The 128,617-nt window shown below is 33.2% G+C and overlaps 1 protein-coding gene across 2 annotated transcripts; it reads right to left on the reverse strand.

Moving 5' to 3' along the window:
- Positions 1-54,071: 54,071 nt before the first annotated feature.
- On the reverse strand, positions 54,072-121,684 carry LOC128985609 (ATP-binding cassette sub-family G member 1). Of its 2 annotated transcripts, none has more exons than XM_054405249.1 (12): positions 121,614-121,684; positions 85,680-85,955; positions 74,796-74,913; positions 72,841-73,039; positions 71,901-72,046; positions 69,902-70,140; positions 66,459-66,575; positions 65,598-65,743; positions 61,177-61,345; positions 59,612-59,712; positions 57,009-57,164; positions 54,072-56,018 (listed from the first exon to the last, which is right to left on the reverse strand). In XM_054405249.1, the coding sequence occupies exons 2-12, from the start codon at positions 85,849-85,851 to the stop codon at positions 55,680-55,682; spliced, it is 1,902 nt and encodes a 633-aa protein (XP_054261224.1). In that variant the 5' UTR covers positions 85,852-85,955; positions 121,614-121,684; the 3' UTR covers positions 54,072-55,679. The 2 variants fall into 2 exon arrangements, with proteins under 2 accessions (XP_054261224.1, XP_054261225.1); XM_054405250.1 differs by lacking the exon at positions 121,614-121,684 and adding an exon at positions 90,190-90,313.
- Between the last annotated feature and the right edge of the window lie 6,933 nt (positions 121,685-128,617).

The raw sequence follows: 128,617 nt of genomic DNA on the forward strand, positions 1-128,617 counted from the left end.
ATACAAATATACATGTATACAATAGTTACAGATAAATTCATGTTAGATTGTTAAAAAATACAATTGATAGTTGAAGACCATGGTTACCTGAGTTGCTGGTAACCAGTACCTTATAATTTACGGGTGGATAAATCCCAAAAGCATACAGGTTTATACATCCTAAAATCTTGCAAGATCCGTATATTACCTGAATTTGTTAACACACCGTTTAGTTTTAAATTAAGGATCTCAATAAACCAGATCGTGATACAACTGTCCACAAACAGACCATTTATAGGCATATAGGCTAATATCATTGACTATATAGTCAATGCTAAAATTCAGTTTTCACTTTGACCCTACGAATCACTACAGTTCACTGCTCTCCAATCACTGTTTTTAATCACAGCTAGATATTGTCTGGTCAAGAGTAGGGTTGACCGTGTGCAGCCTCATAACTGAAGTGACAGTGATTGGGATTCAGGAATGTGAGTTGCAATTTTAAATAAATAATTACTACAAAAAAACAAAAAAAGAAATTTATTCATTGTTATCTGTATTTATCTTATTGCATATTGATAAAATCTTATTTATGTATACACTTCCTAAATGACTTACCTTACCATATAAAAGTCCTCCAAAAAGCTTTAACATTTTCGTTTCAATGGTTTTAAGGCTGTTTATGGTCAATATTAAGTACTTATGCACCTCTAACTTGTGGAAGCCATGTATAACTTCTAAAAAATACATAATTGTTTTTTAATAAAAACAGTGGACAAATTCCCATTAAAAAATATTTTTATATTTATAGCATATTATTACAGTTTGTAAACAACACGCAGCCAGATGAATAAAGTCATTTTTCTTAATTATGTAGAAAGTGTGGTTTATGGCCTTGAAATTAATTTATTAAAACAAATTTAAAGTTCTATATTATATTTCTATAACTACAAAATTTTAAAATAGTAATTCACAATTAGGCTCTATTTTGTTTATTCCAATAATTTAATTTAATGAAAACGCCTCCGACAAAGTTGGGAACAGTCATAATTACCACAATTACAATCACGTTAATTAGGTTTAGCTCAATGTCCTAAGTAAACTTAGAGGCAGAACATTATGTCCAAATGCAATAAGGCTGGATGTGTATTCAACGACAATGTATACAAACGTCGACAACTCAATTCCCTAAACAATCTTATAACATCCAATGCTATTCCTTAGGTGCATCGGTAAACGTATAGAGAACATATTTATGTATCTAGTAAAACCGTTTTTTAACAGAAACCACAGGGACTAGTCCCGCCAATTAAATTGTGGTTTAAAGTTTTGTAATAATGCCTTGATCCAATATAATAAATAAAATATATGAAATAAAATACAATAAAATATATCAAAACCCTCTCAACACTAGATAAGCACGGATAGTTTCTTGTAATAGCCTACTATAGTCAATATTGAAATATATTTGAAATATAATTTTAATGTATTAAGAGCAATAATGATAAATTATTTTAAAGATAAATTTTACCTGTTATTTTAAAAAGGTTCATTTATCCCTTTAAGTGTAGTCGCATACCCATCTCAATGAGCAAGCAAGATATCTTATTGAGTTTTCTTTTATTCTGAAATAGCAGAGAAACGTTCCCTGATTAGAGTCGATTGTAATTTTAAGAGGAGAATCAAATCCAACTATACTCAATTGTGTGAAGGAAATCTTATTTACTTCCTTTCCAGAGAAGCCACCGTTGAATTGATTTTGAAAGTCCAAGTATTAAGGGATCAGATTGCCTAAGGAAACGTCAGAACCTATTACAAGCTGGGACTTTACTTTTAGTGTTGTATAATAAGGATTTATGTAATACTGTAAATATTTTACTGGGTTTTAGTAATTTTTCTTTTACCTGACCTTTCTTTTTAATAAACTGCGAAATGTTAATTCATATAAGTTTGACTTACCAATTGGTTTCACGTTATTTTTTGCCTAATGGCATAAATACTACAATAAGGTTTTAATTGTACAATTTGTTCGCATATTAAAAGTAAACAATTTCATTATTCTTTTTAATTTTTTTTTCTACCGGAATGCATTAATATGTTTTTTCATAAAAACTAAAAACTGTTTGTCCATATTTATACAACCATACAATTACACAATTTTAATTATAATTACATATTTCAACAATTACTTTAAGCACAGTAATACAAAAAAGCTAATTAAAGTGTATGAATCCATAAAAAGATATTATGTTAGCAACGGAATAGGTCATACATAATATTGTTTTTCTTTAGGTTCACAATATTTCAAGACACATGTTTATACTTGTAACAATAAAGCTATGAATAACATCCCATGCTAGTTTACTTTATGAAGCCGAAATACCTACAAAAGCAATAGATTAACCCCTTAGGAAACCAGTGAGAAATGAATCAGTTCCAGCCAATGGTCTGTAGCTAAGCTTAAAGTATAATTCCAGGTCTTTAATTTTATTAAATTGCTTTTTATATTGTAATGTAATTTGTCTTAAAAAATCTTTATATTTATCGTTGGTTCATCATCTCTTCTTTAAAAATTATTTTAACATAAAAATGTTTACACCGCACTTCTGAATGCAAAACAGAGTTTTCCTTTTAACCTTTACAGCTGATACAACATAAGATATATTTGTACAAATTTATCAACACAATTCTACAATGTAATCTAATAGGAAACTGTAAATGTTAATAATATAAAATAAATGTTAGAATTTTTACTAAACTTAATAAACAATAGATTTTGTATAACGCCTCATCATTCGAAATCATGAACGATAAATTAGTTTGTGGGTCAGAAAAAGTAGTTAGTCTGCAATTGTTTTAATATTCAAGTCCTGCACAGCCGTTGAGGCTGTTTCATTTTTTTATTAATGGAAAGGCACTATGTCCTGTAGAACGTAAAATTAACTGGACAATTGAAGGAAACAAAGTAATTTACAGGGCAAAATAGGATGCGGTCTTCAAACCGCACTTTGAAGGGTTGAAGAAAACTTGTTGAGCTCAGTCTAATTGAAATTTATCGCTGAATGAAATTTAACTGCTTATTTATGTACCCGAATATTGTGTACCTTTAGTAAAACAATTCAATGAGGCCACGCTTATTAGTTATTCTTCTTCCATTTTGTAACAGTTGATTGCTCTTGTCTATTTTCATTTAGGCTGTACTGTTATTTTATATCTTAATTCAAGTTAAGTATTTTGTAAGGAATCAGGACAGTAACATAACAATAAAGCTTTTAAATAACGAGATTTAGATAAGGGAGAAGTTTATCCACCTCCAGAAACATTGTTTAGTTTAAAACACAAGACTTGTTGCAAAAGTACAATTAAATAATATAACAAGCTTTTTATAGTTAAGTAATAAAGTGATTAATTTAATTGTACCTTTAGCCTTAGTAATACAACTTTTTATTATTTCTCGGGAAATAGGAAGTATTAAAAATACGGGTTTGTTTTCACCAAAGATTTGTTTTAACTGTGTCCATCATTATACTTGTTTTCTCTTTATTACCTCAAAACATGTGATTTTCCTTATGAATTATTTAGTATGTAATAGAAACATTCAAAAGTTCATTTTTCAATCTTTTGCGAGGAAAGCGCCTTCCAGCTAGTTTTAATGAGCTTCTATTCACACAACCTTTCCCACAAGTAACCTCTTGTAAATATTCTTGTTTACAAGAGGTAATACAAGGTATATACAAGGTATATACAAGGTAATACATGGTACAAGGTAATACACGAGGTAGTACAAGTCGTAATATTCTTATACTCAATTTTTTTTCTGAGTATATAAATAACATAAAAAAATATTTGTGATGTAATCAATTCGCCGTGATAGAAAAGAATTGAAGGATTAAACATTAAAATGCCTTTTGGTTAGTACGTAAGAAATATGTAAAGAAAATAATAACATAATTGATAACAATATCCTAACAGTAACAATATTTTCCTTCAGTTAGGAACGTTGTTCGAAAAACCAAAATAAATGTATCAGTTGGTTCATACAATATACAAAAGCTCTTTGTTAAATGTATCGGATAAAGATTGTTGATTGATGACTAATTAATGATTGTCTTATACTACTTATACTCTTATCCATTACGTCAAATGAATGTTTGTTAGACGTTAAAAATCTTTTTTTTTATTTAATACGCAGGGAAACTAAACAAACTAGTTTGTATTGTAGGTTAAATGTAATTCTGATAGGAAAATTAGGGGTATTTTGCTTAAATTAAACTTTGTTGGGTTTGCAATGTCAAGGTTCGGTCAGAAAAAAAAACAATTGAACAATTACAGATTTCCAATTCAGCAGTAACAGAAAATGGGTAAATTTGTTCGGTGAACAGATTCAGTTTCACAACTTTTCCTGGTAATTTATTTTGAACTACTATTTATTTTAAAGCCTAATTAATGAACAATTTAAAATAGACAAAACAATATTTTCTACGTTTTAACCATAACGCTACGTACACATTGACATATATCTATCAATTAATTATAAAATTGCTTAATTTTACCGCAGAGATAATTTATTTGCCTGTTCATCATTATATTATTTTTAATTGATTGTAATCGGTTCTTACAAATTAAATTAATAAATAAATCGTAGTCTAATAATGCGCGAGTTTTCTTTTAGATTAAACATTAGTTTATATTATAATAATTAGTTCAGCTTAGTTTATATTGCGAGAATTTCTAGTGGACAGCTTAACTAAAATGTTGTAAGTTTTATAGGATCTCTTTGTTAAAATTAAAAACAAATTAAATAATTTTAAATGGACGATCTCCTGCATTAGTTTATAATTTGATGTATCTAGCTGGCTGGCATGGTTGTAAAATGCTTTTCAAAGGAAGGGTAGTTAAACAAATATTTAATGAAGGTTAGAAGATGAAGCTTAGTAATAGTAATTACTAGAAATCATGAATCATAACTTTAACAAAATTATCATTTACACTTTCTATTTCAATTTAGATTTTGATTTAATTGAAAATGATCATTTTTCTAACCTGATACAGAAAATCAACCCTTTAAAATATATCCAATTTCTTATCCGTCTTTTTGGTAGTCCTTTCTGTATTTTACAAAAAATGCTGTTTTTAAATGTAACTTTGACTCTTTTAATTACCTAGAATATAACTTTAATTAAGGGTTCCATCAGCTTTTTGTAGCCTTTTAAATTTGAAAATAGGTCAAATGAACTTTTACTGGTCATTGGAAAATATTTTACTCAACATTCCCCGATCACAATCTGTTTGGCATTCAATTAGAGCGTGGTCGGTACATTTACAGAACTTTTATTGTTCTCTATTTATATTTTCGACAGTAGCCCAAGCAGTTTTAAAAAAGCTTTATAATATCTCTGTTTAAGTGTTTTCTTTTAAATGCCATATTAAGATACGGGGTTATGTATCTTCAATAATATTAACTCTAGTTATACCAAAAAGTATTCAATTGTGAGTACGAATTAAATAATGACACATTTTGCAATTGACCAAGTTAGTTTGGCCAGATTTTTTTAAATTGGTTCGTTAATTTTTTTATTTATTGAGTACTCTTTTTAATTTCAGGAATAATATTATATTACCTATGCCTATACCCGTAGGTGCTAATTGCTAATTGCCGTTGCTGTATTAATACAGCTAATTGACTCTAGTCAACATATACTTGACCAATTACGAGAAGATGTTTACATAGATCCTCCTGATCGGTCTGTTGTAGTGGTCGTGTGTGTGTTTGTTTATACGTTTTACTGATTGAAGGGCGCGAATTCTGCTCGAATTCCATATTTATGAATGGCCTTGATTATATAAGAAAGTCCTCCTCCAAAATATTTATGGGTCCTTTTTTACAATAAAAATTTAAGTTTAAGAGGTTTTAAGCAAAATAACTCTAATCCGGTGTCTGAAAACAGATAAATATTTGGAAATAAATTTTATGGCGTTAATGGAATGTACTTATTTCTTATCACCAAACAATTTTATCATTCCTGACCAATCAATAACTGGAGGAATATATTGCTACAATTCTTGCGGAATAGTGTTGGATCTTAATGAAAACTGGTAGGAATAGTAAATTTAAAATGTAAAAGGAAACTAGAAAAACTTCTAGCTTCATTATAGTGTAATTTTATATCACTTTAATCTCACAGTGAAGATCTCTGCTAAAATAAACACATATAAATGTATGCCACAATAATGTATGCTCCTACAATTCCTTACAATTATTGTATGCTGCTTTTACACTTTTACTTGGCGTTTTACAATCGCGGGGACTGATTCTCAGAATAGTGTTACAATATTAATTCCAAATGCTTAAACAACATAGCAAGTAAACTAAGTTGGAAAGGATATTTATCAATCCGTGCAACAACAACAAGACAGCTGATCAATAAATCCTTCAGTCTCTCTACTTGTCTTCGGTTGTCAAACTGGAACCGCACTCAGCTGATTTGTCAAACATGTCTTCTGTAGCATTCTGTTTGGGACGTATAATTAGTGCAAACCACACTTGTATTTATTCGTGTGTAGTCTACATAGTACTAGGTGTACAATGCAGCACAGTTGTCTGCTTGCAATATTGAGCGGAGCTAGCATATTAATCCAATACTTTTCTAAAGTCAACGCTACAATATTAAATCTGTTCCTCGTAAATGAGATTAAATACTTGCAGTATCCAATGTCAATGGTATATTTGGATCTTGCTTAAATCGAATGTCTATTTCAGTATCTTAGGCCTATATATATATATAAAAAAATGGTTTTTTCTTTTCCGAGTTCGTTTGGCTCTTCTACCCGACCGATGTACATTATTGAGGTCTCAAATTGAAGGCATGCAAGCAAAGATCATCATGCATCGGCAGGATTTGATTCATTTTTGAATTTAAGATTTTTAAGATGTTTTTCACCAGTTATAATTGTATAATCCTATATATATTTTGGTCTAAGAACTTTCAGTGAAATACCGGCTTCCTTTTAAGCTATTTAGTTATTCAAATCGGACGAGTTTCAAGGTGAACAACCAACATAAAAATTATTTTTCATAAGGATTTTCTGTGATTACAAATCAAAAGCTCCAGTATTGTTAATGTTTTTAAAATGTTTTAGACTCAAAATAATCAGTATTTTATAGGCTTTAATTTGAGCTATTGATCCTTTAAATCAGTTAAGCTCAAGATACTGTATTACTCAATCAAAAATCATAAATTGGATTATTTCTCGGATAATATATTTATTTTAACGTTGCGGAGCAGCATGGGTCCTCTAGTTCTATTAATGGAATTCCTAATTTCAGTACCTATTCAAAGTCTACATTATTGAATGGTACGTCTAGTTCACTAGTTCACATTAATGGAAAGTCTACTCAACTGTATGCCTAGATTTGGTTCAGATAAATGGAATGGCTATTTGGATTATTTAAAGTCAATATGGTGCCAATATCAGCCTTATTCCGCCGACCATAATTATTGGTTATTCATTTTGTAGTAAATTATGCTCAATGATAATCTGATTTTTCTTCCCTTTTTCTCTGTACGGTATTTGTAATGTGCCATTTAGATGATTCGTTGACTATCATATGTTGCGACTCATGTTTACCTTTTTCTTGTTACCTCGCAAATAATGTCATGGCAACCAATTAACCCACAAGGCCCATGTTAAATTTCCAAAAGTTTGAATTCACGTAGGGAAAAGCCCTGTAGTCCGATTTGTACCACTTCAGATTTATACCTTCCCATGGTCGGTCACTATGATTGTGCTAAATTTGGTGCAGATTGCTTCAGCCGTTCAGGAGGAGTATTTGTAAAACAAAAGCAGGAGTGTAGTAAAGGAGCTTCACTCGCTTCGCTTCGCTCCGCTCAACGAGTATTTAGACCGCTTTTGTAAACATTCGTGAACAAAAATGTTATTGAAAACAGTTAAACTGCCAAAACTAACTATTCTGTAAATGATTATGTTATATTTTTTTCTTTTTTTTCAGTAAACAATAGTTAAGGTTCTACCATGTGTTATAAACATACCTTCCGGACTTAACTTATTCAAGTAATTCAACCTGCCAAAGTAAGGATACTTTTTAGTGTTCCGACTGTTGTCCATATGAGAAAAATATTTGTGGAGTAGTTATCCCTGTAGTGAAAAGTAGATTCATCAGTAATGTCACAATTATTGATGGTAGGATATAGTAGTTTTACCTCTTAACTACTTTTTACAGCATTGTTTTTTTGTTTATTGTAAATAGTTTGTGATATCTTAAATTGGCGTCAGGTTTTGTTATTTAAAAATGGCTTTTTACATACTGTACTATAATAATAATTATCATAATATTCCACATTATTTTTTAAGTGGGTTCTAAAAACTAGGCTATACTTAATTTTACAAGTCCATAAACCAAGGCCACACTAAAAAAAGTTTTTTTAGTGTGGCCTTGCATAAACTTAAGAATTGCCAAGAAAATTTAAAGCCTTCGAATTTAAAATTCAACTATAACAATACCGATGTTATTTTATTTTGAGCAATAATATGTAGCATAATATTTACTACAATACACTAGACGAAATTTGCCTGCATATTGTATAATTTAGACACTCGTAAATGACATCTGATGAAACATTTGCACTCGCACGTCGCTGTCTGCTCATGCAAGAATTAATTCATTTCAGTTGGTATAATGACTACTTAACATTGTAACTACTTAACACTATAGTAACTATAGTATTCTTACCGCTAATTATTTCTCATTAATAGAAAATAAAAAGATAGATAGATAGGATAGATGTGTGATAGAAAATAAAAATAAAATTGTACTGAAACTAATAATGGTATTATAATTTCACAAATATAAAATACTCGTACCTGTTACGTGTATTACGTGTATAAAATGTATGTATCTCCGGTCTGTATATTTTGTTTCTGGAATCAGTTCAGAGCAGTTAGCGTTATCAGACCCTGATATGTCGTGTTCGGAGAGTAATATTAGTGAACTACTATTGGCTATAAGCATGTTTGTTAGTACAATTCTTGTGATATCTTGTTATATATTCTTGTGAAATATAACACACTCGGACGTTCAGAAATCATCGTAGCTTTACATTGCAATATTATACATTACAACCAACTTATATTGCAATATTAATTAACCTACGAGCATTTTTAAACTATCCGTTTCAGTTCAGTTCTTAGAAATTAAAAGGATTAACCAGTTTACTTTCTTAATAGCATAGATATACAATAACACGAGTAACGGACCAATGACATCCAAGGATTAAGATAAAAGAAATAAAATTGTAATGCTTCGAATTTTAAATGATCAGCTATTTGCCAATTTAGTTGTTAATGATTAATGCAATTATTATAGTGGTTGGTACATTGAGTTATTACATCACTATCAGAGACAATGAAAGGTTATACACGAAAACAAAGTAGTATACAAAACTCGCGTAAATAGTCTTAACGACACTCCGTAGAAGTTTTTAAAGCACTCGCCAAGGCACCTTAAATCTTTACTCGTGCCGTTAACAATATTTTTACGCGATCGTTGCGTAAACTACTATTAATTTACGATTACTGAACTAAAATCTGTAAAAGATTATTCGTCACCAATATGACATATTTTTAACTGTTGATAGAAGTGGAAAAAACATTTTACTTGAAACAATGGAAATAACTCCCCCCCCCCCCATCCCAAATAAAATATTTATTAATTATTTCTTAACTACCCCTACATTTTTCCCCATCGGTTCTTGTTCAGCTTTACTTAGGTGCTGATGTGTTTTCTATGAGTTCTAATTTAATTTCTTTATAACGTTAAAAAAAATGCAATTCAATTCTTTGAAAATCTATTTTAGCCTTTATTTCTTTCAAAAACAACAGACATTTACATGTAAGCATCATTTTTATGAAATAATGATGATTAGATCAATTTTTGATGATGAAATGAAATGAAAGTTTTTTTTTATTTAGACAGCCAAAAGATTGAACCACATGGCCCTTTCTTACACCTAACCTGTACATAAATACAATACATATATTTTAACAATTACATCAATATACAACAAAACAAAATCTAAATCATGTTTGATATGGCCTATTTATGGCATGTATTAAATTAGGAAAAAAACTATGATCTAATTAAGAAATTAATAATTTTTATTGATGAAGATTAAATAACTTTTATTTAAATTGGTTCATCATGGACAAATTCTTTGTCAAAGTTGTAATAATTGATTCAATAATTTCAGTTCTTCATTTGATTGAATAGAGATTTTCAAGGTCACCCCTCAATTTGTATCAATAGTTTGAGTCTTTGGAGAATCTAAACCACATCAAAGGTCTGACAAGTTATCAATTTGTCGTTAAACTCCTTCCGATAAACAAAGGACTGTTAATAAAAAATTTTTCAAAAGCTAATTTACTAAAGTGTGGCAACACATAAATAGAGCTCCTTATCTCAGACCAGTTTAAATCCTGAATTTCCACCAGAAGTAAAGTAATACAGAAGTGTGGTGGAAATATACAATGTATTAACTCATTTTATTGTTCTGGATGGAAGAAAACATTAAACTATAATATAAATCTGAATTTTTATTTCAGAAAAGGTTCATACAAAACTGGTGAACATTGCTCAATAACATGTTTGCTATCTCTTTTCCTTAGTAAAATATTTATTTTTATAACAAAGATAAAATAATTAACCATTATTTTTGGCCGGAGATATTTGACGCTTCGGGATGATAACAAGATATGATAAGACATCATAAAAAGATATGTATTTGAAAAATGTATTACAAGTACATTTATGTTACCAGTATTTGAGGGGAGGGTTGTTTGAAGAAGGCTGGATCAATATTGTGTATTGAAATAACTTTTCCTTAGAAAGTCATATGATATCAAATACAATCAAGAAAATTAATAAAAATGAACCAAAATTAGTTTATACTTTACTGTAAGATAATAATATTTCATTATTATTTTCAAAAGAACAATTTAATTATTTTAGGAATCGAAATCATATATGAAGACTCAAAATATAATAACTGAATATTATACTGATTTAACTTATAAAATCTGCGTTCATGCCACTTTCTTGGTGTACAAAACCTAACTCTTGCTAAGAGCTGTATTGGAGATGTTTCATGGTTGAACGCCGCTGCTATGAGGTAGTTGGAGTATGAAATGTTACACAGATTTGCCTCAGGGACCTCTCAAATCTCAACATTTCTCCTGTCACAGAATTTGGCCTTACTTCTATCACATTATATATATGGTATATTTAGAGTACCGTACATAAACCAAAGCAATTAACAATAAAGAAAAACTGTTTATTTTAAGTTAAATGTGTTGAATTAATTTTAGTTTTTTCACTCTATAGTAAACGACTAGTTTATATAATACGGTGTGACATGATCATCTCGTCGAAGATCATACAAAAATCTAATGCAGTAATTTGAGTTCACTGCAATGCTGTTGCCTAAGCCACAAATCATTAACTACAGTATACCGGGGAAACACTAGTGACTTAATCAGTAAGAGCCTAATGTAAAATTACTCAATTAGATTATTTTTACTTGTGATTTATAGTGATTAATTTTCGAGCACGATATCTTTAACTGAAAAGACGAAATTGTACGCGAAAATGTACTTTATAAAACACAGTAGACCGATATCATAATGAACATACTAAACAACTACATTAGTTTCTGAAAAACAAATATAACTTAATATTAATTAAACATTTTAAAATGTGTCTCAGTTTATGCAAATTTGAATTAAATTATCATTTTTTATATCTATATTGGTCATATAGATATCAAGTTTAACCTGTCATTACAATTACCGATACCAACAGACAAGAGTACAAGAGTACAAACATGTAATACATATGTACAAAATAATCAGGGCTACCAGTTTATAGATAAAAGGTAACATCTCTGCTTACTTGTTTGTTACCCGATGAAGTAAAAACATTAAACATTAATATTTTCAACTCATAAAGTCCTGTTGCTATACTTAACCTATCCGTCGGTACGCAAATATGGAAGATTACAAGATAAAATATATCCTTAAATCATCAGGCACTTTGATAGAATATATGTAAGGATTGTATAACCGATATCAAGATTGTGTGTTAGGTCTCGCCTGCATTACCGATTGTAGCATAGTAACCAATACACACAGCAGTTATCAGTATTGATAGAGATGTTCAGTTTATACAGAATAGCTTAGTATTTCATGCAAAATTTAATTATGTACTGCCCTTAAATAAATTATTCTTAAATACATAACGTCTTGGCTAATATCTATATATATAATTCCGTAAGTCAAATTTTTGTAAAGAAATTGTGAGTGACTGGATGGCCGTAGAAGGATGGGAGGGGTCTTATTTTAAAGGTCTTGACGTGAATTTTGAGGGAAAACTATTCATTTGTCTTATTTTTTTACCATAAATTCGCAACAGAATAAAACTTTTCCCATTAAAACAACATGGGGTTTAATTTGTTTACATCTTTTGAAATTAAAACAGCTGTGCCACAGATTTGAAAACAGTGATCAATACACGCATTTGGTTTACTTTTAGCCAGTCAACTATGAAATGTATACTATAATAAAACTGAAATATTGAAGATTAGTCGGAAAATTCTTTGTTTATATTTAAATCATATACTCAAGTTTCATTTTTTCATGCTTTTACGTTATTGTCGTGTTAAAGGAATAAACGACATAGAATAAATATTCTGTATAAATAATCAAAGAGTCGAAATTAAATCTTAACTTCTGTTTTGTTTTTATTTTTAAATCATATGTTAAAGTTTATTTTAAATTATGTTGTTTTCTTTATATTTCTACACATTTTAAGGTTAAGGTTGTGTAAATATATACAACTAAAATAACCTATAAATGTTATTGGTTCTAAAATGGTGTATTTGCATTCCTTCGTAAGCAAATTTTTTTAGTGCAGTGAATATACAACGTAGAGTAATCATATTCGATCATACTTTTATAAAATCACCAGGGATTCAAGATGTTTTGTAGGCTGCTGGATATATATTCTTTTCATTATAAGTACTGTAACTAATATGAACGCCAGGGGAATACCACAAAGGCGGGGAACTGTTCATAGGAATGACAATGCGCGTAGGAGAGCAAGAGTAGATAATGACGAACTTAATCAAGATATGTTACAACCCCTTTTTAGGAGACCCATGGTAGACGAGAGAAATGTAAAGATCCATGATGCAGGATTACTGGACCAAGAGTGCATTCAATGTAGTGCTCTTCATTTTAGAGAAGAACTAACGAATAATCATTTTATGACATGTTTCCATAACGGACTTATTAACCTTCCTCAGTCAAAAACTAATGTAGAACTTAAAAGTTTGTTTGAAGAGAGCCCACAACTGTATAAATTCATTCGACAATGCAACAGTGCGATGGCTTTTGCTTATTTTTCAGCCAGTAAGAAAGATATTCCAGGAAAAGGACCATACTGTTTCAAAATTCAAGGACAGATTTATCGTTCAATCTCAGATTTGCTGCCTCAACATAATGAAGACCCCGTGTATGGCCAATTGTACATTATTGACACATCAACAGCAACAGAAATTCGTCAAAGGCGTCGAGAAAATAGTGACTTAAAACCTGAAATATTGTCAAAACTAGCTGAAATTCTATTAGAAAATCCATTTGCACAAATTTACAAAAGAGCTTCGGAAGAAATGGTTGTACAAGGTGACAGTGAATTAGAACTTAGGTTTGTAGACAGGATAAATATGGATCGTCGTAGGTATAATAAGCCTACTGCAAATGAAATTGCAGGCGTCTTCAATTCATCTTAAGGCGAACCTCCAATGAATTTTTAAAATTCCAAACAGGGAAGCTTTTATTTATCCTCATTAACCACAAGACCAAAGCTACCTTAGTAAACCAGTATTTATTCACAAACAATGATATGTTTGCTGCCTTTTCATGTTAAACCACTGGAGTGATTCAAATTATTTATTGAAAATGACATCAACAAAAGCAAACAAAGAAGAACAACAAACTGGTTTTTACACAAAAGATATGGTGTAGGGATGCCTATTCTGACACATAGATAATGTTATTCTGAGTTTGTTTAAATACCGGTATTGCAAAAAGTTGTTTTACATTTGAGCTTTTTAGGGACTTATGTCCCTACAAGCCACTAGTTACAAATAAATAGCCAAACATGTGTTAAAGTGGTTAGTTAGTCCATCGAGCAAAGTTTAACATGAAATATATATGAAATTCTTCCAGTGTTCAATATTAGTTTCTTCTGATAGAATTTCACTCTTTCTCAAGATAAATTAAAATAGTAGATGAACTGTCTGTGCACGGTACTTGAAATTATCCGTGTGCTAAATATTGTTCTTCCAATTAAATTTGTTAAACGACTAAATCAAGCAATTAAAAAATACTTTAAAATCGCTCATAACTTCATTAACCATGAATTAGACATAAACTCAACATGGATCACGATCAAAGCTATCACAATTTCGAATGTATCTTTTTACCATATTATGTTTCCCTAATGCAATCCAATCGTACAAATAGAGTTAATGGGTCGTTAATAGAGCTCCACGTTCAAATGAACCGCTTATTTAGCCAAACATGACATTATAAATGCATAATGAAACCATGCTGTTAAAATGTAGCAAAGAAACGTGTGCTTTTAAATCTTAATTAGTGTAACTAAATGATCTAATTATTTTAAATCAACATGTAATTCACGTGTAATTTGTTATAAATTGTCACAATTAGTATTGCTTCGTATCGTGTTTTGGCTTTATTCAGTTATGATATGTTGTCTGTAAAACAATAATTCCATCATACAATCAAACAATATATGCATGTAAAACATTTATACGACGCTTTAACAGATATTGTTTTAGTTCATCTTGGCCTGTTAAGATATTTTATTTATTGACATATAGATTGATACCTTAATTTTTTCCCAGAAACATGAACATAAATTGTGATATTCTAGTGTAAGTACACGCATGTACATAATATATACAAACAAATAACAGTAATGTATAATAAATTAGTTTCTTTTTTAAAACAAGTCACAACATCAACCCTTGTGATATAAAGACACAATATCAAACCCAGTTCAGCTTATGACACCACATTCAGAACATAACAATACGATATCGTTTGTCATCACCAGCATGGCTCAAAATACAAAGTTCATTTCAAGTTCTAGTTTAATAACGGGGTTTAGTCTCGGCAATGATTTGTTTGTCCCAATTAAAAAAAATGGTATTGCTTATCATACTACTTAACTTATTTTATATTCCTAAACATCCGTTAAAATACATAGTACAAACATACAAATCCAACCAGCTGATTATAAGATCTGTTACCTTTATTCGGAGGATTTTGAGAGTAAATTATCTGTTGTGCTTGATAATGGCGGTTCTAATCATAATTTTCCCTTTAGCCAGGCAATGTGTAAACTTACATAAATAAACTTTAATCTAGAAAAAATTCTTTATTTGTTTCTCTATTTCTGGTGGATCTAAAAACTGAAATAAAATAACAAAAGTGATAAAGAGTTGGGGTTTAACAAGTAACTAGAGATTTTACCATCAGAAGCTACCACCATTGACTATAAAAATTGAATGCTAATACACAAAATAAATAACAGATAGGGATAACCGCAATCTGTGTTTATATGTACGATAGAAATGTACGTGTGTTTAAGAAATGCGGAATACTATTTTGTACCCGTTTGGTTTTTTAGATATAATCATTTATAGCAATAAAATGTACTTCTACTTTATTTTATCTTTATGGTTTTAGTTTTTTTGCCCATAAAATATGACCGTTAATCACAATGATATTGACCATTCTTTGTCCTATTTTATATAAATTCCGTTTTAAAAGCGAGCGATCGAACACTCTCAGCGTGTGTAGTGAGGTCCACTAACTGATTCCATAAAACGCCGTGTTCAGCCCTGTTCATTGAAAACCAGTAAATGAATATACCACGTAACGGCGACAAAGAATAACAGTTTGTAATCATTAGGCCTAACTAATAAAGAGGTACCACATTATGTTGAAAGAACACCCTTTGTTTATTCTATTTATCAATGTTACACTTAATTCTATTACAGCATGTTGCTTCAATGCATAAAACTTATGCATTCACTTCTATTTTAGTTCAATGTTAGTGCTTAAACTAAGTTTACCTTTGCTGCTTGATTATGATGCTTACAATTTTAAGTAAGTGTAATGATTCTTATTCTGTACATCTGGTAACTCGTAATTGACTTTTTACTTCGTCCAATAAGCGTTGTAATAGATAAATAATCAACTAATTTTCTTTGATAACGTACAAAAGTTTATATTTATTGTAATACAAGGTAAAAGCCTATGCTAAGGTTTTACATAAATATTTACAAAAGGCCTTTCTCATTCCCTCCCAACCAAAATCACGCTTCTGTAGAACTGTGCTAAAAACTACAAAAAAAACTTTATACAGGCCCTAACTTTGCCTGTATAGATAAACCATTTTCCTTTCATTTCAAAGATTAATTATACAAATCAAAGAACTTCTTTGATTAGTGCATTTTCCCTTAGGGCTTTGGAACAGCTGAACACAACGATGCAATTATAGTAGGCCCCCATCTCCACTGATGGCCAACCTTTTGACCGTCGAAAAAAGAACGGACCTATTAGTGATGTATTGTATAGGAAATAAGTTGCGTTTTTAGGTACAAATTACGGGAAAATGTAAAGTATTGCGTCACTTTATCACTGTTAGGGGTCATTTATAACATAATAATTAGTTTTTTGTTGGGCTTTTTATCGATGATTGGCATTGGTTCTATTTTTACTAGAATTAAATATGCAAATATTGTTTGCAAATAGCGTTACCTCGAATAGAAACCTGGTATAATATTTCATATCACTTATTCCAAAATGTATTACCTTTCGCGATCACATAAAAGAGTTTTAATCATGTTTGAAAGCAGTCGTAATATTAGAAGAACGTAAGAATAGAAATTAAACAAATCAAAACTGTCATGATTGCAAGATCTGCACATTGTTCCACGTGGCTTCCTACATACATAAACATCGAAGATTTTTGTAAATTGTAAGTAAATGTAAGGCAAAGTTAGGCAAAAGTATGGATACAGCCTAGTTTTAATTTTTCCGGAGCCCCCAAAATAGAGACAAATCAAATACATTATATAAAAAAAAACCAGACGACTTTTCACTTCAAAGGATGCCACAAACCAAGAATATTAGCAAAAACCTGAGGAGTCTACCTCAATCCCGTTCGATAAAGTGATCGTTTGAAAATGCATCAAAAATACATTTCCAAATTATTTTTTACTGGTAAATATTTAAGTTCGCCACCATTTTGTACTGGATAGATAGTTGCCTCTAATTTGCACTAACATTCTTCAATATTAAAGACCTTATAAAAAAAAGGGGTCAGTCAATGGGTCTTTAGATTTAAAACTTACGCGTACCCCAAATAACCTAATTTTTGAGTCCCAGGAAAAATTCACACAGCGGAAAAAAATTTGAGCGTTACACCATTTTAAGGCGAGAAGAATGTATTTTTCTTTGTGAAAGTTATTGTAAAGTTTAGGGAAGGTACACACACACATATATTTTAAACTTTCCTTGGCCTTGGGTTTTTGATTATTTTTAAATGAGCGTCATGTTGTACTGAATTGAGATGGAGACCTCTGGTTTTCACTGAGATTCTTCTTTTCTATAGGCCGTTAAAATAAAGTGCAGATCAATTGGACATTACATGTAGATTTTCCATTTTCCATGTTTCCCCCAAAATAGCCCGTTATGAGATCCCGGGAAAAGTTCCATACTAACAGAAAAGCGCTTTTTAGCCATTTATAGGTACACAAAGTTAAGTTTTTCTGATGTATTTAAATAGTTAAGAGGGGGTATTCATAATTTTGCCTAGTTCATAATGTTTCTATTCACTTCAACGGACAAATTATTTATGATTAATGCGTTATGGTTATTATTTCGTTGCCAGTTAAAGTAAATGATATGCGTTTGAGGGTGTAAGGGTAGTGAGAATTACATCCGCATAAATTTACCATCACTTACCACATGATAAATATAGAAACGTAGAGGACATAATTACGACTAAATTATAAATGTGTTCACTGGTCAGGTATTTGCATCAGCCAGAAACTAATTAGAGCTACATTATAATGTTATTCTGCAATACTGTAGTTGCAATCATATTTTTATAGTAATGTATTCGGCATATACTAGGATATATCACATTATTCAAAGTACGTACAGGCTCTAAACTGTTTTAATATTTATGTTTAGTGTTAGAACTTTGTCTTTATTAATGTGTTCAATAGTGATGTAAAACAGTATCAAAAACAGTGACTAATAACGACCTTTAAGTTCGTGGATAGTAACATGCAAGATTGTTGATTTATTGATGTTTAATGTTATTCTTACGTAATTTAACACATAGCGTGTGTGTGTTCCTCGTTGCAGCAAACTTATTCGTCATTGCACATTACTTACGTCTTATATGCCAGGTTTTAGTATATGTGTATATCTATTATTTATAAATCAGTTTTGATTAAAATGTTGGTCACATTCTTGATACGAAGGGTAGCATAAAGGTTTTTTTTTTCATTTTTGTCTATAACGCTATCCCCGAAATATTTGTAATTGAACAAAAATGTACATTCAATATTTATGATTTTGAATAGTCAATAAATTGATGTTATTAGGCTAAGTTTATCAGAGTAAGTAATCAAACAACAAATACTTACAACTTAATTAGGTTACAACAAAAGGAAAAATAATTGTACTTAAAACCCTTCATATTAGTTTATTGACCACAACATTTTTTATGGTCAAAATGTCAATGTAAAAATGTAGGATAATGAGTTAATTAATTGAGTAGTTTGACCTTTCAATTAAACTAAATCCAATCTGCCATCATCATAAACAATCAACAATTGCGTCTGCTGGATTAGGAACCATCCATAATATCTACAGGGTAACATGGTAAGAACTTCCTTTTGAAAATACTTATACTCTCAACCAAGCGGAAACCCGATAAGCACTTCCGGCAAACGATTCCTTCTTTATAAAAACGACGATTTATTTGCCAATACATCTTGCTGTTCTTAAACAAAATGATTTGTCGTCAACGAACCAAAGTTGTTGCGTGTGTTGTTAGCCCGGTGGTTACAGTCTCGACCTTAAATGCAAGAGGGATGAGATCTATTCACTATCCAGGGCGTATTCACAACAGTTCAACAGTTAAAGAATTTGAGTTTTATCATAACAAATTCCACTGTCATATACTAATTGCGTGGAATTAAATGAGAAATAAAAAAACATGAGTGAGGTTGAATAAAACATTCTTAAAATATTTATTACTTAAATGCAATGCCAATTTGGAATATAATCAAATATTCGTCTGAAAATATTTATGGCTGTTGTAATTAATATTACGTTGGTTTACGTACATTACGAAGCTATTAATTATTGCATATCATAAAGAACTAGATTGGTTGTCAAAAGCCTACCATGCTTTTGAAAATTACACGGGTTGATTTTGTGAAAAAAAGTTAGTTCTATGTTTTTTGCCAACACAATAAACTTATGGACAATTACAAACCTATAACAACGTTGTGTTATAGCAAATGCATCAAAAATACATGCACATTGTTCCACTTCCTCCATTCCACGACGTTCCATTGTACGACGTTCTTTTATTGCTTTAACTCGGGCCGCAACTAGTACAAGACTTTTTCAGTCTGGGCCGCAACTCATGCGCAAAATGAGATTTGGGCCGCAACTCACTAACAGCGAAATTGAAATTTACTAATTTTTTGACACCACAACAACTAGGCTGTCAAAATATTGCAATACTTTATTTTCCAACGGATGTTCATTTATCAAATACTGTACTGTGAAATTGTAATATTCTCTTAAATGTCACGCTGTTAAATATATTTGGTAAAACTTCAAATACTGATATTTTATCCAAAGAAATTACACATACTGGAGCTTCGATAGTCCATAGAATTACTTGTTATTAAGCTCCTTATGAGAATGTCTTTAACTATTAATTTAAAATGTATACACCATTTCAATGTGCATACAAATATTTTTTCTTCTTAATAACTACAGTATTTGTGATAATATATGAGTCTTTGGTTTTATCTGTATAAATAATCAATCAACACATATCTTTGTATTAACATAACAATTGTTTTAATATACAATAATAATTTAATGTATAAATCACATAATAACTTATCAACAGAATAAATTACTTAATATCTCAACACAGACCAAAGCTAAAACGCACGGTTCATGAATTCCATATTCAATGCATGTGTGTTTTAACCTACATAGCAACTTGCAAGTGGGGCAGAGTTCAAGGTAGCGTTGGCAACCACACACAATGCAAATCAAACCAAAGGATTGTTTAGAACTTTGCCTAGTTAGTGGTTTGCAGTTTCAATCCTCGAGATGGAGTCTAAATCATAACCTAATATTTCCTCATCCACCGGATCCAACTACAAGATTTATAAGTGCTACTATACAGTTCAATTATGAAACATGGCAGTACTTTTGTGTAGTGAGTACTTTGATTTGGTAAATGAAATTGAGTAAAGCCACCTAAAGTTCTTGTAATATTCATTTCACGAATATTCAAAATGTGTGAATTCATGCAATAATAATTCACAGTAAAATTAACTGAGGTGAGCTTTGAATGTTAATGATTATCTGCTATTTCATAAATCTTTTTTATACTTATATAATTGTAAATCTTTTACTTCTGAAGACTACGTAGTATCAAACTTTTATTTTATTTTTCAATTAATGCCATTTTTCTCAGGATTCCAAAAATAAAAAAGGCACATGATAAAAATATATTATATCATTAGAATTACCAAATAGTATCCTAAAAAATTATTCACTATGAATAAATGTTCTCAAGTTGAAGAATAAATCATTTCAAAAAATGATTTGTTATCGTTAATATACCACACTAACGAAACACAGAGAGCTTTTCTCGGTTTAGCTCAGTTGGCAAAAATGTTGAAAGTGCGTTTTCCTTATCGTTATCCTTAAACAATCCCTTTAGCTCACGATACAAAACATTTTGTTTTGCTGAGCCATATTTGCTGTGACTGAACTTCTTTAAATCTTTAAAATAAAGTTTAGTTTGTTTTACAAAAGCTTCAATAAAACAGTTAAAAGTTAAATGTTTTGATAATATGTTCTACAAGTATTATATTGATTTTAATTACTATACATATTAGGTCACGTATATGCTTTATTAATCTTTTCATTCTTGGTAACCAAAACAGGGTAATTTTTGTTCATTGGCCTTCTTTATACAACATACTCCAAAATAGATTAGCAGATTAATATTACTATTATTATTTTTTATTGTATGTATTTATTTATACATATTTGAATGATTATTAACAATATTATACATATTATTGTGTAAGTGTAAAAAACCCTTAATAATATTTTATAATTGTAATCTTAAATTTAAATTATACACTATGACTAGAGTCTATACAGGTATATTGTTTATAGTTAGTACGTTATTTATATATTATGAAGAAGTGTAAATGAATAATTTGAGTATTGACTAGTTTCATTAGAAACTCATAAAGAATACCAATTGTGTTTTCTATTAATACTAGTGTCCCTGTTGCTCGAATTCGAGCAATTTCTAAGTATTACAGGCGTTAACGAATTTCACCCAAGTCAGCAAATGTTTGTAGCAAACTGTTAAATTAGCAAACTTATTGACTGTTTACAATTAATGTAGCCTATGCTCTTCTTCTCACTTTTGATTTCTGACAACAGCTGGAGTTTCATAACAATTATTGTTACCAATGTTAATCTTATGGAGAAATACAAAACTTTAAAAGGCTCCAGGTTCTCACTCTCTCATTATTTTCCTAAAAAGAAAGTTTCCTGCACAGCTTCACGTTACGCTCTTTCCAATGACACCAAAAACATGACACTCGGTTCAGTAGTTCCGGAGGAGTAATTGTCACAAAAAATCTGCTTGCGTATTAAATAAGTATAGATTATATGTCGATAGGTTTAAATCAATTGAATTTAACACAAAATAAGACAAGAGTTAGGTGGACACAATTTAAAAATCGTGTAGCTTTGACCCAAGAGATAATTCTAGAGTTTCCCCGCATTTAATTGTGGACAGAATAACAACATACGTTATTTTTCCGATTTAATTTCAAATAGTCAACCAATTATCCCTACTTTAGCTATTTAGCATTATATTTTGTAGATTTATCAAAATCTTTTACTGAAATAACCAATACATTAAACACTTCGTTGATGGAATTTTCTATTCTTTGTTAAATTCCGGTGATGTGTGACGAATGTTCAAGAACATCATATATTAATTTGCCAAACAAAATTAAATGGATATTGGCGTTGAAAATGCTTTTATTTATACTGTATTTGTGTTTTTATTTATTTATTTAAGAACAACAGTCTGTATTAGAGGTTGCCATTTTAACACCAAACTTTTACGTTAGCGAATTTTATGTGTGCTTTTTGTGGATTTTTTTCTCTTTTATTGCTTTATTAGAAGAGTCTAAATGTAAGATCGTGGAAGTACACTATTAATCACGTTTATTGCTAGAGTCTATAACAGAATCATTTGGCAATCTCTTTAGAAATAGGGTGTACAATATTTGTTTAGCCTTTTTCTAACGTCTTGGAAAATACTTAAAATTTTTAACATTACGTGCACAGTATGAGACTCCAGCAAAATTCATGTAAGAGAAACCCCATTTGGTTAGGCATGTGGCAGACAGCGTTTTGTGACAAAATTTATGAATGGAGAGTTTATTAAAACAGAGTTAAAAAACTAATATGTAATATTATACAAAATAACTGATGAGATCAGATCTCGTTTTTATTCTTTAACGTTATTTGGAGCACAATACCAGGCTTTATCTTCCACAGAAAAAGAAAACTGTTTTATAAAAGGAATGAAAAGCCAAAAGGGGCTGATTTTTAAAGACCCAAAGACGTTATGAGTTTTGTGCATTTAGTCTTTTTCTGAATTTCTTTCTCATGGAGATCTTTGTTTGGAAGAATTTCACGGAGTAGTGCCATAATAAAGACTAAAAATAGTATGATCTATTGTAATTATGATTTAAATGTTTACGCTGTTATTAGATCATATTTTGCCATACAACATCATTTAGGCTGAAATCTAATTTTCTACTTACAGTGGTTTCGTGTCTTTTTGAGACATTCCGTTACAGAAAGGATTGTTCAGATTATGAAATTCAATAACATCTTTAGATTTATACCTGAACATACAAGTAGGAAAATGTAATTGTTTTACAGATTACTAATACTATCTCAAGAGGTTTTTCTTTGTATGTGATATTTTCTGTGTTTCGCAAAACATAATGAGACAAATCAAACTATGATGACGCACAAAAGTAGTTGCTACTTATATTATATACTGGCGTGTGATCTAACAAAACTACATATAGCTGAATAGGATACATTAAAATGTTTAGTTTGTGGTAGTTATTAACTAATGGGCCAAAAGTGGGTTTGTATTTGCATAACTAATTGTACATCTACACCGATCTCTATTAATAACCATAAGGGAAAATACAAAACAATTCATGTTTAACGGATGTAAACTACTCTTTTGTCACTTTTCTAAGAAGCGAAAGGAAATCATCATTTAAAATGTGCAAATTAAATTTATGAACTACTTTAATATTATTTTATAAACTGTGCAGAAATTAAATTAAGTGGACAGTAAAGTGATAAAATGGAGGGTAAATTTTCCATTTTCAGTAAAGGGGTTATTTCATCAAAATTTAATAAGGCCCTGTTCAACGTAATACAGACGAACACAAAGTTTCCGAGTCGAACCTAGTTATAAAAGAATATAAGAGCAGAGCTTCTTGGTAATTTATTTTCTTTCCTTTTGGTTTTATCGGTCTCAAAAATGTAATTAAGTCTTCTCTTTGAGCATCATATTGGCTACCAAAATATTCATTTTCTCGGTTACAAATATCCAGTAGTTATCTTATTCAAAAGTGTTTTGACCATCGCACACACTGTTTTACTTATTTACATAGCATAGTATTTAACAGCTACCAAGAGTAGAATATCATTTTGCTATTTAAATTCTTTATGTTGTACCTAAATATGGTTTGGTGAATAGGCTAGTATTTTCATTTTATCTAATGTACAAATACACACACAACTAATCTTCAAAAATAATCATAATAGGTACTATAAATCTAAGCTATAATATTGTGTCATGACAAACTTTATATTGTTTTCTCTACTTTTTGTTAGCGGCTTAAACAAAGTGACCCATAAGCTAGCAGCCAAACTCTAGGATGTATAAAAATAAAGAGATAATCAAGAATGGCCCCAAAACCGCTTTGATAACCAGATATCCCTAATTGTGTATGTTTTACTGAAAAAGTTTAATCATTAGATTTTTTTAACCGCTCTCTATGAAACATGAAACTTGGTTCCTTTTTTTTAGTAGAAGAGATATATCATTTATAATTTCAAAATGGCTACATAACCCGTTTGAAAATAAACATGATAAAAAGTTATATTTTCTCAACCGACCTTTGTGTTATTATAAGCCAAATTTAAATCCACTAAAAACCAAATGATGTCTGTAAAAAAATTTTTGTACTTTTTGGAGATAGATATTTTAGTTAAGCTTTGATCCAGGAATGATATCTTTAAAAATCTGTAGAGAGAACACTCTATAAGAAATGGCGATCTCGGTATTATCCATGCAAACGAAAGCGGGTCAAAATATAGTTGACAAGTGGCCTTATCTTTTCGGGATGTTATTTGTCAGAGATTCTCTACTGTGGAATGAAAATGATTTTACTTGAGATTGCTTACAGTTTGTTTATATAAAAGAAAAGTTTAATTTTGGACGACTCCGTTTTTTACATACGGTACTAAGTTTTTTAATGACAGGTTCATGACATCAATTCCCCAATACACCACATAGTCAATTAACAATGAGTCTAAACGCAGAGTATTTTAAAGTAAAAAAATAATACTAAGAAATAAATGTTAACGCGATAAAGGGGACGATTGCGTTAACAGGAACCACTAATTGAGTTTCTAGTTGATAGAAGGTAAAGGTTTAACGGAAGTTCTTGATCAATAGGTCTGTTGATTTGCTATGTGTTTGAAAAACAGTATTTACACTTTTTAATCAAATCCGACTCATATTCAGCAAATCAATGTTATCTCAAAATGCCAGTTTTTGATCGCTACAAACCTAGAAAGATTACTAATTTCTATCGAGCAGGGCTTTTATACATCATTAGTTTTACGTAATTACATAATATAATAAGTCAAAAACATTTTTGTAGTGAACTTAATATAGCATCAGAACAAAAGCTATTATTTAAAAGACATGTAAAGGTAAAAATGTTATGATATAAATTATGAGAGACTTTTTTCAGAAGGTATAAGTATATTTGTTTGCAGAATAAATTTAATTCCAATACCTCTATATACCTTCTTTTATGGCTATAGTATTTATGCAAGAAGCTAATATTTACAACTGAACTCAGCTTATCTGATTCTTAAAAAAAATCTGAACACCTGAAGAAAAATTAACGTAATCCCTGATTTTTGAAGAATTGAACAACACGCTAAACAAGGACAATTTCTTTTATCGATACACGTGCCAAGAAATGTCTTTTCAGGAGATGTAATCCCATAAACAAGGAGGCCTACAATGCCAAATGTTGTACAATCCCTTTGTGCAAGGACAGCTTATTCAGGGAAGATCGCCTCTCAAAAACTGCTGTGAAAGGCATCAGTTTACATTGTTGAGCAGAATTGGATCATTCACTCCAGCTGGACTGACATTCATATTGAATTCTCAACACGTTCAGTGTTTTGAATGTTCTTTTCCTAGCAATATTAGTTTTGAGTTGATCTGAAAATTAAATGGGTTTGGGACTTTATCATGAATGGACGATTATTACTCTTCGTTACCATATGAAATTATTATTAAGAAAGTAAATGTTTGGGTGGTGTAAGTATCAAGCAATATTTTCAACGGTCATTCCGTTATGTAACTTCGTCTAACATTGTTATTTCTACATTTAAAGTAAATAAAGAACTAATACACATACGACTATGCGAGTGTATTCATCGTAGTGTGTGAAACACATCAACTATGTGTGCCGCTTACCGACTAGAGTTACAGTTCTTTTTTTAGACTCGTAAACGAGTGCTTGTATAACATATTACGTGACTACACATGTAGTTTTAGCAACAACAAAATCGGATATTTACAAATCGTTTTTAATTGCTAAAATAAATTAGTGTTGTAAATAATTTCGTATCTAAAATTACTGTATACAGTATCATTAAAATGTGGTATGTCATTAATTACATATTCGTAATCCCAAAAGTATTAAACGTAATTAAACTACACCTTAATAAAGATAGTGATGTACTTAAAATAATAATGTGTTAAAAGTACGTTTAAAAATCATTTTGACTTTTTGTTTTGCGAGATCCGTACATCACTTGAGTAACAATAACAAATCAGTTCCCAGTCATTCCAATAATTCGGTTTTAAATTTAGTATCTCAGTACACTATCTAATAACATAAATGTTCCCAACAGCTCAGTGTGCCTATCGGATAATATTCCGTTTCTACTTTGACCCTACAAATCATTGCAGTTCACTGCTATCCAATACCTGCTATTAATCACAGCTAGATATTACCTGACCAAGAGTACTATGGACTTTGGGTCATAAATGATGCAACAGTTATTGAACAAACGCCTTTAGCAATTGATATTTGTAAAAGTATAATTGAAAACTAATCAAATTTAAATTCATTTATTTTCTCAAATTACATTTTTGTATATAGCACAGAGTTTTTTGTGTTTTCTTTTAAACGACAAATTTATTAACTATTAAATTTATTACTTTTTAGTAAATACTTATCTGAACTAAATATATGCATTACCAAACCTTACGGATATAGGTAGCGTTTTCTATAAGTTTGAGACAGTTTCTGCCTTATAGCCAGTGTTTAAGTATTTTAAGGCCCTGCCACGGGCCCTTGCGTGGTCATTTATAGCTTATAGGAATTGTATTATTAGTTATTTTCCATACACACCGAATCAAATTTAGAATTTTTAAATATTCTGTTTTATAACGTATAAGCCTACACATAACTTTTCACGATTAATTTCAAACTATAAGGGCTGATTCAATAAAATCAAATATTTTGGTTGCTGTCTAAAAAAATTTACTGTATCATATTATAAGAAGTACCAGGGGACCGAGCCATGTCCCGGTATGGAAATTCGCATTATCTATATAACTAATTTCGGCATGAATTGTCTTTTTAGAGAAACTTAAGTCATATATCGAGAATGGCCTTCCCCTTGGTTTAAAACCACTTAGAACCAAACTTTCATGACCCTTAGAGCTATTGGTGGAGTTTGATGTCCTCCTGTCAAATAAAAAGGCTGATTACCCATGGAAAAGTACCTATAGGCTATACAAACTTTTATTAAAATCGTACCCCACGTGTTGTCTCTAGCTCTGTAGATATCCACTCACGCATACAAACACACACACGAAACGAGGGACCTGAATCAGAGGGAGTGAATTTCCACTGAAAACTCCAAATCATGATTAGAAGAGAGAGTGAAAATTGAAAGTGCTTTTTAAGGTGTGTTAAAAAGCGTTTTGTCTTCCGATGGATTAAATATAAGGGTTTAAGTATTTAAGTTAGTTAATTTAAAAGATTAGAACTGTCCTTTCGGTGATTAAAAAGTCGGTTGGCTATTAAAACGTTTATTAAAATAAGTTCGGAGTCAAATAGAGTTCAAGATCAAGTTCTTTTGTTAGGCTAATACGTATTCGATTCGAAAACGGAAGAGAGTAAATTGAATCCGGGGTTTGTTCATTCCCCGATATATCTCTTTAAGTCCTCCTCGCACAGTGATTTATAAACAAAAACGTTATACAACTGCAAGTTAAATAATATAGGTTTGTGTAATTAAGTATTTTATTTGTTCATTACATTTTATGGAAATCCTTTACATATTAACTGTATTTAAGATTTGAAAACTCTGCAAATAAATAGTAATACCTGTAATACATTATCTCAAAAATATTTGTTTACAAGAAAGAAAATATGTTGACTACAACCACAAAAGCTTTAAATAACGTTTGTGTAATTGAGAAGACGTATACAATAGTCATAACAATCGTAACTGTATAATTAAATATTTTTATTTGACTTTGTTATCCAGTAGTCAGTAAAGTTCCGCATAAGAGAATGTCAGCATCAAACGATACTTATTTTTCTTTTTGAAAAAATGCACAAAACGGGTGGATAATGATGCACATATGAACGAATCATGTTTTGTAATGAACCAATTTTCAATCCAAACAATAATGCGTGAATAGTAAAACGATATAAAATCACAAGATAGATAGGCAATTTTTTATTTATCCACTCTAAAAATATATTACAATAGTATATATAGTTCAAGATAATTTACTCTTGTGTCACATCTAAGAAACAATTTCAATCAAAACTATTTATAACAACGGGGCAAGGTCATAACGGTTTAACGGTTATGCTAGATGATAAAGATTATTTTCATGAAAAATTTGGGTCTAGGCCTACCACATTATTGATTTTTTATGCTTAAAAACACTATTTACAAATTAACCCTATTTTTATGGAACCCTATTTATTTTCAATACATCAATACGGTTTGGTAGCACATTGAAAACTAATCTCATGTAGGGTTCCTTTATTCGGAAACAGCAGAGAAACGTTCCCTGACTAGACTCCACTTTAATTTTGAGAGGAGAATCAAATCCAACTGTACTCAATTGTGCGAGGGAAATCTTATTTACTTCCTTTCCAGAGAAGCCACCGTTGAATTGATTTTGAAAGTCCAAGTATTAAGGGATCAGATTGCCTAAGGAAATGTCAGAACCTATTACAATCTGGGTCTTTACTTTTACAGTTATGTGATAAGAATTGGTGCAATATTGTAAAAACCTTTAAATTGTATGTTTGACTCATAAATTAATGCAAGTTTTCACTTTTTTACATCAGATAATATGGCTCTCATTAAATTCGTTATTTTAAAGTAAGGCATGAAAAAGTAATGTCTCATTTTCTGCTCTTTTACGAAGAAGAAATCACCTTCCAGCTAGTTTTAATGAGTTTTATTCAAAGTATAAGAACATTTCCCACATATGTAAAGATAACCTCTCTTAGTTTGTAAAAATTCTAATTTACAGTTTTTATGAGTATATGAGTATGTGTTATAAATTCGTAGAAGGGTGGTAGTAAACTTTGCATTATAATTACCAATTAAGAGCTTAAATGTATACAAAAAATTGCTAAGGAAAAAACAACATACTTCATAACGATAATTTCTTAACAGCAACAATAATTCCCTACAGTATGTTTTATTTATTTTTATTATCATCACAACGGGTATCATTCAACGGGTTTCTTTGCTTAATGAATTGCATATACCGTGTGTCCTACGAAGAGGTCCCTACTTTTGAATTAATATGACAGACGTTTAGAGCGCGTTTAAGACTTGAAATTCTACAGTCGTAACTAACACATATGTAAAGGTGTTTCCCCCGAGCCTCAATTAATTTTGACTGATCCAAACAAAATGGCGGAAAAAAATCAGCAATCGTATTTTAAGGTATTTCGTTGATATCCAGCCATTTCGTCCTAATGTGTCATTATTAACTGATACTCACTTCATGGGACACCCGGTATTCAAAATTTGTTACGGCTAATATAAATGAAATTTCACTTTCATACATTTCGTCCAAAGAATATTTTATATATATAGTAAACAAAATCACCACCGGGTGTTTTTATTATATTTTTGAGTTGTACAAAAATTAAATATTCAAATTAAAAATAAACTTGAACTATTTATGTTTGGTTCAACCCTGTAAAAATAAAAGGTTAACGAAGGCTTTGCAAGGCAAGGCTTAGCGAGAAAACCCCTAAAGTTAATTAAATATTTCCAATTTGCAGTGAATTTAAATTTAACTGTGACGGGAAACCACCTACGTACTGTAATGTTTTTATGTCGACATAAACTACTCTAGAAATCGATTTTCAATTTGTATTTATTGTTAACGCAAATCCATACCAAAAGGTGTTTAATTATACATGTTTAATAGTTCATAATAGCGTATAATGAAACTTGATAATGACCGGATTTTCTTTTAGAACACTCTTTTGACTTGTATTATAAGAATAAGTATCACATCCAGCTTAGTTCGAGACTAGAGAGAGCATAAAGCGTCTCAAATAAAGGTTTCATACAATCTCGCTGTTGGTATGGAAACAACTTTAATAATGTTTGGTGAACAATCCCATCATATTATTTATTGTTTAATATCTGTAGCTCGAATACTTATACAGCCCACCTAAGAAACAAACAAGGTTAAAAGTATAGGGTTATTAGACATCTTAAAATAAAACTTGTAGGAACTATAAAAAATACGTACTCCCCATTAGAATTTAGAATTTTATATGGATAAAATTCGGTATTATTATAACGTAATACAGAACGTTAGCTATTACAAAATATATTGCCTACTTCCTTTGTGCGTGTTTTACGTTTGACGCTTTACATCTATATTAAATTAATTAAAAAAAACATTATATACAGATTTTGAACATTTTTTCTCGTTGTGTTATTCAAAGGTTTCCGACGACATTGACAGTAGTTTTTATATAACCTATAGACTCTTTCAATTACCTGGCATATCATCAAACTTAAGGTTTCAATCAGTGTTTTTGTAACCTTTAAAATTTGAAAATTATTCAAATAAACTTACATCAGGAAACGGGAAATATTTTACATTGAATTTCCCAAATTAATTGCTATATGACTGCGATTCAATTGCAGTGTGGTCGGGTCATTTTCAAAACTTCTTTTATGTATTGTTTATATTTTCGACAGAAGCCCAAACTCTGTTAATTTGGTTTGAATGAAGATAGATTTTGATATCGTGTATTCAAATTTAAACCCTTTTAGTTGTCTCATAAACTACGCTTATTAAATATTTACATCGTATTGGCCAATGTCTTTCGACAATTAATTTTTAAAAAAATAAAACTATTATGCCATGATATATTTTAGAAAATAATTATCCCCCATTTTAGAGCAAATACTTAACACTTATATTCTAGAAGTCGAACAATGCATTTATGTTTAAGAATACATCGAATATATGCTTATGAATATAAGTAACAAACTTCGATTAAAATCGAGATAAAAATCATCTCATTTTTCAATGTCGAATCGAATGAATAAAACTAAGTTTTCCAATTTATGTGACAAGAAGCACCCCCTTCTAACTCCGTCAACTGCTTTCCCACCCGGTCAAGAGTCGTCAACAACTCCTGCTTAAACAAGATCTAAAATATAATTCACAGTCCTTGTCCATCTATTGATACAATTTATTGCGTTTGAACTTCAGTTAAAGCATTGACTAAAGTCAAAGTTTATAGATTAAGATTAAACCTTTGTGTTGGGCTCTTACCTGCGGCTATTGATACAACCAATAATCAATGCATTTGCCTAAAAGCACCCTAAATTCATGACGTATATTACAATCAAATTACTGGTTTCTCTTTTTACTGATTTTTGTCCTGGATTAATCTAGTAGTGCCATCATTAAACTATCATTGAGTAAACTGTACACAGTGAACAGTATTTCAATCACTATAAACTTTCGATACAAAATAAAACAGTTTTCTACAAGTAAATACTAACAGCACATGTTTGATTTGATTTGTTGCTTAAACAGCTACTTCGGGCATGTTTGAAGACTATTTGTTTGCACTTCTTTCACTTCGACTTTCTCTCTATTTTAAAACAAAACCTTTTTAAAGTGGAAAATCATTACACAATTCATTCATGAATGTGTATACCTATCTTATTCGCGAAACATGTTGTTTTATAGATATTATTTTTATTTGTAAAAATGCTGTATTAACGAATAACTAAAAAAATACAAAAATTAATGTTCTAGGTTTTATGTTTTGGTTGTCATTCATAAGATTCTTTATTTACTAAATTAAATTATGAATTAAATTCTCTGCAAAACAAAAGTTACTTAGAATGTATAATTAAGCTACAAAATAAATTTATATTTTTCGTATTCTTGACAATTTTACATATCTGATGTTTTTGGTTAGTAAGCTTACAAAAATATCTCTAATAAAACACAGCTTGCATTGGTTATATTTTATAAAGCTTTATTCTTCCATATTCTCTTTAAATCCTACTTTTTATAGCCAGATTAAAATAATACGTCCCCAACTGTTTCACAAGGTAGACTAATTTTCATTCTGTTTGAATATACATGTACTTTGGTCCTCTCCCAAACTTACATGTTAGTAACTGTCTTGAAATCCGTGGACTATAGTAGTTTGATTGCCTGATTTAAGTTTTTATTTTTGTTTATAGGTAGTTTTTGGTATCATTACTTCATTCGAAAAAGGTTTTTATGTTTAATAAGTACTTATTGCAGTAAAAACATCGGTAGAAGAATAGTACATTTTTTTATATTAGCCTTTTAATTATACATTTTAATCATTGATCATATCCTATAGAAAACGGGCTTGGTCGTAGACTGGTGTCAACAACTCAACATGGGACGGAGTGTTGTGGTTTTAACTACAATATTGTAACAACTTTTATATCCAAGTTGTATCCACAGGGTTTTAAATCCTAAGTTGCATAGTACTCGTTTTAGTGCAGGCTCATTTGTAATAAAATAAAGATTCGTGTTTTTTTTTTTGTTAAAGGCAAAAACTTAATATATTTGGAAAGAAGATATAGTAATCTCCAAAATAAATTTGGGTGTCATTTTTTCCAATCCAAGGTGGCGTCCAAAATGACCGCTATTAGGTATCATTTTTAGGTTTTTCCTAAATATCTCGAAAAATATCAACTTTTTGTATACTATACTAAATTAGGAAATTAAAGAAGATTAAATTTCCTACAAGAAAAACATATGATGTAACTATTTCCGTTCAACCATTTACAAGATATAATAAATAACTTATTCAAATACTCCTTCCATAAGAAATACATGTAAATTTGTATGTATAATAAATGCGAAACGTAGCAAAACCTATCCACCTAAGGCCAATATAACCGATATTCTTTAAATCTTGACAAATCTTCCAGCAATTTGACACTTTAATCATAAAAATTTGTCAAAAATTAAGGCGAGGGTGAGCACACAAAAAAGTTGTAATTGTTTAAGAAACTATTAAAAATAATGCGGTTTTTGTGAAATCGCCAACGCCTTAATTTTTGACTAATTTTTATGATTAAAGTGTTCAATTGCTGGAAATTTGGTCAAGATTTAAAAATTATCAAATAAAAAACCAAATTAAAAAAAATAAATGAAATTACGTATGGACCTGTGTAGGCTCATTTGTAATGAAATAAAAATTCGTGGATTTATTTAGTTAAAAGCAAATGATTATTCTTGTAAAATATGATGTAAACATAAGGAAAAAATTAGGGCGTGATTTTTTCGAATACCAGATGGCGTCCAATATGGCCGCCGTTTAGCAATAGAAACCTTATCCGTTTCTTGCATCGTAGATAAGTACAATGGTAGAAGCCGTACATAATTTAAATGGTCATGCGCAAAAAAATACTTTATAAGTGCCTCCAAACTCTGCATATGTAGCGATATGTCTCTCGTTGTCTACTAGCACGAACAAATTGAAGAATGGTCTCAAACTGTTTCATGTAGTTTCTGAGGAAACGCTGCATCTTGGTTGCAGTACCTTCACAATTTTTTTATTTTTCTTAACATATCCCTTGATTCAATAATTTCTATTGATTTTGTAACGGCATCGCTCAGGTTATGGCTGCTTTCTGGGTCTACTTTAATGTCTTTCTCATATGCTTCTCCCAAATTAGTGGAGGTTTCTTTTAAGAATGATTCTTCACCAGGCTGATGTTGGAGAAACGTTGGGAAGCACAAGCTGTACAAAGCGAGTAAGGTAACTGTATGAGCTTCCAAAGCCCGATACATGTGTTTTCCGTTAAGTATTTGTGTTACCGTTGTTGGCGAGTATAGTCCAGATTCGACCCATGCTTGATCAATACCACTCCCTTCCACATACTTACCCAAGGCTGCCAAAGGTTTGCAGTAATTTCACCTTTTTTCTCAGTTTTTAGATCATGTTCTTTGTGCATCTTGTTTTTCAGTGCATTAAAGTATAAGAATAAAATGATGCCCTAATTTTTTCCTTATGGTTACATCATATTTTAACAGAATAATATTTTGCTTTTAACTAAATAAATCCACAAATTTTTATTTCATTACAAATGAGCCTACACAGGTCCATACGTAATTTCATTTTTTTTTATTTGGTGTTTTATTTGATAATTTTTAAATCTTGACCAAATTTCCAGCAATTGAACACTTTAATCATAAAAATTAGTCAAAAATTAAGGCGTTGGCGATCTCACAAAACCCGCATTATTTTTAATAGTTTCTTAAATAATTACAACTTTTTTGTGTGCTCACCCTCACCTTAATTTTTGACAAATTTTTATGATTAAAGTGTCAAATTGCTGGAAATTTTGTCAAGATTTCAAGAATATGGGTTATATTGGCCTTAGGTTAGGTTAGGTTATTGGTTTAGGTTTTGCTACGTTTCGCATTTATTATACATACAAATATACATGTATTTCTTATGGAAGAAGTATTTGAATAAGTTATTTATTATATCTTGTAAATGGTTGAACGGAAATAGTTACATCATATGCTTTTCTTGTAGGAAATTTAATCTTCTTTAATTTCCTAATTTAGTATAGTATACAAAAAGTTGATAGTTTTCGATATATTTAGGAAAAACCTAAAAATGGTACCTAACAGCGGCCATTTTGGACGCCATCTTGGATTGGAAAAATGACACCCTATTTTTTTTGGAGATTACTATATCTTCTTTCAAAATATATTAAGTTGTTGCCTTTAACAAGAAAAAAACACGAAATTACATATTGGCCTACACTATTTTTACTATTCCTCCACAGACAAACATTCGCCGACTTCTGGTAATTTGGACGAGAGAATCAACATCTGACAAAATATTTCCCTCAAAATATTCAACTCATTTTCATTTGTTCGTCGCTCGTGTATGCATCCGTTACTGTTGATGTAAACATACACTTAACATACCGTTGGAATATTTGGTATTCCGCTATCCTCATTTTCAGAGTGAGTAACTGAAATATAAGGAAAAACTTCGTTTGGTAAAAATGTTTCAATGTTACTGTGTCTGAATTCAATTTAAAAATCTCTTTCCATTATTGTATGTAAATAGATTGCATCATTATTGGTAGGTTTATCAGTCTGAGTCTAAGAGTCTACCATAACACACTCTGTAAAACCATGTTTTCCTATGTAGCTTGCATGACATATCAATCTTTTTATCGTAAAAAAAACATGGTAAATATGTTCACAATACATCGGCAGTCAATTTGTATGGATTAGCTCAAAAATATTTAAGGTAAAAACGATCTTTATAAGGTAGAGGCATTCTAGACAATTTAGCGTTAGGTTTTATATTCACGAACCGTTCGGAATGTTCTTTAAGAATGAAAATCTATGTTTTCAATCACGATATTTTGAACTCAGATCTCCGGGACAGAAGTCCCCCCTGAATGCTCTAACCAATAGTTTACCGGAAAATTCAACCCCTAAAGGCAGTATTGAATTTCAAGAAACTATTACTTTACAGCTTGGATAAGGTTACTGTAACCTAAAACATAAAATCTTGAACTACTACATAATTATATTTTTTCCTATGCAGGAACATTTGTGTATTTATATGTAACGCTGTGTATCTATAAAACTGTTTATATTTTTTACACTATATGCTTATTATTTTTAGGGTTTATTAGGCATCGAAACTGACGAAAAAAGTAGGGAGTTTGAAGTTTGCAAGCATCACATCACTGTGGTGAACGGTTGGCTACTCTGGAATGGCCATGTTTATAGTTAACACGCTTATCTCGCGTTTCCAGTTGCACAGTCATTTATGCACTTTAAGACTGATTTGTAAACTGTCCATTGCCATCACAACTGACAAACCACATTTAATCACCGTTCTAACTCAATGAAAATTGTAATATAAAAAATACAATATAGGTCAAATATCGGTACATTTTTAATTAACCGATTGTAGCGAATTTCCCTATAGGGAAGTAGCTATTACCGTAGGTGGCGCGGTAAGACTTAGGCCCGGGACCGATTTACTTTTTCATTTTGATGTCCCTAGAGGCCAAAAACATCAGTCGTTCAAATTTATATATATATATATATATGGACGTATATATATATATACGTCCGTGAACGCGATAACTTGTGTAATTTTTTTCCGATTTTGATGAAATTTGGTTTAAAGGTGTAAGGCGGGATAAACTTGAATGAGTTCGCGAACCAGCATGATCGGACCATGGGAACGGGGTTTTACGGGAGGTTTTATGGGGTAAAAAATGGTTTTTCTCATTTTTGACCCTCAAAACACAAAATTACCCAATTTCTCTCTAGACTTTTTTAAAGAGCTTAAAAAAACAAATAATTTAGTATATCAAAGTGTTTTTGTACGATTATTGGTAACGGAGGAAATTCAAAATTTTTAAATTTAAAATTCCCATGTTATTATTATGGAGAATATTGTAAACTGTGGTATTTTGCTTGTTTATGGATATATTTTGATCAAACTTGGCAAATTTATTTATTTTACACCAAGCTATTAATATTTTACAAAAAAATACACTTTATTAGTTTCCTTGTAGCAGCAAACCTAGGTACTCATTAAGTCTAATGTTATTTAAATAAATTTAATTTAAAATCAATTCAGACGAATGGAAATTCGCTTGGTCGGCAGGTTTGCTGCGGCGGGGGTATTTACATTTGTTATTAACATTTTTTAAATTTTTTATTAGCATTACATTTTTAATTAACATTTTAAAAAATATTTTGAAACATTGCTATGTTAGTTAATAGTTGTAATCTAATACATATCATTTATTTGCTAATGCTAAACAGGTACCTAAGTTGAAGATTTTAAATATATGTAGAACACGTCATTTTATCTCAGCTGCGTGTTTTTAACCATTCATTAGTATTCAAGACCTAAACTTTGTGTGATACTTGACTAAGAGTTGGTTATTACAAAGTACCATAAGGTAAACTTTGCACAAGTAATTTTGAAGTTCTCCAAAGTAAAGTGTGTTTAACCTTTAGTTTCACAGGTGAAGTGTTTAAACAACCTAAGGGCAGGCACGTTTGTTGCTATACAACCTTTAAGCCAACTTTCTGTAAACAAGCATAAGATAAATAAATTAAGGAAAAGTGAATGATTGTGTTATTTCATATTTTAGTGAATTTTTCCTTACGGGAAATAAACTATTGCCGTAGATCTCATTATAAGGCCTTAGTCCCAGGACCGATTACTTTTTCGTTTTGAGGTCCCCAGATGCCAAAAACATTCGACCTTTATCAAAATCTCAATGTGTTGTAACTTGGGTTACTACCGTTTCGGTATTTCAATGTCATCATCAGCCATCGTCAAAACACATAACAAGAACCTAATTTTTATTATATCACAGCTCAGGGCCTAAAACATGGGTTTTAGGACATTTATAGATTAACAGCTCTTGATTTACATACACAAGATTAACAAAACGCTACTGAGTTCTTATTAACTCTTGAAGTTTATTACCTCCAATATTCCAGATATTTGCAAAGGATTTATTTATCTTGTACCAACAACAAAACAGCTGATCAATAAAGCCCTCAGTCTCCCTACTTATCTTCAGTTGTCAAACTGTAGAACTACGCTGTAGTAATTTGTCAAATATGTCCGCAGCAAAATTCTGTTTGTGACGTATACTTTGGCGAATTGTTCATAATATTTCTCTGTGTTTTAGCTTTGCAAATTACGTCTGGGACAGGTCGTTCGCTATGGCATGGTAGTCTACAGTATATTTGTAAGTTTTTTTTTTAAACTAGTTGTATCTAATTGATTTATTTTGTGATATTTTTAGATCATCCAAGTCTTAGTAATTTTTTTTTTCAGTTTCTCCCTGTTTATTTCAGAGGTTACCCCTTCCGTAGAATATTATATCTGGGCTCTAAATAGTTATTCTATGTGTCATAGTTAAATGGCGATATCAAATTTGTGAACTCTTCTTACAAAACCCTAAATAATATTAATGGCGGTTAAATTTAAGAACAATTTTTAAGACATGATTTACTTTAACGCATAAAGGTCCATAACCGTGAAAACTATTTTAGGGTATATGGTTACTACATGGTCCCATGTTATTGTTAGTTGATAATCCATGCATTTGTGCCGTTGGTAAATATATTTGGTGGAAATTTTACTTCTTTTGGATAATCTTTAAATTTGATTATATTTTTCTAATTTTAAGTTTAATTTTATGTTGTTTTTTTTATTTTATAGATTATTTAAAACTAACTAAATTACGGCCTTATATAAATAAAAAGACACTAGTTACTCGTACGGATATAAACCTGTCAACAAAAATCAATACTGTATCCCAAAAACATTTAAAGTTTTTTTATTCATCAGTTCATGCGTATTATTTTCTTTTTTGTGAGTTTTCCGTTTCTTTCACATGTTTATCAGATTGGTTGTGGAACCTTGATGGTAAATTACAAAAAAAATTTTAATTGTGTGGAAACTTTTTATAGCGTAACAATTTTTTTGTAATCCCTTTTGTAAACCATGCAATTTTAATTATGAGCTATATTATTGCACATTATATTTACTGTTATTTCCCAGATTTCCCAGATAAATTATGATTTGGACGGGAGACTTGGCATCTGGTAAAATATTCATATTGCATTCATTTGTTTGTCGTCCATGCATACATTCATTACAGTTGGTATGACGACCACTTAATATTCCGCGGGAATATTCAGCATTCTGCAATCCCTTGTTTGAAAGTTTCCAATTAAAATTTCAAAGTCGTAATGTTTCTTTTGTTTTAAGCATGTTTGAAAACTGTGATGTTTGTTTTTCGAATATTCCTTTGGGACTTGCCTCAATGTTGGTTGGCTAGTTAGAAAGGGTTAAATCTCTGTGGATATATTAGAATAGTGAAAAGTTCTGTAAGAACGTTCCAATATGAAACCTAAAACTAAACTTAATTATAATTTAAGGTGTAGCAGAGTTTTAATTCTCCATAAAGTAATAATATCCATTTCACCAAATATAATTAGTTATTAAATTATGAACATGAATTTCCAATGTTAGAAGAAGAATAATTTTAAAAGAATGACGGTTTTTAGAGGACATAATAGTTTTATTAAATAAGGTTTGACATTTCCTTTATAGATTCTCTCCTAACTCCATTACCATGCATCTTAAATATACAAAACCGAATTCAATCATTGAAATTTGTAAAATGTTTATAGTTGTAAATATTACTTACTTTGTGGTTACATGTAACCTCTTTGCTTTCACAAATTAATAGTTTTTCTAGTCCAAAAATATTTTTGACTACAATTTAACAAATTATTTGACAGTTCCTACTTACCCATATTGTGTTTTTATTAATTTTTTTATCTGTAAGAGGTTGTACGTAATGGTAGGAAAGTAAACTAACATTTTACTCAATCGTAATCCAACATTAATTACAGTAGTATTCTCCCACGTATACAATTGACTTTATTTTCAACAATTAGTGTGTAATGTATGTGGCTTTCATGAAATTTAAGCACTAAACCTGTATCATTCACTTACAAAGTCAGATTCAAAACAGTTAGTGTTGTCAGACACTGATAGCAGTGTTTTAAGATAAATATTAGTGAACCACCATATGACAGCTACCCCGCTCATAACATAAAAACACCTATGTTACAGCTTTATGGGGTAATATACTAATATACCAAACAGCGACTCTTTTTTTATTGGCAATAGTGCCTGACACTTAATCCAATATTTTTCAGTAATTTTATGTAACATTTCATCATAAACTGTTGACTAAAATTCTCCGTTTAACCAAATTACTGGGATTTTCTTTGACGACTGAAGTGTGGTTTAATAGAATCCAATAAATTTGATCTCATACGAATCCATTCATACGTTAACTTAATACATACATTATCTTTGAAAAGTGTGGTTGTAAAATTAATGAAGTAGTCTATTGTCTTTAGTTAGGACGGTATAAGTTTAGAAACCACTTTTTCCACCCCATATAAGTTTAAACATATTTCCATACTGCATTATATTTATTAGCATGTTTAAAAAGTTCATTGAAACGATTGTCTTGGTCTTCTTGAAAATATGTTTGTGGGTGTTTAGAAACTATGCACGTAGGCTGCGTAAAAAATACTTTTGTTAGTAGTGATTAAAGCGTTTATAATTGTTATCGTTTTCTTGTCGATCTTTCAAACCATCGGCAATATATGTTTTCCATTTTAAATAATTATTTAGATTAAATACATACTAGTATGATTATTTCAGTTTCAATTTCATTAATTGTCATCGTGATATAATAAACACCACTCTCTGGATAGGCCTGAGCATAAAAAAATACATAAATGTTAATATTACAGATGTCAATGGACTACATCACTAGGGTATAAAAACTTTTAATTACACAGCTTAAAGAAAAAATTTAATTTAATACAGTAGTAACTATATACCGAGGAGGGCAGTATTAGGGATCCGGTAATGAAATAGTTAAATGAGATGATCATTTAGTTAAGAAATAGCACATTGTTGGATTTCGAATAGCAAAGTGGGGAAAATAAACCAGTTTATAAAAATAAAACTAAAACACATTTTCACAGGTACTTACATGTAAAATCAATATAATAAGGTAGATATTATATTAATTAGCAACCAATTATAACTGAGTTTACGTTTACATTTTTTAATGTACACTAAATAAAAGTTGTGATTTAAAGGTCATCATTACATAATGTGTGTAGGGGTATTCTCCTAAAGAAAACGTAGAATTTTCATAGAAAACGTGTACTCATTATTAATTCTCACTTATTTAGTGTATTTTTTATCTAAAATAACAAAATAAAATGCTGTAATATTATAATTCATCGGTGAAAATGATAGAGCAGCTTTGCCTATGGGAAATCAAATGGATTGTACGATAAAATACGGGTTTCCTATCAAACTTGTACAAAATAAAGACTAAATTTGTTTTGAAAACTAAGTAACACAAAACTAAGATTACTTTTACTGTAGCTTTGAATTGTATTGCCTTTTTAGTTTTAAATTTTAAAAAAACATCAATTTTTATCAAGCATTAAACTTTGTTATAGAATTTAGCCTTACAAGTATTGGGTTAACCAGTTATTATTTAAAAAATACATAGATGGTAAAATAATTTATTAACTAGTTGAAAGCGGCTGAAGTACGCTAATAAAGTATACAGATGCAATCACCAATAGCTCGGAACTGCTTAATTGTTAATTTTATTTAAAATTATTTATTGTCATACAACTTGGGACATATCGTACAAAAAGATTTCAATGTAGGACATTTTCCAAAACAAACGAAATTTCCCTAAACTTAAAATGACCATACGGTTGGTTTTCCAAACACTTAATTCTAAAGCTAACTAGAAGCTAGAAGCTAGTTAGTTGACTTCAAACTATCAGCTCATATCATTCCATAGTTAAAATATATTTTTAATAGGAGGATCCAGACCTAAACGTCCAAAATAAAATTCCGCGACCAGCCACAACGCAAAACCTGTATATTGTATAGAGTATAAAATGTATTTCTGTAGAGCGTTGATATAGTTGCTTTAGTTAAAACCTGTTGCGTATAGGAGCCAGAACAATCCATGAATGGTGCATACTGTATATGTTACACTACTTTCTTATAAAAATCCCGGTTTGTTGGATACTGTATGTTTAAAATTCCAAACACCTCGAAACTGTGGTGAACTGTTTGCAACTCTGGATGGTTATGTTTATACAGAGTGGCAGAAAAGTCCCGGAGTGGTTTAGTGTATTGTTAACCATTTTATATAGAACTTATAAATAGAAACGGTACGTATAAATATAGAACGGTATAAATTGGTATACCTATGATACTCATGAAATACTCTTTTTTATATGAAACTGAGGTTTTTTATCTCATAAGAGGGGCAAGGAGTAAGGACAAGGAGTTTTGTTTTTTTTTTCAGAAGGAGTAAGTGGAAAATCTTAAATATAGTATTCAATATAGTAAGAGAAACGATCGACACTGCAAACAACCATCGTGCCAAAAATGCTCTGCTACATGAACACAATGCAAAAATTGAGTTAAATTGGTATATTGTATTGTGGTAAACTTAAGTGTCTTTATTTATTGTGAACCTTCCTAATACGTAATTGTACACTAATCTCAGTCTGTATTGTGGTTTGTTAAGCTAAATTATTTACCTTCATTTTTTCCTTGTGGAAGGTAAATTAAATAGACTATTCAGTAAATATACACGACATTCAAAACCAAAGTACGACCAAAATAAATAAATTTGGTTCTGTCTTTGATCATAGCTATAGAAGATATATATCGATTTCATCAATACACAGATAAAGCATCAAACACAGTTCAGTTGCTGACACCACAATCAGAATACAGCAATTCAATATCGTTTCAATTTGATATCACCATTCTTGCATACAATATCGATTTCTAGTTTATCAAAGAGAAAATTGTCAATTGAAATAACTTTTGTAATCTTGGGTTGGCTAAGATATCTAGTGTTTAGATAGCCTATATTTTATTACATAGTGATAACATAAATATGGCGCAAGTATACTACGTAAGAAAATAAACCTAACTAACACAATTTTCTGTTTCGATCCCTAAGATCCATGAAAAACAATAGGTTATAAAAACGCCAATACGATGCAGTCAAATATACGAAATGAAACGTGTTACACTTGAGCTCGTTTTACCACAGTATAAAAATTCTAAAATGAGATTACTCAGCAGGCTTTGGGGTTTTCTTCTTAAAAGGAAAGTTGCATGGTGGTAATACAAGCCTGATTCAATAGTTTCAAGCATAAATACTGGTGATTTGTATTTATCACAGCAAAGAGTGTTATAACTTTTACAGGAGCTACTAAGATATTACATGACATTAAAAATTTACCTGAACAGTGCTTTTAAAATTAGAAGAACAAATTTACCCGAACAACAACTTTATTTTGTTAAAGAAATCTAAACACTTTGGAAACGAAAACAAAACAGCATTTGCTAAGAACACAAGTAACATCTGTTTAATATGTTCCCGTTGCTTGGACAACTGCTCAGTACATGTTTGGAGTTTCTAATTTGTTTGAACTTCTTTCCCCTTCCTACGCTCTACTTGGGAAACGAGCGTCAAAGGGAAAAAATAATTACCATCTGTGATGTACACCATGATACTTGTAATACATATTACTTAAAAATGGTAAAGTGACAATTAATTGCGAACCCAAAACCAACAGTATTGCAATAACTCAACGTGTTGGTCTAAACAATTTACCATAAATAAATACGTAGGCCTACATAAAAAAAACTTATATGAATTTTTTTTTTAAGAACCTGTTCAATTACTCATCCTCAGAATATGCTGCTTTAAAATAAGGTTTAAATGCGTTAACGATCATGACAAACTGGAAGGACACTTTTGTTTGCGAAATGAAGCATTTTTATACCCAAGTCTCTTATTGTAGTATGAAACATTGCTAGGGAAAAACGTCAATAGCTTATTTGTTATTACTTTCCCTGATGCTACGAAACGGTATATGCCCAATAAACGGTACTGTATGATATAATTGTCTTCAGCTGTATTATGTAGAGATATTCTTGCAACATTAATCACTTGAAAATTAAAAATAAAATCCTAATATTCCTGACTATAATTCCATAGATAGTAGAAAAGTATAAATGCAACACGACACAGGTTTTACTTGATCATCAATATTAAATCATTAATATGTTTAGTTATACATAATTTTAACATATCGACCCAAACAAGGGCCCTACAGTAACCAGAGTTTCAGAATTTAATGAAACTGGTTTGTAACAATTGGGTGAGACTAGACAGCTTGCAAACAATGACGAAAATTTATAATGAGTACGAAGAATAATTTTCAGATATTTTTGAATAACTAGATCGCGAATATAAATTCATATTTCTATATTTAAAAATATTGTCATTTTGTAGGATGGACAAAAACAGTTAGTAATTGTTGCCAATATTTATTACCTAGCCGTTGGGGAAGCTAGATGCAAAATTATAGGCTATAGTTTTGTTTGATAAGAAATCTTGTTTTTAATTACTTCAGGATTGAGATTCTTTGACCGCTTACAAAAATTCAATAGTTTTGTAGTGGGTTAAATCATTATGTATAATTTGTAATTTATGTATAATAACTACGGATAATTTGTAATTTGAACTGCGTAGGGTTGCCAAATGATTTGGTGATACAAAATTGATTTCAAAACAAATTTACATCTACTAACAATTTACCTTTTAATCTATTAAAAAAATAAAATTTTTCAATTTTTTAAATATAAATAGGCCTTGACCAATAAAACTCACTAGAAAATCTTAGAAAAACTTCAAAGGCCATTTTTCCCATTAATATAAAAGCATAAAACAATGTAAACTTTTTATTATTAAAAAATATTTGTTTAAATATTTTTTAAAGATAATATATTCTTTGGATCCATTAATTCGGTAATATCATTTTCATACAATATATTTTGTAAAATATACTTTAAAATAATTTAAAATTTTAAATAATTAAAATATGTTTTGTAACTTCTCTAAGTTAGGAATAACTTATTTGTATAAACTGATCATAACACGATGCACCGATAAGGATCACAGAAAAGCATATATTTTGTAAGCTATGTTTACTGACTGGGTTTCAAGTTGATATCATGATTCTCGAATTATAAATTATTTTTCAAATCTTATATCGTGAATTCAAGAAGAGTTAGAAAGTTAGGAGTCAATATATAAGCCAAAGAAGATAACTCTAGAATAGACTCTTCCAAATCCTGCGACTCAGATTTATTTGGGTTTCACTTTTAACGTCTTCCTTTTCAAACTTGTTTAAACTACCTACAAACTTGGAGACGTAATATATCGGATGCAAAAAACTTTCTTGGCATGTCACTGGAATTATTTCTTCATTTTCTAATGGGTGAAGGCAATGGAAAATAAATATAAATGCTTAGTAATACGTTAAGTTATTAAATTTTTAACGCAAATAAGAAACACTAAGATAAATATTGTAATGAAATGAGCGTATTATTTCGCTTGTTATTACCATTGGTGTTACCATCGATAAAAATTAAGTTCTGTTAAGTGATTATAAAAATGTCATATTCCAGAATTTTGTTTTTAGCTGTATTCTTAAACCAATTATTGTAACACCGTTTTTAAGATTACCGATGGTGGAACGTTGTAAGATTAAACTAAATTATAATTCAAAATTAACATTTTAATAGGATTGTTGATTACTTTAACCAGTTTTGTCGCTGAACTGGTTTCATAACAATTTGTTATAAGAAAAGTTCTCATCAAAACTTTCGAACTTAAGAACTTTCTTGCTTGCTTATTTGTGTGATGCATTTTTTGTGATAGGACGAATAAGTTTTTAATTCAGAAGGTCAATGTAGACTCAAAAATAATTCTTTCTCAGGGATGATTAGTTTTTATTTTTACATTATTTATAAAAATCACATAATGCGGCTATAACAATTAGTCCATATATCCATATGCCCAGTTAAGATGATGATATTATTTATAAAAGGTAAACAATCTGAAAATATTCTTTCATACCACTGCATGGTAATTATCACAATGTCATGCCTGTAAACAGTACGCAAAGTAGCCCATTGCCACTCTAGAGCGGATTTAAAAAGTTGATCTGTGTGTTAAAAGTTGAAAAATCTTGTTTGTATTACGAACACAAACCGTCATTTCCGCTCTCGAAATGTATGGCCACAGTCAGTGCAATGATTAAAAAAGTATTTTTTACACATTTATCTGATGGCGCACTAAAATAAAAAAAAATTTGTCAATCACAGAGTCGATGTGTCTTTTTGACCCTCTCTCATTTTCCAATCTCAGTTGTTTGGTCGTAAAAATTGCTTTTAAAAAAGTCACTTCATGCTCTAGTGACGTCATACTGCGTTATTATTGAAGCTAACTAAATCACTAAACGATTATTACTAACAGTTTACACCATTATAAAATAGCTCCTAATATTATTGATGTCTTGATTTGCTATATTATTGTGCGTACACGGCTGTTACACCATTCAAAATCCGGCACAGATATTAATTGAAATTCAATCATTTTTTCAAAAAAATGTTGACGCAGGGTAAATGTCAATTAAATTTTGGTAAGCATACAAAGAGGTACGATAATAACACACAATTATTATCGCAAAGAAATTTAAGTGAGAAAAATGTTTAGCTGATGTTCAGCCAAAAATTTAAATGAGGGACAGCTTCTAGCCAAGGACATCTCGGAAAAATGGTAGATTTGTCACCACTATTTTACCGTTATAAAATGGTTACAACGCTAACAATTAAAATATTTGATCCCAGAAAGTCTACGAGTAGGATGGTTAGCATTTGATTTTATTTATCATGCAAATTGAATCAGGCTTATTTAAAAATAAACTAACAATATTCTCCAATAAAGAGTCAAGATATCTTGTTAAGACTGAGTTTGACTTTCTTATTGAATTTAGCTCTATTTTAAACGCCTTGTAACTGAAAGGGTTTTCATAAAGTCCAAGAGCAGAAGACAACCATTCGAGGATTCAATTACAACATCCGATGTCCTTACAATTTTGAAGAATTATGAATTGTTAATTTTCGCTGTTATTTTGTTTTTAATAAGATATTTCCTTAGTTGTATGACGTGTTCAGTTTATTTAAGCAAAAAAGAAGTTAAAATCTAGTTATGAGTATTATATTTACAAAAATTACTTATACAAAGTATTTTGATTTTTTAAGGAGAATTTTTTTACACTAAAGGATTTTATATTTTCACATTTTAGATATAAAAAGGCAGGCGGTGATCATGGCAAAAAGTAAGAGGAACTCCTTTCTTTGATTTCCCTTGGGTAAGTTTCTCGACAGTAATTGATTTAATAGTTTCCTCTATATCTTTTATAGATCTATTCTTTATCTTAGTTGACAGGAGTTTGTCAAAATAATGTCTAATAAAAATAAAATTATTAGTGCCTGTGATGATAATAGATAATATGTTACTAACACGTGCCTATAGCACGAATAGACCTCCAATTATTAATATTGTTTTATTAAAAAATGTTTCACTTGTTTTATAGTAATGCAAAAATATAATATCTTCATTCAAAAATCTCCAACCTATACCAAAAAAATCGAAGTCATACCAGTTGTAGTAAACCTCCATCATAGGTGTTATACAGGGTGAAAAACTTAACTGTGCCACCATTAGTGCTACCTTATAAAGTATTATATTTAGAGAAAACATCAAATGGAGAACTTCAACTACATATTTAATGCACTGAAGATATGAATTTCTCTTTTTCAAAAATAATGGACAACATTTTTCATGACGGCTAACTTTAACGTTTCTTATGGAGCACCTTGTATTTAATGGTTGTTTTGTAAACAATGTGTCATTTAAAAATGTTTTTAGTCTTTATATTTTTCTCTAAAGCCACTAATTTAGGGGTACAGCGTGTTACGTCCTAACTGCACACCTTTGTTTGAGATTGTAAGATTGTATCTTTATGCATAACACGTCATTTTATCTTGGTTGCATGTTTCTAACCATTCATTAGTATTCAAGACCTAAACTTTGTGTGAGACTTGACTAAGAGTTGGTTATTACGAAGTATCATAAGCTAAACTTTGCATATTAAGTAATATTAAAGTCCTCCACAGTAAAGTGCCTTTAACTTTAGTTTCACAGGTGGAGTGTTTAAACTATACCTAGAGGCAGGCACGATTAGTTGCTACAAAACCTTTAGGATAACATTGGATGCACAATAATGCAATCAATAAAATATGACAATGTTTATTTATTGATTATGGTACTGTATTTAATATTTTACAGGTTCAATGTCTATTCTGTTTTTAGCGAATTTCCCTAGTGAAGTAGCTATTACCATAGGTGGCATGGTAGGACCTAGGCCCGGGACCGATTTACTTTTTCATTTTGATGTTCCAATTTCTCCTTAGACCTTTTTAAAGGTTAAGAGCCAACCTTTTTTTAAAAACCCAAATAATTTTGTTATTCAAAGTGGGATTGTACGGTTATTAGTTACAAAGAAAATTTAAAAAAAATTTATTTTAGAATTCCCATAGTTATTCTTATGGAGAATATTGTAAAATGTAAAATAGACCGCAGGTTTGCTGCGGCGGGGTTATTGAGTTAAATAATTTAAGAATGTTGAATTAATAAGAACATGTAAAAGGCCAAAACTAACCTTACATGTACGAATTATTTGCCGTAATTGTTTACATATCAGAAACTACCAATTAAGATGGGAACATAGCTGGGTGTATTTTAAGCCCGAGTGAGATTGAACGAATGTTAAAATAGAGTAAGATGCCTCTAAAAGCTTTGTTACTGACTGTGCTTGGCTGTTCATTTATTTTACAATAATTTTTGCTCAATCATTCAGCTATCCATCCTTGCCTAGCATAGTTATTATTATAACAATAAATCATAAACTTAAAATAATAAAATGCTATAAAACATTAAAAAATAAAAAGGTAATTTGTTCCATTTGTGCAAACACCTCTCCAATACATGTTATAATAAATTGTAACAATCAAGAAGTACAAAGTAATTTCTTTTAGAACAAAACTGACATGCCTTACATAAATTCTAAGGGCTACTACCACCTTTTGTTACTTAATTGTTTTAATTGTTTATGTAAATTCATGTCAACTTGTGTTTATTTTTATCCAGTTTTTCAATTACAGTTTGTGATAACCAGCAAAGGCTTTCAGAAAAGACAAGAGGCCCATTAATGTTTTAATTAAAACTGCGAGAGGACAGTTTAATCTTGAAAAGTAATTGAAAATTACCGGGTTTTATTAAGCTTGGTTTCGTGCTTCTCCATTATCTGGTTGAAGATGAACATTTATAGATTAACATCACTTTGCTTTTTTGTTTTATTTAATGTATTTTTTGCGAATAAATATAATCTTACAAAATGCTCTGGAAATTAATTGGTTAGTTAAATAAGTAATACTCATCAGTTATAAAACTAGTGGTTATAAGGAATAAATAATATTTTTCAATATGGATTAAATAACTTTAACTCTTTCCATACTTAAATAAATTAAAGTTCAAAGAATTTAAACAGTTTCAGGGTTATATTATTTTATTTCCTTTACCTTTGTAATCAAAGGTCCCTTTTAAAGAGTACTTTGTTAGCAAAGAACTGTGTTGCATTTATTTAACCACATCAATGGGGCTTGAAGCTCCCTTTATGAGCTTTTTACTGTTTATGTTTGACCAAATGTTTATGGGAGAAATTTTTATGTGTCATTAGACAATGTGAATATTTATTAAAGTATTCTTGATTGTGTTTTCTCTAACCAATTTAAATTACTTTAAAGATTTGTTTGTGATTCTTTTTATGATTCCTTTATTAATTTTTTTTTAAATTTTATTTTAGGAGCTGTAAACATAAATGATGTTTGATACAAGTACTTAATGTTGGACATCAGGATATTTTTCTTACAAAACCCCTGTTCCATATTTGAAACTGTAGAAATTGATGAAACTTAAATATTAAAACCACTCCAAAACAGTCCAAGCCAGAATACATTATTCTACAAAGTTACTGAATTGATCTTAAGGAGAAGCATTTTTAAATAACTTTTTAATTTTTTGGCATAATACATTTGAAGAAAAATGTATTTTTATTTTGGAGTGTGGTGTCAAAAAATGGTTACAGTCATAAAATATGCATATTGTAACCATTTTACAAACTTAAATATTTTACTGTAACAGGCCTTCTTAACATTTTAAACACTTTTGTCAAATTTCCATATAAATGTATTAGGTTTGTAAATTACTGGGCAATTATCTGCACCATCCTTGTCTGAAAGTTTTAACAGCAATAATTTACAGAAGGCGAGAATATGAATGATAATAAAGACAAAGTTAGTGTTTGAGACAGGATAAGATTGATGTTGAAACTTGACAAAGTTATGAAGAGTTACACCTATTGCTCAGGAAAGATGTCAACAGAAATTACCTGAGCACTTTGTTGATTCATCTTGAGGGAAATCCAATTATTTTATCACCGTTGTAATTCACTTTATAGGAGAGTAAAATAGTAAATAAATTTATATGTATATTTGAACAACGGTAATCTAATAAAGATATTGTATAACTAGGAAATATTATGATTCTCTCTCTCCTTTATATTATAGTATACTAAATTACAGTTGAAATATTTTAGCCCCTGGAACACAATTGCAAATGAAACATTGAAATAGGTATCAGTAGTTATGTGAGTGAAACTGCTTTTTTTATGTTAGGTAACCTCTAGTTTTAAATGGTTAATTTTCTATCTGATAAAAGAGATTTGTTTAAATACTCATAATCTTTGGAGCTGTGTAGATCTGTCATGGTCATGAATACAAATATCACAGTCAAACCAAAAATCCACTAGTATTATTATAATTTAGCCAATTTTTTCCTGGCAGTGTATTCATGTCTGAGTACAAGTCAATGACTACTCTACCTCTACACAGCTTTGAGGGTGAGGTTTGGTTAGCTTACAATTTGAATTTGTTAGTTTAAAATACAGTCTGGTACAGAAGTATGTTCCTCTTGTCCCTAAAACCCCAGACCTAGCATCTAGTGCTAGTTACACAGCACCAAAATCACAGATATAGGGGTCAAGGTTGTCTTCATAAAATAAATTAACTCCGAAAATGAAATAAAACTTTCCATTTTTCTTAAAAACAACCAAACCCATATATCTGTGATTTTAGTGTTGTGTCACTAGCACTAGATGGTAGGCTTGGGGTAGTAGGGACAAGGAACATACTTCTGTACCAGACTGTATTTTAACCTGCGGCCTCGTGTCAGAGTTCCAAACCCTCACTAGCAACGCTAATGAGAGTCAACCCTTCGGCAAAACCTGTTGGGACTGGAAATTAAAATCTGACCATGTCAGAGAACCAATACGGCCCAGACCGTCATCTTCTGAGCAACAACAGGTCACAACTACTGAACTGATACTGTATTAGTACCAGTGCTCGGAGATGAAAAGTGCTTCATTAACAATTCTGTAATCCCTAAGCCTTCAATTTCAAGCCTAACCTACATTTTCACAACTAGATAAATTATAAAGCTTTACCATAGATAAAACATACTCCCTTAGTAGATTTCTCATCCTAATGGAACAGCTGAAGACAATTTTATTGTTAGTTCTGTACGGTTTATGTAGATGTCGTGTTTTGTTTACAATTTGTTTCCTGTTAATACAGTCATTTAAAACCTCGTTTGACCAAATAATACGATCTAATCATAAACAATAAATTGTCTCCTAGTTATTTAACCAAACAGTAAAGCACAAATCAAGAAATTAACCCTAAAATAATAAAAACAAAATTTCGTCGACACTAGCGCCCAGTGTGGCGTACATGAACTAGACATGAAAAACGAGCTTCAAAATTTACAATGGGATGAGAAGTCTACTTGTGTTGGTTAGTCTATGGCTTTACCAAGTAAAGTTATGATTCAAAACTTTTAAAATCCCAGCCATTTTCTCAGATTTGCTACTAATTTTATCACATAGATCTAAATAAAAAACATAAAAATATTGTTGTATGATTTTATTTTACTGATAGTGACCGCTTCATGCTAGATATAAATTATGCTACAAATGAAATGACACTATGATTGAACTTGGAATAAATTTTCTCTTCGCAACTTTATCAGGTTTGCAAATTAACTTTCTCCACCAATCAGAAAGAAATTGCAGTTCTTTGAAATGTCATTAATGAAAACTGTAATGACAAATTCCCGCTTGATTGGTCTTTCACTGATTGCCGTCTAGATTCAGTAATAAATGCATAGCTTGCCTTACACAATCAGTAAGTCATAATAGATTTCAGATTTGTAAACACGTATACTCACTACAATCAATTACCTAAGGATATAGTAATTTATTTTCCACTTTTATAAATTACTTTTTTTACTTATTCCTTTTTTATGTTTTTTCTTGTGTCCACGGCAGTGTCATATTTATAATTAACCCTCCAAGTGTCTCTAGTTTTGGTCTTAATGTTCGCCCATTTATTGTGCAATCGCAGGGTTTTATTAAAATGTATCTTAGAAACTTAAAAACAATGTAAAGTACCTAAACTGTTTTATATATCATTTTGTTTGGAAAATTATTGGCTTCAATGTAACATATATAACATTAAAAAAAAAATGTTCAAAAATTTTTGTGGGGTTAACATTTCTCAAAAATTATAATATAAATGAAAAACAATTTATGTTTGCGCTCAATAAATTGTTATAGTTTATAGGTCTACAAATATTTTAAAATAGCCACTTTGTTCAGAATTTTATAAGGATTCCAAAAATATAATAATATAAGGAAGTAGGTTTGTAAATAAATAAGTTATGGGCAAAAAACAGATTTCGGTACATAGCTTTTAGCTAAGAATGCATAGCCTAACCATAGCTAGGAATCTGGCTGATAATTTACATCAATATCACTACCTACTTCTTCAGGATCATCAACCAGCCCTTCAAAATTACTTAAATCTTCTTATAATGCACCACGTATATCACTACTTTTGATTTTTAACACTAAAACAATGATAAACGTAATAAAACACATCAGTTATCGGTGCGAAGTTAACCAAGCTGTTTACAAATACGCACGTCAGCTGTCTGCTACAATATTTTCGGAACTAAAATGAAAAGCAGAAACAGACATCAGTTGAAATCTCTGAATCTGCTGAAAAAAACAATATCTAACTCAATCCAGTTCAATCAGATTCAGTCAGTCCCAAAGCCGTCGCCGTAAACAGTATTTGTGAGTCGCAAAAGCGACACATAACACTACAGCGGATGTGTTATGAGTCGCATTTACGAAACATAACACTAAGATAATTCAAAAGCGGTCCAAACCCATTACAGTTTTATAAATGTGTTAGAAATTGAACCCGTCCCTCCCACACCCAAGTCTGATACGCTAACCACTAGGCTAGCAACACACCCTATGTTTTTATGTCCAATTACAAATACAAATACAACAAACACATTACTGAAGCTATTGTGGATAAAGAAAATGCCTCCCTTAAGTATAATGTTAATTCATAGAGGTATAATATTTCCTAATCATTAATTAGAATAAATTGTTTTTACCTTGAGTTTTTTTATCCGATTTCTCAACTACTTCAATGATATTCCAAATTCAACTAATGTATCTTATTTACTTCGCCTCAATAGTTTTTTGTATGACTGTTCGTCACAACCTTTTTTTTAACCAACACAAAGAAATAAGTTTTTCTTCCAAGGAGGAGTGGTCATAGAAAACAAATAACTTAACATTAGAGACACTTGATTAAACACCTCACATAATTTGATTCCCACTAAGTATTTTTTTTAGTTTGCAGCTCTTTTTTACTTCATTTGTATTTAAAAATTACCTAATTCTACCTTATTCTTTATCCCTTAAACCTCAATCGACTGATCTGTACCAATATAAACAAAGAGAAGTCCTGTTATGGTAAAAGTTTAAAATGCTAACCCTGAGATATCATTTGCTAGATACATCGGTCGTAGCAGCTTGGCAATCGCCTACAATTATTTTAATAATTGTTAATATTAAACCATCAACCACAAACAGGCAAAAATCAGAAAAAAACACATTAAATTTCAATTTTAATGTACACAAATTTGCATTACAGTTTTAGTAGAATATAATTAATATCAAACATCATAGTTTCTTTGGAAGAAATATAATACATTTTTAATACATGTCTGATTGTTTACATAGATGATAGTTTAGGTAGGATTCTTCATAAATTTATGATACATTTAGCAGAATATGGATCAACAATAACATATAACTTTTCAAGAAAATATGTTAGTTTTTGTGTTTTTATTAAAGGTCAAGAACCTTAATTAATTCAAGCGGTGACCACTTTAGCTAATGTATAAAACTAATTAATTTTTTTCATCCATACTACTTAAACTACTAAAACAATACTTGAATAAAGCTTGTTTTCAGTTTACTAAATCCAAAATTTAAATGTCAAAAACTACTCATTTATGAATGTAAAATTATGAATATATTGTTAAGTAGCGCAAATAACTTAAGTCTAACTATTTAAAGCTTTTTACAAAAATAAATACTTATTTATCCTTAACAGAGATCCTCATGCCTAACTTACGAACTATTTACAGAATAATAAACTAATAAGAGTAATAAGTAAATAATACAAATGTATCAACTATTCTGGCAAGTAAAGAACTTGGTTCTTAAATAGAGATTTGTTTAAAATCAAGTTATATTTTATATTTGATAAAAACTTTAGTTCGTCTCTTAAGTTGTGTAAATAAAACTTTATTTAATTTGAGAAAACGTAACATGACTGTGGTTAACATCTATAAATTTTTCTAAAACAATATTAAAGGCACTTCAAGATGCTTTTCTGCCTGGAAAAGTTAAAAGGTAATAATGTGTTTAAATTAAAAATAAAAGGGGTTTCTAATGTAGTTTTTAAACATGAAAGTAAATTTTGAATATTGCCTTTTACAATAATACTCAACTCATCTATGTCTAAGGAACTTATTATAAATGGCAAGAATTACTTTGATTGAATAACTTAGTTTCTACTGTATAGTATACATTTTTTATCTCATACTTTAAGGATATACTGCTTTTCATGGTGAATTAAGCAGAACCAAGTTTGTTTTTGGGTCTCTAGGAAAAAACAGGTATACAATAATTTCACATATCAATAACCAAAGCTTTAAAACAACATTTAGGGTTGAGTTAGGTCTTAATAAATCCTGTAAAAATTATCAAACTACTTTACTGTAAAAAATGAGTGAAAACTTTTTTTATTCTAGTGTTCATAAATAAATATTAGTATAACATTTATTTAATTTCGATCAATCCTATTTAACAGAAGACACAAAATTATAGCTCTTAGCATATTTATTTTTTACCAAATGAGTTTTTTTTTCATATTTTAAAAATCTAGTGTATTTTGCCCAACATCTCGTAACATTACTGTTACTTGATCTACAAACTCTAAAATTAAAAGAATAAACTCACCAGGGAATCCTTCAAGTTACACATCAAACCTTTGGTCAGTTATCTATTGAAAGATTAATAATACTTCATTTTAAAATACTAAACTTTTAAAGTCAGTACAGTTTTACAAACTTCTGAAAACTTCTAAAAACAATACTCTTTATTTACAGAATAAACGGCAAGACATATAAAGCTAATACTGAAAAACCAGTCTAACATGTTATCGTTTGTTCAGTTTGTACCACACGGAGTATATGGTAAGGATGTAAAATACCACACCGCACAGTAAAATGTAATTAACATCTAACGCGATGTTGACATTATTAAACTCCATCTCTTTGAGGAACTTTGATGGTGTTTTAAAATGACAGTAGTATTCTTCACATGCCAGGGTGGATCTGTTGAAACCATAAAGGGAGTAGAAAGAACCCTGAAATGAAGCTCTGAAGTAGGAGAGATGGTAGAGGAAGTGGAAGTAGCTCGGGATGTCGGAAAACCGACTGGTAAAGCCAAACACACTGAGAAACACTGTGAGGACTGGGCCGATGAACACTCCGATCTGTAACAAAACATAACATTCAAAATATATAGGATAAACCAACTGGTGAAGCCAAACACACTGAGAAACACTGTGAGGACTGGGCCGATGAACACTCCGATCTGTAACAAAACATAACATTCAACATATATAGGATAAACCAACTGGTAAAGCCAAACACACTGAGAAACACTGTGAGGACTGGGCCGATGAACACTCCGATCTGTAACAAAACATTACATTCATCATATAAAGGATAAACCGGAAGAGTTATTTTTATAAGAACTTGATCTGTTCAGAAACAATTTAAAAATTATAATTAATTTTCAAAAAAATGTTACACCAGATTCACATCAACTGTGTGGTAACTTCTGCAATCGCAGTGATATTTTGAACACTTTCAGCAATCCTGACAATACTGCGGCCAGTTCCTATTTTTAAAAAAGATCACTAATAGTTTCTCACCTAAAATTAAATAAAAATGTTCCAAAATTTCCTAATTCATAAACACTTCCATTCATATTTTATTATGTTTAATGTCTTAAAAAAAAACACCTAGGTATATATGGAGGATGTAACTTAATAATAAATTATGGTATTTGAGATTTGATTGTCAAAACCTGGTGATCAAATCTCAAAGTCAAATCTTTTCTTGGGATTCAATAGATAAGAGATTTTGGATTTAGCTTCGGCTTCAACATATCCCTAATAAAATACTTTTTTGTGGATTGCTACACGATGAGTGCCTTTTTGATGTTTACAGCTTAGGCAATTTCTCATTATTTCACAAACCTGATAACTGTTTTAACCAAATTATCAACTTTTTAATTTACATATTTCCTATTATAGTAAAAAGCAAGTTTAGTAAAATTGACCTTAAAACAAGAATAAACACATCTTATTACACATTTAAATCCCATGACAATAGGCTTCAGACTTAACATAAGGATAAGTACAGAAGTACAACACTTCTGCAACAATCTTTAAGTCAATACTATTACTAATGCTTACCCCGACCGGCAACGTAGCACCAATCATGAAGCCGTATCCCTGCGCTGTCAATGAGATTGCTGCGTTGAATAATAGGAAGTACCCAAATCTCATGCTTTCCATGGGTTGGCCGGTCAGGTAGTAGGCCGGGAACAGGTAGGCACATGCACACAGCAACTGGGCAGACATACAACTGGTATTGCAGCATTATTTTGAAAAACTGAACAAGTTTTTTTTATAATTTCTGTGTTACTTTCTGTGTTAAAATAGGTAGGTCACACATCTAATCAAAGTCTAGGGGTGTGCGATGCATCAAAAATTAATCGAAATTACGATTCCTTGCATTGTATCGCAATTCGATTCAGAGGTGGTCAAAAAACTATTTGATTCATGAGGGAGTTCAATCCGTATAAGAAAAACGCCTGCAGAAAGTCAATGCAATACCCGCAATACAGGAGCGCGTTGTTGTTGCGTTTCCTTCTTGAAGGCGTTCTAATTTAATTAATTCTTTACATGTAAATATTGCTTTAATTGTTTTTTACTTTTTTATTTGGCATTGCAAATGATGAGAGGTTTTGTTAAGTGTAAGCAGTGTGAGACATGTTTTACCACTCTAAACATAGCCAAAACAAGTGACTCCAAAATCAATCAAAAAATAACACGAGCCTGGAAATTTGTTACTTGATACTTAACTAGTAAGATTGATGTTTTAGACTGATAAATTTGGCATTTTTGTAGGTCTGAAGCTATGTATACCTTGTAGTTTGTAGGTCTGATTCTATCCTCTGATTTTATTAATGTATACCAATTGAAAGTTTCAGTATAAATCTTACATGTTTTTATTTGTAAAAACCAAAACATATCTTTGTAAAATCAATATTATAAAATAGGTAACATGCTTAACAAAACAATATGATTCTGCAATTAAAAGTTATGAAATAGGCAAGTAAAGCAGCTCACCGACATTTCAAGCAATATAGGTTCTTCTAATATATGATTGAAAATAAATATTTTTTCACCTAAAATTCAATGAATATGTTAGGCCTAATACCGCATCAACAACAATTTGCATTACACAAATTTAATTTAATATTAATTATTGTTTATTCACTCCATTCACAAGTATGAATAGAAAAATGCAGTATTGCTTCGAATCGAGTTGCATCGAATCAAATTGAAAATCTTTTGAATCAAATCGTTGCTTCGAATCAAATTTTGTTTGCTGCATTTCACACCCCTATCAAAGTCAATTCATTGTTCAACACAGGTAAAAGTTCCAAAGCGTCATTGCTTCATGTGAAAATCTGACTGTTTGAAACAATAACATATGTCACCAGGAATAGGAACACCAGACATTGAAAACAAGTGGCAAAAGCATTGAATTATATGTTTTTTGACATAGTTCTGTTTACCATGGCTAGTCAAACAAAACAAAACCAGCCCAGACACTGGAACGATTGCACAGTAGTTTATAGGTCAAACACACAAACATGTCTGACACAAGATCGTGAAGATTCTTATCATTTGTGAAAAACAGATAGTTCACAATGACTAGGTGTGTAAGTAACCTAATTCATTGTAGTTATTGTAGTCAATTCTGAAGGTGACAAAATAAATCAATTTTTCCCCCAAGACTCTAGTTAATCGAGCTAGTGATAAATGTTTGACCATATTTGAAATAATATAATTTTCTAAGAACCCATTTATGTCGATTTTCTTCTGCTTGCTTTAATTCCTAAAATCATACTTTCTGTTACAAACAATAATACATTCTTAACACGTTCGCGGCGGCATGGGAGCAATCGCTCCCATACGGAACCCTAATGCCATCCTGGTGGGTGCGATCGCTCCCAAGCTGCAATGCAGTACGAAATCATTTTTCTTTAAGCTAGGATTAGAGCTAGAAACTTGAAACCTCGCACAGCACTACTCAATAGTATACTGTATTTTTTGTGGTGTAGGTTGGTAGTAAATTTCCCTGTAAAATCCCCGTCTGGCAATCTCAAAAATGTACTTCTTGTTCCGTCTTTTTCCCTCCATTTGGCAATACAATTCCAATGGGACCGGCTACGTTTCAAGCACTGCTGCTATCTGTGGGTGTTTAGCGAACTACGTCGACTCTAGTTGTAAAGCAGGACATCCTCGCACGTTATTTGCTATACGTCAGACCGAAATTTGAAAGCCAATCACACGCGGCAATCGGGTTTGTTCGACGCTGAGGGCTGCGCCGCACTGGGGATACGCCCGCCATTTGACGTGCCGCCGCGAACGAGTTAATACCTATAAATATAAGGCAATAGCCATTGCAGCCAATGACCAGTCAGTTAGTTTTGTGATGTTTCAGTCTAGGTAGGCGAAACTTTATCAGACTGAGGCTGTTCTAGGACCATGTCCTCTTTAGCCTGCACCATATTGTAGAATTCTTTTTGTCAAAATATTCTATGTTGCCATGTCTTTTGTGTGTATTATGGTTTATTTGATCCTTTTACAAGATAAACTAGTTGCTATTCTTTGTTTCTAATAATTACAAACCTACCATAGAGCATTTTCACTAAACAAGACTATTAAGATAGTACAAACTACACAAATGTATTGCATCAAGAACACAGAGGTGATATAATTACCTGGAAGGGAACTTCAATAAGTACCACTGAGAGGCAGTAAGGAGCCAGTGAATACCATCTGTTGAAGTACTCTCTCAAGAGGATTTTAAACTCCAGTGGAACTGCAAACATTAAAACTTTGGCTCAAAAGTATGAAAATGTCATATTTCTTCAGTACATTACAAAACCTCAATAATCACTAAGAGGCCAAGCAATGACAGGTAGACGCTAAAGAAAAATATAGTAAGGTTTAAGTTTTGTGTTCCAGCTGCCTAGTTTTTCATTCTTAAACCCGTTGCTGTACTCATAAAATCAAATTGAAATTATTTTATTCTAAAGAGAACAATAATTCAGCAAGTACAAAATTTCCTAATCCATACCACAATAAAGTCTGGTTACAAACTCACAATTCAAATGTTACCCTTCAACAAAACTAAAGCTCCTTCGTTATTTAAACGTCATTTCGTAACGTAAACTCGACATCACCAAAAAATGAGTTTAAGCAAATCTACATATACTTTATAATCAGTAAAGATGGGGGACCAAAAATGTAATCAAGCGGATTTAAGTATGAATGAAAAATGAGTGTGGGGTGGGTGACAAGCCTTTAATAGCTTCATTACTTATTGAGATAAGCTCTCTCTTTGAGCAGAGCCATTTTTAAAAGCCTAATGAACATTGATATCGATATCACTGATCCCATAATGGACAGCTGGAGCTGGGTTCAGTTACCAAACATCAAAGTACAACTGAAGTTTTGTACCAGCGACATTTTTACTGTTGAGAAATTACTATAACAAGATAGATAATCAAGTTTGATTACATTTAATTCTTAGATAAAACTTAAAGAAAGAATAAAATTGAAGACAAATAGAAGAAAATATATTTTAGGATTTTTTTTTTTAAATAAAACCCCTTCTAACCGTACTCCTTTAACCAAACCAGGGTTAACTGAAAATATTATAAAAAATGCAATTAATTGGTAAACGAACTAGGAGGGTTGATTGTTTGCTGTGGCTAAAGTAACTAATTTTTTTGTCCTAGGACACTAGGAACTGGCCCGTTTTCCACATTACTTCAGGCTAGACCTAGGGGTTGTTGCATTAGCACTTAGGTAAAATCCTTAGAAGATGATTTGGCAGAATTTGAACCCAGAACCTGAGGGACCGAAATCCCATGCTCTACCACTAGACCAGCTCGCTCCAAGTAACGAAAACAAAAAAGATAAAGTTCAGAACAAATGTTCATTATTTTAAGTAATAGATTTTGCGTATATAGTTGTACATTTTAGGATGACAGTAATAAAATAACAAAACCTATACTGATGTAGATTTCTTTGAATAGACGTAGCAGTTAAATTCTAACCACTTATTAACCAATCAAATATTTATTTTGGTTAGTCGGGGTTTTATTGTAGGTATATATTTGTTCTTTTTTCTACACAAGTATTGTAACACAGACTCACTTTTGAGGAACAGCAATCCAATCTTAAAGAGTAAATGTAAGCCTGTCCATAAAACTCATTCCAGCCCCATAAATAATCCACTCCAAAAAATTAAACAAACCTACTAATGTGTAGGACTTACAAGCTAAGCTGACGGCCATTTGACCAGTGTAATGGAGAAACAGGTTGCTGCCGTAGACGAAGATGTAGTTCGCCATCAGTGTACTTGCGCTCTCCCCGACATCACGGTACAAGTAGCCGAAGAGCAGAGCAATCAGAATGTGCATCACGAACCTCAGAGCAAACGACCCCTGGGAGAAACCAGTCACAATGACATACTGTAGTTAATGTAGTCAAGTTTACCATGTTAATTTTCCAGTAAATATTGGGTAAACGAGGGGCCAATTTAAACAAGGTGCTGCAGTTATATTAGTTTATAATAGTTATTTTAATAGCGCTTTTATAGTGTGACTCAATGTTCCCTAAAAGGGTTACCGGTATTTATTTACAGTAATATTGCTGGATTCCCTCTAACAAAGTAGGATTCACCCGGCAGGGTTGGTACAAGCACAAATGAGATCAACTTGTATTCATTTCTCAATAACAAGAATATATCTTACACCAACCTCTTCTCAATACTAGCTGATTACACACTTTAAAGTCTCAATGTAAATAGTGAATAATCGATCCATCAAATAAACACCCCTTAGTAATCGTTTACAGCTTGTTATCACTTCTATTGCTAATAATCCATTGCTCTAAAAGCTAGTAGTAGTGAATTAATCAAAAGGTCCTCAATTTTGAAAAACCTTTTAATTTAAGCTTTAACTTTATACGTCATTTTGATAGTTATGAAAAAAGTAATAGCTTTTGCTATGTTTTACTAAATACACAACGGTACTTAAAAATAATTTTGGTAATCTCCAGAAGATTCTAAACTGAAATAAAAAGCATCATTCCTGATTTCATGAAGAGCAGTATGAAAACCCATAGCAGATTACAGCACTGCCAACATTTCTTTCCTTTTGATACAAAAATTACTAGAAAGTAAATTCGGCCATGCAGTACAGGTTAGGTGTAACAGTAAATAAAGTTATACTCAGTTTGTTATTCGTGAATTTTATATACAGTAGAACCTCGCTAATCCGACCTCTGATGGTCCGACTCCTCACTTGGTACGACCGTACCGCCAACACAATAGGCTTCTGCTAGCATAACCTCATTGTCCAAGAAAAATATCCAGAAAACTTTATAAATTGTGTTTTTTTTTAATCTAATGTGTTGAAATTTGTTATATATTTAACCATGTCTGCCCATTATTAATATTAAGTACTTCCAAGAACTGTTGAGTTTTATCACTTTTATTTCTTTACGACTTTTCCCAATTCTATTTTATCATAAAAATAATAGTTTTATGATGACTGTTAAATGGTATCTCTAACTCAGTCAGTATTTTCGTGAATATTCAATTTGCTGCTGGCCATTGCCTACTGCCATAAAACTGTTTATGGCTACATACTAAACTTGTAACTAATCTACAATCTTATTTTATAAGTTAAAATATTTGTTATAGATATTTTATCTTTCTATTGACAAAACCACAAGCATAGTTGTTGTTTGCATATTTTTTTTTCGTTATTCAAGCCTACTCTGTCTCAAATTATGTCATTGCATGTTCTGTATCTTGTCTTATATTGTTAGATGTGGCTGTTTAAGGCTTAAATGTTTTTTAGTTTCCTGTATTTTTTATTTTGTTGAAGGTACTTTATGCAATCTAAATATTATGAACCAGATAGTGATTTTGCTACCCTCATTGTGGCCTAATCAATTATATAGACCCTCTTAAATAATTAGGTCTAGACCTGGGTCTTTTGATTCTTTGGGAGAGCTTTAAAATGTACTAAGAAAATTGTATTGAGCCTGAGATAAACTAATGATTGATATGATATGATTGATATTATGGATGTTAACTTTGTAAATGAAAAGACAATAATCTTACTCTGTGATAATCCAAATTTTAGTTTAAAAAAAAAAACTTTGCAAACGTTGTATCCATCTTATAACTAGTTCTGAAGCTGATAAAAAATATGCTCTTTGCCACTTCATCATATCCTCCAGTTTTTCATTGCCGTCTGCTGTGAACAGCTGGCAACTACACTCTTATCATACTGAATGCTTTTATATGTTTTTAAAAATTAAAAAAAAAACTAGACATTGTGTTGGTTGGAAATAATTTACCAGTTGCATGAAAGTATCTTGTCAATAAATGTTTCAAACATGTTTATTCCTAAAAACTCTTATCCTATTTTTAAAACCACTTTTATCATAGCTATTCAAAGTATCTCAGAGTAAAATAGGTAAAGCCTTTATCTTAACTGTGATTTTTCTTGACACAATCCTCGTAGTAGTAAAAGGTTACAGTAACTGGGGTACAGTAACTGTTATTAGAAAACCATGAATGTAGGATACTATCCATTTTCATAGTAATGTCAATGTATTAAAGTAAAAAATAATGGTTTAAATACAGTTCTGAGCAGAAAACCGCAAAAATACGGGTAGCCACGTACCGTACCGATTTTGTACTGAAAACCGAGGTACAAAATATTGTACCGTACCGAACCGTACCGACCTTAAATTTTCTGTACCGCAGACCCCTACAAAAATTAAATGGAAGCAAAACAAAGGAATGCCGATCAAAGCTTCAAGGTCAAGCTATCCGTTTGCACTGACAATCGTCTGCTCCTTAGGCCTACACACGACATCTGTCTGCTGTACGCTTGCTATGTCACAACATTTTGTGATTGGGTATTTGGTAATCATGACAGCTTTAGTAGCCTGTGATTGGGTGATTAGTAACCATGGCAACTTCTTGAATGGGTGGATGAAGAGAAACTTAACAAAGAATAGAAAAACAAAGAGAAAGAATAAGCGATGTTTTTATGTCATTGTTATCTTTATTTGTGTATTTTACAACTGTTGTTATGCTATAAGTAGGCTACTATTATTTCATACTTTTTTATGCGTTATCTAATGTTTTATCGACATTTTCTGTCCTGAAACAGCGTAGCAGTAGCCTACTAGACTGTCTAATGTTCTGTTCTTTATTTTGCTGTACAATGTTTGGCAATTTGTTTGTTTGAGTAAAAGTTTGAAAAAGCTGTGATTTTAAAAGTTACAGTTTATATTACTGAACCAAGGGTAATGACATAACATAATTATCATGATTGCGCAATAGCCTACTTGTATTTTTATGATGTAATATGCAAATTATTACATTAACGTCCATTTAGTTTATGAGTTGGAAATACAGTAGACCCCCTCTTAACCGACCCTAATGGGACCGGACCTAGGTCGGATAATTCAAAAGGTCGGATAAAACGGGCAATCCCTAAAATCATAACATAATGAAGTGCTATTCATTTAGAATTATATAATCATTATTTTGAAGTCATACTTGCATTATTTATAAAATAAACTACTCTTATCTCCTTTTTCATATTGATAGAAATGTCACAAATAAACACAAAACACGGTTAAGTCAAATAGGCCTACTTTCAAAAAATATATTATAATACTAGGCAAGAGTCAATAAAATTCCTTTTTTAATAACTTTACTACTGTAGTGTATTAATTAATGCTTTCCAAATACATCGTAATACAGTACAGAACCTTTTGTCGTCATTAAAGATACAAGCGACAATTTTGTTACAAGACAGGACGTTTATTTAAGGCCACTCACTGGAGGTTCGAGGCACAAAAACTATCTTGACCTTGGAGTTGTTAACACCCCTTCCCTGCCCTCCCTACAAGTTGCATTGTTTGTTTACTCCAGCGAATCCAATCAGTTATATCAGCGAATAATCAGTTCTCAAAATCGTAACGCACTTTATGATGTTATAAATTTGCCGCACAGATAACATATCTGATCAGATGTGCTCGAGCTACGAACGATGATGACAAACTGACAATAGGCTATGCTATATTTTTTGTGATCAACACAAAATAACTTATTGTTAGTCATATCCTGTGGAGATAAGCGTATGGTTCAGTTCTCATTGCCCAGCGTGGGAGCGGAAATGCCGAGATTCCTAGAAAGCGGCGGTTAAACCGAGCTGCTCTCAAAGCAAGGTCGGTTAAAACAAACTGTATTATTTTACGATCAAAGGCGGATAATCCGATTATCGGTTAATACGAGGTCGGTTAAGAGGGGGTCTACTGTAACTGTTTCATGTCATGTTGGATTAACCGTGGTTATCATTTATCACTGGTCTGTTCAAAATACAGTTTTACTACATTTTTAAGTCAATAAACGCGTTCCTCTGATAATCCGACCTTTTTCTGTTCCGACCATGCCCCCGGTCCCATAGGTGACGGATTAGCAAGGTTCTACTGTATGAGCAAATGTGTGAATCGGTATTGCAAATAGCTAGAACTGTCTGTCCAGGGCATATCTTCAATAACAAATGTTTCCAAATTTCCGTATAGCATTCATTCTGTTTCACCATCAAGTTCCAATTTTCCAAAGATGTGGTTTCTTATGATCAGATAGTAATGTATGTATACCAGGCTGCGACGCAGTATGATGATGTTCCTAGCGTACAGATGATAGCTCTGAGCCCACAGAGGAGCCGGTTCTGGTTGACAAGAGCTGTACTCTATCATCTCAGCAGCTGTTCGCTTACCAGACTTGAGCACACGGAAAGGCAATCCTGTTGACAATAAATAATCAATCATTTATGTACTTTAGTGAATATCTTATGAATATCACATTTAATGGTCTGAAATATGAAAACCAGCTTGAGAATTGAGATTTCTATTTACTTTAAGAGCACAAGGTGAGTTAGAGTATGAATTAAAATATCAGAATTCGGGGCTAGTGTTAGTTTATCTTAAGAGTGAGAAAAGGCAAAGCAAGTTTAGGATGGTTCTGACATGCAAGAGAAAATTTGTAAGAAAATAGAGACCAAAGGGCAGATACCCGTTCTATCTGTTGTAACTTTATAAAACCGCAGTGAATAACAATAAAACCGACATTTTGGCAAATGTCGTCCACTTCAGTACTTATAGAAATATAGGCTCCCAAATAGTTGACATTTTGCAGCTTGTTACTTGACATTCATAAAAATAACTTTCTGAATTTCCTTTTATTAAGTACTTCAATGTGGCATTATTAAGTACTTTACTGGAGTGGCATGAATACAGTTCTTTTCACAGAAATCAAAAATAATTGTGACTGAACTCAGTGACTTAGTTGCAGAAAAATAGAGTCTAAACATTCTTGGTGTTGTACGTGAAACTAAATAAATAGCAAAACTAACCCGCAGTAAAAACATACTGTAACTTGTTTTACCAACAGGACACATTTATCTGGTATTTAGTTGTTAAAACATTAGATAGCTTTGTCTACATTAATCACAAACATACCATTCTCTTGTGAGGGAACTTCAGTCTCATTGACAGAAGGGTTGGAGTTATCTTGGGCTGCTGCTTTTACCAGGTATGAAATATCTTTTCCATATTCTCCCACGGCTACTTCAATCACTGTCAACAGTTAAACCAACAATATATAACTGGCATACTTCAAATTAAATGAAGTTGTCATAGTAGAAATCAACACGGTTATCAGGATGATGGTTTAAAATCACATTATCAGCAGTTTATTTAGATGAACTGAAAATGATAAATATTTAGGTAACTTTAAATGGTATGGTAATTTGTTTATCAGAAAAACTCTTCTTTAGATTGAACGAGACTTAAAGTTTATAAGTATACAAAACCCTTTTGTTGTAAACGTGTCTTGTTTACACAATATCTCTAAACAATATACTGAAAACTTCTCTATGGATTTCATTAATTTGTTACAGTCAGGTGCGTTGAAAAAGGTTTGGACTTAGTAAACCCGGAAAAGTATGAATGCTAATAGGTCACACGTACATTTAATGTTATTTAATATAAATTTGTGTTTATTATTTTTAAATACATTTATAAGTTATCATGGACTAACTAAGGATTGAAATTAAATCAAGGTTCAACAAAGACAACATATTTTCTTCTAGTTTAACTTTATCACAGGAAGAAATAATTAAACACTTCATTACACAATCAAGTAATTAATGTATTTTTCCGCCTTAAACAAGTTGATCTAACTATATTCATCTCTAATGACAAAAAATAACACAATAAAACAAAATTGGACAAAAACATTCATGATAAATTTTCCGCATGAATTTGAGGTGTGAAAATGATACCACAATGCTCTAACAAGTAAATGTTATAATAAAATATTTGTATTTGTAGTCTCAAACACTTTAGCATGCTGTTACATTTTAAAACTTATATGAAAAACATAGAAAATTACTGAAGAATCAAGATTAAAGTTGTGTTAGTTAATGACAATAGTAAACTCAAGAGGTAAAACAAAGAAGTGTTCATCAAGTAACTCTTGCAAAGTTTGTGAAAAGTGTAAATTAGACTTGACATCACCGAGTGCTAGTCTGTGTCTATTTTAATATTTCAATTGATTAGTAAAACTTCTTTGATTAAATTTTAGTTCTAAATTGCAGTGATATGTTCAAGCTTGCTATTTTTTATTACCCATAGGAAGTAACGAGCAAGTACTGGGAAATTGAATGACAAAAACACTAGCGTACATCTGTAGGAAAATGCAAGGTTACTTGATATACACAATTAATTAGTTATAAAATATATTTTCTAAAACAAATCACCAATCCCAGCATGCAATGAAGACATACATACCAGATGAAAAGGCATGGATCTAAAATGGCACACACAACACAAACCCACAAAGAGTCATCCAAAAGTGAACTGATACCTGCAATTGTCTTCAGAGATGAGTACGCAGATATGATATGAGTAAAACCAGCCTAATACTAAGTCTTACAGGTAATTAAATATGCATGTAATAGCTAAGCATTATGGAAATTTATGTTGGTCACAAAAAAATTGGGCTTTAAAAAAAACTTATTTAAGTCTAAGTGTACAACTATACAATGAATGTAATATTGCAGTACAGTAGAGTTAGACAAGAACATTACAATAATAATACTGTGTTTTCACAGATGATTTTTAAAACTATCTCCGTTTACGGCAGTAATGAAATAAAATACTCGTACACATCAGGGGGAACTAAAATATCCAAACGAGTCCATCTTGAAACTAGACAAGAATAGATTAAAAGTAAAATTATTATCAAGAACAAATCCAAAACAACTGAACAACTGACAAAGGCTCAAACATTAGCTAATTTGAAGGTATACAAGATGAAATTTCTTGTTTGAATGTGTCATAGTTACAGTCTAAGAGCATTAGGGAAATTAAGAAAGTGGAGTTTTTGAATTTGCACTCTACATTCTTAATTTTCCTCATATGTTTGACATGTGTCATGTGTGTTTTAAACCTTCCAGCCCTAGACCAATAAACCACAGTAGCGTGGTTACTAGTCTAGCAATTTTTAATTCTTCATTAATTTTTTTGTTTTGTTATTTAATTTAAAAAAATAATAATGAGCACACTACAAATATCAGATTTTCTTACACTTAAAGTTTTGCATAATTGTCTCTGCCATGCTTGTGTAAAGACTGTTAAGTTATTCAAACCTTGGAGTCACTTTGGAAACACATTTTTAGCTTGATTTATTGATTATCCATTTCTTCTCATAAGTATTCCAGTTTCCAGTTTCACCATGTACACTGTCCAGTCCAAAATCCAGGAACTGTCTTTGTACTTGTCATGACAAATATTCACATCACAGTCATGATCAGCGATTCATACATTTGGAAATAATAACATATTATGACACACAACTTAGATTAACCGGTAAAGCATTATAAGTAGACTTATATTCCACAAATGGCATGTAAAAATATTATCTATATAGCAGACTTCCTCAAGTTGGGATACCATGGGATTAGAACTTTTTTGCCAAACTAAAAAAGTCTGAAAAATTAAAAGTTAATACAAAAGAATTGAAATACCTTAAAAACACTCAATAAGTGTACAAAATTAGGCATTAAATACAAAACCAAAGCCCAAACCATAATTATCTAAAAAAGAGGGAGTCTACTACTGTAATATTTTTATTGTACTTAATACTTGAACACCATTTGGACAACTCATATTCCTTGTAACATATTTAACCAAGTGTTGTGCATAATATTACATTGAGAGGATGTATTTTGACAGACCATGCAGTTTAAAAAGCCATAGAATCTCAAAACAAAAAAAAATGAAACAGAAAAATATATTATTTTAATGGTACATAAAGAGAGAGGTTTAGCTATCATTTTCCCTCATACTTTAAAAGGATTTTTAAAAGTGATGAGTTTCTATTCTTAAACGATTAAAACTAAATGTGGAATCTAAAAATGTGAGTTATTATAATAGGTAAGGTTTTGTAGGAAATAAGAAAATTTAAAATAAATTTTGAGATCAAGGGAAACATTTTGTGAAGCTTGAGGATTGCAAAGTTACGTGAGAAAAAGCAGCCGGAAAGTGTATCTTTAAAAAATCTGAAGCGGGATATGCTTGTAACAGGATCTCAAGTGAAAATGTGTGCAGAGGTTTAACTCATTGTTTTATTTAAGAGATTTAAAAACTGAGAAAAAGTATTTCACTGTTATCTAGTGAAACCAACAACAAAACTGGTTGTAACATAAACTGGTGCTGTGGTGGTGGATGAAGGTATAAACAAGGTTTAACTAGGCCTACATTTACACCTCAGTAAAGATTTGGCCTAAAACTGTAAAATTAAAATGGTTGAGATTCCAAGGTAGATAAAAAAGAAACCAGACATGCCAAGAAGGAAACAAGAAACAAACTTGATCGAAAATCACAAGCACAAGACTCACGAAAGTCGGCTGGGTTGTGACTCCTGGGGCAGACGAGACCGTGGGAGGCAAAGCGGGGCACGAGTTGAGATACAGGACCTTGGTACAAGCACCGTCCCCCTGCTACTGCATACAGGTGGTCAAACTTCTCAAATACCAGGGCACTGGGCTGGTGAATGGTGCAGACGACGGTGCGTCCCTCTCTGGCTAGGTCTCTCAACAGCTGGACACATGAGGATGTAGAACTGCTGTCTAGCCCTCTGTAACAATAAGAACTACATCAAGCTTGACCATTCATAGTGATGTTGTCTGACAATATCTATGGTCAAAGATAGTGTCAATAAGGAAGATGTGTGGAAGGAATGGTGGAAATGGAAAGGCTACCAACAACAATACAAATCACATCAATAGACAGACGCTTAAAGTATTGCATCAAATTAACAGCAGTTAGCTGTTGAGATGAATGTACATAACAAAAGCAATGGTGGTACGGGAAGAGTTATTGTAGAAGCGCATCCCACTTGACAGTCCAATTGACACGGTCTACAATAACTTGTCTTAAGCTCTATAATAAACACATGACTATTGTTGTTTCAAAAGCCTTGATTTTCACCATCAGACAAACTCTAAGAAGTTTATTTTTATTTTCATGTCTTTTGTAATTTTTTTACATACATACACCCAAAACACACAAAGAGCTTTTCACAAGGTCTATTGGCCATTAGGTAAATGCCAACTCTTAGACTTATATTGATTAAATGGTTTAAGTTCTTAAGAAAAAGCAATTTTTTGCTTAACCTTGCCAAAAACCGTTTTTCTTTTCCTGTTTTTTTTTTGTGTTAACAATGTTAGTTTACCAGATTTTCTCTTACTGTGCATAAGACATTCTCAAGGGGTGGTCCGAGACTAAGGACTGGACAATGGCCTAGCCTTAGCCATAGCTTAGCCACTGAGAATGTGTCTCCACAGTAAAAGCAACAACTAGCAGTGGATTTGAACTGACCATGCTATTGAAACCAACATAAATTTATGGATTCAGACACTGTCCTTAAAAAAGCCCTTTAGAACACAGCAGTTTTAAAGCTTAAACTGACATACGAGGGCTTAGCTCAATACGAGGGCAATTCAGAAAGAATGGAAAGTTTCCATCTGACGCAGACAGGCATGCGCTGATCAACCAATTTCTGGTACAGACATGTTCACATCCTAAATGACTATCCAGATTTATCAGCAGAAGAGGCGTTGTACAAGACACTTGCAGAAGTCAAATCAAATGAAATCAAAGTATCTTTAATTTCGTATAAAGTGTGGTCTCAAAAAAGTAAGCTGCAATTCAAAATCCCACTAGCTGTAAGATGCGGTATGAATTACAGTTTTGTTGGCCCTAAACTTAAAACCTAGAGGAATTTACTGTCAATTGTGGGAAGTGTATGGAAACAACATAATAAATTAAAGTTATGTCTATAAATGGTGCAGTCGGTTCAAAAATGGCTGAACAGTAGGTGTCCTCACCTCACACGGAAAATCACACACAAGATCTCCTTTATCTATTCAAAACAGAGATTTTCCAAAAACCAAGTACATTCCTTCGAGTGACTTTCACATCTTTCCCAAAATAAAGACTCGGTTGGAGTACATTGATTTCATAATGACGAGGAGCTCCAAATGTGTGTCACCGAGTGGCTGAGATCTCTGGTGGCAGAATTACACGACAAAGGAATTCCAAAGGTCCCTCTACCTTATAGGGCAATAAGTTTACCAACGTACATGATCTTGAATGATACTTCTAAATTATACCCTGTATTTGGGAACATTGTGCTAAAACAGTGCTTTTAAATTACCAAACTATCCTTGAGTATTTCTTGTGAAACAACAATTGTTAAAATGATACACACGATCTATAAACATATGACAGTAGTAGTAGATGATATTTTAAAACATCGTTAATATATTAAATGTAGGCTCTGATTGGTATTTGCTTATTTGCTGGTATTTGATTAGGATTGAAAATAATACTTACGTAGTAGGTTCATCGAGGAATATAAGCGGTGGGTTTGTAATTAGTTCTAAAGCTATTGACAGTCTTCTTTTCTGGCCTCCTGAGAGTCTTCCGGTTAGAGTCTTCTTCTGATTGGACAATCCCAACATAGACAGCAGCTCTGTTATCTGGTGGACAAAACTTAGTTGTTAGTTTTTGTTTTAATAACTAAAATAGTTTGTAGGTAGTGGTAACTTATGTAGGAAAACTTCTGCTAAGCTTACATACCTACGCCGATGGATTTAAGTTCTACGCCTCATCCTATCAGTAGAAAAATAGTCCATCATTTTTAAACTGTCTAAGTTTAATTTTTCTTTTGTTTAAACTTAACAGATAGTACATAAACAATAAATTATCACAACAGCTTATAGAATCAAAGAGCAAATGGGAGAAATAGGAATGCTAAAATGTGCTGATCAGAAGCAGAAGAAAGTTTAATAAACAATAGCAGTTAAAGAGGAAAACATTGCTGGGCAGGTATAACTACACAGCACCCATTGACAAAGGAAGGAGTTAACTAATGTTTTCCTACAGAAAGGATAAATACCAGAAAGTATATGGTAGAAAACCGCTGGAGTCTAGTAGGCAACTGGCATATACATAGCAAATTTTGTTTTCAAGCAGCAAAACTGCAATGTACAATGAGGGTTTTACTAGATGTACAACTACTGGTAATGTGCTCGATGGCTGAAATTGTATGGTGTTTCAAACAAAAAATAGCTGGTTCAACCATCATAAAATCATTAACTTTATGATGGTTTGGCCCAGTTGTACTTGTTCAGTGATATGTGGACTTGGATTAAAGACTTAGCTGATTTTAGTCTGTAACAACGCTTGCATGAATCATATCGCTCCATTCTAAACTCAACCCTTCATTCAAATTTACTATTATATGTATTATTTTATTGAGTTGCTGTCTTACCTGTTGACACTTGGCCACATTGGACACACTGTAGCCCAGCTTGAGGTGAGCTGCCATCATCATGGCCTCCTCCACGGACAGTAGAGGCCTCAACTCATCATCTTGTTGTATGTAACAGGACACTCTCAGGTAGTGTTTGATGTTGACATCACTTCTGTCCTGCCCGTTCACCATCACAGAACCGGTGCTGCCTTCCATCCTGACAACAATAGCACCTTATAAACTAGATGCACGAAAAACTTTATTTTACCACACATCGTCATTTTGGTCTCGCTGCTTAATCTTATACAATAAAGTTCAAACAATACTAATTTATATTTTTATTTTATTTGTCTTATTATGTTACAACCAATTTATCCACTCTTAGATTTATTCAGCCTTGAAGAACTATTAGCCTTATTAGAAGATTATGCTAGACTATTTAGCTTATCTAACTGAGACAAATGTTAAAATAATCTTCGTTCAAGGTAAATAAAATAAAATACTGAATTTTATTCTTGAAATAGACGCCCTACAACACATGGGGATAGTGTTGAGAATGATGTGGTTCAATGGAGAACCGTTTCATACAGTGCCAGATTTACTAGTAGGGCCGACTTGTCCGTAAGCAAAGAGTAGCTGCAGCCTTTTAAACAAAAATGTAATAACGAGCCAAATTTGGGAGTGACGATAATGATGTCTCTGTGACCGCTGGAAACATTTAAGATTTTTCAGTGATCTCAGGTAATAATAATGACTTCTCAGGGTCCTGAAGGCCGTGACTACGGGAGATATTCATAAGTTAGTCACAATCGCGAGGAAGCTATGCTTAAGGGTCGGGAGCCACTCACTCAGATAATTTGGCCAAGAACTGCAAGTACCCTAATCCCGATTTCATGCACATAACAATGCTGGATACCTGGGATCGAATTTTACTCTGATATTTACAAGTGCAAAGAAACTAATGAATATTTTTAACCAAGAGTATCCAAACTACCCCACACATCTATATATAGAAAAGGCAAAGCCCTCACTGACTCACTCACTCACTCATCACTAATTCTCTTACTTCCCATTTACCTAGGAGGCTGAAATTTGGTACACTGATTCTTTAGGCATTAAATAGGAAAACTAAGTTATTTTTATCCTGATCAGACTCTTGGGCTCCGCCCCAGTGGCTCTGGAGTTTCCCATGTTAACCTTGTGAGTAGGCCTACTCGTATTTAAATGGAATTAATTAATCTTAACAGCTGTTTCAATTAAACAAGTTGGTTCTGTTCTATGATGTTCAATAGCATTAAAGTTACAAGGATTACCAACAGGGTGCAGTACTATTATTTTTCTTAATTTATGACAACAGCTAATTTGCAACCAAAAGGTGAGTGAGCATAGCGAACGAACTTCAACCCGGAGGCGAGTTAGCGTAGGGAACAAGCTAATCTGAAGGCAAGTGAGCGCAGCGAACGAGCTCCAACCTAAAGGTGAGTGAGCGTACCGAACGAACTTCAACCAGGACGTGATTGAGCCATGCGAACGAGCTCACTTATGAAGTTAAACGGGGCAAAGCCCGCGGGTACAGCTAAGTAAGAGATAAGTGTGGGATAGGTGTATTGCTCTGTGTGCCTTACAACTGGCCAAGACCTGCTGATTTTTTTGTCAGAATCAATTAGGTCGTTAGGAAAAGCCTTAGGTTTTAAAACAGTTTGAAACTAAATTTTGCTATCAATAATCACTTCATAAATTATCAATCCCAAATAAAACATCCTTTGGCCTTAGTCAATCAATTATCCAACCATGCATCAGACAATGTGCACATCATTCTAGAGTTAATTCGGGGCTTTTATAGTTTAGAATTAGTTTGGCTCACTTGATTTGGTTTGAATACTGATCTTAGAGTGTTCAATTCTCAGAATCAAAAATATTTATAATATTTTTATCTAAAATTATAAATGCCAATATAAGGCGGAGATACTGACGTGAAGGCAGCTAGGATGTTGAGCAGTGTGCTCTTGCCAGCTCCTGATGGACCCATGATAGCAGTTAACTCCCCACTACGGAATTCTCCACTGACTCCATGTAGAATCTGCTTCTTGACTGGAACAAATTAATGCCTTATTAGAGTGAAATCACTCGTACCGTAACCCAAACCATTCAACTGTTCCTTTTAGGTGGACCTCTCCCACCAAGCCTCTGAGTACAGTCAGAGATGAACTCTTCTTGAGGAGTACAACTAAAAGACTCAACTATGATGGGAATCCAACCCTTTATCTACAGCATTGTCTCCTGACTAGAAAGGGACACCTCTTGGACATTGATTAGACCTAACAGTCTACCACACTATCAATGCTGGGAAACCCAACTTCTAGCATGTTGGTTAGTTATAAGCTTATCCTCTTCTACCTATTTTTTTAAGTGTTTGACGGAGGATTATTGCATCAAAATTATGTGCAAGCTCTAATGTTATATTAGCTTCTAATCATTCAATACATTCCGACCAATTATTATGTGGCAATGTTTGTGTTAGATTAAACTAAATTAAAAACCCTAACATTTGATGTATGTGAACATTAAATTTTTCAAATTCACTGCCCCGGAAAACACAGACACAAAGGCCTGTAACTGATACAATGTTATCAGATCAGTCCCTATCGGTTTTATAATTTCCTGCTTATGCCATCATTTCCTCTCAGTGTAGCAAGTAGCAACTGATAACACAACATTCTGCTGAATGCACACAATTATTAGTAAAATTATTTGAAAACTGCACATTAGAACCACATTAGAATAATTGCCATAGAACATTGTTATGGAATAAAATATTTTGTCTGTAAATATCAACCAAAATGCAGCTTTTAGAGTAAAACCACGTAGATTTCTATTAAAATATCAGCAAAGAACGAATAAAAACACATCATAGGTCCTCACAAACAAAAAAGGCGGGTTTTCCATAGTTTCTGAATATGGCCGTGTTTTCAGCACTAACTGAATAGGCTACAAGAGGGTCAAGATAGACGTTTTCCTAGCGGCTGAATTTGACAAGGAAAACTTAGTGCCTAAAAGACCCGCACAACATTCACAATCTCAAAACCACCTTTGGCTGCTGAAATATGCGGTAAGGATAACCCTGAACATGGGTTCTGAAAAAAAGCCATCTAAAATAAGGATTATTCACAGAATACTTCATGTAACATCAAAATGGTTATGCTACCATTACTAACTAAATGTATTATACTTCTTTTTAATAAGAAGAAGAAACAAGTTTGGGGATGTAGAAGAAGTGAATTGCAATTAATTGTAAATTGATAATATAATTGACTGGGACGGGTGGCGTCGTCCTGTAATCCAACTACTAGGAGGTCACGAATTGTGGATATTTATAGGCATGCACTGTGGATGCAATACTCCCTGGTGTGGATTTACGTCCGCACGGGTGAGTACTACGACTATCCGCAGTACTATCCTGATAATTAGACCAATTCGTGTATACCAAGGAAAAAAAGTGGTTCGGATTCCACTATAAACTATAGGTCCCTTAGTCGCCATTAGCTGTATGGGCTATTAATTAACAGCTGTGTCTAAGGAATATGTCGACCTTAGTCACTAACAAGACTACAAGATCGCGCCACTCATCATACACTCATCTCTATTCATACTTGGCTTAAAATACCTACTTTGTATGGTCACCATTTCAAAGAAAAGTATAAAGTATAAGTAAGTAAACATCAATGTACAAAGATTCACTAAGCAACTGCATCTGTGGTACGCCCTTTAAGCTTTATATAGCTGATTCGGATCAAGAAATTAACAGAAAACTTACTCTCCAATGTGAGAATGAAAAGCAATCTGTGTTTATATCCAATCCTATTGTAGAGAATATCTTTATCAATGCAAAACTTTGATATCATGCAAAAAATGTCTGATTGAATTAGATTAAGTTTGGTTGGATTTGACTATGTACATTTGTATACACTAGAGTCTGCTACACATAAACAATGTGCAGTCATTTAGAAAGTGTGACAAAATGAACACAAGGAAAACTTGATGAAAAGACAATAATATATAAGTAGGCCTACACTAAATTTAAGTAAAAATTTCCCTATTTTAGAAGGTCTGAATTTTACAATGTCGAATTTCTGCAAAAAACAATAGATTTTTCCTCTGACTGTACTTTTGGGAAATTTTGTTAGCCAACCTAAACATTATTTTAGTCAATTATTCTTAAAACAACTGGGTAGCTGATGAGTAATTATAGTACTAGCCTGGTAATCAGGGGTTAACAATTTGTTCCTGGGAAAATTATCCTTTAAATTATTCAAACTCAACTTATCTATCCTTGATCTTTGGGATTTTAACAAATTATTCTAAAACAAGTGTAAATTAACACAGTAATAGAAAATTTCTCAAGTCACAAAATCTGTTCTTTTATTTTATAATTTAAAAAATTAGACGAATCCTCATTAAAGGTCAAACTGGTTTGTTTCAATGAATAGATTTTCCTTATCCGTAGCCTTCAGGATGGCTTAGACGGAGGCAACAACTGACCTACACCTGAATACATAAACAGCTTTTGTTTTACACAAAAGCACAAGTGCAGGGTCAGGAATTAACCCTATCCTAGACCATCCTCGAAATCCAACCAGTAAACAAGCTAAAAAATAACTTATTAGATTGACCTTGTTTCTGTTCAATCTATTCGCTAATAACAAATTACATTTGAATCAAAACTAAAAAATAGAGCACTGAGTTTGTATTTCAAATACAATTTTAATAAACAGCCTGCTTGAACCTAACTTGCACAAGGTCTTGAAAATGTAAGGTCCTATTTAAAATATAATAACAGTAATAAAATCATAAACAAGTTTTTTATAATGAAAACTATGACAGTTTTATGAAAAGGAAAAATATAATGTAATTTACATATTTACTCATCAGTCAAAACACTTTGAGAGTTTAAAGTTATTAAAATTCCATTAATCTTAAACGTAATATTATTTTTAAGTTAAAAATAGAGTAGGGGCCTAGAGTAATTTTTAACAGGAAAAATTTTAACAAAATTGCTTTGCTCATGCTTTTTATGATCAGGTATTGTAAAACCAAATTTTTCTTTACAACACTAAAAATTCTATTTAATTAAAAGTTTAATTGTTAATATAATTAATAGTTTAAATTTAATAATTAATTTTTTACATTGATGTACAGTATTTTGAAGCTATTCAAACATAGCATTCGACTAAGAATGTCCTTGAGTAGTATTTTCAATGTGTGAGAAGTCACGGACGGTTAAATTCACCTTCCGTTTACAGCAACCATTAAAAGCCGTAAGTACCATGGGGAGAAACTAACGAGATAGCTAAAAGTATGTCATGGTGTCTACAATCATGAGTCAAATATAGTGATGGCCAATATTATCTAGGTACATTTTTGGTAAAACCAGGTTTTTGAGGTTGTTTTAAAATTTTGGATACACCTCACAAATTTAGTACGAGTCATATTTTAACTTTGAAAGTGGTTAAAGAAATAGATGATGTGTACAAGTGTTATATGTTAAAACTATTGTAGATTTTTTCTTAATGTACTACGATAGTTTTTTTGGTCTAGATTTATTTAGCGTACATTGTTCAAAATTTTAGGATGAAAAGTCTGGAGAAGAGGGGTAGATATTAAATAAATAAATATATATTTTAAGGGTTAACGGTATTTTTCAAAAAGGAAGCCTAACATAAAGGTTTAAGTGACTTTAAAATATTATTGGTTTGTAAAGTTAATTCCTATGAGTATGACAGTCGGGCTTGACCTGACCATGTGAGTCTTGCCAAAAGTTCACTTTTTCACAGAACATTCACTCAGTAGATACTAGATAATCATATTAGAACTCAATGCAGCATAGAACTATGCCAATAAAAACAATACTGTAATCAAAAGGATTCAAGGCCAAGCATTAAAGCATCTTATCCCCATTCAAAACTGAGCAATTGTAGCAAACAAAACCTGTCAACAGTAATCTATTATCCGCACAACCTTGGTCTAACCTTGAAACATACTTGTTTGCTCATGGGTGATTAACAACTGATGAATTAACAAGGTTAAAAATAAGTCCGTAATTGGTACAATTAGAAATAACGAATCATAGAGAATGATTAGTTAAATTTTGAGGTTGGATTGCTTCTGGATTATATAGTAAATCATGATTCAGCTGATTAGGAACCAGTCACAATGAGATTTAAATACTGTAATTGAGGACATAAAGCTGCGTGGAATCATCGTGATTGTGGATTTGCTAGATCTTTTATTGCCATCAAGGACGTTTTCTTTTATTCTTTTGCTCTTTATTAGTGTTGCAAGCGTTACCCTGGTGTTTCTTACAAGATTGTAGTTTTAATTATTATACTTTTTAGTTTACTATAATTAATTATTGTACCTAGTATAGTTGCAATGCTACTGAAACACCATGCCACAAACAAGATAATTAATCTCTAAGAGACACTGTAGAGCAGCAATAAAATACAAAGATTGAACCAATTATAGATATAATTACTTCAAAAAGCAGAGGGATTAAAATGTTTTTCAGCGAATTCCGCGTAAACATTGCTGAAAACCGTTAAATTTAGTACTTTACTAAAATAAAATTGATGTGTTTGTTTCACTAATGAATTAATTCTAATTAAATATGTTTCCTAATAGCCTATATGGAATTGATTTACGATTGATACCTGGTTGAACAGCTAATTATTCTTTTCTTAGATAACAATCAGCGGATTTTATCATTTTCACTCATAACTTCTTCGGGTGAATAAATACCAATTGTAAGTATGGTACAGCCTTAGAATAAAAAAAATAAATCTTAGTTATTATGAAGGTCATTCGACAGTTATGCTTTAATTTTTAATTTTAATCATTTATGACTCTACATTTAAATTACTTTTTACTACAACATAGACTTGAGTAAACTGTAAAATTGGGTCAATTTGTATATTCAAATGCTTACGATCTCAGTTGTCAATCACTTATCAGTGTTATCAACCATTGTTTACACAGGCATCATGGTAGAATTATCTTCTGTATTTTGACAGCAAAATAATAGCACAAGGTGAAATATGTAATGCTGATTGAAAGGGTTTTGTTTTTTAAAATTTTTAAATCATCTCAAGGTTGAAAATTATGGCTTGATTCAATTCTCTATGTCTACATTTGTAAGATATGTGCCAGATGTTATGTTTTAAGTGTATATTATTTTGTGTTATACATTCCGATAATTTTTTTAATGTAAGATAAATTTTGAATCTCAATGAATTTTATTCCTAATTGATGTCAAGTTAAAGCTCTCAACTCCTGTGTTGCTTTTTCTTTCATTATAGTTGTATTTTATGCTATCAATCATTTGACTGCAAGTTTACTGAATACTGTACCGGTTTAACACATTTCACCAAACACTCTCTCGCTTTTGTGTACGTAAAGGTGATGTGACAGTCAGTAGTGATTCCAAAGGGGGGGGGACTATAGGGGCTACATCTCTGTAAAACCTTAAAACTGCTTTTAAAAGTCACCAAAGCTGCTTTAAAAATAGCAAATTTTCGGGGGAAGATCCCTCTACCTACCCCTGGTGTAGAACAACCCCGGTAGGCCCCATTGACAAGGCCCTAGAACCGTCACTGGTGACAATGTTAATATTTTAAAACGTCAAACCAGAAATAAATAAGAACATTCATTGCATTCAATATCATTGAGTGTAACCACAAATATAGGACTTCTGCTCTTAAATCCAGTTGTTAAAATAATACAAATCACAAATGGTTTTTAGCTACGAGTTAATGCTGAGACCACCCGTTTGGAGCCCGCCTTAATATTCAAATCCAACAAACAAAAAATGGTCAGATCTCCTAGATAAACATAACTTGCTATGTAAGTTTATTGGAAACTCCCACCATTAAAAGCCTTATAATAACCAATGGATTGCTAATCAAAGTTTGCAACTTTTTTTATTGGATTTGCATTAAAGTATCGTGTAACATTAGGCAAAAAGATCAAATTTATAGAATTTTTCATACAGATTTACTGACTACAAAGGCCATAACGTTTAATTTGTGAATAACGATAAGATTTTGAGCAACCTGTTTACTGTTGTTGATGAGGTCTATTACCAGTTGAGTCAGTAGGGAAGGGGGAAGTCTGCAGGTAGCACAACAGACTGTTATTACGTCATCAGCATCGTAAACCTCAGAGTAACCTGCAGCTACTAGGACAGGTTGTTCACCTTACATGAGGAAGATAATTGTATAACCTCCAGGCCAAATGTCAGTTGCCATTGGTTAAGAGTTATTAGAGCCTACTTATAACCACAAATGTAATAATTGAAGGTTTGGATCATTGACATTTATTGATACTGAAATATACGCTTGATATCCCATCTATATTTAGATTTTTATGTAATTGATCTTTTTTTATAAAAGCCAAAGATAAATTTCAGGGAGTAGATTTAGTGAATTCCCCTAATATGGAATATGCTAGATTACTTAGCTGGAAAACAAATGTTCAGTTTAGCTGAAGGTTAATCAATTGTTAATCAATAAATCATTAAATAATTTTGATTATTTGTACATTAATTTAGTTCTACTCAATTCAAAATTAATTGAAAGACTATAACATGCAAGTTGGACAGCTAAGTCGTGTTTAAGGCCAGTAGGCGGTGAGGTTAACTACCTCAGGTAACATGTAATCAGTGTTTCCACTCGCCCAAATGAAAAAATCCTTTTTACCAGGTCGAGAAAATCCCACCACAGTGTAAATCCTATTTCATCTTGTATAAATTTAGTGAAATGGTCCAATTCTATACAGAGTCATCATTTTGACTTACCGTGTTAAAAAGCTAATTTAAACTTGATATTATACTATGCTAAAATAGTTTAAGTAACTGGGGTTGGTTTTATCTGAGAGCAAAAAAAGGAAAATCAGAGGCCAAGGCCTAAAATCCTGTTTTATCCTACATCCCGTTTCCCCCCACAAGATTCAAAAATCAGGTTTTCGGTACAAAAAATAAAAATCCTGCACATGGAAACTTACTGAGGCACGTAACCTGCTTGCCTTGTTTAAAGAAGGCTTAAAATACAGTAGTAGTACATGTAATCCACATGTTAATTAATTCTCAATGCAATATCTGAGTAGGCTAAAAGGAAAGCAAGGACAGTAAATGTCAGTGGTTACGCCCAGTGGGAATTTTTTTATTCAAATCACATGTGTTGTCACAGAGTTGAAGCTTATAATGGAAACTTAAAAACACAACTGAAAGACAAATTGAAGGACCATTTCAGGTTTATCATGTTCAAAATCCAGGAGCAAAATAAATAACAATATGTTGAGGTGTTTCCATACTTACAAAATAATATTCTAATTTAGATTTTTCTTTAAAAAAGGGGGGTGGGTTGCATCATAGTGTACAGTATTCGCATTTAGCCTGGGGGTGCGGCCGCGCTAGGGCCAGGGTGTAGGGGGGAGTGTTTATTGCTCATTTCCAAAAACATCTGGCCCACACAGCTCTGGGGTTGTTCAGCTGTCTTCATGGCTAGGCGTAGTGGAGGGGGTGGGTGACATGTACACAGGACGGCTAGTAGGGATGGAACTGCGCTCCCAGACTGCTTGCGCTTACTGTAGTTAGAGCCTTGGGCTTTTAACCAAGAGTAAAATGTTCAATCGACATATTAAAGAAAATTGGAAGGCTTAGGAACGCTTTTCATTCAAAGCCTCTCACATACAAAATGCATAGCCACTAACCAAAAAGGAGTTTACAAAACTAAAGTCTGTTTTGTAACAGTGACAAAATTAATTTCATATTTGACTAACATAGAAGGTTGAGTGACACAATATGATCTACATTTTTCTTTCAAACCCAGTAGACATCATCCCTAATTCAAATTCTGTTTTCTCGCACGATTTTAAAACATCTTCAAATATGCCACAATTGGGATTATTATACATACCGGTACCACAATTTGGCCTGGAGGATACCAGTAGCTGACTACTGTAGGCAGTCTAGACAACAATAGAACCTTCATTATACTGATTAGACAGTCATTGACCTTACATTGGATCCGTGGTCTCCTTGCTATCAGGAAGAGATTCTTACTGCAAGTAAGTCAGCTAAGCCCTCGCCAAATTAGGATTTTCATAATTATTTATTACAATAATTTTGATACGATAAGCATATAGTTTTTTGCAAAAATAGAGATATTAAAATAAATAAGTAGATGGTAATAAATGTGCCAGACAGTTTTCAACTTTAAAGAACTCTAGCCAATAACTTATGTCCTTGATACAATATATTGCAAGTGACATTCGTTCAATCAGAAACATATCTCAAACCTTTGAGCGCTATTGATTTTTTATTAAATTATACGCTTAGTTATTTTGTTTCCCTACCTTACAGACACAAATACCATCGATAAAACATACTCCCTTGTGTTGCTTAGTCTAAATACCTATCAACATATTTTTTTTTTTTATTTAAGTTACACAGACAGTAAAGATACGTTAAAAATAGCAAAATGTATATTTTTTGTGCTTATCATAGAACCTACCCATTCCATCAACTCCACAACAACTAAAGAATAAAATTAATAAATAAAAAAAAAATAATAAAATTGTTTCACTTAACAATTTAAGAATAACGCTCTAATCTAACAGACTGCATCCTCACCGCTGCCTACCCAATATTGAATTTTGTAAGGTCTGGGTATTATTTAAACTCGGGCTCAAGATACAATGCCTTAGACCGTACCGTTAAGCCATTCATCAGACGTAACAACAGTCGACCTTGCAAACAGCAAAGGTCAACAATAAACCCAAGCATAGTAGTTCTAAATTTCACTCCCAGGTGTCAGCACATGTAAGGTATACTTTTCAAACAACAATTGTTCAGTTATATTCCCATAGAAGTAAAACTTAAAGTATTTTACCATTGACGGCCAATTTATTGGGATTTATTGCTAGTGACACGTAAGCTGGCACTTGACTGGTCGCTACTAGCCTAGTTCAAAAACATTATGTGTGGTTATGGGGGTTGCACCAATTGTCCTCGGGAACCATGTGAAGGCGCTTAAGTACATGACAAACTGGGAATCAACCACGTGAGTCAGCGGAAATTTTTGTAGTTCAGTCTTTTCCTTACCTCCACCCTCCCGATGCCTACATTGCTCGCGCCAGACCCAAGAGCCAGCTTACGTTTCACAAGCTATAAAGGGTAAGAAATTAAATTAATGATGTACCTTTGACACTCATGGTGACAGCTACTGACTAAAATTCTCAAATATATTATTAAGGATCACCTTAGAATTAAATAAGTAAATTAGGTAACCCGAGTGAGTAGATAATTTTAACAAAGCTTAGGGTTGATTAGCAATACCTAAGTTGAAGTAAAGCCTTGTACATACTCTCTTTAGAGTTTAACATATTATTTTATGGGTTATTAGTACGCTATAATGAAGCAATCTTTTGAATAAACAATGGGCGTTAACAATGATAATTACTATTGTATACAAACCACACTTCAGAGCTATTATTACTAATTACTCTATCAGAGGTAAGGTTAGATTCCCAGACTCAAAACATGATAATCTTCTCACTATTAACCTTGACCAAAAATCAATATTACTTAGTTAGGTAGTCGTTAATTCTCATACAAACAATAATAAACGTCAACAGATTTAGATCTAAGTTCATAAACAATATCCATTTAAGATCTTTAGATTTCAATCTAGGATTGTTACTTTTTCTCTTATTAACTCAACTTCTGATTAGAGGATAACACTACTTGGATGTTCATTGGATACAAGCTCCGCAGTTTTTTTTTTTTTTTTTTAATACCGCAACATATTTCAATTATATCCGTACTTTGCTTTTAAAGTTTATTAAGAGTTGGAAAAAGTTAGTGCTTTGAAGCTACAGTAGACACCAGTCCCTCTTATAAGTAGGCACAGGACTGAGGCCAGTCCGGATAATGTTTGCAACCCAGGGCGCTATAGCACTATTCACCCTAAACCCGGGCCTGTATGAACCTAGACCTTAAAAATACTTTCAAACCCACTAAAATAGTAATACAGAAGATTTTAAAAGCTAACAAACTCTCTTAATCAATGGCATACAACCAAACCTATTTAATATATTTAGAAAATCTTCTGTTCTATATATCATATTTGTCAAACAAGCAAAACAGATATCATGTGAACGAACATACCAAACTTTTGTCCTGTTTCCAAAAAAAGCAAATCAATAAATTAATTGTGAGAGGATTGACAAGGTAACTTAATGACACATCCTAATGAGTTTTAAACTCAAGAACAAGACAGAAACCTTTTCAAGCTTCTACTTTAATATTTCCTAAAAGTTTCACGGCTAAAACAGAACATACTGTAGAAATAATTTAATAATGCTATAATACGTGCTTTTGTAATATTGGCGTCAAGAGAGGGATTTAGCTTGCTACATTAGGTCTGAAAAGCACACTTTAGAGTGTGGGGTTACTATGTTCTCATAGAGGGTCTAATAGAGGACCTTCCACTGTAGGCGGGTTGTTATAAGAGATAACCAAACCAGTATGAGAGTGGATCTATATTTAAATGTTGTAGATTACGTATTTTTTTGTAACATAACATTTTTCATATTTCTATAATCAGTTAAAGAAATTACTTTAGAGTGACTGGTTGAGGTCTTGCTGTTTATGTTTTTAATCTCTATTCTTTTACCTATAGGCTATTACAAGTTGCAGTTTTGCTCGATTTCGAACAACGAGTTATCTAGTTCTATTTAATTTTGTTTCACCGTATAAATTGACTTAAGTAAAGTAGGAGTAGAAATGAATAAAATAAACTCACCTCTTCCCAGTTTACTCCATGAGTGAGTGGTGTAAGTAATATCCTTGAATGTGAGATCAAGGGTTGGTCTCTTGGGAAAATGGTGTTCATGAAATTGGTAATTATTGTTCTTTATGATCTGATCAATTTGATTACTCTTTGGCAAGTCATTCGTCCCTTGCCCCTGGGCCATGATTGGAAATTAAATTTTATTTTTAAAAGTGAAATCCGCTAAGTCTCTTGAACCATTTTACATCCTCAATCAAAGTGCCGTACATCCGTGTCTTCATCCGAGACCTGAAACAAACAAGAATATTTTTAATTTTAAGACTATACTTTAGCTTTGACGCCATTGTAATTTCTTAATGAAATAAATAAAGAATAAAGAATATTAAAAATAAATAAATAATAAATATTTTGAATAAATAAAGAATATTTTGATTTGATTAATTATATTGAAATTTGTTGTAAATTATCAAAGTTTATGAAATAGATCATCAAATTTGTTCTGAAACTGTGATGATATGATTAAATAGGCTACCATACACTGTCATTAGCAGTTCCAAGTGAGCTGGTTGCTAACAACAGGTGGTGCATATCCAAATTTACTTTACTCATCAATTTCAATGATTGTAAAATACAAAAGTACTGTAGTATTAATATATATAAGTTAGGTGAATTTTGATTTGAAATAAAATTATGTCTAGGGATAAAAGTTATCTTGAATTGTTTACACACTTAGCTTACTATAACATAGTTTTCTAAAATTGATTGAAACCCCCATTTCAGTATTTGAGCAGTAATACAACTGGAGGTAGCACTGAATGAGAGAATTGAGAGACGTTGGCGGCAATTAGAACTACGGGTAAGGTACATTATTGTATTGTAGACATAACATTGTACATTGGAACTGGAAGGTGAATATGGGATTGTGGTATTGTAATAAGGCCATAAGCCAATTAGCTGGTTGATTCCTTTAGTTGGTGCCAACATAACAAACATTTACACAGTGTCCATTTTCTAGCAGAATTGCCACACCAGTACTACCACCAGTAATAGTGCAGTTGTATTTCTAGCTCAGTGATTTCAGTACCTATCCCTAAATAGTCTTCCAATGTAAAGTTATCCAAGTTACAAAAACAAAACAACCTTTTTAGGTTCTAAAGTCTAGATTATTTTAAGCCTATTTTCATACGGTAACTAAAAATTTTTGCTAAGCTACTGATATTACGGTATTGTCTTTGGCTTGATAACAGCTCTGACCACGTCTTTAAGAAGTAATAACGTGTAATTACCATAATGTTCACTGTCATAAGGTGGTGGGAAGAAAAGGGAAAGCCACAAACTGCCACTGGTGCCGCATTAGAAACCTCGGGAAATGTGAAAGTAACCAAACTTAATTGAAGGATTTTACAATGAACTTTAAATTAGGCTGGGCTATCTGATTTGTATTTTTGTCAATGGGGTTTAAATATTTGTAACCTTGTATTGCCAACACCTCTAAGTTCAGCCGCAACCTAGGTTGAATTTGTATAATGTTGAAACAACCTAGGTTGAGATTAATTGCCTTTCTATTTCATTTGATATTGAATTTATAGTAAAATTGAAAACAGAAAATATTGGGCCTAGGAATTTCTTATTTAAAATTACCTAGAGCAAAACAAAAATGAAAACGTTGTGTTGCGTTTTAGCAAGTTAGAAGTTAACAATTAAAGTGTAATTAATTGTTGATATAATATTATTATCAGGGTACACAATTCCGCAGAGAACCAGCAATATATTATCGGATGAATAATATAAGTTTATCAATATGTCTGCGATTCGATAATACCGGTATTGCATTGATTATTTTAAACCATTTGATAAATTAAAACAATAACAAAAACATTTTCGGTATATAAGCTTTTGTGTTTATTTTATCAATGCATAATTTATTATATCCTAAGTAACTCAATTTCGATTAAAAATGGAGGAAACAATTAAAGTATAATCCTATGCAGTTATTACATTAACAGTACTGAAAACTGCACTGTTTTTCTTCCACATTAGTTTAAATATTATTTGTTGTTAGCCTACCTATAACAAAAAAATAATCGATAACTTAATAGGGTAAGTTAATGAATGTTCCTTTTAACAGGAAAATACCAAAAAACATCTAGGAACGACAGGTAAGTGGTCCAACTTTTATATGTAAGTTATTACCGTCTTGTGAGTCAGCAGTATAAGTGTAAATGTATTATTACAAGTGTTATCAGACGTATTTTTGTTTTTCAGGTCATCCGATAATACAACTTATTGAAGGTTCTCTGTGGAACTGTACGTTACCTAAACTAAACTTTTAAGTCATTTAAATGAAATTAAGTTATGAAATGACTCTCTCTTGAATCTTGATAACTTAAGTTGCACATTCTTTTAATGAGCTTAAATTTACTGTCTTTCTGTAACTTAGAAAAAGAGCTTAAGTAATAAGTTACAGTATGAGGAGCTAAATTGGCACAAGAGGTCGCTCCAAGGAAACATTAGTTTGTTTTGTTGTGATTCTGGTTAAATTGTTTCTGCTTTCTTAAGTAGGTAGATGATCCTGACTCGAAATTAAAGTTAATGTTTTCAGTATATAAATTAGAGGTAGCTAACTTAAGTTTAGTTGTAAAGTAAGTTAACTTATTCCAGGTGTTTGTAAAATGATTCAGATTTGACTGCCAACACCCAAGAAGGTAACTTATGTGGTTTAGCCTAGTTTGAATTCAAAATATTAATCAGTTCCGGCCTAAACATAACGCGAATAAAATGTCTTTAAGCCAGTGGCGTAACAGAAGGGCCCGCAGGGCCCGCAATGCGGAGGGGCCCGGGAGCTGAGCGGGCCCGCGAACCGGTGAGCGGGAAACGGCCCGTGAGACGAGTGGGTCCGAATAATTTGGGTTCATTCTTATTCAAATGTATTAGGCCTACCATAGATAAAACATAGTTCCTTAGTAGATTTCCCATCCTTATGGAACAGCTGAAGCTAATTTTATTGTTAGTTCTGTCCGGTTTTCTTTAGATGTCGTGTTTTGTTTACAATTTGTTTTTATTATTTTAGGCCTAGGGTTAGTTTCTCATTACTGTATTTGTGTCTCACTGTTTGGTTATATAGCTAGTGGACGAGTTATTGTTTATTATGATTACATAGTTTTATTTGGTTAAACGAGGTTTTAAATGAATGCTTTGAATGAATACTTTGAAATGGCAACCATACGAATGTAGGTATTTTTTTAAGCCAAGTATGAATAGAGATTGGATATGAGTGTAGGATGAGTGGCGCAACCTTGTAGTCTTGATGGTGACAAAGGCAGACATATTCTTTAGACACAGCTGTTCAAGGGGCCTACAGTTTATAGAGGAATCCGAACCACATTGTCGCCTTGTAATTAACAAATTAGTCTAATTATTAGGATAGCAAAAATGGATAACATGTGTAATAAATTAAATGTAAAACCTCCTTGATATAACCATATTCTGATACGGATGATGAAATAAGGAATTTTTTTTATTTCAAAACTATTTACAAACGCTATAGGCCTAATGATGTAGTGATGTAACTTTTTGATAAAACTATGACTGAAATACTTAACACTCCCTTTTATGGAACATAATCCATAATTTATTTACTACTCTATTTTATGACATCTGTTTGATAATTGTAAAGGTGGTCCAAAAATAACTCTGTGGGGAGGGGAAGGGTGTTTGATTATGTTGTATCGGTGGTCTAAAAATAACTAATGAGAGGGGGGCCCATAAAATAAGTTTGCAGGGGGCCCGTAAAAATCTGTTACGCCACTGCTTTAAGCTAAATAAGCATCCGCTTGAAACAAAAATGAGTATAAATAGGGGCCTATGACTATAGTATAGACCTGACTGACATAAAAGACGACTAAGGAAGAATCAGGGTACAGTTTCTTAACTGGGCTATGCTTTATCGATTGAAACTATCGAATAGAAATAAGTTATTGATTAATAATCGATATTTTTAAATATATCTATTATAAAATTAAACTATCATAACATAACCAACCAAACATGCTGATGGTGAAAAAATCGCATGAAGGTTTACTAATCGAATCGATAGTTTCAATCGATATTAGCATAGCCCAGTTAAGAAACTGTAGGTACCCAAGAATCACATTAGATATGCCTACCACTGTTAAAAAAACTTAAAAACATAAGTTATTTTAGGTCTAGGACTCACATCAATGGGTAAGGTAAATAATTAGGGGAATCACAAATTTTAAAAAGAAATCGAATTGTGATGGTTCGATTATTTGCTCTAGTTTAGTAAATTAGTAACGTAGGGAGTGCAGGGCGTTTCAATGTGAAATAACTTAACTAGACCTAGTCTAGGTATTCAATTTAAATAGATGCTCCTTCCTGTCACTTTTCACCTAACCTTCTAGGGGCTACATCATGAACAGACACGAAACTGCAATATCAATACTTGTTAGTAGGCCTATCCTCGAAAAACTGTAGAGTGTAAAATTAAGCAAATAGCACTTACTGTTAATATTTAGAACTCGGACCATAAACTAACTGAAACATTAGACACTTCACTGACAAGAAAACAAAAACACAACAAATTGACTCAATAAATAATGACGCACTCCGCAAGGCAGACAGCTGACGACACTGTCATTAGTGTCATTTCCATTTGCCGTTCCTTATTCCAATTCCCTTGTTCCCTGTTCCGTTTCGTCCGTTCGTTTGACAGTGACACAGCCAAACAGCTGATCCAGCAACTAGGGCTGTGAGTCATGATTCGGATTGGTCGATTGTAGACGTAGGAAAGGGAAATAAAACACTCTTGATTTTTTCCTGCTTTTGTACTCCACCAATTAAATTTAGTTTAGCTTTGAAGCGCGAAAGCAAAAACTGAAAGCGTATAAAGCAGTTATTTATAACACTATTCAAACTAGGTGGCGTTCGCAGAGGCATCCACAAAATTGAGCGGAGCCATCAAGGGTTTATATTATATTGTTTTGGTCATACTGCAGTAATACCACTATTACTGCTGTCCCAATGTCCATAAGCCATTTCTGGAATGGTTTCAACTCAATTCTAATCTGGACTCTGTACCTAATATTAAGGAAAGCGTTAAAGACAGTAGTATTGTTAGCGAAATGTTATGTGCAAGTAGCGTTAGCAATGTTTTAATACAATGTTCCAATGTCAGTCCAATCACAATCAAGAAGTGTCCAAATGAGGATTGGACACTGGTCAAAACCAAAAATAAAAAACACAAAAGTAAAAGAAACTCAGCTATGTCAGCTGCAAACCAACCGGTTACTATTAGTTGTAATAATAAGTATAGTAGTCTAAGTTTTAAAGAATCTAACAATGTAAATAGAGAACAGACCATTGTACCTAAAGAACATTGTTCTTATATAAAAAATGTATCTGGTTTAAGGAAGCAAAAAAACCAAAAGAATATAAAAAGGTGCAAGTCACATTCCAATCATGAACAAATTGTCAACATTAATCAAGGCCCTAAGCCAGACTTTTGTAGTGAAAGAAAACGCCACCAGTGATGTAGTTGATCATCTGATTTTAGATCAATCAATGAGACTACTACTCCCTCTCTAAACCTTGACAAAAACCAGGAAACTAAAAAAAACAATCAAAACATTCTGTTTATTGGTGACTCAATTATTCGATTTGCCACCAAAGAGGTTTCCAAAAAGGGTGTTACAGTAGATTGTTGTCCTGGTGCTAAAATAAAGAACATAAAAGATAAACTTTGTAAATATAGAACTAAGGAATTAAATGTAATTTATATTCATGTTGGGACTAATAATCTCAAAATTTGTTATAATGGTAAAGCCGGCTACAATGGTGGTGATGGAAAGAGAGAAGCCCTTCATGATATGGCCGACCTCCTGTTCACTGCAAAAACACTCTTCCCTAAAGCTATGGTTTTTGTTAATAGCATATTAATAAGACGCGATTTAACGTACAGGGCTCTCTTCGACTTTAATGACCAGCTAGAACTGATGTGCAATAACTTTGGTGTTGTATTTGTTGAAGGAAATGTTTGGGTCACGAGGTATCATCTTTCTAGAGATGGTAGACATCTGAACAGTAAAGGTAACTATCACTTGGGAAATCTGTTTTCTTCTGTCCTTTCTGCTATTTTGAGCACACAACAAGTCTGTAAACCTACGACCGTGAATCCTAACAGCGAAGGCAGCACTTCATTGGGGAAAACATTGTCTGAGTCTCCTAAAATTATTGCAGAACCACAGATGCATTTTTTAGATTGATATTCCACTTGTTCCTAGTCTCAAGATTGTTCACCACAACGTCCAGGGCCTTTCTAATAAGCTCGATAGTCTTAAAATATTCCTTGACTCGGAGGAACCTGACATCGTTTGTCTGTCTGAACATCATTTGAAGGATTCAGAATTTGAGGTCACCGCTTTGTATGGGTTTAAAGGTGTCACGGCTTATTGTAGATCGTCTTTCCAACGAGGAGGAGTGTGTATATTTTCAAAATATTCCTTAAACTGTGAGGCCATAGATGTCTCACGCTTTTGTGTTGAGGGTAGGTGTGAGATCGCTGCAGTTAAGCTAGACGTAAATAAAGAATCGTTTATAATAGTTGTCGTATACAAGCCACAACCATTCTCCTCTTCATTGCAAGAACATGAATATTTTAACAATTGCTTATCTAATTGTCTAGGAAGACTTCTAAAGCCAAATGTTAGAACTGTTGTTGTAGGCGATTTCAATGTAGATCTGTCCGTTTTAGATATCAAAGCTGATAGGCTGGTAAACATGATGTCATCTCATGATTTGTGGAATAGAATCACAGCATACACAAGAGAATTCAAAAACTCTAAAACTCTTATAGATCATGTGTACACTGACCTTCCAGTCGATCGCTTGAGTTGTTATGTAATGGTCACTGCTTTGTCTGATCACCATGCCCAAGTAGCAGTTGTTAAGTCACGAGATGGTCGTGAGAAAAACCACCCTAGTTGCACTTTTAAACGCTCATTTTCTGAGGATAACATCAGAGTCTTCAAATACTTTCTCAGCAACGAGACCTGGCTTGATGTTTTTGAAGCAGATTCTGTTGATAAAAAGATGGACCTATTCCTATCTTCCATATCTTTTTATATTGAACGATCCTTTCCAGAAAAAAAGACAAAGATTCACAAGCTTCCTTCACACAGCAAAATGCCCTTGAATGAACAAATACTAAAACTCCGTGATACTGTTGCTCATTGGTATTGCTTAACAAAGGATATGGATTCTTCTCACGTCATGAGACAACACTTTCTCTCGTTGAAAAGACAGTATAGGAATAGTATCAAAGCTGCCAAGTCATCTAAAGTGCTTGATATTATAAATAAGTCTGCTAATAAAACCAAGACTGTCTGGGAGATAGTAAATGAAAATAGAGGCTTGAGGAAACCATCTTCTCATATTTTCAACATCAAGGATGAGAGTGGTACAAGTATTAGTGATCCAAAATTGATCTCTAATATGTTCAATAGATTTTTTGTGGAAGTGGGTAGTGGAAATGTAAATGCTTGCCGAAATTCTTCCTCTAATTTGGAGTCTGTTTCTTCTGAAACCTCGTTTTTCTTAACACCTGTAAGCAGGGAGGAGGTATTAGAATTAATCAAGTCCTTGAAAACAAAGCCATCATCAGGCTGTGATAGTGTGTCATCAAAGCTACTGAAGTCCTGTTGTGAATTTTTAGTAGATCCTTTAGTTCATATCATCAACCACTCCTTTCAAACGGGAAGTTTTCCAGACGCAATAAAATTATCCATTGTAAAGCCAGTCCACAAGAAAGGCAGTGTTCATGATCTAAATAATTTTAGACCTATTTCAATAACTTCAACATTTTCCAAAGTGATTGAAAAGGCATTTTTAAATAGGTTGTTGACTTTCCTGAATCACAACAAACTTTTGTGTCCCAATCAGTTTGGATTCGTCAAAGGTGGGTCTACTGTCAATGCAATGTTTTCAGTAATCGATAGGGTTGTGAATGCATTAGACAAAGGAGCATCGGCCTCTGGAGTCTTCTTTGATCTGCGGAAAGCTTTTGATATGGTATCTCATGATTTATTGCTAGAAAAGCTTGACAACATTGGAGTACGAGGAGTAACGAATTCATGGTTGTCTTCTTATCTCAGGGGACGAAGGCAAGTCGTTCAATTACCATACACAGAAAATAACACCCTGAAAAAGTGCAATTCTGATGTCTTGTTTGTCAAAGCTGGTGTGCCTCAAGGTTCCATTTTAAGGTTTTTTTCCTGCTTTATTTATCCTGTACATAAATGACATCGGTAATTGCATTGCAGATGCCCATCTATGTCTATTTGCGGATGACACATCAATTGTTTTGGAGAAACCTACCCACAATGCTATGGAAGTAACCACTTTTTTGGAGTCCAATAAAATCGTCCAATGGTTTCAGGATAATGGTCTCGTCATAAACAATGACAAAACTGCCTTAATTGACTTCAGCATATCATCAAAGAGTAAATCTAATCTCTGTGTTTGGATTGACGATGTTGCGGTGCCATCTGTGAACAATTTGAAGTTTTTAGGGCTTAACATTGATAAGAATCTGAAGTACAAATGTCATATTGACATTGTTGCACAAAGGGTGAATTCCGGAATTTTTGTTTTACGTCGGCTGGCTCCATTTGCAGAAAAAACTATTCTTCTCTCAGCATACTATGCAGTGGTTTTCCCCTATCTCTCATATGCAGTCACGGTATGGGGATCTGAAACATGTGCAACAAAACATATTTTTACGCTCCAGAAAGAGGCAGTTCGGATCATTGCTGGCATTGGTCGAAGAGATTCATGTAAATCGGCTTTCATTCAATTAAGAATACTCACTTTTCCTTGCATCTATATCTACAACACTTTGATATTTTTAAAGCAAAACCATAGTTTTTTTGAACCTTTATTCCCTCACTCCAATTACAATACCAGGAAAAGAACTGATTTAAATATCCCACAACACAAAACTTCCTTTTTTAAACACCATATGTTTTATAATGCTATAATGTTGTTCAACTCGCTGCCCAACAAGCTTAAGTCAATAAGTGACATCAGCTTATTCAAACGAAAAATTAAAATATTTCTAATCGAAAAACGTTTTTACTCTGTAGAAAATTATGTTAAAAATAGGTGGTAAAGAGGTTTGTTACTTATGTGAATGTTGTATTTTATTTCTTGTATTGTATTTGAATAATGTGACTCAAGCCATGCATGTTACTGTGTTTTATACGGCAATAAAGAACTTTTGATTTGATTTGATTTGATACCAGTCGTTTTTAATACATGCGTTGCGGGTCTAAAGTAGCATTTTTACTCTTTAGGAAGTAAAAATAGTTGTTATCCTCTATGGAGAAAAAATCAGCTGTTGTCAACTCAGTTGTAAATTTCTATTGTAAACGATTACATGTATCGAAATGTGTATCGATTCGTGCTTCGTAATTATTTTAACCTACAGTCTACAGTCTCTTCCCATAGCGTTTTAGCATAGCAGATACATTTATCCATTCCCACACTCAACACGCTCACCTTTACTACATCCTTCACCACCCCCTACGTCGTGGACCTATTTCCCTCTCTTCCCATAGCATTTTAGGATTGCAGATACATTAATGTAATTGCCAAAGACAGTTCCCACACTCTACACTGCAAGCCTTACTACTTCCTTCACAATTTCCTACGTCATAGACTCTTGTTTCCTTCCCTTCTCATAGCATTTTTGAATTAAAGATACATCAATCTAACTGCCACAGACGGTTTTCACACTATGCTCATACTTTACTGCTTTCTAAGCAATTTCCTACATCGTGGACCTGTTTTCATCACTTTCCATAGCAATTAAGTATTTTAGATACGTTAATCGAATTGCCACAAACATTCCCCACACTCCGCACTGCTAGCTTTTACTACTTCTTTCACCATTTTCTATGTCGTGGGGATGCTTCCATCCTTTCTCCTAGCATTTCAGCATTGCAGATACATTAATCTAACTGCTACAAACGGTTTCCAGTTCCCACACTCCACACTGCTCACCTTACTACTTCCTTCACCTCTTCTTACGTCGCGGACCTGTTTCCCTCTCTTCCCATAGAATTTTAAGATTGTAGATACCTTAATCTAATCGTCATAAACAGTTCCCACACTCCGGACAGCTTGCCTTGACTACTTCCTTCACCTCTTCCTACATCGTGGACCTGTTTTCCTCCCTTCCCACAGCGTTTTATGATTGCAGATACCCTAATCGTCATAAACAGTTCCCACACTCCGTACAGCTCGCCTTGACTAATTCCTTCACCACTTCCTATGTCGCGGACCTGTTTCCCTCCCCTCCCATAGCATCATAGGATTGCAGATACCTTAATCTAATCGTCATAAACAGTTCCAACACTCCGGACTGCTCGCTTTTACTACTTCCTTCGCCACTTCCTACGCCACCGACCTGTTTCCCTCCCTTTTCATAGCATTTTGTGATTGCAGATACCTTAATCTAATCGTCATAAACAGTCCCCACACTCCGGACAGCTCGCCTTGACTACTTCCTTCATCACTTCCTACGTTGCGGACCCGTTTTCCTCCCTTCCTATAGCATTTTATGATTGCAGATACCTTAATCTAATCGTCATAAACAGTTCCCACATTCCAGACTGCTCGCATTTACTACTTCCTTCACCACTTCCTACGTCACGGACCTGTTTACCTCCCTTTCCATAGCATTTTAGGATTGCAGATACCTTGATCTAATCGTCATAAACAGTTCCCACACTCCGGACAGCTTCCCTTGACTACTTCCTTCACCACTTCCTACATCGTGGACTCGTTTTCCTCCCTTCGAATAGCATTTTATGATTGCCGATACCTTAATCTAATCGTCATAAACAGTTCCCCATTCCGGATTGCTCGCCTTTACTACTTCCTTCGCCACTTCCTACGTCGCGGACCTGTTTCCCTCCCTTCCCATAGCATCATAGGATTGCAAATACCTTAATCTAATGCTCATAAACTGTTACCACACTCCGGACTGCTCGCATTTACTACTTCCTTCACCACTTCCTACGTCACGGACCTGTTTACCTCCCTTCCCATAGCATTTTATGATTGCAGATACCTTAATCTAATCGTCATAAACAGTTCCCACATTCCAGACTGCTCGCATTTACTACTTCCTTCACCACTTCCTACGTCACGGACCTGTTTACCTCCCTTTCCATAGCATTTTAGGATTGCAGATACCTTGATCTAATCGTCATAAACAGTTCCCACACTCCGGACAGCTTCCCTTGACTACTTCCTTCACCACTTCCTACATCGCGGACCCGTTTTCCTCCCTTCCCATAGCATTTTATGAGTGCAGGTACTTTAATCTAAACGTCATAAACAGTTCCCACACTCCGGACTGCTCGCCTTTACTACTTCCTTCACCACTTCCTACGTCGCAGACCTGTTTTCCTCCCTTCCCATAGCATTTTATGATTGCAGGTACTTTAATCTAAACGTCATAAACAGTTCCCACACTCCGGACTGCTCGCCTTTACTACTTCCTTCACCACTTCCTACGTCGCAGACCTGTTTCTCTCCCTTCCCATAGCATCATAGGATTGCAAATACCTTAATATAATGGTCATAAGCAGTTCCCACACTCCGGACAGCTCTCGCCTTGACTACTTCCTTCATCACTTCCTACGTCGCGGACCCGTTTTCCTCCCTTCCCATAGCGTTTTATGATTGCAGGTACTTTAATCTAAACGTCATAAACAGTTCCCACACTCCGGACTGCTCGCCTTTACTACTTCTTTCACCACTTCCTACGTCGCAGACCTGTTTCCCTCCCTTCCCATAGCATCATAGGATTTCAAATACCTTAATATAATGGTCATAAGCAGTTCCCACACTCCGGACAGCTCGCCTTGACTACTACCTTCATCACTTCCTACGTCGCGGACCTGTTTTCCTCCCTTCCCTTATGATTTTTGGAATGCAGATACCTAAATCTAATCGTCATAAACAGTTTCCACACTCCAGACTGCTCACCTTTAGTACTTCCTTCACCACTTCCTACATCGCGGACCCCTTTTCCTCCCTTCCCATAGAATTTTAGGAATGCAGATACCTAAATCTAATGGTCATAAACAGTTTTCACATTCCAGACTGCTCACCTTTAGCATTTCCTACGTCACGGACCTCAAACTATTGTCGTCATTTGATTATATATGATTCATACCGTTTCTGTTCTAATATCTGTGGAATAATGCTATCAGCTATTTCTTTATCTACTGCATTCAAAAGTCAACAGCTGATCATATGTCTTTGTTTATGTGTCAAATACTGCTTCCATAAGGATTACATTGAAACTTTGAGACCCAGTGGGGCGGATTCCTGAGAGTTATTTTTAACGCCATATAGATGTTGGCACTCACCGATATGGTCTTTATCACCATCCAAAATTTGAAAACGATTGATTCAGCCGTCTAGGAGGAGTTTGCGTATTACGAAATGCATAAAAGTCGATGTATAAGAGCTTCGCTCGCTTCGCTCAATAATTATTATTGAACTATATTTAGGCTAAATATTAGGTAATCTAGCCTACAACTTCGTCAAAAAACTGGAATCTCAACTGCTTGATTAGGTACGTTACATTGATTTTCAGATAGATTTGGAATTATTTACAATTATCAACTCATACAAAAATTGGCAAAATATTATAAGGTGCAACATAAATAATGTTATCGGCGGGGCAGACATTTAATTGCAGATATTAATGGTCTGCAACGTGCAACCAAATTTCAATACCACGCCGATCAATTTCGTAATTAGTTTGAATACAACAAAAAAAACTAAAGTATTATAATGATTCCTCTCGAATTAAGTTGTGCCCCAATCAGCTAAGTTTACATCTCATTTTAACGCCGTTAAAGGGGGGATGATTTGAGCCTTTAACATACCGGAAACACTGTAGGCCTATGTGCTGGTCCCTAGAGACCAAAAACACCATCCATTAAAATTCACATTAGATATATATATATATATATGTGTGTGTGTGTGTCCGTTTCCGTTAGCACGATAGATAACTTGAGCAAAAGTTATCTGATTTTTAAGAAATTTTGTATACATGTGGAAACCTAGGTACTTAATTCGAACGAGTTCGCGAACCACTCGAACCAGGATGATCGGACTACGTTAACGGGTGTTTATGGGAGGTTTTATGGGGGTAAAAATTTGTTTTTCTCATTTTTGACCCTAAAAACATAAAATTGACAAATTATTTCTAAACTATTTTGTAGAACTTCAAAAACAAATAATTTAGTATATTGAAGCGTTACTATGCGCCTAATGGTTCAAAATATAGTAAATTTAAAATTCCTACGTTATTCTAATGGAGAATAAGTAAACTGTTGTAGTTTTTTTGTTTATGAACATATTTTGAATATTTTGGGAAATGCATTTATTTCTTACTATTAACATTTTACAAAAAAACACTTTCTTTCCCTGTTGCAGCAAACCTAAGTACTCGTTAAACTAATTCTATTTATATAAGGAATAAATGTGATATTTTTAAGGAGACATTTTAATGTAAATCCAATCAGGGCAATCAGGCACATGGAAATTTGCTTAGTCTGCAGGTTTGTTGCGGCGGGGGTATATTTATTTTTTTAAACGACACAACATGTACGGCATTGCTGGTCTTGGTGAAGAAGAAGGTAATCAGGTAAACAGGTAATGAACGCTGGTTTTCTCGAGTATGTTTCAAACATAGTATTGCCAAAGCTCTTACAGCCACGCCCACTTTCAACTCCTGGCCGCGGCCTTGAAGTGGCAACGTCAATAAGTAGTGTTGGTTATAACAGATGTTTTCTTTGAAGTCAGCTAATATAGTATTTGTGTATTTGTTTAGGAACACAAAAGCTTGGTTACTGGGCTAGGAAAATATTGACTCCACTTTAAGTACACTAGTACAGCAATACAGTGTGGAAATTACACTCAATATAGGGGTTGCTATTAGAAAAAAAATCACCCCTTACCCCCTACCCTGTTATGGGGGTTAAAAAATATTTTTGATGTAAAAAATTACGGAACCTTCGTTAGCAATCAACGCCACAAACAGAATATTTCTATATATTTCGGTTTTAAAAATACTGATTTGTTTCAAGGCTTAATTTACACACTAGATTTTCAATTTACTGTACTGTGTATTGTTTTGGTTTTCGATTCTATATGTTTTATTTTCAATCTTTTAATAAATTTAAGCTCAAAAATTTAAATTTAAATGAATAATAAACGAAATAATGAGCTGGTGTCGAACCTTTCTGCCATGTTATCTTATGGGACGTCTGCTGCTAAACAACACTACTTGCAACGTTTCCAATTCTACCAGGCCGCGACCTGCAGTTAAAGGTGGCCGTGTCACACGGCCTTCGAAGTGGCAACGTCGCAAGTGGTGTTGTAACAGCTGTTTTGTTTGGAAGCAGCTTTTATTTGTGTATTTACGAAAGATTGGTTACTGGACTATGACAGTATTGACTACGCTTAAAAATGTACAGATATAGATTTGTAACTCATATTGTTTCGGTTTTCAATTATGATTTTCAATATTTTAATGGGACGTCTGTCACTAAACAAAAACAACACCACTTGCGACGTTGCCAATTCTACCAGTCCGTGGCCTGTAGTTAAAGGTGGCCGTGGTTGTGCAATTACCACTTCGTTTAAATATGTAAAGGGAAAAGGGAGTCCAGTTGGCCACCAGGTGCGCTGCATGACGGGTGCAACGATACATAGACATAGACAAGTAGGTGACCCTACAAGTCCACCGGAGCCAGATCCCAACTGTGTACCAGTGATTGTAGAATGTAGCTGCAACATTCCATTGCCTCATCTCAACCGCCGGTACCAGTTCTGAGGCAACTTTAGGCCTACTTTCCCTCGATGGCCCTATCTGCTGGTTTCGTTACTATAAAAGTTGCCCAACTAGTAGTCTCGTGCCGAGTGTTGGAGCCTAATTCATCATTAGATATGTTGCACTTTATTAGGTTGTTTTATTTCATTACTAGCTGCTGTACCCGAGCTTTGCAACGGGAAGAAAAATCTGTTTCATAATCATTAAAATAGATTTAGGATAAATTAAGCAATAGATAAAGTCATTAAGTTATAGATTAAATAATCCTACCACAATAGCTGTGTAATATATTTAATTTCTTTGGATCAGCTGTCTGAAATTGTGAAATGAGCATTTGGCAGTTCTGATTGTTTACATTTAAATGTCAACGCAAAGGTAAACATCGTGTGATTTTCTCATGCTTCGATGGAGGGAGACCAATTAATACTATACATACTTTTGAAAACCTCATCTCAAAACTTGGCACATTCAAGGGGCGTAGCCCGAGAGAAACTCAGGGAGGAGAATAGACATTCCTAGATATGTGAAAATGTTCTGGTCCCAACGTGTTAGATCGTGAGGTAGTTATTGTACTGTAGAGTGCTCTTATCCTTATGCCACCATCCATGGTTTAGAAATAAACCAACATCAACAACTTTTGGAGAATATTACGTTTTTATTACAAATGAAAAACATGTTGTTGCCATATGGGTGGATCATCGAGTCTTGAATGTGGCTTGCTCAGTGAACATCGTCAACGAAGGTCCTCTCTTGATCATTGGAATGGAGTGGGCGGCTGGTCGAATTCTTTTTTTACCAATTGTTCTGATGCAATAAAATCTCTCACACAACCCATCAGGGAGCAAATTAATGTTTTTAGACCTTTCACCTTTATAATCCCGTGTGAGTTAAAAAAAGGCATCATTGTAGTCGTATATTTCTGGTTCCCCTCTATATATATCAGGTCACCTTGACTTATATTCTGGAAGGTGAGTTAATCTGCAATAAAATCTCAGGAACGTAGTCTCCCAAACTTTTTTGAAAACTACAGCAACACCAGCTGTATTATTTATGTCATGGAAAAGGTCGCTGGATATAGTGTGAGCAAAACCCACAGAAGATAGCAGAGTCCTGTTTGTAGCGGTCTAGATAACTTGGCTCATGTGTTCTTCAACAAACTTGATACATTGATCTACAACCACTGATTAGAGATTTAAGGCTGTTCAAGGGTTCATTTGGTTTTGTTTCTGATTAGCAACTTTGCAACCATATCGAACCAACCAAATTATGTATTTGAATTCCCGGCCTCCAGGCGACGCAGCCACAGGCTTATCACATCCAATTTCTCCATCCAAACGTGAAATTTTCCTTGAGGCCGTGCGTCCGGGAGTTTTGGTGCGTTTTTGTGTCTTTGGTGTGTCTGTGGAGGTGCCCTACTCACAGAAGTGTAGGATGATTGGGAGACAAATACAGTTTAGTATAGGTATAGTTGCGAGGGAAATCACTAAACAAAGCGTAAAGAACTTCATGTTGAAGCAAGTAAAAAAATGTATGAATAATTAATTACCACGGCAACCTATTTAACTAATGTTGTCAATAGTAATAAAATTCACCATTGGAGCACTTTTAGTTTACATACTGTTAAAATTTTACTTTTGAATGGGAAATTTACACACAGTTGCAGTTGGAAATTCTCACAAATTAAAAAAATAAGACGATTTTATTTTCATAGACACAATTTAACAATATACAACAATCTTTATCTTCACATAATTATAGATACAGTATTGGAAACTGTTAGTAGTCGACTGAGTGTTTGTACAAATAAGTTTCGTCGCATATAACACAGTATGACATGAACTGGTCTCGAATTGATCACCGAGAATTATTGTTATTGCCAATAATTGAGATCGATTAAACAGCTCATACTGATTCAAATGTAATTAAAAGGGTTCGTTACAAGGATCTTTAATGATAAAGCGTTTAAAAGGCGTGTGTGTGCATTGCAGCACAACGGGTTCCGGAAGAACAAGGAAGAAGAATAAATAGGTTCTCTGGTTCTCTTCTGCATGTGAAAAGAACCTTAAGGCCCCTATTACACGAGGTAGCCTGGCGACGTCGCCAGCGACCAAACTGGCTACTCAGCTTGTCATGGGGCATTGATTCTTATGGATGTTATTACACGAGGGTAGCCAGCGACGCAGCCACACTTTGGCGACCGGCTGGCTACCGAGCCCCGTCGCCACTGTGGTAGCCACTGGCTACCCATATTGGCGACGCTGCGTTGTAGCATATGGAGCTTATTACACTAGGTCGCCAGTATCACGTCGCCACTCGGTTAGTTCATATCACGGGGGTACTTGCACACTGTTGTGTTGCGTTCTGTTGTGTTGTGAGTGTGTGAATTGTTCACTTCAGTTGATAAAATGTCTATATCATCCTTTATGACTCGAAGAAACTGGATTGTGACATACAAAAATAATTGAAACATTTTTTATTGTCCGCACAGAGCTCATCAAAAAGGGTGTAATATAACCCTTTTGATTCTCTTGCACTAAGCATTGGATGAACGTACATTTTTCTCTTCCTTTGCCTCCTTTTCTTCAGACGTAACAGAAGGAGAAGATACTTGTAATCACTCATTATTCACTGTAAACACCGCTCATAACAAGTACAAGTGCAAGACAAGCACTCACAACAACGGCGCCACGGCGGTAAAATTCTGGCTACTCAACTGGTTATAGGTTTGGTGGCCAGTGCGTCGCCAGCTACTGCCGCTGGCGACGTCGCCAGGCTACCTCGTGTAATAGGGGCCTAAGAGAGGAGATTCAGTAGTTCTAGAATACTCTTGGACAGTTGTTGAACTGGAGTGAAGTTACTGTAGCTGCAACTTTCAGCTCCAGGTCTGACCTCTTTCTCTTTTAGAAGTAACCTACTAAGAGACCACATTCCATGCTTTACTTGCATTATAAACTTTACAAACTGATTCTGATAAGGTCCCATTGTTTTCGTTATAGCTTCTTGAAAAATTGCTCCATTTCGAAGTAAGTGTTTGATCATACAATTTAATAAACTGAAGTAGACATATGGATCAGATGTAGCAAATCTTTATACAAATTGAACAGTTGACGAACCACTCACAGCGTGTGTTAGACTACTGATGCTAAAATTATAAATAACCTTTTCTTCAATAAAAGGTTAAATTACCTGTGTCCGCCGGTCGATCCTGTAGAATCCTATTGCAGGATATGCATTTCGGCGACGTTAAATCGCCATCATCAGTCCTTAATATAAGAGCTTGATCTTCCCCATTAGGTGCGTCTTAAAATTTTGAAAACACGTACACGAATTTTGCACATGACGAAACACATAAATACATGGTAGGCCTACTTTTTACTTTTACTGCGGACATAAGATAGACGCGCGTCGGTCATGTGCCGAGTCTCGACTGGAGTCAGACTTTACTTGCAGAGTTGACCTTTATGTGTTTATGTATTTCGTCATGTGCAAAATTCGTGTACGTGTTTTCAAAACTTTAAGATGCACCTAATGGGGAAGATCAAGCTCTTATATTAAGGACTGATGATGGCGATTTAACGTCGCCGAAATGCATATCCTGCAATAGGATTCTACAGGATCGACCGGCGGACAAAGGTAATTTAACCTTTTATTGATTGTCAACCGATCCGGAACAACAACAAACAACATAAAACCTTTTCTTAGTTTTTGTTGCTATAATAGTTAATGCAACCTTTTAATACAACTTTGGTATTCAATGGTCAATGATGTAACATAAGATATGCGATACTTAGTTCACAACAATTTGTCCTTTCAGATTTACTAAGTAAAAAGTCAGAGTACACGTCAGAGATGGGTAGTTGTAACACTTATGGAGGTTCGATTCAATAATCTTTCTTTAAGACAGTTCTGCACAATTTGGTGCGTATTGAAGCTGGATATAAATGAAGGGTGAGTGTAGAATGGAGTAAGATGATAAGTGTAGCTATGGTATTGATTAAGACCTATCGTTTCTTAGCTCATTTATGAAAAGCGCAATGATCAAGGACAGCTGGATCGAGTCACCTGGGTTCAATTTAATTACGCTTATTGTCATTCTAATAGGCTACTGGATACAACTTTACATGGGGCTAGAGTGTCTGTTCATACTTCTGTCAGTGAATGCAGAAAACAGTGTATAAGGTTTCAGATGAAAAAAACTGGTTCAATCCTTTATCCTTAATTTCATATGGATTTCCCTTAACTTATAAAAAATCTTTTACATTTGTATGTCTAGTTAAATGCAGAAGTTGTTTTCCTGCTGAGCCTCTGGGTAACTGCAGCTGGCGGGACGCGAGGCGCTGGAACAGAAGATGGCAGTAGGTCAAAGTCCTGGTGCAACGTGGCGTAACATCGAAAGTGAGGTTATGTCACACTCATTCCCAGACCGGTTTGCTCCGATCATAATTTTCCGCAGGTTATTATAGCCCAGGATCCACTTGCTTTGGAATGTAGTAAACATAGATCTCCGTATTATTTGCCAGTTAGTGGTCCGTGTCGAGCTGATTTGTGGTATTTAGTTTATTTAAGATTTTTGCGAGGGAAACACGAATGTATAATGACATAACTAGTCTGATTAGAGCTGGACTTTTGCCCTGAAGGCCTGGGTTTAAGTCCTGCTAATCACAAATCACTTTAGCTACGTGTTAATGCCTCAACTCGGCGGTTCAGATTGTGTTCAGCCAAGGCCGCAATAGATATCCAGCAGTATACCCGCTTTTCTAGAAAAATGGACAACTATTCATATTTTCACGGCATTTCCTTGTCTCCAAGGCAAAGATACAGAGGTTCCTGTTTTGTTGCTGATTGTGGGTCTATGCATTTTAAAATAAACCGGTAAGAATGATTTGTTATAAGTCAACAACCATATTGTCCTTAGGGTAGCTAAAAGAGAGCCTACATAACCAAACGGAGTAAGGGAATCAAAAAGGTTTAATAGGAGATACAAAAAGGGTATACAGCAGAGTTCCTTCCAATTCCTCGCACCTGCTCACCTCATCATCTAAACGAGAGTAAAGTGTCAACGGTGTATTGGTGTGCTGATTGCAAGCTTTTAAAAAAATACCATTTCCTGTTTATAATGATTAGGTTACAATATTCATTATTGCGCCTTCCAAATGAACTGTTGGATCTAACATCTTTGCAAGTTGGAACCGGAACCAAACTACCGATCTCATCATCTCTCCTATACGCCTCACGTGACTAAACACATTTCTCCAGTCTTTTCCCCCTTCGTCTGATGACACAGATCCTTCATCCTACGTGTCATCGACCTTGTTGTGGTCCTGCCGGAGGATATGTCCTTGAACATGAACAAGAGCCCCAGCTGTGACAGTGGCGTTTCCTCATCAGCCATCAGTCATTCACTCTACAGGCATCTTTCGTGCAAGGTTAGATTGACGATCTTGCTTTAAAAAGATGCGGCGTCTAATTTTGCTTGTAACTCTGTCAATTTCAACTTCTAGATTGCCCATAAACCTAACTAGTATCTAAACTTGAATGTAAATGTGTATATATGGATGTGCATCAATAGCAATGTCAACACAGAGACTCTAGAGTCTAATTTTATTTATAGATCATGCAAGTAATTATTTTGGGTCTAAATATATGCACTCATTGCTACGCAAATGATAGGCCATTTTGCAAGTGGTTGCAACTGTTTTTGTAACTACACCACTATGCTAATGAACTGGGCATGCTTTAGTTGTATTGAAATTTATCTTAAGTATTTGTAAGTCCTGTACTCATTTAAGTATTTGTTTAAGTATTTGTACTCATGTACATTTCAACCGCGCAGAGCGGGCGCAAAAGCTAAATCTGCTGCTGGAACTAAATCTTTAATTATACATTGAAAAGACGTCTCATTCTCATGGTGGTATATAAAAAATACTAAAATTTAATACTACGTAAAATGTTATTTTGTTAAATGAAAATAAATAAAATTAAAATTAACCACTGACACAGTACGCTTAAGCCAATTCAAAAGTTGTTTTAACCATGCAAAACTAAAAACCAACTTTTATGCTGCAATATCTTTTATGCAACATTACCTACCACAGTGTCGAAAGTATTGAGATATCGTGAAACCTTTGACTATTCTGTATCCAATAGTCAATGGTGAAACGTTGGCAGGAGCAATACTAAGTTTTTGTTTACTGCTGGTTCATATGATGGTATGACGTGACGTTACCATCATAAACGTATTCCTCTATAAAAAACCATACAAAAATAAACTCGATAAAAAACGATTGTTTCCAGTTATCATTCCTAGAAATAAGGTTGTTTCCAAGAACGCAAGCATCATCTTGTAAGAATGAGGCGTCATGATGGTGCTACAATCTGGTGTTCACGTTTTTCTTACCATTTATGTCTAAGCGTATAAGCCAGCAACCTTCATGGAATGGTAACATAAAATACTGTATGTGTATACATTTTATAGCAAGACGATTTAAACAAGTTACCTCTAAGTGTAATACATAAAATTCCAACCAAACTTAATAAACTGACTCAGTATGGCCGATTTCTAAAGTCTATTCCTACCGACACACTCACAAGTTACAAGCCAAACTATCCTAGGACGGTGACACACTGGTTGGATTTTACCATAAACAGAGACCCCAATTCCAGAGGCACTAAATATAATTATTACATCTTGCAACACAGGGAAATGCTGAAATGCTGTTGGGAAATGCTCGCCGCAACTTGACTAGTCGTTAGCTGGTTAGCTCTGTGATTCAACCTTCCCTCCTTATCTGTTAGCGTCTGTCTATGTTTCCCCATCCCATGCAGGGAAATGTTGCAATTTCCTTACATCTCGCAACCGATAGTGCGATAGTCGTGCTAAGGAATACGCTAGTCTGCGTATATCTTTACTACTTCTAGCTGACATTGGACTAATCTATTGCTGAAGCACGTTGATTATAATTGATAATAAATTATTCATTGATCAATTACCGTCAACATGATCTCCCTAGGCGTAACGGTTGAGAGTTTTATCATAAAATTATGTTATGGAGCGATTAGATTTTATTTGCCATTGACGTGGCTAGTCTGGTTGATAGAGCGCGGGACTTCTGTCCTGAGGCCACGGGTATGAACCTGGCCAAACACCAATAGAAAAGTTTTGCTATTTTTATGAGGAAGCCGTGAGCGGGTGACCCACTATAAAAACTGTCCTAGAACTAAAATAATACGTTTTTCAAGCGAGGAGAAATTTGTCAGTACTTTAATTATCTGGATATAATTTTCTCCACAACAGTCCATACGAGTACAATAATTGAGACAGTACGTGTTTTTTTATATATTTTTTTTATTGAACTCGAACTTTTTCGTCATTGTTTTTGACAAACTGTAGTTTTGATTTTCAAATTTAAGAGGTAAATTAGCATTGGTAGATATTTTGAAATTTTGTTTTCTTTCATGTACTTAGATTTTTACTTTTTTCTCGCATTCCGTCGAGTAATAAGTTGAACTAGTGCAGTAACTTCACTCAGACAGACCCAATGATGTTTACTCGCAAGTCACGCCTCCTCAAGTGCCATTGGGCGAATGTCCACGATGTCACGCGACCGCATTCTGTTTACTTTCCCCTCACGTTTTGCCATTGACGATTCTACAAACTGCCAAACACGGCTGTTGAGTGAGAGACTAAAGTTTTGGATGGTTTATATTAGAGAGTTTTGCTGTCCGGTTGTTTTAGTAAGTTTCTAAATGTTGGCAACAAGATCGCATGCTGAGGATTCTACGGATATGTATGGTACCTTGTGTAGTATTTGCGTTAGGATTCTGCATTAAGTTGGATAAGGAGTATGATGTTGATTGTTTTCCTATAGCCTGACACACCTACAGTTTTTGTTCTCTAAATGGACCAATAGCTTATACAGCTTTTAGTGATGGGAGTTATCGAATACAGATACAGGCACAGTTATCATTGTCTGAGGCGTCTATCTAATATTGTACCGCTTATCCTTTCTACGTAGGTAGGCCAATAGTTAGAGCTTAAGCGTTTGTGCTCCGAACCATCGGGTTAAGGCGTAGTTGTATACATAAAGTCAATTGGAAGTTGGTGGGATTTTAACTGATAACTGACGGCCGACGCCTCCAGGACATAAGTCTCGTGCTTTCACCACCACTAGATAATCTTCAGAGACTGCGAACAACGCATGTTTAGTCCACCATTCATGGTTAGCGCGTTTGGTTACCATAACATCTTCATTATGGTAATATATTTCAACACCTCCCACCCCCCACATCTATATCTTATCTAGAGTGCTCGCGTAAAGACGTTTTCTTTTGATGTTCGTGTGCAGAGATCTCGTTACAATGGGTGCATGCATATATTGTTCTGAAGAGAAAATCTTGGTCCATTGTGGAAAACTCTGGTCCATGTTCTACTCTGCGATTTGATCTGTAGGCCTATTAAATATCAACACTAACAGCGCAATATAGGTTGACACTAATTTGCTGTTAATTTATATCCCTCTAGATTCTTCTGCTATAGGTCTCGCCACCCTAAGTTGAGGCAGCCCAGACGGACGGGCAGGGTCATTATCGGCCGGTCCCGCCCGACCCTTTATAATCCGATTAGTGACACTTCTGTGAACGCTCTAGTTCCATAATTGTCATTAACAAAGTTAAAAACCGATGTATAAATTTAGTCTTTTACATTAATAACGTCGATTTAACAAACATTTCCGTTTTTGTCCCAACAAAATCGGACAATGTTTACGGTTTGTGAGCTATAAACAAAAAACAAAGTAGTGTAGATCCCAAAATCCAAAAACCGTAAACATTGTCCGATTTTGATGGGACAAAAACGGAAATGTTTGTTAAATCGACGTTATTAATGTAAAAGACTAAATTTATACATCGGTTTTTAACTTTGTTAATGACAATTATGGAACTAGAGCGTTCACGGAAGTGTCACTAATCGGATTATAAAGGGTCGGGCGGGACCGGCCGATAATGACCCTGCCCGTCCGTCTGGGCTGCCTCAACTTAGGGTGGCGAGACCTATAGGAAGGAGTACCGTCACAGTCAGTGGAATTTTACTTCATCGAACAGGTTTCCAAGTGTCGTGTTTTCTCAGTACTCATCTTCAGAACCAGGAAAAACTTGGACTCACAGTTTGCAAGTTTATAGGCCTAATATTTGCGTCGCCCATTGCCTTTGAATAATGCAAGTAGACTTCCCATTTTACAGCTTAAAGATTTGAAACCTTTTGGTTGTATGTTTCTGTGATAGTTACATGACCGGTAATATTCAAGTGCTCTGGTTTTGGGTATTTTATGTTTTTTTAAATGGCTTTTATGAAAAATGTTCATGGTAGATAGTGTCGTTAACTTTGAAACTGGCAAGTAGATATTGGACTTTTTCAATTTTTACAATAGATTTTCTACATTGAACCATGAAAAGTGGCAGTACGTTTTTATTAATGTGTGGGATGATATTTCCTTTTATTGTTCAAACCTTTTAAATAACACTTCTAGTTGCATACATTTACTTCAGTTTTCTATATTAAAATACAGCGATTCATGTTGTAGACAAATGTTTTGTATAATTTATGTGAAACAAGAACGGTATTGTTTGGAAGGAGTCTTATGTGTTCAAATTGGTAAAAAAATCATCTGCTGGGTATTTCTTCCATAGATATAACATATGTTTTGTTTATGGTATTTCCTTATGACATTGACATCCATAAAATTCATGTACATCAAGAACAAGTGACATTATCACTAATTGAACAGTTCGTTTTCTCTGCGTTCACGGACAGAGCAACAGTAAATACTCAACAACAAAACGCACTTTTGATAGACCAGACGAGGACTCAAAATGTGATGTGTCTTCAGCTAATCTACAAGGCCAGTAAATTATACGGGAATACAGTATGTTTTAAACTAATTATAGTGCATACAGTGAATTTCTAATCCGATTCCACCGGAAGGAAGAAAACTACTTTCTCAAACGAGTGTAGGAAATGCTCGAACGCCCTTCAGGTTGGACTGGTTGGTTCAGAGACCCTGAGATCGGTTTCCAGTTATAAACAAACACATAAAATATAAATTCCGTTAATGGTAATCCAACAAATGTCATCTTTGGTGAAATCTGTTCCTACTATAACTGCGTAACCAAAATCATATTCATCCAAGTTCGTTGGCCAAAATTTATAACAATTACTAATTTATTTATTGTTAAGTATGTAGCAAGTTTATTACTTGTGCATTGCAAAGATAATGTAGCAATACAAACGATTTTTTTCGGTCTCGCTCTTTAGGTTAACATTTCAGATTGACCTAGCTAAAGTTTTGGTATTTACAACTACTGTAATGGTAATGGAAATCAGAATCAGTAATTAACCCTACCACAGGTTGAATGTTATGTTATAAAACGAATAAAGACCTTGATATACTAGTCCTTAACTGAGGTGTTGATAACAGATCAAAATTACATGACTTCCAAAGGAGACATACTGTACATTATTTTGAAACGGTAGCTGCTCCCTATAAAGATGTGTATTTTAAGCCGAATACGAATGGAGGATAGAAGCATAGATGAAGTAATATAATTATATCACTTCATCTATGATAGAAGCATTGACTATACACAGACTATTTCTATTCTGTGTATAGTAAATGATAGAAGTAGATTAATTGAGTGAGTAACACTGTTACTGCCCCTAGCTGTTCTTCAGACCTATAAAAGCCAATGACAAGGGCAGCTAGGGCCAGTTTTTAGCCATCTAAAAGTTTCTGATTTTCCTCAGGGTCGAACCGGCAACCTTAGGGACTGTCAGGCTCAGTAAAACCACTCACCAGAGTTCTGGAATGATCCAAGAGTCCGTTTGTTACGTAACACACGCTCACACGCACCGCCTCAGAGTGCATATTTACTTTCAGCTGTTCGATTCTATGACGAAACTCCTGAACCCCCGCTTCACACATGACACTCCCAAGGTCACCTTCCTCGTGTAGCCAGGGGGCGAGGCCCTAGGAGGCGAGTACCACAGTATGGAGTGTAAACTTCATTCAGCTCCAGGTCGTGGGTCGTAGGGTGTAATCACTGTATTCCGCAACTAGTGGTTTTGTTACTCAACTCACCAACTCAATGAAGTTGCTAATGATACTATCAATTTGTAGTCATTTGGGGAGAAAATTGTTACGTTTGGAGAAATTGGACACATGTAAGCACAATGTTGCAATCCATGCATACTCTGAAACATGAGTAAGTTTTTCGTGGTTATAAAAGTTTACTGGACTCTCCGAAATACTGTTATTTATTGATGATTTCAAGTGGATTCATCTAGTTATATCATGAGTTTAATAGTTTTTGTTGAAATGTGATCACGACACACTACAAACGAGTTGCTTATATATGCTGTATTTCTTTTAAATCATGTAAACTTACTACCAGGAACCCTGAATAACCTCAAAACACAAAACATACAATATGTTACTTAAGGTTAAATATGCTCCTAAAAATTACTAAACCTTATTGATCGAATTATGACAGTTTGAAGAGTTATATTCGATCTAAAGTGCGTTTTGATGTTAACTATTTATTTCTCGTTAACTAATAAACGTTGAAATTTGAAACTTTAACTGAATAACCAATCTGTTTATAAACCATTGATTGTCCTCTAGTTCAATACTATAAAAGAGTATAAGTGTAAGCGAGTTTAAAGAGTATACAAGAGACCACTAGTTATTATAATTAAGAGAATTGTATTCAAAACGCTATTTGGCCTGTTTAATAAGGCGAACATCAGAAAAGACATTCAAGAAATAAAGACCTCTGACATTTCCTCATCAAATGCTGAGAATGCGTTAAGAATTCGCAGTTTTGCAATTTAGTTTTAATTACTGCGCGGTTTCAATTCAAACTACTATTATTGCGATTTATTTAAAGTGGATGTAGATAAATGTTCGTAATAGTGATAAATAGCCATAATAGTCTAACGAACACGCAATAATAAAACTAATCGGATTGAGATGCAATTTTCATAAGTGGTGGATCTAAAAGTAAAAGTTGACCTTCGCTGAAAAACTTACCAACTGGTTTTTTTTACTTCTGTTGAAACACGACTCTATCCGAATTCTCTCTTAAGTTGGTGCTAAAACCTAAACGAGTTTAACCTGTATTGGCTTTAGAAATCAGACGTAACTTAACAAATGCGATGCGATGAGATAAAATAACACTCATAGGCCTACTAGGAAGAGAAATGTATACACGTATTAAAATCCTGAATGGCAATAATCAAAGTAAATAACTTAATGAAAATTAAACGGCCAGTAACCACATTGTCCACATTACCTGTGTTATTATATGGTGCTCGCGTTCAAATCTGAAGGACTAATTTGATTCCAAACAAGGTCGTTTCTGCACCATAATACCATTTGTGTTATTATTTCGATGATACAATAATTATTGTATCTATCAAAATAAAATATATACGATAAATATTAACAAAGCCTTTTTGACCGTTCCCTTATAAAAACCTTAAACAAAGGTTTTTAAACAAAAGAAAATCAAAAGAAATAGAGAAATGCCTAGATAAACTTAATTTTGGCTAGTCCCTTTCTAACAAAAAAAATAGAAACACGCTAGTGCTGCCCATGACATTGGTTACATATATGTAATGCATCCTAACGTATACATGCTGTGTCCCTATATCACTGAAGGGTATATACTTTACAAAATAAAATCAACCAGTTTCAAAGTGAATGTTAGACTGTGACAGACGCACAAGAAAGCGTCCTTGGTGTCACATGACATGTCTGGCGAATCAGCTGTTCTCCATGACCGCGACTGACACTTCCGTTTCCTTTCAAAGACAAACAAACAAGTCCAAGAATTGAATATTTATGAAAATGCTGTAAACTATGGTTAGCGTCTATTAGTGCGTTGCAACAGCTAGACTTAATTAGCGTCCAACTTAAGGTTTTCAACGTCTGCGTTTGCATCCTCTTCTGGTATTTTTGTATAGGCCTACCTATTATTAAATTTTTAGCCTACGATTTTTTTGTAGAGACGTGTCGAGGTAGGGCAACTAGCCGTGGGAAATAAGCCCGTGTACTTAGATAAATTGCATGCTGATTATTTTTCTACTAATTCTGCACAACCTTGAGGCCATATCTAGATTTCTTGATTAATTAACTGCAATGTGAACAGTATAAGTGGTTAATTGGACGTCAAATCAGACCTTTTGTCGTGAGAAAGATAGTTGATAAAGCTGTTTTGCATGTCCAAAGCATCGAGGTATTGTAATGTTTTGCATGGTAAATCAGCTGTCCACATTGCTTTATAAGTTGCATTTCAATCAGCTGTTATTTGTTTAATATTCAGTCATTAATCTTGGAATTCCAAATTATCTTGCAAACAATATAACATTTTTTAAATGAAAGAGGTGCAAGGGATACTATAGAACTACAACAAGCATTCCTCATCGCTATCACAGAACAACTGTTTATAATATATCTTTTTTAGTAACAGCATACCGCCGCATACCTTTTCCCATCAAATTCATAGAAAACCGATCCCGACTGATGTTGGCGCTGAAAAAATTTACCTTGACCGTGGCGTATGTGTGTGTGACTGTATGTTAGGGAATAAGTCTACAACAATTGTCAGAGAGTTTGTACACTTTGTCGCGTTTACGTTCAGCAGAATGAATGGATATAACGTTGGATATAACTAGGACGGTAGAACAATATCTGGCAAGTGACTAGATGCAGCAGAGATGGTGTATGTGTGTGTGACTGTATGTTAGGGAATAAGTCTACAACAATTTGTCAGAGAGTTTGTACACTTTGTCGCGTTTACGTTCAGCAGAATGAATGGATTTAACGTTGGATATAACTAGGACGGTAGAACAATATCTGGCAAGTGACTAGATGCAGCAGAGATGGTGTATGTGTGTGTGACTGTATGTTAGGGAATAAGTCTACAACAATTTGTCAGAGAGTTTGTACACTTTGTCGCGTTTACGTTCAGCAGAATGAATGGATATAACGTTGGATATAACTAGGACGGTAGAACAATATCTGGCAAGTGACTAGATGCAGCAGAGATGGTGTATGTGTGTGTGACTGTATGTTAGGGAATAAGTCTACAACAATTTGTCAGAGAGTTTGTACACTTTGTCGCGTTTACGTTCAGCAGAATGAATGGATATAACGTTGGATATAACTAGGACGGTAGAACAATATCTGGCAAGTGACTAGATGCAGCAGAGATGGTGTATGTGTGTGTGACTGTATGTTAGGGAATAAGTCTACAACAATTTGTCAGAGAGTTTGTACACTTTGTCGCGTTTACGTTCAGCAGAATGAATGGATATAACGTTGGATATAACTAGGACGGTAGAACAATATCTGGCAAGTGACTAGATGCAGCAGAGATGGTGTATGTGTGTGTGACTGTATGTTAGGGAATAAGTCTACAACAATTGTCAGAGAGTTTGTACACTTTGTCGCGTTTACGTTCAGCAGAATGAATGGATATAACGTTGGATATAACTAGGACGGTAGAACAATATCTGGCAAGTGACTAGATGCAGCAGAGATGGTGTATGTGTGTGTGACTGTATGTTAGGGAATAAGTCTACAACAATTGTCAGAGAGTTTGTACACTTTGTCGCGTTTACGTTCAGCAGAATGAATGGATATAACGTTGGATATAACTAGGACGGTAGAACAATATCTGGCAAGTGACTAGATGCAGCAGAGATGGTGTATGTGTGTGTGACTGTATGTTAGGGAATAAGTCTACAACAATTGTCAGAGAGTTTGTACACTTTGTCGCGTTTACGTTCAGCAGAATGAATGGATATAACGTTGGATATAACTAGGACGGTACAACAATATCTGGCAAGTGACTGACAGAGAAAGCAGGTTAACGGCTATATTAAGAAGTACAGTTACAGTATTAAGAGAAGTTAATTTAGAGCTAGCAATGAGGTAGTTAGTACCTACGTATAAGGTCTTTCACAAATGTGTGCAATATGAGTATTATTAATTACACTCTTTATCATTAAGGCGTATAACCAATTTTCATTAAAATTAAAAACAATATAAGAACTCTTGATACGTCGAGGATGTTTGCATGGAGGTCTAAAAGCTAAACCATTAAAAGTTACGAAAAAACTCAATTGTTTCGCGAATCACTACTTTCTTCTTGTTGTTTTCGCTTTCAAGTGCACGTGATATCTAAAGTAAATATTATTGTACGTGTTCATTTTGTTTATAAAACAATTTTCATAACATCATGTTGCAGAAAAAAGGAAAAAGACTATACAATAAGGAATTGAACTTAAACTTTGCAGGACATTAACATGGTATGGTTTTGAACGAGTTGTTTTATTTGTAACTAGGTGAAACCCGTCGAAATCGACGGTTATTTTCAAGGTTAACGCTAAATCATCTAACCGCGATAAATTGAGTGAAATTGTACATATTTTGAGCATTTAGCATTGTTTAAAGATTAATAAGTGTAAAAACAATAATGATATTAATATTAATTGCATTAGTTACCAAATATGGTTGATCATTCAATGAATAAAATATCTCCCATACTGTAGGGTACGTCATTGGAGTTATTAGTATATTATCTGGTATCTCATCGTTTGGAAGAACCTTTAAATAGTATTAAAATCGTATTGGTGGATCTTTTGTAGTTAAACACTTCCATAATTTCATTAGTGTAATGCAGATTAATCTATGATTTTATTTGAAAAAATACAGTATCTGTTAGTTGGGAAGACACGTTCTAACTTCAAAGGGAGATATCCATTACAGTGTAAGTTTGATTTTTCCTTCGTCACGTCGCGTCAGTTCATATCATACTTCTGTGCTATAATGAATAACCCTCTATCACAGTTTTGTGAAATTTGTTGTGGGGTTACTGTTAAAGCTGGAATTCCTTGACATGGGGGGTCAGTTAGTTGTCTCAGTCATATCAATTACATAAAGTTGTCAATATGATCTCTCTATGGAATGTTAGGTGTAGTGGAATATACTTGAAGTGAAGTTGGCTTTTATTCGTAAACTGTTAGGGGCCTCCTCATTTATATGCGGCTTCATTGGCAACAAATAATGCAAATGACATAGCAATTAGGCATTTCCAAAAAGCAAAAATAATGTAAATTCTCTGTCACGTAAATATTGACGTTTACATTTTTAATCAACGTATCTTATAAAGGATGATGTGATCTGGTTTAAAAGGAATATGACCTTTCTTTCATGACAGTAGCTGCTTAAATATTATTTACTCATTGGGCCATATTTACAGCCAATATAGATCAGAATATATATTTTAGAGATAAATTAAATGGTTGTGGTTGCTGAGTAGCGCTAGTATACATGCACAACCCTTTTCTCTTATTTGTATACATATCCATATTATGTTTTCACTAAGCTGAATGAATACATCGAAGTAACCTCTCTAAAAAGTCTGCAGTATATTGCAGCTTTCCAGCTTAATGACTTTCTAAATCATGCAAATATTTCTACATAAATATTGTAAAGTGTTTTATCCAGTTGCTGTAAACTACTATTAATTTAACAAAATATGGACACGGCTCAAATGGGCACCGTGCCCTTCCGCACTTGTAGGCTATTATTTTGTATTGTATTACACAATTGAATATTTTTCCAATGATTGAAAACATGTATGACAATAATCTCATGAACCTATGATGATCTGTCTAGAACAATATGATAAAAATAAAGACAAAAATGGTGAAAAGGGCAGATACCAACCCGTAAAATTTATATAAGGTCAATAAGAAATAATTTTAAGAGTTACTGTGATAAAAGGATTTTCCACTGATTTCGTCATGGAACGTTATATATTGCCAAACATGACATGATACAGAAGAAAATTAGTTTTAAAATCAGAAAATATTATTGCAAATGCTTCTTTTGGACAATTCAGTAACTCCCAATGTTTAAAATACATACAAATTAACAGCTGTTTCATTAAAAAGTATTATCCACATGGCCAAAATGTAAACAAATCTGTAGAGGGATCTTTAAAGGCTTCTGGGGCAGAGCCCTAAGGGAACTTACTTCGTTTTTCTTTTGATAACTCATCTACAGACCAAGACCTTTCTTTTGATACCCCTACCAAGTTTCTACGCCCAGCCGTCCTCTAAAATTAGTGGAGACAAAGTTTCCAATTAAATATTTAGATTCCCCCATGTTAATCTTATGGGAGAAAATCCAACTTTGATGGAAGATCCTGCCCAAACTAATTAAGATATCAAAAAACGAAAAACACTTTGCAAAACTACAGATCAGGGCAATTCTTTTGACACTTTAATCATCAAAATCGGTAAAAAAATGAGGGAGGAGTTCTGTTCACAAAAATCGGCTTAGCGTATTATATATATAGATATCAATCAAAGCGCTCATTTGGTCTGAATATATGAACGGAGGATGATTGAAGACTGTTGTTCACTTTTAAATTTTTCAAGCATCTGACCCAAAATAATAAATTAGATATTTTGTAAGCATATATTTATTTATCCCCCAGAGATTTCTCTGATTATAGAATCTACGCTACGTCTTACAATCAGAAATGATACTAAAACTGTGTTTTCCTATGGGTAGCTTCAAAGCTTTGACTATTAATACAACTCCAAAGCTAACATTTCTAAGCGTGGTCGAAGCCTAATCTAATAAACAACAGATTATAGCTTACTTCAATTTTCTATGAAAACATCCTCTTTTCTATGAAAACATCCTCTAAGGCGTATATTTCACCAACCATTAAATTGAAAAATGCTGGATTACACAACTTGGCCTTGCATGGTTATTTTTCTTGGTAGTCGTGGTACAAGGTGATTTCCCCAACGTTTCCAAGTATTTATCACGTCGTGAAAACGTGGTTAAACTCCATGACCTTTGAATCAGCTGTTGTCATAGGTCTCTATGGTTTAGTTGCATGCATGATAACTTACTCTTAGATCATTCTACACCGGAAATGAGTGATGCAAGTGTAAAATCTAAGGTTAGCAGTTTTTGATGACTACAACAACACCTATTTGGCCAAAATAAGTCCGGCGTCATAGTATGCAGATTGAACTACGTTCCTCGTATTTTTACAAAAGCTAAGATCACGACCAGCCTATATCAACTTCCCCGTAAGATTGACATTGGAATACAACTTTTTTGACTTGAGTAGTAAAAGAGCGTTAGTTAGACATTGACTTAAAATACTGAAGTAATCATCATGCATCCTATATTGGTGTAGGGTAGTGTTTATTTATGGAAAATATAGTTGAATATGTCTGTCATTGAATGGGATTCTGCCGAAGTTATATCTTCATAATCTTCATAGACTTCAGAACCTATCATTCAATATGATTCAATACAAGCTACCCACTGAGTTAGGCGTTGGCGTGCTTATAAAGTTAGTGGATGAGAAAGAAACGGATATTTGAAAAAAACACGCTCTTTCTGTGGTTCCATTACATTCACTTTATTCTCAAATTAGATTCAACATTGACAGAGTTATGCAATGTCTTCTACCCACTACCCAGTGGCATTTATTAGTTAAAGTGTAAACCAAGATCACGTTATGTCGTAGTTCTTTGATTGAGGATATTCCTAAACTAGGAATGTTATTTACCTCTTAATATTTACCTCTTCGTATGTTTGTAATTCATTAGGAATGAGATGTTGCAGTTGGGATTTAAAAGTGGTTTGTATCCTCCTTAAATTTTATTCGATTGTTAAAATCCTCCCGTGTTCTGGTCGCTGTCGGTGTAATACAGACCCAGATTCCTTCCAACTATCATTGGGCTATCAATAAACAATGCCAAGTACTGTGGGCCAACTGTCAACAGTTGGTTGAAGTTAAGAGCAACTCTAGGGTTAGGTAAGGTTTCTTGCCAAAAACATAAATATACCAATGCGTTGAAAACACACTAATGAAATCGAACACAAATCAAACAGCGAAAACCATTATTGTATGGTTTAAAAACCTCTGACGGAAGAAATAAAAGTTTATGGATATAAATACGAATGGATATAAATTGTGGCGTTGACGTTGGATGGATACTTCAAGTAGAATTTTCATCATATTCTTCAAATTTGAAACATATATTTTGGACTCAGGAGATTTCAAAACGAAAAAGTAAATCGGTCCTGGGATAGGTCTTACCTTGAAACCTGCGGTAATAGCTTATTCCCTATTTGGGAGATTCGTTAAAATTAGACATTTTGTAAGTCTATATTTGTTCATCCTACGATCTGATATACAATCTATCTTGTGTTTCATATTTGTGTTCAATGACCCACTCACGTCAATATCAGAAAACAGTCACTTTTCTTGATCTTTTTTATGAAACGATATGGAATAATAATTAACAAAAAACACACTGTACATTCACCGGACAGAAATGTATATTTATATTGATGTACATTTACCTGTCAAAAGCTAACCCGTAATGATTGTAAGTTTATAAGGGTTATTTATTATGGTTTTGGGTTGAAAGAAGTTAATTCTGAATCGAATAATATTAAAACCACGATTCCTCTGACATCTTTGCAAGTGTCTTTCAATTTCTGAAATGCGCTGTCTCAACCTCAAACAATAGTTACGAAGCGCACACTGGTAGGGCCTACACCATTGTAGTATATCGTTTAATAACAATCCCGTCTTCAACATTGAACATTCGTGTCACAACAATACTCAGTACACAGTCCTACGTTCCACGCACATGAATGACCCGTCTAACAACTGCATTTCCGGTATTCCCATTCCCACTTACGTCATTATGTAATGTAGGAAATGAACGGCTTTATTTGAGCCAGAATTTGTTAATTGATTAAGCTTAGCTGATTAAGCTATTAAGTTTACTAATTAAACCAGTGTTTCTGGTGCATATTAAACTAAAACTATGCATGCCTTTAGTTAATGCAAATCATTTTTTAAAGCACATTCAACCACGGTGTGATAACGTTTAAGTTACCGGTATCAGTTTAAATTTTGTGAATAAAACAGTTATCTTTATACAAATCATTTCTGTTGTGGTTACCTCGTTAAAAATTAAGGTGTTCAGTTATTTATTCGACTATTTATTGCTTGTTATTTATGTAGTATAGTGAATATCAACAAACTATTTCACTGGATATCATAAACCGAACCTAATAAATAGCTCGAATGGGTTTCCAAAGGATTTTCCATGATTACTACTTTATAATTAGACCAAATATTTTTTATTTAATAGTTTTAAATTTGAAAATTACAGCGCCCATTAATGTTTAAGCGACTTTAAACTCTACGAAGCTTAAAAATCAATATGTGTATAGCACAAAATGTCAGGGGTTGTAGTCTAGTTTCAAATCTTGACTCTGGTTTCGTTTCTTCTAAAAGACAAAACGTCCAAAATTAAAATTTTTGCACAGGGGGGCGTTAGTTTGGCATATGTTTATCCATAAAAATATATAGTGGAGATAAAGATTAAGTTTATGAAGTGGCGTCATTGACTTTGAGCACTGAAGTAGACAACTCGTCCACTTTGGAAATTTAATTTGAAGCATGCTTTGATGCGTTTGATGTCCGATAACTCTTAAGTACTTTGTTTTCAATTAGATGCTTCATCTTAAAAGGGATAAATGTTCAACCCGTTCTTTACTCTTTGATTATAAAACCAAAGAACAGTCAGTAGTTAACGAATAATTGCATTTCGTTTAAATAATTTCAAAGTTCTTTGTTACAAGTGGTACCGGTAGTAAGCCTCTAGACACACTCCTTTTCCTTACACAGGAAATATATATTAATATTGTCCTTGGTAAGGATATAAGGACGGTAGATATGTAAAAGAACTGCAGTATGTCAATCTATGGATTGGCCACACGTGTATACTAATTAATGTACACGGCGTATATTATTTTCTCCTTTTTTCTCCAAAGTAGTAGTTCATATTGATTAGAGTGAATACTTGTGTCTAATAATTGTTGAATTGAACTTACGAGAAATGTTGTAAGTACTCAGCCGATCCGAGGAAGTCAACACACTTAGAGCGCGGAACACCGACTGACTAGACTAGATTGGAAGAAAGTTTACCATCTCCTTGCCATTGCCTGCCCCCTCCCATATTGTCACGCGAAAAAATAAAGCATAGAACTGTCTGGTTTGTTTTAGTTTTTTTTAATGCTGCGAAAAATTTCTAAATCCCCCCAACAGTTAAACAAACGTTCACAATTTAAAAATTTCTAGTGCAAAAAATTCTATGTTCATCAATAGAGGGGAGAAAATAAATTATTTGCAACAAATAGATTATTTGCTTTTAAATATACATCTGGATATGTTTTGGAGGATTTCTTTCTTTTCCATTGTAATTTTGTGACATTTACTAAAATACTACAATTGGTGGTGTTCCTTATACTGCATTACGAATAGAATCATAATATATAGGTATCTATCACGAATGGTTTTTTCTAGTATTCGTGGTATATATATACATATATAACGTATATATATATATATATATATATTGGACGTGAAACTAAGTGTAAATGTTGTTTTTTTTTCATTTAACTTTTAACCGGTTATAAAACTGCACGTTTTTATTTATTTATCATTTCTTATATCGATTTTTAAATGTAACAACAGTACATATTATAAATGTAATGTACTGTCGTGTGTAAAAATGTAAACAATGGCAGTAAGTAAAAAGAAACTATATTTATAAAAGGTGTCTTATACATATAATAAATAAAACATATAGCCACTTTGAACAGATTATGAAGCATGTATTTTGTGATCAGCATTTTACAACTTTGCTTATGTTTTATGCTCAGTTTGAAGTGATGACTTGTATATACTGTATAGTGAATGCAATGGCTATCTTACTTCTAGAGCTACGCATCACTACCACCGGATAATAATACAACCACTGAACCACTACCCCACTACATTATAATAGTGGCGCCTGCAACAGTGGGTCACAACGCAGCGCTTAGATGGCTTAAAAATGGTGTCATAGTTTACGCAGGCGCTACATGAAAAGTCGCCTAACTCTTTTTATTGTACTGTCAGAAGTTTATTTATAATATTAGTTTTTCATTACATTAAGAGAGTGTTTTCATAATATGATATTTTTGAACGATTTTATAACTGTAAAACTATAACTGATTAATAAATGTAAAAAATCATGCAAGTCAATGACATTTTTCATATGAGTTATTTTTAGAATTCAATGAAAGTAGTGCTTCAAAACTGGACTCATATTTGTGCTCATCCAGTAAATTTTCACTAAAGTTGTACAAAATAGGGAAATTGATGAAATCCCAAAACAAGTATGAAATCCCAAGTTCTGACGACCACGCTGATGCGATACCAGTGGGAATTCTATCCAATTCTGTTGATGAATTAATCTTTCAACCTATCGGGTTACTTGGTGTCTACCGGTACTTCTTTTATCTATGGTTTTATAGTACAAAAAATCATTTAATTACATCTAATACTGTTAATACTGTTCAATGAAATGGCGACCATACAAAGTAGGTATTTTAAGCCAAGTATGAATGGAGATGAGTGTAGGATGAGTGGCACGATCTTGTAGTCTTGTTAGTGACTAAGGCCGACATTCCTTAGACACAGCTGTTTATTAATAGCCCATATCATCTACTCAACCAATACTGTTAATACTGTTCAACGAAATAGCGACCATACAAAGTAGGAAAAAATTGCCATTGTAGCCATTCAGAATCGAAATTTTCCTTATACAAAAGTTGTAGCTCTTTCTTTGGCGAACATTTTTTACATCTAATGTTTTTTTATAGGATGAATAGTTTTTGAGTAATCGGGGGAAAACTGGGTTTTGGACGCCATTTTCCAAGATGGCGGCCGGAGCAGAAGTTTTTTTTCGAGGACTATTAGTATGTTATTCCGGAAGTAAAATTCAATATACGTACCAAGTTTTACGCTTATAAGAGTGTTTTTTTTAGGTTATGGGGAAACTTTGATTTAAAATGACTACACTATTAGTATAAAACTAGCTGAACCCGGCAAACGTTGTCTTGCCTTTGACTATTTATAATTTAAGTACCGTAAAGTTTCATTGTCTTATTGTATATGAAGTGCTTATAACTAAATTAAAATACGTACGACAACTAATGAAACACATATAGTACAAAGGATAACCGATTCTTTATTATTGTTCTTATATTAATGCTAGGTTATGCTAGCTTAATTATTAATGGTTATTTTCATTCATGGTTATTAATGACAGTATTTTCAAGATGATCTCGTTCGCATGGCTCAATCACGTCCTGGTTGAAGTTCGTTCGCTACGCTCACTCACCTTTAGGTTGGAGCTCGTTCGCTGCGCTCACTTGAATGGCTCAATCACGTCCTGGTTGAAGTTCGTTCGCTACGCTCACTCAACTTTAGGTTGGAACTCGTTCGCTACGCTCACTCACCTTTAAGTTGGAGCTCGTTCGCTGCGCTCACTTGCCTTCAGGTTAGCTCGTTCGCTACGCTCACATGCCTTCAGTTTAGCTCGTTCACTACGCTAACGATGACGCTAACTCGCCTCCAGCACAGAAAACATACTGTGCCTCCAGGTTGAAGTTCGTTCGCTATGCTCACTCACCTTTTGGCTGCAAATTAGCTGTTGTCATAAATGTAAAAGAAATAATAGTGCTGCACCCTGTTGGTAATCCTTGTAACTTTAATGCTATTGGACATCATAGAACAGAACCAACTTGTTTAATTGAAACAGCTGTTAAGATTCATTAATTCCATTTCTCATAAGGTTAGCATGGGAAACTCCAGAGCCACTGGGGCGGAGCCGATTGGACGGATCACGAAATTGATGGTGTATAAACCTATTCCATGAAATTCTACACGTATGTACCAAGTTTCGTGGCAATCGGTTCAGCGGTGTCTGAGTTTATCACTGCCTAACAAATATATATATTATATATACAAACATCCTCTTTTATACTTATAGATAATAAATTTGCAAGTTTGATCAAAATATATCCACACACAAGCAAACTACAATATAATTAATTTACATATTCCCCCTTAATACTAACATGGGATTATTAAATGTACGATTTTTTTTCTTTTTTACATTTTATAAAACTAAATTTTTTTGCTTGAGTTATCGTGCTAATGGACACCCACACACACACACTCACACACACTTATTATAAATAAATAATGCATTTGAATGGATGTTGTTTTTGCACATCAAATATAAAAGAAGATTGGTCCCGGGTCTAGGTCTGACAATGAGACTTACGGTAATAGCTTATTACCTATATGGGAAATTCGCAAAAAAAATATTTAAAATTAGTTTGTTTGAAAATAGAACAGAAAGTCTTTAAACGGTGTGGTCTAGTCTAAGTTTGAATAATCTACAAGGAATAACCAGAATCTAACCTTGATATTTAACTGTGTAATTTTAGACATAATCAGAAACGATTAAGTTAGTTTTGTCAAACAATAATACTTAATTACCAAGTTAAGTTACCTGACATAGCTTTAAAAAAACAACCAAGTGTTGCAAATATACATATAGTGTTCAACATTATGGTTTTAGCATAAAGCTATACATGTCCTGATTGATTATGGTCGTGAAATATGTAGGTGTTTGGCATTTAACATAATATAACATATTATAATCATTTGTATTTAAATAATTGTGTTTATATTTTAAGTACTGGTTGTAATAGTCATAAGCATGAACGATGAACAATTTATAGAGTTTTATGTTTTACTAGCTGTAACCCGCGGGCTTTTGCCCCGTTTAACTTCTTAATTTTCAAGATGATCTCGTTCGCATGGCTCAATCACGTCCCGGTTGAAGTTCGTTCGCTACGCTCACTCACCTTTAGGTTGGAGCTCGTTCGCTACGCTCACTCACCTTTAGATTGGAGCTCGTTCGCTGCGCTCACTTGCCTTCAGGGTAGCTCGTTCGCTACGCTAACTAGCCTCCAGTTTGAAGTTCGTTCGCTACGCTCACTCACCTTTTGGTTGCAAATTAGCTGTTGTCATAAATGTAAAAGAAATAATAGTGCTGCACCCTGTTGGTAATCCTTGTAACTTTAATGCTATTGAACATCATAGAACAGAACCAACTTGTTTAATTGAAACAGCTGTTAAGATTCATTAATTCCATTTCTCATAAGGTTAACATGGGAAACTCCAGAGCCACTGGGGCGGAGCCGATTGGACGGATCACGAAATTGATGGTGTATAAACCTATTCCATGAAATTCTACACGTATGTACCAAGTTTCGTGGCAATCGGTTCAGCGGTGTCTGAGTTTATCACTGCCAAACAAATATACAAACATCCTCTTTTATACTTATAGATTAATAAAATTCTCACAGTAATATCACTCTAAATGAAGTAAGTTACCGGACAGTTGACTGAGGGATCGTGGATGCAACTGTGACTGAACTGTGGCGGAACTTTAACTAGACTGATGTGTGAATCGACCTTAACCTCATTTGCTCAGGATTGTCTTCTAAAAAGAAATATGATTTGTTGAAAACCACCTACCAGAAGTTAGACGGTTGAAACCAACTCCTAAAAAGTTATTCAAACAACCTTTAACATAAGGCCATGGTCCTCTATTAGAAATATTATTCAACATTTATAATTATGAATATCTAATATGTCAATTTTAAAAATAACATTAAAAATTGCATCTACGAATGTTTGAATAATATTTTTGAAATTAACTTAAGACTATTACAAACTCTCCCACTCCCATCATAATATTCATAATTCGTATTCATAATTCGGCGATTTTAAGCATTTATAAGCCAATCGTCGACCTCCTACTATAACAAGGTACGATTCTCGGCTTTTCAAATAATGTCAAAAGTATGCACTAACAAAATATAATCGTGTGAGTACAGTTAGAATCCTTATGTTCGACAACTACACAGAGTTCACTGCGAGTGTCAATAAGTAAAACGGCTTATTTATGGTACTACTGCAGTATTATACCAGAATGTTGTTAATTGTTATTAAATAAATAGCTTTATTATTTGTTTGGCTAAGGTCAAATTTGCTTAGTGTACTTAATACATTTAAAATTAAATAACTTCTTGATCAGCATTGTACGTGTTATTAAATTTACGGAAAGTAAATAAAAGAAACGTCTTAAAACACTTAAAACATATATTTACGCTTATACTGTTACTCACAAGACGGTAAATATACAAGAACGATGGTAAGTGGTGATCGATTTCGATTGGACACTCCAATCATCATCAGACCCAATAGGCGAATCTAGGGGTTTACTTTTAAATTTTTGAGTATCCGCCCAAAAGGGGAGATTGGGGGGGCAACTAAAAACTTTCAATGTAAGCCCCTATCATGTGACACCTCACTTTGAAGTGTTTACAAAAACTTAAAGAATGGTGAAAACCAGAGCTCGCTATCTCTTCTCTATCCAAAATGGCAGCCAATATTAACAATTTTACCATTGATTTTCCACAACATTTGACGGGCTACCATTTTGGATAGAGAAGAGATAGCGACCTCTAGTTTTCACCATTCCTTAAGTTTTTGTAAACACTGCAAAATGAGGTGTCACTTGAAGGGGGTTTACATTTAAAATATTTGAGTTGCCCCCCAAATCCCCCTTTTGGGGGGACACTCAAAAATTTCAAAATGATCAAATGAAACTTCCTGCTAAGATTGCTCGACCACCAAAAGGATATCTCTGTATATTTTCTTGGAAAAATATTATAGGGGGGGGGAGTCTTGACTTTTTATTCACTCTGTATATATATGAATTTGAACGGATTGTGTTTTTGGCCTCTAGGGACCTCAAAACAAACAAAAATCGGTCCTGCGTCCAGGTCTTACCATGAGTACTACGGTAATAGCTTATTCCCTATGGGAAATTCGATAAAAATACCCCGCCGAAGCAAAGATGCAAACTAAGCGAATTTCTATTTACCTGGCTGGATTTTCACTATAATAATCCCTTATGGAAAAATGACTTCCGGTGTACATTTGACATTATGTAGCTCCTAAACAAGTAGGTTTATAGCGAAAATGCGAAGAGTAAATAAGTCAAATAAGTCTTAAAATTGTATTCACATTCCAAAAAGATCATAAAATTCGTTAAAAATATCTTCTATATATTAATTTGAAACTGGTTTTCTTTGTGACAGCTAATTTGAGAGAACGGCTGGGCGTAGAAACTCGGTAGAGGTGTCTAAAGAAAGGGCTTGGTCTGTAGATGAGCCATCAAAAGAGAAACGTGGTAAATTCCCTAGTGGCTCTGCCCCAGTGGCCTTTGAACTCCCATCCCATGTTATCCTTATGGAGGAAAAACTGGGTTTTTGTCCCAGCTAATTTGAGAGAACGGCTGGGCGTAGAAACTTGGTAGGGGTCTCTAAAGAAAGGTCTTGGTCTATAGATGAGCCATCAAAAGAGGAACGAGGTAAATTCCCTTGGGGCTCTGCCCCCAGAAGCCTTTAAAGTTGCCTCTTCAAATTTGTTTACCATATGCATAACTCTGCACTACTTTTTAATGAAACAGCTGTTAATATTTAAATTGTGATTTAGAGAATTTTTCAAAATGAAGTACAGTATTTGCAATGGGTTTTTCTGATTTTAAAATCGATTTTAATCTGCATTGTGTCATGTTTTGCAATATAATGTTCTATTACCAAATCAGTGGAAAATCCTAATATCACAGTAACTCTTAAAATTATTTCTTATGGAGTTAACTTATATATATTGTATGGCTTGGTTTCTGCCTTTTTTTACCACTTCTTGGAGATTGTACGTAGGTGATAATCTTTGGCGTATTGCATCTGTAGACGAAACTTGGGTTGGTGAAATTATTACAATGGAAAAAAGCGAGAAATCCTGGACAATTTTATATAGGCTAAAAATAAAACTGAATTAACAATATATGCTACATTTCTTGAGCAATCATTGAAATAACCGATTTGCAAACAATGGAAACATAGAAAAAGTCATAGAACAC

This window comes from Macrosteles quadrilineatus, unplaced genomic scaffold (assembly GCF_028750875.1).
Source record: "Macrosteles quadrilineatus isolate MER2022 unplaced genomic scaffold, UCM_ALF_1.0 Scaffold_2__2_contigs__length_208266976, whole genome shotgun sequence".
In the NCBI taxonomy this organism is placed as follows: Eukaryota; Metazoa; Arthropoda; class Insecta; order Hemiptera; family Cicadellidae; genus Macrosteles; species Macrosteles quadrilineatus.

Excerpts from the sequence above, each read along its gene's own strand:
- LOC128985609 (XM_054405249.1), bottom strand. The coding sequence starts at position 85,851 with ATGGCCCAGGGGCAAGGGACGAATGACTTGCCAAAGAGTAATCAAATT. Across the intron at positions 65,744-66,458 it reads AGTTCCCTCACAAGAGAATG|GATTGCCTTTCCGTGTGCTC; the intron begins GTATGTTTGTGA and ends TATTGTCAACAG. Across the intron at positions 59,713-61,176 it reads AATGGCCGTCAGCTTAGCTT|TTCCACTGGAGTTTAAAATC; the intron begins GTAAGTCCTACA and ends TAATGTTTGCAG.